Genomic DNA, 144179 nt, shown 5'->3' with positions numbered 1-144179 from the left:
TGGCTGGTTAGGTCTTGCTACGTCCACTCACCACACTTTGGTATATCCCCCACAAAAAAGAGGACTTCTTCTATAGTTTGCCTCCTCCTGCCCCCTAAACCTGCCATGCTGGATACTCATCTGCTTCCTTGGTGCTTAAAATGACTTTTCACTCTAGGTTCATACGAACAGAAATGTCAGGGAGGAGGGAACAGGGGCTGTCTTGTACCTTTTTATTTACTAGAAGGTGACCCAGGCAGCTGTCATGTTCCTTCCCGTGCCCTTGCTATACCAATGCATGTCAGAGATGCCATTCTTCTATGGCTGAATATCTGCACTTGCTATGCCCCTTTGTGCTAACATGAAGGCTCAGGGCCATCGCAGGAGGTAGCAGAGATAGGGACCAGGAGGTACTGTTGCCCTGAGGGTTTTGTAATGAAAGGGGTTTTCAGTGGGAAGTGAAGATGTAATGTTTTGTTTTGGTGGCAAGGGACCGAGTCTGACTGGGGGCCCGAGGCCGTTTGCACTTTGCCTTGCTCTCTCTCATTCATTTGTTGATGAATGTAAACATCTTCCATATGTCAGACCTTCCTGCAGAGACATTCTCACATTGTGAACATCTTGGGGGAAAAATTCAATGTCGAGAGCCAGCGAGTGTCAGCATCTGCATGTGGCCATGGCAACCCGAGAGCAGGTGTTTACTTGAGTGGCCTCTTTTTCTTTCAAAGTGTAGCAGTTCAAAATGTCTGTTGAAATATGGAAGTACTTACTGTTTCATTATCAACTTCTTAAATCTAAATTCACAGGAGTCTATCCTTGTTTTTGACATTCCACTTTATAGGACAAAACAGATGCTTATCTAATGTTTTAATCCACCTATTTTATTGCATTCAGTTTTGAAGATATGCATTGACAGTTGTGTTGTTTTATAATAAAGTCAAGCACATGATAGGCCACAATGCTTGGTCAATTCTCTGGGACAGGGGGTCCCCGGAAGACGACACAATCTATGAAAGATATATTACATCCTGTCTGCAGGATACACAATCAGCTATGCACATCATGACTGCCTGATGCACAATAAATATGTGGGTGGGAGGCGTGGTTCATATGACAATTCTTATTTGTAGTATGGGAAATGTGTGCTAAACTGTTGTAGGCGTAGGTCTATAATTCGGAAACAGGAACGTTGGATTCGCCACATTGCTAAAATGGTGTCATTCTAGGCAAATATCCTTCTCTCTCTGTGCCTCAGTACACTTAATTGTCAAAATTAGGAGTGCATAAAATAGTGACCAACTTAGGAATTGTTGCAACTAGGTTGGGTTTTGTTAGAGGCGTTGCAAAGGGGGCCTACAAGCAATGCGCAGAGGCATAGAGGTGGAGCAAAGGAAAGAAGGTGTAAGAGGAGTGAGGGCAAATGGTACATGATAAGTGAGGGTAAGATTCAATAGTACCATGATTTATGTGAACAGGTAGGTCTTTAATTGTTTTCTAAACAAGCTAAATGATTCAATTTGCCACAGACTTTGAGGAAGACAGCTCCAAGATCATGGTCCCGCAATAGCAAAACATCTGTCCTACCAGATTGAGGTTCTGGATGGAAGAACAAACAGAAGACCCTTTCCAGCAGATCGCAAGGTACGGTTAGGAAAGTACTCAACAATCTTAAATGATAAGTAAATCAGTGACAGACCGTGGATACACTTAAAAATCATACATATTATCTTAAACAGGACCCTTTCCCTTATTGGGAGCCACTGAAGGCTCCTTCTGAAGGGAGAAACAGTAATTATTTTTGTTAGATCAAAAATGAATCGCACTGCAGAGTTCCAAGCAACCTGTAGTCCTTGAAGTTGATACGTCGGAATACCAATCAAAAGAACATTGCAGTAGTCCAGTCAAGCATTGGTAAGTGTCCCCACTACAGTGGGTTAACAGTGGGTTGATCTTTTTTTTGCAACCAGAGGCAGCAATGCCTTCAAAAGTTCTAACTGATAATATACTGATTTAATAGTCTGATTTTCATGTGAGTTACAACCCAGGTCTGACTGCCATATACAGCCCAGGTTTTTTACTTTCTCAGTATATTTTGATGAATCCCCAAACAATGTGGGACAAGGAGTAAAATGTATGAGATTTGATGTGTTCTTGTGGCACCTCAAAACAATAATGTCTGTTCTTGTTGGGTTTACCTGAAGCTTGTTCTCCAGCATCCAACTTTGGATTTTACTAACATAAGCTACCACTCGTTCCATAGACTCCTGTGGTTGTTTTAACCGAACATAAATCTGTGTATCATCCATGTTAATGTGATAACACAGATGAACTGGGCAACAATGTCTAGCAGTGGTCGAATATAAATTTTGAATAACAGTGGTGACAGGGAGGAGCCGTGAGGGACTCCACATGTAACATAAAGAGTCAGACATGTATTGTCCTACTTTAACTTGCTTAGTAAGTTCGGTAAAAAAAGATATAAAACATTTAAATGCAGAATCAGATACCTGAGCAAATGACGCTAGTCTTTGGATAAGAATATCGAAGTCCACAGTATCAAATGCTGCAGACAGGTCTAGCATGACCAGAATGCTGATATCACCCTGATCTACGGTCAATGTGGATTCAGTGTCTGGATCTGTCCTAAAACCAGATTGATATATGTCCAGGATGTTGTTCTCCTCCACAAAGTTCTGAAATCTGAAATTCGTGTAGGGCCTCATTACAAGTCAGCCGGTACAGATTTAACGGTGCTGGTAAACCCATACCAGCACCGTTCACCAAACCGGCTCATTCTGTCCTGTAATGCCGGAAACACCATCACTGCAAAGTTGCCCCCGCGGTGTCAATGCACCCGGTAGCTCCGTGGACTGAAACAGCGGGACGCCTCGCTGATGCAGCCCCAATCACTGGCAATGTGCAACACCGGACACATTACGAGTAGCACGGACATGAAAACACTGCCATGACCATGGCATAAACACTGTGAACTCAGTGTCAGTAAAGCCGGCACAGCGGACATGGCGTTAAACAGTGGCAGGTGAGCTGAAACAGGCCCCAGGTGTGAACAATGAGTCCAGCTGCACATCATAGGCCCCTGAGAGCCTACAAAAGGGCCACACCCATACCCAAACTACCTTCCAACACAACCATGCTGTCAGCCGCCCTATCAGCGTTTGGGATAGGGAACCTGCAAGCAGCAGTGCAAATTGAGGCAGCACGGAGGCAGAGGAGAAGGAGGCGTAGGAGCAGGAGGTAAATCAGGAACCTGTGGCCATCCAAAACATCAATGTGCAGCAGGTAACACCCCGCAGGCAGCCAACAATACCCTGCATCAGGGCCTCACCCTGGAACCTGACCCCAGGACAAAATCACACATTATACCGGCTTGACAGGGCCTCAATCATATCTATCATCACTCTCATTGAAGAAGACATCAGCAGCCGCATCGGCATCGAGACTGCAATCCCCCACCTGCTGAAGGTAGTCTCCGTCATGCATTTCCTCACCACCGGAACCTATCAGCACACAGTTGGGGAGCTGCACGGGCTGTCACAACCTTGTTTTTCCAGGATCCAGGTACTGGATGCAATGCTGCGCCATGTGTCAGAGTACATTTCCGTACCCCGTACCCCTGCCCAGGTCATTGCCACCAAAGTGTAATTCCATGCTATCGCCAGCATGCCCAATTGCATAGGCGCAACCGATTGCATGCATGTGGAGTTGACTGTCAGACAAGCAATTGAGGCAATGTACCGCAATCGGAAGCAATTCCACTCACTGAATGTCCAGATGGTGTGCGATGCCAAACAAGTGATCAAGTATTGCTGTGCACGTTTCCCGGCATCCACACACGACTCAATGGGCTTGCAGAATTCAACATTACCACGCTTCATGGAACGTTATGCGGGACATAGCACATGGCTGTTGGGTGAGTACAACTGCCAATGTATGACCCCTGTGTATTGGGGGGAGGGGGATAGTCAAGGCCCACAATGTCCCAGGCAGTCGAACGAGCACAACTGTTTCCAATGCATGACCCCTGTGTATTGGTGGGGGGGGGGGGTAGTCAAGGCCCACAGTGTCCCAGGCAGTTAAGCAAGCACAACTGCCAATGCATGACCTATGTGTATTGGGGGGGAGGGGGTAGACAAGCACCAGAATCCACACAGCTCACTGCGACAACTTGAAAATCACCCCATGCTATGACACGCAAATAAATGCCCTGCCTGTCTCCATGTATGCCCTAGCCATGGGGTGGCACAATGTGCAATATCAACCTGAGGACGTGAGTCCCTCCCCTGCCCAATGTACATTTGCTGCTCCCATACATACGATGGACGCATCTCGTGTTGTGTGCAGTGGCCACATATTTGCAGCAATCTGTGTCTGCCTGATGCAGATCTGGTGATCACATTACGATGCTGCAGTCGCCCACCACATCTGAACACATGTACATTTGGAACATGTCCTTGCCTAACATCACTCCACAAAACTAAGCATCCCAGACCCCATAACATTACCAGAAGGTGCATCAGTGGACTGCATCTGATACAGAAAGTAATACCACAAACGGTAACATGTGCCCTTGCCTTCACTCCCATGCAGGTGATGCCGGATATGCACTCATGCCATGGCTGATGAAGCCCATACGACGGCCATGGAACAGGCATCAGGAGGCCTACAACCGGGCACACATACGCACACGTGGCATGATAGAGCAGACCTTTGGACTGCTGAAGTCCAGGTTCCGTTGCCTGAGCAGATCAGGTGGCGCACTGCAATACAGCCCGGTGAAGACAGGGAAAATAGTACTTGCATGTGCTATGCTGCACAATCTGTGCATACGCAGAAACATTCCACTCCCCCTGAAATCGAGGCAGCCGATGAGGATGATGATGATGATGATGATGATGGTGATGGGATGGGTGCACTACCAGGCCATTGATGGACAACATGCACTTGCTGCACTGATACTCAATTTCTACTGATACACTTCCTATGCACATTCTGTAGTTCATGTGGTACCACTACAGTAAATGGTTTGTATACACACAAAATGAGATTGTCCACTAGTGATGTGTATTTTCACACCAGTATATTTCAGAATTAACAGGGGAAACAGGTATTGTAATGCAATGAAGAACACACATGCCCCCCACCTCCCCAACGTACCCACCCACCAACCATGCCCAAACTGATTAACCCCACTAAGGACCACCCCACCTTGGCACCAGGCTCATTATCAGGAATAAAGCAATACCAGTTTTGGACCTTAATCCAACATGGAAGCGTATTACACAGCTCAGTTCTTTAGAACCAAGCCATGCCGTCTAGTGTTTTGGGTGTGGCTGGGCCTGGAACTACTTGGCCTGAAACTACTTTACCTGGGCTATTTACACCCCACCCAAACAGCAGAACATGCTTTGCGTTATTATGCTCACTGTGTCAAGCTCCTGCTCATCTGCTTCTCCAGCGGCCCGAACCTGAAGCCCTAGATCCGGATTCCATTAATAACCTGGAAGAACAAGAACAGCATTAGCGAGCAAGAACACTTACCTGTGAAGTAACCGGCCTTGAATCCATCCTGCGCTTTGCTTACCTCGCCCATCTCCGGAGTTCGCCGCAACCTGCAAAGATAAAGAACAAGGACAGCATTAATAGCAATTCTTACGTGGGCAAGCAGCGAGTCCTATCAGCACCCTGCGCTTCTCTTACCTCTCCCATCTCCGGGTTTCACTGCAACCTGCAAGGGAGAAGGAACAAGGTCAGCATTAACAAAGCACTTACCTGGGCAGGCAGCGCTTCGATCGCTCATCACTCTGGAACATCACCGCCACCTGTACAAAGAAGAGAAGAGAACACAGGTTAGCAATTAACACCAATAAACAGCGCAGCGCTCGGCGCATCAATAACTCACTGTGGTATTCACCATCGGCACTGCAATTCCGAGATCGCAACCATCCCTGTGAAAACAAAAATAGACATTGTTAGGGAACACTGTAGTGGAGCAAGCATCCGAGAAGACAGAGAAAATGGAGGTAAAGGCAGAGACAGAATAAAGACGGAAAGACATTATAACTCACCTAGAAGACAGCAAGCAGAGTCGGAGTCACAGCCGGTCTGGACCCGACATAAGGGCACACGCACCAGTGAACCAACTAGGTCCATGGAACGCCCGCACCAACCACGTGCCCCTGCACAGAGATGCAGGATGGAGAGTTCAACGCACAAAAACCTAAGGTGAGCACTAACCCCAAGAGAGGGGACTTGGACCAGACGGATGTAGGAGTCCACCCATCACAGAACCAGTATCTTAACCCTCCATACTCCTCTTATAGGTGGTACCCAATCTCTGGCACATAACCAAGCAGAGAGGGGTCTGGGATAGTGCTCAGACCTCTATCCAGTATCATGTGGTGACCCCGTGGATACCAGGTGAGCGTAACAGAACGCAAAGCCTCAATTAAAACATCCACCTGGGCGTCATAGAAACATTAGAGACTGACCAACTAGCCCAGTTACTAGGAGAATTACGGGCCGAGGTGCACTCTGGCCGGCAAGAAACCAATGTGCTTAGGAGGGAGTTCATTGTCACCAAGGACAACACTGATGAATTAGCCAGACAATTGCAAACACAGGCTGGGCAGGCTCCATTGCCAGGAAGTATGCCGTCGGTTCCACCCACATATGTCAATCCAGTGCAGGTGGTCCTCCCTGGAGCAATTCCTTTGGCCCCACCGGAACGTTTTACGGGGGACCCAAGAAAATATGCAGTATTCATGAACCAGTGCCGCTTCCATTTTCTTTGTAGACCCGGAGCCTGTCCTAATGATCAGTCGTGGGTTGCCTTCATTCTGTCATATCTGAGTGGCAATGCCGTGGATTGGTTCATACCATTAGTAAGCCAGGATGACCCACTCCTGTGGGATTTCAGGTGGTTTCAACAGGAGATGGAGATGCTGTTCACCCGACATACCCAGGGCCAAGCTCTGGATAACAAACTTCTGTCCCTCCGCCAAGGCAGCCAAGATTTGTTAACATATATCGCCACTTTTAACAGACTCATCGCTGAGACTGGGTGCCCTGAGGAGAAACAAACAACATTATTCAATCGAGGATTACGGGGGGAAATGAAAGACGTCCTAGCTCAGGTGGTAAACCCGCCAAAAGACGGTGCAGAGTTCATCAACCTAGTGGTGTCGCTAGACCACAGGCTGCAAGATCGAAGGACAGATCGAGCCAGAACGGAGAATCGGACTGTGTATGTACACTCAAAGCAGAACAGTCTGCTTTCATCAGAAAATACTTCGGAACCCATGCAAATTGGGAGAGTACGGAGCCCATTAACCAAAGCCGAAAGAGACAAAAGGAGACAACAGCAATTATGCCTGTAGTGCAGGAAATTAGGTCACTTCCTCGGAGAATGTCCCGTAAAACCCCCTAGGAGAACATTTGGAGCTACAGAGAAAGAAGAGGAGAACAAGAGTTGGAAAACTTCCAGGCCCGGCAAGCATAGAGGTCCGTTTGTCGAGCAAAGGAAAAGAGCCAGAGACCTCACACCTTGCCCTGCCTGTGATTTTGATCAGTCACCAACAACCATCTCGGATGCATGCTGTAGAGGCATACATAGACAGCGGAGCCGTTGGTAACTAAATAGACCAAGGCTTGGCAACAAGGATGGGGCTTCCCCTCTGTCAGAAAATGACAACTGAGAAGGTCACTCCTGTCAACAGCACAGAAATAGCTTCTGGTCCTGTAGCTCAACACACAGCAGAATTGACCCTTCTGTGCCAAGAAGGACATCGGCAAGCCATTGCCTTCGACCTTATCAAGGCCCCTCAGTTCCAGGTGATTCTAGGAATGCTGTGCGTCGACTGGCGAGCCAAGAAATTAGCCTTCTCCAATGAGCGTGCTCATGCGTGCTACCAAGTGGAAATGCCATGGTCTGACCCTGAGACACCTGTCCAAGATAAAGAGGCGTTGATACTAGGTGTAACAAGTACACTACCAAGCGAATACCATGATTTCCAAGACGTTTCCAAAAAGAACAGGCTAATACCTTACCCCCTCACATGCCATATGACTGTCAGATCGACCTTGTACCTGGTGCACAAATCATGTGTAGTCGAATTTATTCACACACCGAGCCTGAAAATCTCCACTTGAAATCATTTCTGGACCAATACCTTGCAAACAGTTTTATCCGCCCGTCCAAATTCCCGGCAGCCTTGCCCCTATTCTTTGTACCCAAGATGGAGGGGAACTTGAGAACGTGCATCGACTACTGCGCAGTATACCAGGTAACAGTTAAAAAAGGTTATCCTCTACCCCTTATCCCAGAACTGCTGGACCAAGTCAAGGATGCCCAAATTTACACCAAATTGGACCTCAGGGGGGCATACCATCTCATGCGTGAAAAGAAAGGAGACGAATGGAAGACCCCCTTTCGTACTAAGTATGGCATGTACGAATATCAGGTGATGCCCTTTGGGCTTTGCAACGTTCCCGCCGCATTCCAGTACTTCATGAATGATGTACTACAGGAATTGATCGATGTATGTGCCCTAGTTTACATCGACAACATCTTGGTGTACTCCTCTTCTAAAGAGGACCATGTCAGGCACGTTCGCTCCATCCATGCAAAACTCTGACAGCACCAGCTATATGCTAAACTTGAAAAATGCTCCTTCCATTTCACCAAAATCAAGTTCCTTGGTTTTGTCCTCACTCCCAGAGGCATCCGGATGAATATGCACAAAGTAGACGCCATCCTTATCTGGCCATCACTGTCTTCAGTCAAAGGTGTCCAAAGTATGCTCAGCTTTGTGAACTTTTATCGCTGATCCATCCCGGGCTTCTCCCAGATTGTGCACCCGATCACTTCTTTATTACGAAAAAACAACAACCTGTTCCAATGGACAGAAGAGGCGGAGAAGGCCTTCCAGTAACTCAAGAAAAGATTTACCTCAGTCCCGGTGCTACGACACCCCCGCCCAGATCTCCCATATGTATTGGAAACAGATGCCTCCAGCATGGCAATGGGGGCTTTTCTTTCCCAAATGGATCCTGAAACAGGCCAGTTACATCCCGTGGCCATTTGGTGGCAAACATTTACTACACCTGAACTTAACTATGCAGTTACACAAAAGGAACTCCTAACGATCAAGACTGCCTTTAAGGCTTAGTGGCATTACCTCCTTGGCGCCAAACCTACCATCACAATAATCACCGACCACCGCAACCTACAATACCTCAAGACGGCAAAGGCTCAATCATCCCGTCAACTCCGATGGGCTTTATTCTTCGCAGAATATGACTACATGCTCACGTACCTACCTGGAGTCCAGAACGGAAAAGCCAACGCCCTATCGATGGGAACGCATATTCAACCCCAAACCCGGTGCCCATTATTCCAGGTGACAATCTACTAGGACGTACAACAAAGTTATCACTGGACGAACTCCAAAAGGAAATTCGGCTCCTAATGAAAACTGAGGCTCTACAAGACTGGACCACTGAAGGTGAACATTACACAACAAAGAACCAACTCCCGTATTTCAGAGGGTGTTTATATCTACCAAATAAGGCACTACAACAACAAGTAATTTCTGGTTATCACGACCCTCTGATAGAAGGACATCCAGGAATTGCCAAGACCCTAGCCAAGGTGAAAAGAAATTATTGGTGGCTGACCTGGCGAAAGGATATTATGCAGTTTATTCTGTCTTGTGGCATTTGTGCACAGAATAAATCCCAGAAACAAAGACCTGCAGGCCTTCTTCAACCCATGGAATTTCCACCTGCACCTTGGCACACACTCTCCCTCGATTCCATCACAGATCTGCCTCCCTGTCAAGGGTTCAACACTATCCTAGTGGCTGTTGACCTATTCTCTAAAATGGACGATTTCATTCCGTTTAAGGGTGACCCAAATGCATCCAGTCTGGCAAAGGTATTTTTAGAGCAAATCATAAGATTACATGGTTTCCCCTCCGTCCCGATTTCTGACCGAGGGAGTCAGTTTGTGTCTAACTTCTGGAGGAAGAGTTGTGCAATTGCCCAAATCGATATTTGTCTGTCCACTAGTCACCATCCCAAACTGTTGGCCAAACGGAGCGGACAAATCAGACACTAGAGCAATAGCTATGTGCTTGTTACATCAAGTGGAAGAAAGCTGGAAGGATGAGCTGTGGATAGCCGAATATGCCTACAACAACTCGCTACACACCAGTACCGGTCAGAGTCCATTCTATACCGTATATGGAAGGCACCCATGTACTACCGAATTAGATACCCCCATGGCCTTGGAAATGCCTGTGGTGAACACTTTACATACGACAATCACTAAAGCCTTCAAAAAGGAATCAGAACACAGGATCCAAGCCAAAGAAAGACAGAAAAGATTCTCTGATCAACACCGAAGAAAAGCCCCAGACTACCAAGTTGGAGATGAAGTCTGGTTGGGGTCTCGGCACGTGCCCATAAGAGGAACTCAAACATTTCGTCCCAGATATCTATAGCTCTATACCCTCAAGGCTATTATAAATCCTGTGGCAGTAAAACTAGCTTTACCACCAAATATGCAGATCCATCCCGTATTCCACCTGTCACTCTTAAAACCTGTTCAGCCTGGAACTCGGGTCAAAACACCACCAAATCAAGTACTGGTTAACGGAGAACCCAAATTTGAAGTCAAGGACATCCTAGATTCTAATTCACCAGGTCCAAGTTATATTACTTTGTGGACTGGAAGGCATACGGCCCTCAGGTCAGGACATGGGACCCTAGCGAGCACGTCCATGTGCCACGCCTGGTAAGACAATTTCATCAGAACCATCCAACCAAACCAGGGCCAGACGGAAGAAAAACCTTGAAATACCTTGAGAGGGGCCTTAGAGGGGACTGCTGCCCCCGACCCCCTCAGGTATAACAGCCCCCTGGCAGAAGTGCAGCTAAAGCCCTTCTCACTGACACCAAGGGCCTTAAAACTCCATCAGAAACATACATGGAGTCAGTCCTGGCACCTTTGGCGCCAGGCTCATTATCAGGAATAAAGCAATACCAGTTTTGGACCTTAATCCAACATGGAGGCCTATTACACAGCTCAGTTCTTTAGAACCAAGCCATGCGGTCTAGTGTTTTGGGTTTGGCTGGGCCTGGAACTACTTGGCCTGAAACGACTTTACCTGGGCTATTTAAACCACACCCAAACAGCAGAACATGCTTTGCATTATTCTGCACTCCTGCAGTGTAACGCTCACTGTGTCCAGCTCATCTGCTTCTCCAGCGGCCTGATATTAAAGCCCTAGATCTGGATTTAATTAATAACCTGGAAGAACAAGAACAGCATTAGCGAGCAAGAACACTTACCTGTGAAGTAACCGGCCTTGAATCCATCCTGCGCTTCGCTTACCTCGCCCATCTTCGGAGTTCGCCGCAACCTGCAAAGGTAAAAAAACAGGGACAGCATTAATAATAATCTTACCTGGGCAAGCAGCGAGTCCTGGCAGCACCCTGCGCTTCTCTTACCTCGCCCATCTGTGGGTTTCACCACAACCTGCAAGGGAGAAGGAACAAGGTCAGCATTAACAAAGCACTTACCTGGGCAAGCAGCGCTTCAATTGCTCATCACTCCAGAACATCACTGCAACCTGTACAAAGAAGAGAAGAGAACACAGGTTAGCAATTAACACCAATAAACAGCGCAGCGCTCCGCACATCAATAACTCACCGTGGTCTTCGACATCAGTGCGGCAACTCTGAGATCACAAGCATCCCTGTGAAAACAAAAAGAGACATTGTTAGGGAACAGTGTAGTGGAGCAAGATGCCAAGAAGACAGAGAAAACGGGTTAAAGGCAGAGACAGAATAAATATGGAAAAAGACATTTTAACTCACCTGGAAGACAGCAAGCAGAGTCGGAGTCACAGCCGGTCTGGACTCGACATAAGGACACACGGACCAGTGAAGCAACTAGGTCCATGGAACACCCGCACCAACCATGCGCCCCTGCACAGAGACACTGAACGGAGAGTTCAACGCACAAAACTTTAATGTGAGCAATAACCCCAAGGGAGGGGATTTGGACCAGAGGGAGGTGGGAGTCCACCCACCACAGAACCAGTATCTTAACCCTCTATTCTCCCGTTATAGGCACTACCCAACGTCTGGCACATAACCAAGCAGAGAGGGGTCCGGGAAAGAGCTCAAACCTCCATCCAGTATCGTGTGGCACCTCCATGGATACCAGGTGAGCGTAACAGGTTCTCCTTTCCAGAGCCTCCTGCCAGCCATGATGACCCCCTACGAGGGCTGCTGGTCACTGAACTTGAGGTTGACCTGCTGGCGGGAAGGCACAACAGGGTTTGCTTGTGGCACACGGCCCAGGAAAGCCTGCTGGGCAACCAACATTGTGTCAGCGATGTTGGACATAATATTGTTCCGCTCCCTGACCCGCAGTGATTGCACCATGTTTGTCGTGGCACACCACCCATCGCAAGTGAGAGGCAGCGCACAGAGGTGGCAGTGCTCTCCCATTGTAGATGGGCCTCCTCCCGTTGCAGCCTTGACTCCTGGAGCTTTTGCTCGACAAGCTGTGTCAGACTTGCCTGGTGCTCCTAGATGAGCTATAGGAGTGCGCAGAGTTCCGGGATTGAAGGTGTGGGGAAGAGCAATGGACTGTGAAGTCTGATGAGGCTGGATGTGGCCACCTGTTCTGGTGTGGTGTTGCCCCCATCAACCGCATTCTCGGGTGCGTCAGCGTCCTGTTCTCCAGGTGCACTTTCGACGCTGGTTGCATCATTGTCACTGGTTAGTTGACTGCCGCTGGTGGGTGGATTGGAAGTGGCTGCAGGTGTGTCTTGTGTTGGCACAAGCTGGATTGCAGGCGCAGCGGGGATGGTGGTGTCTGTGTCGTCGGGCACTGTCACCGTGACGGATGCTTGTGTGCCTGAGGTGCTGGCAGTGGCGTCCTGGGAATGCCTTGTATGACGGCCTGCATTCCCCCTTGCCTTTGTCTATTGTGCCGAGTCACTGTCGGTTGATGTGCTCTGGGGAAATGTAGGTCATGCTGTTAGTCATGTAACAGGATGTGAATGTGGCAGTAACATGCAATGCACTCCTCATACTTGGTCCACTTGCATGTACACACATTTATGGGTGATGCATACAGGTGTGTAGATCACGTCTTGCACACAGTTGCACACCATCTGCCTGTCCTGGTGGTGTAGTCAAATGGGGGTGCTGTGTGTAGTGGGGTTGTGTGCCTCTAGGCCCTGGCTGGCTGGGGGGGCATTGGTGCATGTGTTGTGTGCCTCTAGCCCCTGGCTGGTGGGCAGGCGATTTTGGTGCATGTGTTGTGTGCCTCTAGGCCCTGGCTGAGGGGCGGGGTTCAATGGTGCATGCGTTGTGTGCCTCTAGACCCTGGCTGGTGGGGGGGGGAATTCCATCTTTCGCACTCATGGCTTTGCACTCTGTGTACTTACCAGCCTCGCCAGGTGTGCCAGCTCTGACCTCTGCTTGACCAACTCCCTCAATCCCGTCTAGGTGCATGATACTGCTGCACCTTTCCTCCCAGGTCTGGAGCGTCAGCAGGGAAGGTGGTCCCACTCCTGTGCCAGTGCTGTGCTGCTTGGGTGCTGCCATCAGGTTACGGACACGCAGCCGCAGATCGTCCCAGTGCTTGAGGCAGTCCTTCACAGTGCACACTGTGACTCCAACTGCTGTGCACTTCTGTGCAGCGGCTGCCAAGTTATCCTTGCATTTTTGCTGTGTGCTGCGCCTTTGATCTGCACTGAACAGCAGTGCTGCATTGTCCAATTATCCACAATGTGCTCAACGAGCACTGTCAGTTTCACCTCGCTGAAGCAGTGTTCGCGCTGGTGGGTGGCTGGAATCCTTGATGACATCTCAGTAGTTTGTCAGCAGTCACATGAGCTGCAGGCCTTGTGGTGACTGAGAATTGCAGTGGATTGAGGTTTAAGTAATGGCCGCCGCTCTCTTTCTGGTTTTCGCGATCACAGTGTTTCTGGTACCGGTATTTCCATTTCCGGTATGGACGTGGCCGAAACGGATGTACCGCTACCATTGTACCCGGTGCATCCGTCTCCGTGGGTCTTTGCGTTATGGCGGTGACACCGTTTCCGCAATGGTCTGGTGCGCGCAACCGATAAACAGTAATCACTCCATACTTCTGCATGCTTACGGTCGCAGAAACGGTGTCACCGCCTTCAGGGTAAAACCAGATTCTGGACGTCGAAATTGTAATGAGGGCCTCTGACTTCAAATAAGAAACCTGGGACCACTGAAGCAGGTTATAGCAGGGATGGAATGTCACAAGTGATTCCATGTCATCTGCGGTTAGCTCATGCGTGTAAACTTCCAGTATACATTTGAGAAATGGATTCTACTGTATTCAGTTTCAATAATGAATGTCAACAAATAAAATTAAATGACCCTTTCTTGATAGCAATTTGAGAGGTGCATAAACTCATCTGTGAGCAACTTGATTTATTGCACACCATGTGGAAATAGGGAACTTGAATGCACCATGATTTCAAGTGATGAATTGTAAACCGTATTCTGGTTCCTCCCTCCCCATGTAATTACCTCCAAAAACACAAGGGGGAGCTCTCTGGTCTCCTGTTGGGGTCGCAGCATCACCACTGCGCAAGTTACATAGGTAAGTTGTTTGGATAATACATGTTTTAACACAGAGAAAAATCCCAAAAGAAAGAAGAAAGAAGAAAGGAGAAAGGGAGCAAGTGAGAGAGAGAAGGTGACATGTGGAAACATATGGAAACATATGGAAAAGATTGAAACAAGCGCAGAGGTGAAGGCAAAAGACAGACACGTGCAAAAGAAATGAAAGAGATAGAAGAGACGAAGGGGAAAAATAAACTGTAAAAGCAAATGTGAATAAAATAGAATGAAAACATTGGCTAGAAAAAAAGAGAAGACTGCATATTTGAATTAGGGAACATAACAAAAAAGAGAGAGAATAGCAGAATGAAAACAGGAAAGAAAATGTGATAGTGAGAGACAGAGAGAATGTAGGCTATCTGATTTTCCGCGAGAAAGGCGTAGGGAGGAAAAACAAGAGAGGCAGGACTTGTGGGATCTCAGATAATCCCCCTCACTGCCCCTCAACCCCCCAACTACCACCCCCATGGTACTAGCTACTTTAAAAGACAGCTCTGCTATAAACATATGGCAAATTAGTTTAAATTAAATTGAAGCCCCCGACTAGAGGTGTCGCAGATCTTCCATGAGATGCAAAATACTTTCCATTAAATATTGACGGAAAAGAATTAATCTTTTCTTAATCCGACTCTTTCAAGCATCCAACTCGAGCAAGCAGACTGTCAGACACCAGCGTGCGTGATGAGGGAAGCGGCGCGCCGACATTTACTTCAGAGGAGGCTCTTAACTCTACAATAACTACAACAGGCTGCAATTACAGCTGACACACGGGAACTGAAACCCTGCAGCTTATGCTACAAGCATTGACAAAGGCAATAGGTCAGGTGAGTTTCATGTGACTGTGTCATATAATATATAGGGTGGCCTATCTAAAACTGTAGGCTCATTTAGAAAGCAACCATCTTCTTAATCCTATGCAATCAGGCTTTAGGGTCAAACATAGTACAGAAACAGTGCTCCAGGTAAAATATTGCCGGCATTGTGGATAAATGAAAACCAGCACTTCTTATGCTGCTCGACCACTCTGCAGCGTTTGACCTATCGATCACACTCAACTTATCAAATGATTGGTAGACCAGGCATAATGCTCTTCCTTGTCTGCCCAATGGATTGAAGCTTTCCATGGCCCCAGATATGCCCGTTTATCAGTAGATATCACCAGCTCCATCCCCACATTTGTCACCTGCGGAGTTACACAGGATACATGTATTGCCGCTACCCTGTTTATTGTATATGCTATGCCCCCTTTGACCATCCTCAAATACCTTGGTTTCCAATTTACGAATTATGCAGACAACACCCAGGTCATAATCGACCTTTCAGGATGTCACACAAGTGACACAAGTGACACCAATCTTATCAGTGCCATCTATCACGCCATTCAAGCTTGGATGGTGACCAATTCACTTGCTTTAAATGCAGAGAAAACTGAATTGCTTATCATCGCCACAAGGCACAAGATGAAGAAACTTGGCCTTGACTATGATAGCCAATAACAAGATCAAGGTGGAAAATCAGTAAAGACTTTGGGCATAACTCTTGATGCAGATTTATCCATGAAACCACATGTTTCACGGGCTAAAAACATAATGTAGCTATATCTCAAAACTACTCAAATTCGCCCCTACATTCCACTACAAAATAGGTCCCTTCTTTCAACTGCACTGGTACATTCATGCCTTGATTATGGCAACAGTCTCTTTGCGGGCACCACCAAGGCCAATCTTCACCCTTTACAGATTAGACAAAATAATGCTGTCAGAGCAGTTTTCGGACTTGCCCATGGAAACCATGTCTTAGAGGCTCGGCGGAAATGTCATTTGCTCACAATAAAACAGTATGTTACGTACAAGCTTCTTACCCTCATCTTTAGATGTTACAACTCCTATGCACCTCTCTATCTCACCAATTGATTGACCCTCCGTAGTGCAGATCACAAATTGCGTTCCTTTGATACCATCAAGCTTCTACAACGTAGATTTAAACTCTCTGGCATTGGAGGGACTATGGGCCTCATTACACGGTAGGCGGTAGGGATTTTACGTTACCAGTAATGGAATACCGTTAACGTTTAATCCCCATGCCAATTACGACCCGGATCACTGCTATTAGCGGCACCGCTAAGTACGGTGCCACTAATAGCAGCCAGTCTGCGTGTGCGTGACCCTCCATCCAGTATATAACGCCATGCCGCTAATAGCACACTATCACAAGCCAAGCGGACATGCCAATAGCGGCATGGTAAAGCCCCCAAAACCCCCTACCGCCATGGCGCTAATACCGGCATCGCAAACCACCCGTTAAGAGAACTGAGCAGTGTTCCCACCTGCCACAGGTGGACACAATCAGCACAGGTGGAGGCAATGGAGACTGTGGCAGCACAAAAGGAGCACACCACACCCCTTCCCACACCAAGATGGTCCCAATACTAGCAGCATTACATGGGCTGGAGGACATGATTGCAGTGCAGCAGCAACAACAACAGGCAGCACAGAGGAGACGCAGGAGGAGGAGGAGGAGGGCAAGACAGGCACAGCAAGCACCACCACGGCACCTAGTCAAACCACAGAGGCAGCCACCAATCCCCAGGATCAGAGCCAGTCCATTTAACCTAACCCCTGAGCAGATACACACCCTGTACCGTCTGGACCGGGATACAATCACCAGCATCGTGGACATGATACATGATGACATTGTGTGCTTCATAGACATCAGAACTGCCATCCCCCCTCTACTGAAGGTGGTGACCGTGCTCCACTTCCTGGCCACAGGCACCTACCAGCATACAGTGGGGCACATGCATGGCATCTCACAACCAGTATTCTCACGTATGCTGAACCAGGTTCTCGATGCCCTCCTGAGGCATGCACCTGAACACATATTCATGCCACAGACTGCCCAGGAGATTGCAAACACCAAAGTTGGCTTCTATTCACTGGCAGGCATCCCAAGTTGCAATGGGAATGGGGCATCGACTGTACCCATGTGGAATTGGTGGTCCCACATCACAATGAAGTAGTCTACCGAAACAGAAAGCAATCTCACTCCATCAATGTCCAAATGGTATGTGACGCCAACAAGATAATCACACATTGTTGTGCCCGATTTCCCGGATCAACCCATGATTCCATGGTCCTGCGGAACTCAACCATCCCACGCTACATGGAGCGACAAGCCGGACATCGTTCGTGGCTACTTGGTGAGTAGCAGGGCAAGCACATGGCAGTGTGATTGGGGGGAGGATACATGCTCCAACTGGGTGTGATTGGCGGGGGATACATACTCCAACTGGGTGTGATTGGGGGGGGGGTAGATGCATACTCAAAATGGGTGTAGCTTGTCGTCCGTAGGACAAATGCACATACAGATGTACGCCAATGTCCATCTGGGAAGGCTGCAACGTACTTGAGATGAACCGACATGCAAGTATAAGCTACACAACATAGAGAACAATCCTGGTCTAGAAACATAAAACATCCATCCACATCCACATTGCACAACATTCCACACCACAAAAACACAAATCTCCTACATGCCGTCAAGATAGTCATACAGAATTAGCGCAGCACAATAACAATAATACAATGTGCCCTTGAATGCATGCAAAGGGATCACCCCTAGCCATAGCATTGAACCACGCACCTATAGCACCACTGAAGTGATGCCTCTCCACATGGCAACATCAATGTTGGAATGGCAGTACACTAGCAGTGTGGTACCAATTCTGCCTGGGCCCAGGGACACCTAAGACCTGGCCTCACCCAAGACATGTCTTTTACTGTTGGAAGCATTAATGGGCATGTTTACTTGCAGGGTCGAGCTCACCTTTGCACATTGCAGTCACACAGATGGACTGCATGCATGCTGTTAATTGTGGACTTCAATCACAATGCAAAGTCAATTTGTGTGATATGAACAGGCCACTCTTGAGGTGAACAGTAACAGGACCCCATTTGTCCCCCCATACAGTTGATGCCGGCTATCCCCTGAAGAGGTGGCTCCTTACCCTTGTACGGAACCCACAGAACAGGCACGAAGAGGACTACAATCGTGCACATACCCGTACCCGCGTCATGATCGAGCACACTTTTGGCCTTTTGAAGACACGGTTTAGGTGCATTAGCTGGTCTGGTGGTGCTCTCCTGTATGGCCATGAGAAGGTGGCCAAGATCACCATGGCATGTGTCATGCTGCACAATATGTGTATCAGACGGAATGTGCCACTGCCCCCTGATGTTGAAATAGAAGCACCTGATGAGGATGATGATGGTGATGAGGACGGAGGTGACGGGGATGCAGGTCATGCTAGACGGGATGGCCAGGAGGGACGTGCTGTGAGACAGCATCTGATCAACCAAATATTCTGAGTAACATGGTTTCTTTCTGTAGGATGGATATGGGTAGTAATGCACTGGTGTCTGTTTTGAAGTGCACAATGGACCCTGTCGCCAATAAAGTACCCATACACAACGAAGAAGTCCGAGCCTGTGTATTGATCAAACACCAGTGTATTAAGGAATGTTAAGATGTATAAGTGCATGTCCCCAAACATCCCACCACCCTTCCCCCCTCCCCCGACAACAGTCCAAAAAACCCCTTCCCCCCTCCCCCACAACAGTCCAAAAACACCCTTCCCCCACAACAGTCCAAAACCCCCTTCCCCCCTCCCCCCACAACAGTCCCAAAACACGCTTCCCCCTCCCCCCACAACAGTCCCAAAACACCCTTACCCCCTACCCCCACAACAGTCCCTTATGTGTCTGGCACAATCTTGTTGTCCAGCTATACACGTGGAAGCTTGACCCTGCAGTCCCTATTCGCCATTGCCACCACCAGCATTAGGAGGCTGGCTAGACGTGCGCCTGGTGGCGCGTGTGGAGCGGTGGAGGGGGCTTGTCTGCCTCGAACTGGCGGATGAGGATGTGGCTATGTGTCCTGGTGGTGGTGGTGGGAACTGGCGGTCCATTGCGTCTGCTATCCGCGTGAGTACCTCCCTGAGTTGGACAATCTCCCCACACAGCCTGTTGGTACAGGCCTCCATTGCCTCCCTAGAGTGCCTGGCTGTCTCTGTAAACTCCCCCCTGAGACGGGCAGCCTCCTCCACATGCTGCCCAACCAGCACAGTTATGTCCTCTTGGCGCTGCCTGATGCTGGCCAGGTCAAGGGCACTGTGGCGTTCTGGTGGTGTGGCTGCTGCACCCTCCGATGCAACCAGGACAACTGGTGAAGCCACCAGTGGGCTACTGAACCTTCCCATGTTGTCTTCGCCAGAGACATTGGACCCAGGTGTCAGCTGTGGTGTTGCCTCGGGGATTCCAGGGGGGGTTGGGGTGTGCATTTCCATGTGGAAATCTGTCGGATCCTCCACATCTGAGAGTGGCGCTGTGGCTGCCGCCTCTCCTGTGGAACTTGTTGCAGCTGAGGGTGGGCCCTCTGTAGCTGGGATCTGTGGTGGGGGGTTCACTTCAGGAGGTGGTGCAGTTGTTGCTGGTGTGGACAGTTGCATCTTGCCAGTGGCGCTCCACCGATGTTTGCCACTCTGCATGGGGACTCTTCTCCCTTTGCCCCTTGATGACGTGGGGGTGTCCTCTGTGTCCTGTGGCCTTGATTTTTTTCTGGCAGGGGGTGCCTGAGTTGCAGTGCCAGTATCTTCACTGTCTGTATGTGAGCCTGTCGGGGACAAAGAGGGGGATGGCATTGGTTGCGGTTCTATGTACTTAATGCAGTATACGTCAATCATGCAGTTGTGGGCATTTGGACTTCATTGGTAGGGATGCAGGTGATGTGTCTGTTGAGTGGCTCATCCATGTATGGTTGTGTGTGGCACTTGTCTCTGGTGATGTGTGCATGTGTGTGCGTTTGGGTTTGACACTGACATGACCAGGGTTGTATTCATGTGTGGATGTTTGGGCATCCATGAGGTGATTCTGGGCTCACATTTGGGGGGACCTGAACATTCACAGTGCATACTTTCATGTGTACACTCACCTCCATCTGAAGTGGTTGCCACACCATGCTCCATTGTCCCGACTCCCTCTATTGATTCTACTCCAATCAGGTTGGCGCAGGTCTTTCCCCACTCCTTTAATTTTATCGGCGAATCAGATCCACCTGCTGTGGCTATGTTGTGGTTCGCAGACAGGATGCTTCTGACCCTTAGGCGGAGATCATCCCACCGCTTTCTGCATTCACGGACATTGCGGGTGGTGGTGCCCACTGCACTCACTTTCAAGGCAACCTCTGCCCAGATTGCCTTCTTGCGTATAAGGGTCTCCCGACGCATGTCGTTCGCAAATACCACGTCGGCATTAGCAGCAAGGGTCTGTGTGAGCATTATTAGTTCACACGTGGTGAACTTCTCCTTGCGCTGGCGGTTGGTGTTTTTTTTAACGGCCTTAGGCATGGCGAGGGTGTCCTTGTGGCTTTCCAATAGCAAACTACTCAAAATAGGTCCAGGGGGTCAGAGGATGGCAATGGATTGTGTTTTTAAAGATGGCCACCGTGCTCCTTCCCGTTCCTGTCCGATGACGCTATTTCCGGTTCTGCTTTTTAACGGTGACCGCTAATTGCGGTGACCGCAGTTTGCATGTTGCGGGAGGTCGGAAGTGCTATCTGCACTTTCATCGGTGACGGTAAGGTTCTTTTTGTGGTCTTTAGCGGCATGGCGGTAGGGTCATTACCGGCATGACGGTATCTTCGTGTCCGCTTACTCGTAATGGTACGCTATTAGCGGCCTCTTGCAAGGGCGGACACGTTAATAGCGCCATGCCGGTAATTTGCGATTTTTACCGCACAACGTGTAATGAGGCCCTATATCTCATGTACAAACTCCCTTGGCATGGAACAAAATTCCCAGCCAACTACGACAGGCCAAGTTCATCGTAGAGTTAAAAAAGTTAATCAAGACCCACCTCTTTAATCTGGATCCAGGCTAAATCGTTCCACTCCCAGCTATAACCTGATCACTCCTTTTTTTTTCCTTTTATGTTCTCTAATTGTTCTGTTACTTGTGCGCTTCAAATCCCATGGGCGATTTAGCACTATATAAAAATTAAAATCAAATCAAATCAAATAGATCTATGTCTTGCTGGACAGTAGATAGCTGAGTGGTTTGGGATTTGTTTTGTACCGTTGTATTTGTGTTTTGTTTGTGCATGAATAGCATCTGTATATATGGCTGGAGTGTTACATAAAGTGGTTTATCAGTGTGGTAATGAGCGAATTGCACTGTATGCCCATGGAGTCCCATCGTACAGTTACAAACACGTCCTCCAGGTATCACATTCAGATTCAAAAGATAAAGAAGGCATAGGCATTCCGCTTTGCAGCTTTTGGGTCTCCAGATGTTTTGGACTTCAGCTCCCATCTGCCCCAGCTACACTAGCCAATGGTAAGGAAGCCTTGAAGTTGTAGTGGAACATGGATGGTAAGCCACCTGTTGATTACCCTTATTTATCGGATGGAAAATCTATAAAACCATTGGAATATTTAATATCAGACTTATACATGCGGTAACAGACAGTTCTATGTCAGAACACCAATGAACTCTTTCTGATGAAAATGAGTAACATAAGAATGTTCATGTTTCGTTCATTTAAGGTATTTGCAGTTTTTTATTTCAATATTATTTTTATAATGGGGGAGCTCCAATCCCCAAAGCCATCACCCTTCGGCACCCTCTGCTGCTTTACTTTTTTCCTCTCTTTTATTATCATTCTTTGTTCCCTTTTTGTATGACCTTTTCATCAGGAAACCATCCTCAAGATGTCTTTTTCATTTATCATGTCTAAGCTGATATACCATGAAAACGTGCACCTGGCAGCGTATGCAACTTAAACTCTGCACACAGGACATCTACGAAATGTCTTTGAAATTTTTACCAGGCTGCCCTATATTCCTCAATTAGCACGATGGCATAGACATCTCCACAGCCTGCTTCGCTACTCGCAGCAGCAAGATGTATCGCACAACCCGATTTCCATAGGTCTTCAAACCAAATGAGAAGAAAAACTTCATTCTAGCTTTTTCACTGCCCAGTGGGAACATTACGGGGCTGGAATTGGTTCTGCAACGAGAGACACGTGGGCAGAGGTATTACTAGGGGGTGGCTGATAGGGCTATAGCCCCAGGTCTTTTGATTGTAGTCCCAGACAGAAGCTCGTGGTCTACAGCCAAAAGGATAGCTAGCCCGAGTCCTGACAGTCCTGACATTAGCATGGACACAGATCTTTTCCAGACCTAGCAACACCCCAGCATGTGGGGTAATCAATTCTCAATTGCCCAGAAAGACCAAGCAATCTTAGTACATATTATCCCTAACTCGAAATGTCTAGCAAAGCATTAGCATAGATAGCTTGCTACAGCATTTATGGTTGCAAAATGACGTAGACTTTTCGAGAAGAAAAAGAAAGAAAACACTCATGAACACTCATGTCAGAGCCTACGTTAAAAGAAATGTCTGAAAAGATGCTGCACTGCTTCCTTTAAATGACTCGTTTACAATCGTCACGATGCAATGCTCAAGGAAGGGTGCGGATTTCTCAATCACAGAAAATAAGGGTTCTGTCAAATTACTATAATTGTTCAACAATGCGCGTGACACAGATTTCTGCAGGCTTCGTCTGCCGCGTGCGCCTTGCATGAAGAGAATGATGCTAATACGAATACAACATTAATTAATTGGTTCCTATTTCAGACCTGAATCTTTTCTAACTGCTTGGTTTGGTTAATTGTTTCGCTGTTCTTTTTATTTCTTCCTTTATTACCGTGAAATACAGTCTGGCATAACCAAAGGCAACTTCCTCACGTCCTCCCCTGAAGTTTAATAGACACCCCTGAGCAATCAAAAGACGTGTAGTGTACATAGCCGTTAAGGTGGAATGGACTAATGATAACCCAATAGCACGACAAGAATATGGCATAGGTTATCATGCAAGAAATGATATGTGCACCCGGATTGTATTCATTAATATTCACTTGCTATATCTATCAGGATGTGCTATGGTTGTATCGTCTCAGACGATAGTGCCATACCTATGCATGCACTTCCATGTGTGCATGGCAAATAGTATCTGTTATTCCATACTTCTGCCTTAACTCACATATCGTTACAACTATGTCATTATCACAAGTACAACTTCCAACGTTTCCTGTTTTAAGTTTGAAGGACAGACAGATCACATCTCACCCATGTAAAGTAATGTGCCCGCAGTTCCCAACCAAAACTGTTCATTGTAATATTCGTGCAATCAGACATAATTCCTAGAATATAGACAGTGCTTGTAACCGTATGACAGGAAGGTCACTGCCCATCTTTTAATGTATAATATTGATAAAATAAAATAAAATCATGGCTCTTTAACAAGTTTTAGCCACCACCATCAACCTATACCTCTAGCTCTCTCTCATCAGGCTCCCACATATCAAACACCCCACATCATTGGGAGCTAGACCTGTCTCAATGTAAATACTCTGCGTTCTTTCTATCTCTCTTTTGTGTTCACTGTAATTCTACTATTTCTTTCCTCTTGTAACTATATCAAAAAAATCATTATGTAAAGATTGTGTGAATTGTGGGATGTTTTGACCCACTTTTGCACTGCTATGCTGCATCACTCTGTTATGATGGTGCCAGAAACAGCAAAATATCCGCAAAACCCTTGCGCGTGCCAAAACCCCTGAAAATCACGCTTTTCCACTCACAAAAATCAGTCGTGGAACAGAGCTCACTACTGAAAGGTGTCACTGGGCTCCACAACAATGGAAAGTGGAGTGCAGAAGGAAAAAGCAGTGCTTTGCTACATGAAACTCCAAATCTTGCTTTAAATCACCTTTTCTTTGTTGCTGAAAACTCCAGAATGCCGGTACAGAACACCTTTCAAATATTCAAAGCTTGGTGCTACAATTCACTTAGATTAAGAAACCATTGTGAATTTACATGGTCCTGAAAGACTGAAAGCATAGAGAGATTTTCACAGCAAAAGTGGCCTGCCTGTGGATCTGTGCAGCAGAGGGCTGCTGTTATGACAGCTGTCAGGGGCCTGCCTGATTAAACTTTAACATGTATAAATTGAAAATCAAATGTTTGCAATCTAAGAAGCCTGTTACTGATAGTAACTCATATTGTAATTGTTTTGATCCCATGGGTTTAAAATCGAGAATGGGAATTCTAGCTGTTATTTGAGACAACAAGTGTGTTTTGTGCTAAGAAAAAGGTAAACAGAGTTAACAATTAAATTAAACCTGGCTGAATTTGCCAAACTGGAATAGCAGGTTTTTCTCACAGAAGGAAGGTCTTTCCCCCCAGCAGGAAATCAAAGAGAAGTGTTAATTACAGGGTAGGAAAGAACCTGGTCTACAGAGGCACAAGGAACAATGACAAACTGTAGAGCAGTAAATTCAAAGTGTGAAGACAGTCGTAAATGGCCTCTGCAAGGAACCAACATGGGGGATGGCTCCTGGGCTTCCAGGGAGAGACCAAGGGGTGGAGCCAAAACAACAATTTGTTGCTTAACATGGACAAAGAACATATTTTAAAAGGACAAATAACTTGCTATTTAAAATTGGGAAAAATATAAAAATAACAGAGTTGTTAAGTTAAATTCCGGCTGCACAGGTGAAGAGGCACCTGAACTATGTGACATGTTCTGGACAGCAATGTCAAGAAATGTGATTTTTCGCAAAATGTATTTCAGCTAGAATTGTGGAACTTTATACACTTATTCCCATGTTAAACACGCACACTTGCAGCAATTCGCTTAAAAATTGGACATTATGTTCATAGTGAAAAGGGCAAAATTCTGTGAAAAGCGGAGACAAGATCCCACAGCTACAGGATTTTGAGGAATAGCTGCTATGTAAAAGATGTAATCTGTATATGTGATTCTTATAGAAGTTGCACATGTGGAAATATGTATTTTGCCAAAAGTAGATTTTGTGTTCCAGGGGCTAGGTGTGGATTCTCAGCCTCATAAAATTGCACCATAAAGATGACACTCCGTTGCTCTCCTCCTATGAAGGCAGAGAGTAGACTCTGACCCAATCACCTTTCAAAGGGCCAAGCTTAGGCTAAACCAGCCCACACACCCCCTTTTTGATGTCATTTCAGAGCATAAATAGAGACAGCTCACCACACATAAAGACAGACAGATTTACTCACTATCCTGATGCGGGCGGAGCACCCAGCTGCTGAACTCTACATTTTCCTTGCTCCAGACTCCAGGAACTTGGCAAAGAAAAAAGGCCTATTGCATAGCTGAACCATTCTCAGCTAGGCCTCAAATGCCAGACTAGAACACCACAAGCCTAAGGGGAAGCATCATAATACAGCCGGGCTGTGCTGTTACTGCTTGCCTACTGAAATAATATCCTCAGAACCAGGAAGGGCAGATCCGATCTAGTCTTGTGCCGTGCTGTGACCACAGTTCCTTGCAGATCCAGTCCAGTCCTGTGCCGTGCTGTGACCAGAGCGCCTTGCTGACACTGCCCAGTCCGATGTGCCAAGCTGTCTTTCCTAAACCAGATCCAATTCCCTTTTGCATTTCTTATACCTCTCTTCAAACCATCCTATTGTCCTCCATAACCAGTATTGTTAAAATTATCTTTGCGCTGATCGTTTTCTCATCTGAAGAAGGTGATTTCCTTAGCAGGCAGTCACCCTGATCAAGTTTCTGTGTTCCTGTGTGGTATTCGTTTTGTTCATAGAGTGTAAGAAACCCATTTGTCATTTTAAAAGTGCATTCCTGTTTTCCATTCTTGCGCCTATCTCGAAAGATTACCTCTTCTAAAACGTCTGTAACTCCCTCAGTTTTTGTGATAGAAACAAAATTTCAACTTTTGCTTGTAGCTAACATCCATATCTATCCATCACACCTCAATCCATAACGATTCTCCCGTTATCACAAAAACCGCGCAGTGAAAGGTTTGCCGCAAATTTTCATTTTGGGAAAATTGTTCACGTGTAAAACAGCTTTTAATTGCTTCTGACTTGAATTTTAGGATTTCAAATGTTTTCTTTGTTTTAAATCATTGCTGGTGTTTGTGTGCAACTATCCAAAGAGGCTCCCATAAGAATGTATAACAATTTCAGCAATTTTGACCTTATTTGGTGTTTTTGCCAAGTTCATTCTATGGATAACTTCAAAAGCCATTCTGAAAGCTTGACAGTCAATTCCGTTTTTCTCTTGTGTTTGCTTGGGAAAGTGGGATTGATATTCTGTTTGAATTCTGCTTTTCCTGAATACCGGCGCTCTCCTCGTATCTCTTTACATTACCTATTGAGGTTCAGGGGTGTGCAGGGGGATCCTCTAACCACGGTGCTATCTGATCTGAACCAACACAAAATGATTCTTTTCTGTGCTGATTTGTTTTGCTCACTACTTACTCCTCGTGTATTAAAGAGATTATTCAGTGTTACATCCCTCCATTGGTGATTGTTCTTTACCTATTAAAACTTATTGTGATTAAATTTTAAATACATAAATAAATATTTACCTTTGCAAACCAGCCTTATTCATGGTTCAGTGTGACCGTGGGTGTTCCAGGAAAAGGGCGTGATATGAGTGGTATATCGTTCAGAATAAAGAACTTTTAGACACAAATAAATAAAATGCCAGTTTTGCATTACATTGACTTGGGTGTGTGCCGGATTGAAATCTCTTACAGCTTCGGGTCTCATTGCGACATACCAGACATACCACTCGTGACAGTCTAACACAGCGTGCTAACTGACGGGGTACATACACCTTGTTGGGCTACCATACTGTGCTACACTGTAAAAACACCCTTCAATAGAAATACTCAAAGGAGTTAGGCCTGTTTTGCAAAAGTAAAGTAACCCTGAGATAAGTCAGAAGAAAATTATAATTTCTGGAATGGTGACCCTAGTGGAAATCAATATTGCAAGGGAACACCTACTACACACATTTTTTTTCAGGGGTGAATGGGTAGAGCAGGATGAGAAAGTCTGGCTGCAGGAAATCAAACAACAAGTCACTGCCACAGAATTAGATATATGTCAGGACCAGGGTGCATTACACCAGGCACTTAGTGAATTGTATATGGCCCCAAAAGTAAAAGAAGAGTAATGTAAAATTGCCAAAATAGCGGCTTACCTGTACCTCCACATTGGAGTAATACAGGAAAAATATGCCGAAAGCCTAGATCTGGCAAAGAGGCAAGTACAATCCCTAGAGAAAACCCAAACAGATCTGGGCGGTGCAGAGCAAAGGCTACAAAAGATCCAAGAATCAGAGAGAGAAACCAGACAGTACCGGACAAAATTGAAGGAAGATCTGGATGTCCTGCAGCAAGAGAAGGCAGAGCAAGATACCAAAATACTGACACTGCAAAAAGAGTGTCACGAAAGGTTGGGTTCTCTACAACAGAACCAACAAAAGCTTGAGCAGCAATTAAATTATAATAGAGCCTGTGCAGGGCTGTCATGATCCCTGCTTCCAAAAGATCAGGACTTGCCCGACTCCCTTGGAAGCAGAACCATAACCCCGGTTCCGAGTGCCAGCCAGTCCCAATTGGGACCTTTTGGACCATGTCCTGGTGCCAGTGGCACCAGGCTCATAAAGATACCCAGTCCCAGCGCTGGAAGCGCCGGGCTCATAATGCTTGGGTGGACTTACCTGCAGCAGACCATGCTGCTTACTTACCTGCCAGTTGAACCCCTGATCCTCTTCTGTTTGGGACTACTTTTCCTGTTGGGTGGGGCAGGAGCCACTCCCTAGGTTCAGAACACTGGAACTCTTCTGGAAAGCAGGAACTCTTTTCTTACCTAGGCGTGGCTGTGGAAGGAGACACCTAAGCACTACAGGAGGCTATTTAAACCACACCAGATGGATGAATCTTGCTTTGCGTTATTCTGCATTCTCTGCAGCAGAGCGCTCATTGTGTCTTCTGCTTCTGATCCTGGGCCTAAGGGAACAAATGCTTACCATCCTGGAATCCAGTCTTCAGCAGCACCTGTAAAGACAAAGAAAGAACAGGTTAGCACTACGGTCTTCAGTGGCAGCGCATCTCTTACCTGGTCCATCGGCTGTCACCAACGCCTCGCGCTGCATTCCGGCATCTGAAAGACAAAGGCTTACCTACTCTTCGCATGCTCCGGAGGTCTTCGCACTGCATTCCGGCATCTGAAAGACAAAAGCTTACCAGCTCTTCGCACGCTCCGGAGGCCTTCGGCGCTGCATCCCGCATCTGAAAGACAAAAGAAGGTGCGTTTAAAGACATTGGGCAACTTTATTACTCACGTGCCATTACTCCTTCCCACGCCGAATCCAGTGGGTATTCCAGCACCCTTCAGCTTCTCTAAAGCTCCGAACTTGTACCTGCAAGATAAAAGGGACAGTTAGTGCGCATCGTGAAGCAGGCTACAAGCGCTTACTTACGTGCTTCCAGGCGCTTCTATTCCTCACGCGGGTTCGATCCTCAACTCTCATCAGCCCGCCATCCGCCATCGCCGGAACCCTGCAAAACAAGAGATATCATTACAAAAGACTTTTAAGACATTTGAAGTGCCCAGAACTTACCGTTCGTGCAGTTAACGACGGACAGCAGTCCTCTGAGGTCAAGAGGCCTGCACCCTTATCCAGTGAAGAAACTGGTTACGGCACCCTGCCCCGAGGCAGATGGAGAGCTCGGCGTTCACTTACCTAAGGTGAGGGCGTTAACCTTTGGGGTTCTACAGGAGAAGAGAAAGGGAAGAGGAGAGAGGCACCCAATAACCCCAGTTCATTAATCCCATATTTTCTATCTGCAGACATCTTACTCTTCGAGTCAGACATACAGTGCACAGAGGTCCAGCCCAAAGAGCCAACCGTGTGTTACACATCACCTTTGAAGATACGGCATTCACCCAGTCAAGACCGGCGCCTCTGCGGGAATCAGGTGAGCGTTACAGAACGCAAAGCCTACCGCAAAACTCCCACCCAGGCGCTATGGAAACCTCGGATACCGACCAGCTAGCCCAGTTACTTGGGGAACTAAGAGCAGAAGTGCATGCAGCCCGTCAGGAAACGAATGCTCTAAGAAGGGAACTGATTATTTCCAAGGAGCGAACAGATGATCTCGCTAGACAATTGCTACAGTCACAAGCCGGACAAACTCCGTTACCCGCATCAGGGGCAAATCTTCCTTCAACATCCTCTACGAACCCAGTGCAGATCAACCTACCTGGGAATGTACCTCTGGCTCCGCCCGAACGATTTTCTGGTGACCCAAAGAGGTTTGCAGTATTTATTAACCAGTGCCGGTTGCACTTCTTATGCCGGCCAGCAGCCTTTCCAACTGATCAAGCTAAGGTAGCTTTCGTGCTTTCGTACCTTAGTGGCAATGCGGCAGACTGGTCGATCCCTCTAGTTAATCAAGATGATCCGGTTCTCCATGATTTTCAAGCTTTTCAGCTCAGTATGGAAAAACTGTTTGCAAGACATTCACAGGGGCAGGCCTTGGACAACGAGCTCCTTTCATTGCGACAGGGTAATCAAGACCTTTTGGCTTATATTGCGTCTTTCAACAGACTGATAGTGGAAACTCGATGGCCTGAGGACAAAAGGATTACGCTGTTTTATAGAGGTCTACGTGGAGAGCTCAAAGATGTGTTAGCCCAAGTAGTGAATCCCCCGCAAGACTGTTCGGACTATATTGACTTAGTCGTTCAAATTGACCACAGACTGCAGAACAGGAAGGCCGATCGTTCCAAGTTTGATGCTCGAGTATTTTCCAAACCACCAACTCTTACCAAAGGAGTAGACTCCGGGGAACCCATGCAAATAGGGGGCCTGAAAGGACCACTAACAGAAAAGGAGCGGGAAAGGAGAAAACAGCTGCAAATATGCCTCTATTGCGGAAACTCGGGGCACTTTCTTCGAGACTGTCCGGTGAAACCAGCCAAGAAGGCAGTAGGAGCTGCAGTTACCAGGGTCACAAACTCTGAGCAGGGAAACAACCTCGCCCGACAAGAATAGAGGTCCTCTTGCCGAGCGTTAAAACCAGTTCCGTGACCTCGCATTTCGTGATACCTATGGTCCTCATTAGCCCTGAACATCCGGATCGATTGCATGCGATTGAAGCTTACGTCGACAGCGGTGCCATCGGCAATTATGTGGATCATGAAATGGTTTTGAGGAGGAATCTGACTCTTTGTCCAAAGGCTGTAAAGGACGTCATTACTACGGTGGATGGTACGGAGATAGCCTCCGGACCAGTAACGCATACCACCCAAGAAGTGATGCTAGTAAGTCAAGATGGACACCATGAGAAGATCGTGTTCGATGTGATCAAGGCCCCTCAGTTCCAGATTATTCTAGGAATTCCTTGGTTAGAGAAGCACAATCCTCAGATCGATTGGCGAGCAAGAACGGTTCAGTTTCCAGAATGTGTCTCTACTTGTCACCCTCGACCTGGTGTTGCACTGGCAGCAATTTCCTCGGAGGCTCCCCAGTTACCTCCTGAATACCTAGAATTCCAAGATGTTTTCCGGAAGGATCAGGCTAACTCTCTACCTCCTCATAGGTCTTATGACTGCCAGATAGACCTGATACCTGGATCTACTCCTCCTTGTAGTAGAATTTATGCCCTCACCGAGCCTGAGAATCTTCACCTCCGACAATACCTGGATCAATACCTAGCGAATGGGTTTATTCGTCCTTCCAAGTCCCCTGCTTCCTCAGCTTTGTTCTTCGTTCCAAAAAAAGAAGGGGACCTTAGAACTTGTATAGATTATCGCGCCCTGAACCAGATCACCGTTAAGAATAGATATCCGTTACCTTTGATCCCTGAACTCCTGGACCAAGTCAGAAAAGCATGCATATATACAAAGCTGGATCTTAGAGGAGCCTACCACTTGGTACGAGTAAAAGAGGGCGATGAATGGAAGACGGCCTTCCGCACCAAGTATGGGCTATTTGAATATCAGGTCATGCCCTTCGGACTTTGCAATGCCCCGGCCGCCTTTCAATATTTTATGAACGATGTCCTCACAGAGCTCATAGATGTGTGTGTTGTTATTTACATTGACGACATCCTCGTTTATTCTTCATCGGAAACTGAACATCGGAAACACGTGAAAATGGTCCTCGAGAGATTGCGTCAACACAAACTTTTCGCTAAGTTGGAAAAATGTGTTTTCAACGTGACTGAAGTTGAATTCTTGGGATTCATATTATCACCTAGCGGAGTGCGTATGGATTCAAAGAAGGTCGATGCAATTCTCAAATGGCCATCGCCATCCTCCGTAAAAGGTGTTCAAAGCATGTTAGGCTTCGCTAACTTTTACCGCAAGTTTATCCCCGAATTCTCTCGAATAGTCCAGCCCATCACTGCCTTGTTAAAGAAAAACAAACGTTTTGAATGGTCTACCGAGGCGGAACAAGCTTTCCAGAATTTGAAGACTAGATTTATCTCTGCACCGATCTTAAAACATCCTCGCCCCGAACTCCCCTACATCATTGAAACTGATGCTTCGAGCCTTGCCATGGGGGCAGTTCTATCACAAAAGGACCCAGTAACCAATCAGTTGCATCCCGTGGCATTTTGGTCCCGCAAATTCTCGCCTCCTGAAATCAATTACACTATTACTGATAAGGAACTTCTAGCTATCAAGTCCGCCTTTGAGGCTTGGCGGCATTATCTTCTGGGGGCCCGACACACCGTTACTGTGATTACAGATCACCGAAACCTGCAATATTTGAAAACCGCAAAAGCTCAATCCTCTAGGCACCTCCGTTGGGCACTATTCTTTGCCGAGTTTGACTTCATAATTACCTATCGACCTGGTACAAAAAACGGTAAAGCTGATGCCCTTTCTCGGATGGGAGTGGAAGAACATTTGATCAATCCTAAACCTGTACCTATCATTCCCGAACAAAGAATTCTAGGTGTAATCGCCACACAATCCATAGAGGAAGTTAACGATAAAGCCAGGCTACTGGTAACTCCAGCAGACATACAGAATTGGCATCTGCAGGGAAAGGACTTTACGGTGAAGGACAACCAATTATATTTCCAAGAACGGTTATACCTGCCCAGCACAGATTTACAGAAAAAGGTAATCTCTTGTTATCACGATTCTTTAATGAAAGGACATCCCGGTATGACCAAGTCCTCGGAAAAGATCAAGCGCTACTTCTGGTGGCCGTCTTGGAAAAAAGATATCAGAGACTTTATAATGTCCTGTGGAGTATGCGCCCAAAACAAGAGTCAAAAGGAAAAACCAGCCGGCCTCTTACGCCCTATTGACATCCCGCCTCGCCCTTGGCATACGCTTTCTATGGACTTCATCACCGATCTACCTCCATGCTCCGGATACAATACGATCCTAGTAATCGTGGACCTATTCTCCAAGATGGCGCATTTCATTCAACTCAAAGGCTTACCAACAGCAGCAACTCTGGCCCGAGAATTTCTCGAAAACATCGTCCGACTGCACGGTTTTCCTTCAGTTCTAATTTCGGATCGAGGTAGTCAATTTATTTCTCATTTTTGGCGAAGTTGCTGTCGGTCGGCTCAAATTGATGTGAGACTTTCGACCAGCCACCACCCTCAAACCGACGGACAAACCGAGAGGACCAATCAAACTCTGGAACAGTATTTGCGCTGCATGCTACAACAAACTGAAAAAACTTGGAAAGATATCCTTTGGATAGCCGAATATGCCTACAATAACTCTGTCCACTCGGGAACTGGGAAGACCCCGTTTTTTCTTTTATACGGTAGTCACCCTCGAACCTCGGAGTTGGATCCACTCCAAGATCTTGGAACACCAGCAGTAGACCACCTGCATTCTACAATCACCCAAGCCTTTAAGGAAGCCGTTTCTCACCTTCAAAGGGCTAAAGAACAATACAAGAAAGAAGCAGACCAACATCGGAAGGAAGCCCCCCAATATCAAGTAGGAGATCAAGTCTGGTTATCCACCAAATATCTACCTCTAAAAGGACCACGCACATTCAACCCAAGATACCTTGGTCCCTATTCCATCACTACCATAGTAAATCCAGTAGCGGTCAAGTTGGACTTGCCCCCTCACATGAAGATACATCCGGTCTTCCACGTCTCTCTATTAAAACCCGTGCAACCTCAAACCCGACTAACTACATCTCCAAAACCTATTCTAGTTGATGGAGAACTCGAGTTTGAAGTCAAAAGCATCCTGGATTCCAAGATCTCCAAATCTAAACTATTTTACCTGATTGACTGGAAAGGCTACGGTCCCCAAGAAAGATCCTGGGAACCTGCAGAATATGTCCACGCGCCTCGTCTAATCAAAAGATTTCATCGAACATTTCCTAACAAGCCCAAACCCCCGGAGAAGCCCGGTTTTGGAGGGGCCTTGAGGGGGGGTGCTGTCATGATCTCTGCTTCCAAAAGATCAGGACTTGCCCGACTCCCTTGGAAGCAGACCCATAACCCCGGTTCCGAGTGCCAGCCAGTCCCAATTGGGACCTTTTGGACCATGTACTGGCGCCAGTGGCACCAGGCTCATAAAGATGCCCAGTCCCAGCGCTGGAAGCGCCGGGCTCATAATGCTTGGGTGGACTTACCTGCAGCAGACCATGCTGCTTACTTACCTGCCAGTTGAACCCCTGATCCTCTTCTGTTTGGGACTACTTTTCCTGTTGGGTGGGGCAGGAGCCACTCCCTAGGTTCAGAACACTGGAACTCTTCTGGAAAGCAGGAACTCTTTTCTTACCTAGGCGTGGCTGTGGAAGGAGACACCTAAGCACTACAGGAGGCTATTTAAACCACACCCGATGGATGAATTTTGCTTTGCGTTATTCTGCATTCTCTGCATCAGAACGCTCATCGTGTCTTCTGCTTCTGATCCTGGGCCTAAGGGAACAAAGGCTTACCATCCTGGAATGCAGTCTTCAGCAGCACCTGTAAAGACAAAGAAAGAACAGGTTAGCACTACGGTCTTCAGTGGCAGCGCATCTCTTACCTGGTCCATCGGCTGTCACCAACGCCTCGCGCTGCATTCCGGCATCTGAAAGACAAAGGCTTACCTACTCTTCGCATGCTCCGGAGGTCTTCGCACTGCATTCCGGCATCTGAAAGACAAAAGCTTACCAGCTCTTCGCACGCTCCGGAGGCCTTCTGAAAGACAAAAGAAGGTGCGTTTAAAGACATTGGGCAACTTTATTACTCATGTGCCATTACTCCTTCCCACGCCGAATCCAGTGGGTATTCCAGCACCCTTCAGCTTCTCTAAAGCTCCGAACTTGTACCTGCAAGATAAAAGGGACAGTTAGTGCGCATCGTGAAGCAGGCTACAAGCGCTTACTTACGTGCTTCCAGGCGCTTCTATTCCTCACGCGGGTTCGATCCTCAACTCTCATCAGCCCGCCATCCGCCATCGCCGGAACCCTGCAAAACAAGAGATATCATTACAAAAGACTTTTAAGACATTTGAAGTGCCCAGAACTTACCGTTCGTGCAGTTAACGACGGACAGCAGTCCTCTGAGGTCAAGAGGCCTGCACCCTTATCCAGTGAAGAAACTGGTTACGGCACCCTGCCCCGAGGCAGATGGAGAGCTCGGCGTTCACTTACCTAAGGTGAGGGCGTTAACCTTTGGGGTTCTACAGGAGAAGAGAAAGGGAAGAGGAGAGAGGCACCCAATAACCCGAGTTCATTAATCCCATATTTTCTATCTGCAGACATCTTTCTCTTCGAGTCAGACATACAGTACACAGAGGTCCAGCCCAAAGAGCCAACCGTGTGTTACACATCACCTTTGAAGATACGGCATTCACCCAGTCAAGACCGGCGCCTCTGCGGGAATCAGGTGAGCGTTACAAGGGCAGATGGTTGCCCTAGAAAATCAGATTGAAGAACTAAAGGAGGAAAATAATAAATTAATAGTGAAGGATCTCCACACTCAAACAGATTTTGATGAGGAGCACCAGAAATTATATGCCATTAGGAACCAAAGGGACGACTTGGCTGAGCATAGGGGAACTCAATGTCAAGAGAGGGACACCCTAGGCCAGGAAGTCAGCCATTTAAAAACCAAGCTAGAAGAAAATCACCTGGCCCTTCAGGGACTGGGTGAACTCAAAATGGACTATGAAAAGCTGTTATAGCATACCAGGAGGATGGAAGATGTTCTGGCAAAGAATAATCAGTCCAGTAAGTACCAAACTCAGGAGGTGAGTCTCCTGCAGCAAAAATTGGCCCAATACTCCCAATACAGACAGGAAGCACAGAGAGACAATGAGGCTCACTGTTAAAAGAATGACAGGCTCCATAGACAAATAGCCATGCAGGAACAACTCACAGAGACCAGTAAGGCCTTAATAGGGGAACAAAAGGGTCTGATTCTTGCAGGTTGTCAGGGAGTAGGGGCTGAAAGAGATGAGGTCAGATGGGAGGGGGAAACCCCTGAGCATAACCTCAGTAACCCTGGCATCAGGGACTTTAATCCCTTCAATTCCATGGACTCTGCCACCCCCATGTCGACTGGCTCATATGAACCAAGGGCCACAGGGATGGTAGACTTCAAAACAATGTGAAATATGGGGCTAATAGGTCAGCGCCTCCCAGAAATGGATGGGCGGGCATCTATGTAAGGTCCCCAAGTACTAGGGCCATCTCCCCTGATCATGGAGACTCCAGTGAGGGGAGAATCAGAGAACTGGATCCTCAGAGATATCACATACCTAGGGATCTGTCAGTCAAATTTGGTGGGGAATTCCATGAGACTAGGCCCCCTAAGAGTATACTAAAAACCTCTTCCCAGCTAGGACAGTGGAGGGGGGGGGGTACTCAACCAATCCTGGGAACAAGGACGAGTCAGAAGACTCTTCTGAGTGCCACAGGTCCCAAGAGACTAGGCCCCCACATTCTGCCAGCTATTCCCAAGCTCGCAGAATCCAGGAGAGTCTAGAAGATCAGACAGCCACCTCTGGCAGCAGTGCATCTGAGACATGAGTGGACCAGGATGACCAGGACTAAAAAGTCAAGAGAGCTTTACTCAAGGATCCCGTAAAGCAAATAAAAGCTATTAGGAGTGTCATCACGCCCTACCACAAACATGCCAAATATTCGGTTTGGGAGCACCTTGAATTATTTGAGCAGATGATTGAGACTTTCCACCTGACGCTGTATTCAGTATGTAAAGTGGACATTTTTACCTGAGTACTCCAGCTTCTTTGCGGGGTTGGAAGATCAGAACCACTCCAGATGGGCCACCTATAGGGCGGCCATCCTGAAAAATTTTTCCATTTATAAAAACCCTCAAGCAGCCTGCATGGCAGCCTACAACCTACAATGTGGGGAAGACCAGGCCCCACAAGGGTGCACACTGACAGTAAGGAATTTGTGAACACCTTCTTTCATGCTCTCCCTAAAGACATTATGACCCAGCTAGTGAGGGACCTTTATGAGAAAAGATCACTAGACTGGGTCATTGAACAAGCAACACGCATCTATGAGGTGCAGAAGCCACTAGAAAGTAAAAATATTAGCAAAAGTCCCAAAACAATCAACACCACCGTTGCTGCTAAGGTAGCGGAGGTGAAGGTTGCCCCCATTTTATATCTGGAGATGGGGGGCATAAAAACCTTCCCACGCAGAATCCGACCAACCCCAAACCCAGAAGGCCCTCGGCCAATTCCAAACAGGGAGTCAGGGAGATAACCCCACTAATGGGACCCCTAAATCTCTTGACTACATCAGCCCATACTACAAGGGCAACAGACCAATCCTGGGCTATGTGTGGACTCCCCCAGCCGAAGTGGGGGGGATCCAACCAGACAGCTGGAAACCCAGGAAACTTCCCTACTCACTTTCCCCGGAGGGCAGTAATCCCCCAAATGCCAGACCAAATTTCTTTCCCTAGTGCCCGCCAAACCTCAACACCCAAAACAACCCTTCTTTCATTCCCCACTTTCCTGAGCCCAGACAGCCCAATCCGGTAGAGTGGAGGCTGAGGGTGGAGGGGTACCCAAACTATCCTAACCAGGGGTATTATGAGAGAAGGGATAGTTACCCTTCCCGGGATCAACCCAAAGTAGACCAGAGGACCCCGTACCAGCTAGAGCGTGTGTCCCAACTGGAGCGCCAGGTCCAGAACATGGCACAGGATCTGGGTCGCATGATGAGAGCTCAACAGAATCCTCAGATGAGCATGGCGGCCCAGAACTCCTCAAATCCAGTGTCTGGTGCTCCAGGACAATGATGGGGGAAGAACCCTGACAACCTACCGGTTCCCAAGGAGGAGGCACAAGGGGAAGGGGGGCGTAAAGCCTTAGAGGAAGCTTCCTTCCTCACTTGTGAAAAGCCCATAGAAACACAGGAACCAGAACCAAAATCTCCTGCCCCCGAAAGTCTACAACCCAAGGAACAGAGGGTGGGTAGGAGAAATAAAGAGCCTAAAAAGGCCCATTTTGTGGAGGAGGTGCACATCTTCCAGTTTGAAGGAGAGGGGTCCTCAGAGTATCCTGGGAAAATGATCTTCTCCTTCAGGAATGGGGGAACTCCTCCCAAAGAAAAATGGGTCGCAAAGGATCCCAATCAAGACTGGGTAGATGTGGGGACCGAGTTAAAACTGCCCATCATCAAACCTCAGAATGACCAGCACGAAAATCCCCTTTTTCAAACCCATTCTGGTGACTGCCTCCAAAAAGGGGGGGGGGGGGGGGAGCCCAGAATCAGAATCTGGGGAGCCCAAAACTTCCCCATATCTAGCTGTCACCTTTGTCATACAGGTTCCCAAGATCCCGAACAGAATCCTGCCCAAATCACCTCTTTATCAGTATCCAAAGCAAAGAAATTAATCCACCAGTTGGCCAAAAATGTGCATTATCGTTGCCCCCTTGAGGAAAAGGAGGGAAGATGTTATGCCCCAGTCCAAATACAGGAGCAATGTACAATTTTGGCACTGGTGGATACTGGATCCCAAGCCTGTCTGTCAAAAAGGGCCTTTGATCAGCTGAATTCGGTAAGGGGAGAGAAATAACAAATTCCTCTCACCCCTCTTCCTGGACAACTTCAGAACTTCGATGGGAAGGAAATTCCTGTTGAGGGGACTGTGGATTTAGACATTAAAATTGGGTGACACAAGGTGAATCCCCCGGTCATAGTTGTGACTCCAGAGGGCACACCATGTTTACTAGGGAATGACATCCTGCGTAGATTGTCTCCCCTCATAGATTGTGTAAAGAAGGTCCTCTGGACCCAGACTAACCTACCAATAAAATTAAAACAGAGTGTCAACCATGTTAGTTTAAATGGCACATGCCACATGGTTGAACAAAAACCTCACCAAATTGCATTTCCTTTCCAGAATAACCAAATTGCAAACATGACAGTAATTGCAGTAGGACAACAGACTGGTGAGGGGGAGTCCTCTCTATTGCTGAAAATCAACCTTCCTTCCAGTCTAAGGTGGCATTCCACACTGGAAGGAAACACTCTGAAATTCTATACAAATTCACAATTAGAAAATCCCATTCCGATAGTCCAAAATGATGAGAAATCAGCTCAAAGCTTGGCTGATATTCAGAAAATTGGGGAGCAGATGTTCATCCCTATTCAGTTAAATGAAGGGAAGGACTCTGTTCTCGCCTGAGTTTGGGTGAACAATGGTAAGAGCTTCATCAGCGAGGCCATGTTCCGCAAACTCAAAAGAGATCCAGCCATTCCCACATTTAAACTGTTAGACAAATGGGAAATGGACCTGGAAACACCCAATTCCAAACATCTCCTGCCTAGCAGGTGTATGCTCAAAATTTCCATAGGCAACAAGAGCATAGTCCATAATTGTTGGGTTGTGCAAGATGTCCCTGCTGCATTTTACTTAGACAGGGACATTCTCCATCGCTTTGCCATTAGTTTGGACCTAATAAACTTCAAAGCTTGGTCCCGATTAGCGGGTAATCCCATGGACTTTGATGATCCAGAGAAAGCATTTCGGTCAGCTCAACTGATGCCATATTCAGTTGAAATTCAGATTGGAAAGGAAGTCACCCTCCCAGAATGGACCCGACAATTCTCACTGGAAGTAAAAATTAAGAAAGGGCAGAAACTGAAAAATCCTGACGCCTATGTCCATCTCAATGCTCATTTCCAACAGCAAGGGTTGGGGGTGAACCCAACACCACTAGTCAACATAGAACATGACACCATTCCAATAGAGGTGGATAACAGTGACCTAAAGATTATCACTCTGGGCGCAGGCACCATTATTGGAATGGTGGTTGATGACCGACATTTTCCATAGATTTAGGTAACAAACTGTTAGGACCAATCCCCAAGGACTGTTTTGACAGTGATAGCGAAAATGACACAACACCAGACAGGATCTTCACCCGGCATGGGGGGAATTTCCTTGTCTACTCTTCCTGCCCTTATGGTAAGGAAGATGTGACCTGTGACTTCAGAAGGGATGAGGTGATTGTTCAAGTCCACAAGGACATCCTTCCCCACCTGAAGCCATTTAATCCAAATCAGCATGGACTTCTCCAGTTGGTGGAGGCTGCTGAGATAGCCAAACTAGAAGTCTTTTCAGGCTTCAGGCAGATGGTTGAAGAGAGAGTCAACCTAGCTGATGCCTGTTAGACTCTGGAGCAAAAGCAAAAATTGAAACAGGTTTTCTTAGATTTTCAAGATCTCTTTGCAATGGACTCAAATGACTGTGGTTGCACCGACATCCAGACAACAACAATTCCCCCAGACTCTGGCATGACTCCAGTGTTTGTGAAGCAATATCACTTGCCTCTCGCATCATGTCTTGGGGCATGAGATAACTTCTGAAGGTCTCTGTCCACAGGAAAAGAAAGTAGAAGCCATCCAGAAAATAAAAGACCCCAGAACTCTGCGGGAACTAAGGAGTCTCCTTGCACTAACTAATTACAGCAGAAAGTTCATTGAGGACTAAGCTGAGATCACAAGACCCCTGATCCATCTTTTGAGGGGGGGTCAAGTGGGAGTGGGGTCCAGAACAAGCAGAGGCAGTAAGACAACTCAAAAGTAGCCTCTCACAAGCGACTTGCCTAGCTTATCCTGTCAAAAACAAAGAGTTCTTCTTGGAGACAGGGCTCTCAATTACATGCTTGACTGCAGTATTATATCAAAAGTATGACAAAGTCAATAAAGTAATCTCCTATGTGAGTAAGACTTTCTCCTCTGTGGAGGAAAAATTAAACGATTGTAAGAAGGCACTCCTGGCAATGGTGTGGGCATTGAATAACTACCTCCCGTTTATCCAGGGGGAACACATCATAGTGGAGACTCCACACCAACCTTTGCAATATCTTCAAAGTGACAGAATCCGGGCTGGAAATGTGAGCAATTCCCGAATTACTTCCTGGATTCTGTCAATGCAAGGCTTTCCTGTGGAGGTCAGATATGGCCAAAACAAGACGAGCCCCCTCGCGCAAGGTCTGGCTGACTTGCATGATTGTGCCAGAGTAAACTGTCTCGAGGACGAAAGTCTTAAAATCAAGGACAACATGGAGGCATACCTTAATTCCCCATAAAGTCTATGAAGAAGACACGTGTGAGGGAATGCCCACTGTCTATGTGATGGGTGCTCCTACCATGTTGACAACAACGGGGAAAAGAAACTTGTGGCTGGTGTAGAGAATGCATGGGTGAATGATGTCCCAGAACCCCCAGCTGGGTACAAAATAGGTCCCCGAAGTAGTCAAGTGGCAGAGCTGATGGCTGTGCATCAAGCCATCCTCACTGCTGTCCAACACCAACTCCACAAACTGGTCATAATCACAGACAGATTATGTAGGGAACGGGTTCGTGGAACACCTGGTTGACTGGAAAACCAGAGGCATGCTATGTGCTAATAATAAACCTTTGAAACATGGGAAATAAGTACAGAAAATTGATGATCTGGTCACCTCGAATGGGATGACCATCTACTGGAAAAAGATCAAGGGTCATTCTAAAGTAGAGGGACCAGACAAAACAGGAAATGACCTAGCTGATCAGTTGGCCAAAATAGGAGCCATCCAAGGAGATCGACTTGAGATTGAGTCCCTGTTGGGGGAAATCCAGGTCACTGCTATCACTACGTCCCAGACAAATGCTCACAATAAACTCTCAACTGCCCAATGGAGTAAGGAGACCCCAGATGCTGATATGATTATGGCTCAAAAGGGGGATCCAATAATTGGTAAGTTTTATCAACACATTGAGGACCCTGAGAACTTTCCCCTGACGGATACGGATTACATTGGGAAAGAGGACCTCAGAGTGTTGATGAAATGTGCAAAAATGTTCCGAATCCAAGACGGTTTGTTGGTGAGGAGATCCATAGCTGTGCATGACCAGTGGGTGGTCCCTACCTCATTCCGAAGCCTGATGCTAAGTCACGCCCATGATGCGGCCACAGACGGTCATCAGGGGTTTCATACGACATTAGAAATGTTGCGAGAGGTTGCATACTGGCCACACATCAGGCAGGACCTCAACCAATACTTGAAGGGGTATCTTGTGAGTGCACAATTTCAGCCAACATCACTCACACACTGTGCTCCCCTCCAAAAGAGGGGGATGACACTGCCTTGGTCAGATATACAAGTCGATTTTATCAGGCCCGTGATTTGCTCCTCTAGGGGGAAAAATTAAATGTTGACCGTAACATGCTTGTTCACTAAATGGATGGAATGTCTCCCGGCCCCAAATTGCAAGGCAGAAACAGCAGCTGCCCTGATGATCAACCACATCTTCTCACGCCTTGGACTATGCCAATGGATTGAGTCAGACCAAGGCAGTCACTTGACTAGCGAAGTGATGACAAAGATGTGGGAGATACTTGGGGTGAAAAGGAAACTGCACATTGCCTACTGGAAAGCCTCTAGTGGTGGAGTTGAGAGATACAACAAGACTATTGTGAGCATATTAAAAACGTTTGTGGCAGATTCTAGGCCAAGTTGGGACATTCAATTACCCCTTGTCCTGATGGCCATCAGATCTACCCCTTCTTCTGCAACAAAAATGTCTCCATTTGAGCTGATGACTGGCAAAGGATGGTGCTACCCCCAGCATCTGCTCTACAGAACCCAAGAGCAGACCTTGATAAATGCCTCCACAACTCATAAGTATCTTGAGAATCTGAGAAAACACCTTCAACATGCTTTTGCCTATGCTCAGCGGAATATAGAAAGATCCGCAGACAGTATGAAGACCCACTATGATCTTAAGACAACTAGAAAAGAATATCAAGTAGGAGACCGGGTCTACTTGTACAATTTCCAAAGGAACCAAGCCAAAGAGCGCAAATTCCTCCCAAGTTGGCGGGGTCCTTTTGAAATTGTAGACAGAACTTCACCAGTCTCCTACAGAATCCACATCCCCAAGGGCAGTTAGGCAGAAGGGGAAGACAAGTGGGTCCACATAAACCAGCGGAAGAGTTGCCATCAGAGGCATACTTTGTGGCAAATAGAGGAGCCAACTGGAAACCCAGAGGGAGAAATTCCAGATCCCTAGAAAAATCCACCTGTTAAAACCATTAGTAAATACATGCAGGGAATATTGTAAATTGTATTCAATGTATGCATCTGCCCCACTACACCCTTGGGGAGTAGTAGTGGGGAAATTTCCATAACATGCTCTGTTCTGTCTCCTACCATTGGAACTAAGAAATTCTAAGTACCCAGGAGGACCACTAAGGGACCGGGAGGAAAGATCCAAGGAACGTGCAGTGCCGTTCCACACTCCCAACCAGAACTGGCGAGGAGAGCGTGTCTGTCCAGCACTGACAGGAGAAGCAGATGACTTTCTCCACATGGACCAAAGAAAAAAGAACATCCCAATCTCCCGACTTCCCCTTGACGGGCAGTCAAACTCAAGTCAGGAGGGGGGCTCTGTGGGATATATTGACCAGCATTTGCACTGCTATGCTGCATCACTCTGTTATGATGGTGCGAGAAACAGCAAAATGGCTGAAAATCGCGCTTTTTCACGCACAAAAATCAGTGGTGGAACAGAGCTCACTAATGAAAGGTGTCACTGGGCTCCACAACAATTGAAAGTGGAGTGCAGAAGGAAAACACAGTACTTTGCTACATGAAACTCCAAATATTGCTTTAAATCACCTTTTCTTTATTGCTGAAACTCCAGAATGCCGGTACAGAACACCTTTCAAATATTCGAAATCCTAGCTGGGTGCTACAATTCACTTAGATTAAGAAACCATTGTGAACTTACAAGGTCCTGAAAGGCTGAAAGCATAGAGAGATTTTCACAGCAAAAGTGCCCCGCCTGTGGATCTGTCAAAAATCTCTGAGCAGTAGAGGGCTGCTGTGATGACAGCTGTTAGGGGCATGCCTGATTAAACTTTAACATGTATAAACTGAAAATCAAATGCTTGCAATCTAAGAGGCCTGTTACTGATAGTAACTCATATTGTAATTGTTTTGATCCCATGGGTTTAAAATCTTGAATGGTAATGCTAGCTGTTATTTGAGACAACAGGTTTTTTTAGTGCTAAGAAAAAGTCAACAGAGTTAACAATTAAATTAAACCTGGCTGAAGATGCCAAACTGGAATAGCAGGTTTTTCTCACAAAAGGAAGGTCTTTCACCTAGCAGGAAATCACACAGAAGTGTTAATTACAGGGTAGGAAAGAACCTGGTCTACAGAGGCAAAAGGAACAATGACAAACTGCAGAGCAGTACATTCGAAGTGTGAAGACAGTCGTAAACGGCCTCTGTAAGGAACTAAAATGGTGGATGGCTCCTGGGCGTCCAAGGAGATACCAAGGGGTGGAGCCAAAACAACCATCTGTTGCTTAACATGGGCAAAGAACATAGTTTAAAAAGACAGATAACTTACTATTTAAAATTGTGAAAAATTTGAGTTGTTAAGGTAAATTCCTGCTGCATGGGTGAAGAGGTGCCAGAACTATGTGACATGTTCTGGACAGCAATGGCAAGAAATGTGATTTTGCGTGAAATGTATTTCAGATAGAATTGTGAAACTGTATACACTTATTCCCATATTAAACATGCACACTTGAAGAAATTTGCTTAAATATTGGACATTGTGTTTGTAGTGAAAAGGGCAAAATTCTGTGGAAAGCAGAGACAAGATCCCCCAGCTACGGGGTGTTGAGGAATAGCTGTTATGTAAAAGATGTAATCTGTACATGTGATTCTTATCGAAGTTGCTCATGTGGAAATATGTATTTGCCAAAAGTAGATTTTGTGTTCCAGGGGCTAGGGGTGGATTCTCAGCCTCATAAAATTGTGCCATAAAGATGGCACTCCGTTTCTCTCTTCCTATCAAGGAAGAGAGTAGACTCTGGCCCAATCACCGCTCAAAGGGGCAAGCTTATGCTAAACAGGCCCACACCCCCCCTTTTTGATGTCATTTCAGAGCATAAATAGAGACAGCTCACCACACATAAAGACAGACAGATTCACTTACTATCCTGACTCGGGCGGAGCACCCTGCTGCTGAACTCTACATCTTCCTTGCTCCAGACTCCAGAAACTTGGCAACGAAAAAAGGCCTATTGCATAGCTGAACCCATCTCAGCTAGGCCTCAAATTCCAGAAAAGATCCCCACAAGCCCAAGGGGAAGCATCATCATACAGCCGGGCTGTGCTGTTCCTGCTTGCCTACTGAAATAAATATCCTCAGAACCAAGAAGGGCAAATCCGATCCAGTCTTGTGGCATGCTGTGACCAGAGTGCCTTGCAGATCCAGTCCAGTCCTGTGCTGTGCTGTGACCAGAGCTCCTTGCTGACACTGCCCTTTCTGATGTGCCAAGCTGTCTTTCCTAAACCAGATCCAATTCCCTGACCAGAACTGACAGTTCCCTTTAAAAAGGTATCCAGTGAGTATAAATAGGAAGAATTGTGTCAGTAGCATATGTTCTTTGCATAGTCATAGTCCTATCTTAGACCCATCCTAACTAGTATTCAGACTCTGTATTGTTAGGAGTACCTTTGCTTTGTCTGAAATCTCTCTCCAAATCATCCTATTTTCCTCCATAACTAGTATTGTTAAAACTACCTTTGGGCTGATCCTTTTCTCATCTGAAGAAGGTGATTTCCTTAGCAGGCAGTCACCCTGATCAAGTGACTATGTTCCTGTGTGGTATTTGTTTTGTTCATAGTCATCCTCTAGTGTAAGAAACCCATTTGTCATTTTAAAAGTGCATTCCTGTTTTCCATTCTTGTGAAAAACTACCTCTACTAAAACGTCTGTAACTCCCTCAGTTTTTGTGATAGAAACAAAATGTCGTCTTCCGCTTGTTGCTAGCATCCATATCTATACATCGCACTTAAAACCACCTTCAAATTCCGTGTGATTCTCCCGTTATCGCGAATATAGCCTAGTGAAAAGTTTGCCACAAATTTTCATTTTGGGAAATTTTTACACATGTAAAACAGCTTTTAATTGCTTCCAACTTGAATTTTAGGAATTAAAATGTTTTCTTTGCATGAAATCATTGCTTGTGTTTGTGTGCAACTATCCAAAGTGGCTGCCATAAGAATGTATAACAATTTCAGCAATGTTGACCTTATTTGGTGTTTTTGCCAGTTCATTCTAAGGATAACTTCAAAAGCCATTCTGACAGCTTGACAGTCAATTCTGTTTTTCTCTTGTGTTTGCTGGGGTAGTGGGATTGATATTCTGTTTGAATTCTGTCATTCCTGAATACCTGCGCTCTCCTCCTATCTCTTTACATTACCTATTGGGGGTTGAGAGGTGTGCAGGGGGAACCTCTAACCAAAGTGCTATCTGATCTGAACCAACACAAAAGTATTATTTTCTGTGCTGATTTGTTTTGCTCACTACTTACTCCTCGTGTATTAAAAAGATTATTCAGTGTTACATCCCCCTATTGGTGATTGCTCTGTACCTATTAAAACATATTGTGATTCAATTTTAAATACATAAATAAATATTTACCTTTGCAAACCAGCCTGATTCCTGGTTCAGTGTGTGACCGGGGGGGAGGGGTGTTCCAGGAGGAGGGCTTGATATGAATGGTATATTGTTCAGAATAAGGAACTTTTAGACAAAAATAAACAAGGATTGTAGATGTGCACTACATGATAGGCGTTGACTTGGGTCTGCCGGATTGAAATCACTTACAGTATGCTGTAACGTCCTATGCAAATGTACCTGTAACTACGCCGTTATATCCCAGGGTCTGGGCATGTAACAAATGTAATAAAATAAAATGAAATAAATTGTGTTGAACGTGTGGGCTGCGGAACGGAGACAAAGACAAAGGCATTGTCAGGATGTCTGCTTTATCGATCAGCTGACTGACACGGAAGTCCTCCAAAAATACCAAATAAATAAATCTGTGACCTAATTAAAGATCTAGAGCTAGACCATACAAACTGAGGACAGCAGCTCCGAAGATCTGAATTTGAAAAAAGCATGGGCCCATTTGAAGCCTGAAGTTCGGTCTGAGTTTTGGATATATTCTGTACTTGGACACAATTATCTCTCAAATACCTATGCTAGAAAAGGAACCACATATTATAGATTTCTTCTGTAGGTCTTACTTGTTTTTCCCAAGCATTACTTTCTATTTATGAATACTGTCATTTTTGATTTGTAAATGACGTTTTAATTAGTTTTAACAAAGCAGGAACCACAAGAAAAAGCATTTCCCGAACTCCAACAAACACGGTTACAATTGCATATATTTGAAACCACCCTTAGCTTGATCCCTCCCAACCTTCCTCTCCCCGCCGCCACCCACCTACCCACCCAACAAATCTTAGGATCCCCTAATGTCAACAGGTCATGCAACGTTAGGCAACTGCAGTGTGGTGCACAGTTAACACAGAACTTCTACACTCCCAGGAGCCAGGCACCATACTCAGGGCATCTCTTGTCCCACGCCTGGGCCTCCATAAGTATCGTGGAACTTCACCCATTCACATTCTATCGCCACTTCCCCCATGGATTGCATCCACACTCTTCTCCATGAGGTATATGTCCTTGGCTTCGCACCCCATTCATTCAACCCTGGGAGGTGTCCTTTCCAGTGTTTGGCCATGCAAGCCTTGGCCGCGAGTAGCAAAAAGTGCACCATATAGGGCAGGGTTCTCCAATGGTCGCACTCTCTCACCAGGCCAAATAGTATCAACATTGTGTCCAATCTCTGTGGCACTCCTTCCACTTCTTTAATTCAACCAGGATTTCCTCCTAAAAGACCTGGACCTCTCAACACCCTACCACATGTGCCAGAAGTTCACCCTTTCCCCATATCCATGCCAAAATTGCGGGCTCACATCCAGGAACATTTTAGACAGCCTTACTGCATCCTATTGCAATCTATGTAGTAGCTTAATGCCAGGAAGTTTAAATTGACAGGCCTCTGAGATCTTGAAGGCCCTCCTACAAATCAACTTCCATAGGTGATCATCCAGTTGCTGCCCTAGGTCACTCTCCCACTTCCCTCTGAGTCCCTCGACTACAATTATCCTCACCCCCACCAAAGCTCTGTATAGTAAAGAGATAAGTACCTTCATATCCGTGTGGGTGTCCATGATCTTCTCCATAGGGGTGAGATACCTCTGTAGCAAATCCCTCCACTTCTCCTACATGAGAACACCCTTCAATCTCAGCTAAAATAAAACCGGCACCTTACCCACATTCAATGCTGTCTCAAGATCCTGTATCCATATAAAGCGCACATTCAACCATAGCTGACCCACCCTGGCTACCCAGGTTCAGGAATATCGCCCCTTATCGGTGGGGCCCAGATGTGGCTGATTGGTGAGGGCCAGGATGTGACCCCTCTCATACCGGTATCCCTTCTCCACACTTCCCATTGTACCCCCAATATCGGGTGCTCCCTGATTCTCTTAGGGATCCTTTCCCATGGTACACACAACCACTCCCCACTGAGGCGGGGCACATGTGGTGGTTCTCCAAGAAGACCCACTGTTTGTCTTCATCTTCCCAGAGGTGCGGTACCATTGCCCTCAGTTGGGTGGCTTTATAGTAAAGGGTTAAATCTGGGAAGCTCACCCCTCCCTGTTCCTTTGGAAGCACCAATGTATCCTAGACACTCTAGGCTTTTGTCCATGCCAGATAAAACAAAGCAAATAGCCCTTAGCCACCCTCAAGAGCTCCTCTGGGGCCATCACAGGTATCATTTGAAGCAAGTATTATGTCCTTGGAAGGAAGTTCATTTTCAAAGCATGTAGCCACCCATCCATGAAATGTTGTGCTTTCCCCATTCGACCATTTTGCCATTCAGTTTGCTCAGTCCGAGGGGGAGTTAGCCCCACTAAGGTCCCCCAAAGCCCTTGTAATGTTGAAACCCAGATATTAAATACTCTCCAGCTGAATTTCCATCCACAAACCCCTGAGTGTCTCCACATCCCTCAATCCTTCTCTAGCAAATGGAAACAGGACAGACTTCTGGGGGTTCACTTTAAATCCTGAGAGAGACCCATATTCATCAATTAATGCAATAGCTGCAGGGACTGAGCTCAGCGGGTTCCTTAGATGTACGAGGACATTTTCCACGTAGAGCCCCAGCTTAAACTCCCTCCCCCCACCACAATGCCCTCCACTTGGGATGCCCCTCTCAACTTCTCTGCCTTGGGTTCCATGGAAAGGGTGAAAAATAGGGGGGGGCAGTGGGCACCCCTGTCTTGTCCCCTGTTTTAATTCCAGGGCCCTTAGCAGCCCACCGTTAACTACCACCCTTGCCGTGGGGGAAGAATATAGTGCCTGAATTCCCCTCATCATCCTGCCCCCAAACCTGTATTTACCTAGGACCCCATAGAGGAAATCCCGCCCCACCCTATCAAAAGTCTTCTCGGCATCCAGGGACAACAGCACAGGGTTCCCCTCCTTGGTTCCAGCCTGGTCGATCAGATGTAATGTCTTCCGCAGTGTATCTGCCCCCTGCCTTCCCCTAATGAATCCGTCCTGGCCAGAATTGATCAGCCGGGGCATGATGTGTTCCATTCCTGAGGCCAAGACTCTTGTAAACACCTTCGCATCTATGTTTATGAGCGATATGGGCCGATATGACTTACAGTTCTTACAATTCCACCATTTCCTGGAATAACCACAGATAAAACTGAAGAAATGTGTCCAATATGTGGTTGAGTGGACCCTCCCTGAGGCATCGTCAATCTCCTCCACCAACCGGTCAGCCGTTGGTCCCTTAGCCTGGATGCCAGTAAGTCATCCCCTTTGTCCCATTTTTCATAATAACCTTGCCAGAGGGACTGCAGCACTGACACCACCTTGCCCACCTCAAGTTACCTCAGCTTTTGTCTCCTCATGCTGTACTGTGCCAACCTGTCCTCGGCTGACCCTACTGCCCAGCTTTTCAGCCTCAAGGGCTCAGATCTCCCCCGTCAACCTCTCTGCTAGCAGCGCTCTGGCCCTATTCTTCCCTGCCCCTTCTCTAATCAGCAGGCCCCTCCATGTTGCCTTCGCTGCCTCCCAGACCTTGCAAGGGTCAACCTCCCCTGTATCATTGAAGCAGAAAAAACCCAACCACTTTACTCATCTCCTCCGTGAAAAAACCTCATCCTTCAGCAGCATGTCATTGCATTTCCATAGGGAGTCTCTAGTTTGTAGGTCCACCATGTAAATTCCCATTATGACCATGTCATGGTCCATCCAGCTAGTAGGGGTGAGGTCACAGATGAATAACCAATCAATGTGCGGTTTTTGAATACACCAATAGTTGATTCCCGTCCTCGCACCATGCACAGGGGAGAAAATTGTATAGCCCCAGGTCTCAGGGTGGAGCTCCCTCCAAACATCCAAAATACCTTCCCTTGACAAAAGGCTGTGGAAGCCACTCCCCACTTGCGGTCCCCCCAACCCCATCAGACTCTTGCCACCAATTCTATCCATTGCAGGATCCACCCACATATTGAAATCGTCCCCCAAGAGCAATTGTCTGCTAGCCTGACTCAGTATTTCCACCACTGTGTCCTGTAAGAATATGATCTGGCCCTGGTTCAGGCAGTAAATACTAGCCAATGCAATCTGCACCCCCTCCAGAGTGCCCGAGACAAGCACGGCACTTCCATCGAACTTCTGCCACATCTTCATATCTCCCAAGCGAACCCGTCCATGAAGCAAAATGCAAACACCACCCTTTTTGGTTTTTCCAGATATCCAGAGTGCCTGTCCTATCTGACCTTGCAGAACATGCCTCTCTTCCCCTGCCACTAACCTCATTTTCTGTGTGAACATGATTGCCAGCCCCTGGTTTTGGATTTCCCTTGCCATCAGTGAGCACTTTGTGGGCAAATTCAACCCCTTCACATTTAGCGTTGCCACCCTGAGCACGTTCACCCGCCTGTCCTCATCCCTGTGTACCATTGCTGCTTCCCACAACTAGCTCCTGGTCCTTTTCGTTGCAATGACATTTAACCAACCCAACTTCTGTCCAGTATTCCGTATCCCCTATCTCGAAACACAGAGCAAATGGGTATTACCAGTGGTATCAGAGGCCCTTTTCCGTAAGCCAGTGCGTGAGGGACTGATAGTCTCTTCTGTGTGACAAAGTAAGCCCTGAAAACCTTAATCAAGTCCCCCTATACTGCAGGCTTCCTACATGATTTGCCCTCTCCAGGACTTCCATTCTGTCCAGGTATCGAAGGAAGCGACAGACCATGCATCTTGGGCCTCCACCCCTTCCACTGCCACCTCTGGGGCCTTTTACAGCTGGAACGTCTTACCTCCCTCGGAGAGAAAAAGAGCATTTATCAGACCTTCCACCTTCCTTCCCACATCCACCGCTGTCTCGCCTTTCTGCTCACTCAGGCCCAGTATGTGCAGGTTATTCCAGCACTCTCTATTTTCGGGGTCATCGACCTTCAGAAGGATGTCCTCCTCCCGAGTCTCCAGGTCTGTCAGCCTAGCCTCATGTTTCATCTCCAAAAGGTCCACTAGAAGGTGGTTGTTCTCCATCCCTTCCATTTTGTCCTCAAACTTGTCCACACTCCCCTTGAGGTTCCAAACGGAGGCCTGGATGACGCTCCTGAAGGCTTTGATTTCTTGAAAGATGTCTTTCAGATACTCCCTTGTCAGACCTGATGGGCCTCCCTCCTCCACTGCATCTCTCCCTTTGCCTCCTGTCCCTTCCGTCTCCATCATAGATTCCCTTCTGAAGTGTTGCAGGGAACCTACACCCCAGGGGACGTCCTCCAGCTTCTCTGAGGACAACTCACGGGTGGGGTGTTAGAGCTCCAGCAGGGCTGTCAGCCCTCCTTTCCATTCATGCCACAGGGTATGCATGGCCCTCTACAATCCAAATTCGACAGCTGCACCACTTGTCTGCACCCTTTGCCGCCTCTGCACTGACTCCACTGCTCTCCACGTGGCACCCGGTGTGCTTGTCCTGGCCACCGCACCACCTCCTTGTCCCGCTTCAAGGCTGGGGGCTCTGGTATTTCATGGGCGCACTTGGTCTGCGTGCCACTCCTGAGGTGTCCACAGCCCCACTGTGCCCAGACAGTGGGAACCTGCATTTCAGTCGACCCCTGGTACACACATGTGGTCGCAGGGGTTTATAGTCCTCTGCAATCTGCACAACCACCTCTCTGTGCAAGGGTTGCCGCTCCATTGCCAGGGGGCAGACTTCCCCGCGACTGCTCCTCAATGCCAACACAGTGCTGGCCGACTTTGGAGCCTGCTGCTCTTCACACTGCGTTCCGGACACAGTGACAGTGATACAGTGATGTGCTATCCCACCGATGCGCGATGACTCCGAGGGCCTACAGCTCTTCTCGTTGCAGCGTCCCTGTGACAGGGGTTTGCCCGCCCTCTGCTGGTGGCTCATCTGGCTGTTACGAGGCCCGCAGGATGTGCTAGCCTGCCCTGGCCGTCTTTGCCGCTTCCACCTCACACACAGGGACCCCCTGCTCCCTGGCTGGGCTGTGCGATCCCACCTCTGGGTCCCATGGGTGCCGCACGCCGCACACGGGGTGCTTGGTTATGGGGGAAGGAGGCTCAAATGTCCACCACTTGACGGTTGTCGGCAGAGCAGTGCTTCATGAGGCCATCACTGTCCACGTCCCCTGGTGGTCTCTCATGGATACTGTCATTTGGCTTTTTATTGTGGTCTGTTGTTATTGGAATCAATTTCTTATTTGTGTCCAGTGACAATGGTCTTTCTCCTGTTTCTTTAGTGTCACACGTTTACCAAACACCAGCAATATCCTGAAGTGCCCCAGTCCTCTCTAAGAGGGTAATTCATAGAATTTCGCAGAAAAGTGTCGCAAGCGGCTGGCGCAGAGTGTCCGCGTGCGATTGTGTGCGCCAGGAACGTGCGCTAAAACCGATTTCCGCGCACAGCGTATTCATGGATTTTAGGCTCCCAAACCAGCCGTGGCGCAGAGAATCGCAGCGACCCTGCAGCAGCGCCAGTAACGCCCCCAAGAACGCCCTCGCGCAAGGAAAAGCCATCAAAATCGCTAAATCATCGCAAAGGGCTGCGCTAACCCTGGACCAGTTCACCGGGCTGGCAAACAGCAAACGCCAAGCGGGGAACGTGTATTTCAGGGGTGCGCGGGAAGTTCCACACGCGATTGGCCCAGTGCGAGCAGGGTACGTGTATTTCAGGGGTGCGCGGGAAGTTCCACACGCGATTTCAGCAGGGTACGTGTATTCCAGGGGTGCGCGGGAAGTTCCACACGCGATTGGCCCAGTGCGAGCAGGGTACGTGTATTTCAGGGGTGCGCGGGAAGTTCCACACGCGATTTCAGCAGGGTACGTGTATTTCAGGGGTGCGCGGGAAGTTCCACACGCGATTGGCCCAGTGCGAGCAGGGTACGTGTATTTCAGGGGTGCGCGGGAAGTTCCACACGCGATTTCAGCAGGGTACGTGTATTTCAGGGGTGCGCGGGAAGTTCCACACGCGATTGGCCCAGTGCGAGCAGGGTACGTGTATTCCATGGGTGCGCGGGAAGTTCCACACGCGATATCAGCAGGGTACGTGTATTTCAGGGGTGCACGGGAAGTTCCACACGCGATTGGCCCAGTGCGAGCAGGGTACGTGTATTCCATGGGTGCGCGGGAAGTTCCACATGCGATTCCAGCAGGGTATGTGAATTCCAGGGGTTCTGGCGAGTACTACACGTGAATTGGCCGTGTGGGTCCTCCCAGGTGTACGCTCGACAACCTCCACGGCCCCTGCAGGCAGCCCACACCACGGGGGACTACCCTGCACCCCTGCTCATGTCCCGCAGGCAGCCCATCCACCATGGGCATGCCCCGCAGCCAACCCACATGTCACCTTGCACTACTGATCAACAATGCATGTCTCACACCACCCCCACCCCCCAGCAGTGCAGGGGCAGCCTCCACCAGGCCCCCACTCATTTCTCCCACCACCCCCACCCCCCAGCCACCAGGGGCACCCTCCACCAGGCCCTCTCTCATGTCTCCCACCACCCCCACCACCCAGCCACCAGGAGCACCCTCCACCAGGCCCCCACTCATGTCTCCCACCACCCCCACCCCCCAGCAGTGCAGGGGCAGCACCACCAGGCCCCCTGCTCATGTCCCCCTGCACCCCCACCCCCCAGCATCCAGGGGCACCCTCCACCAGGCCCCCACTCATGTCTCCCACCACCCCCACCCCCCAGCAGTGCAGGGGCAGCCTCCACCAGGCCCCCACTCATGTCTCCCACCACCCCCACCCCCCAGCCACCAGGGGCACCCTCCACCAGGCCCTCACTCATGTCTCCCACCACCCCCACCACCCAGCCACCAGGAGCACCCTCCACCAGGCCCCCACTCATGTCTCCCACCACCCCCACCCCCCAGCCACCAGGGGCACCCTCCACCAGGCCCCCACTCATGTCTCCCACCACCCCCCACCCCCCAGCAGTGCAGGGGCACCCTCCACCAGGCCCCCACTCATGTCTCCCACCACCCCTCCCCCCAAGAGTGCAGGGGCACCCTCCACCAGGCCCCCACTCATGTCTCCCACCACCCCCACCCCCCAGCAGTGCAGGGGCAGCCTCCTCTAGGCCCCCACTCATGTCTCCCACCACCCCCACCCACCAGCAGTGCAGGGGCAGCCCCCACCAGGCCCCCACTCATGTCTCCCACCACCCCCACCAGCCAGCAGTGCAGGGGCACCCTCCACCAGGCCCCCACTCATGTCTCCCACCACCCCCACCCCCCAGCCACCAGGGGCAGCCTCCACCAGGCCCCCACTCATGTCTCCCACCACCCCCACCCTCAGCAGTGCAGGGGCAGCCTCCACCAGGCCCCCACTCATGTCTCCCACCACCCCCACCCCCCAGCCACCAGGGGCAGCCTCCACCAGGCCCCCACTCATGTCTCCCACCACCCCCACCACCCAGCCACCAGGGGCACCCTCCACCAGGCCCCCACTCATGTCTCCCACCACCCCCACCCCCCAGCAGTGCAGGGGCAGCCTCCACCAGGCCCCCACTCATGTCTCCCACCACCCCCACCCCCCAGCAGTGCAGGGGCAGCCTCCACCAGGCCCCCACTCATGTCTCCCACCACCCCCACCCCCCAGCAGTGCAGGGGCACCCTCCACCAGGCCCCCACTCATGTCTACCACCACCCCCAACCCCCAGCCACCAGGGGCACCCTCCACCAGGCCCCCACTCATGTCTCCCACCACCCCGACCCCCCAGCAGTGCAGGGGCAGCCTCCACCAGGCCCCCACTCATGTCTCCCACCACCCCCACCACCCAGCCACCAGGGGCACCCTCCACCAGGCCCCCACTCATGTCTCCCACCACCCCCACCCCCCAGCAGTGCAGGGGCAGCCTCCACCAGGCCCCCACTCATGTCTCCCACCACCCCCACCCCCAAGCAGTGCAGGGGCAGCCTCCACCAGGCCCCCACTCATGTCTCCCACCACCCCCACCCCCCAGCAGTGCAGGGGCAGCCTCCACCAGGCCCCCACTCATGTCTCCCACCACCCCCACCCACCAGCAGTGCAGGGGCAGCCCCCACCAGGCCCCCACTCATGTCTCCCACCACCCCCACCACCCAGCAGTGCAGGGGCACCCTCCACCAGGCCCCCACTCATGTCTCCCACCACCCCCACCCCCCAGCATCCAGGGGCACCCTCCACCAGGCCCCCACTCATGTCTCCCACCACCCCCACCCCCCAGCAGTGCAGGGGCAGCACCACCAGGCCCCCACTCATGTCCCCCTGCACCCCCACCCCCCAGCATCCAGAGGCACCCTCCACCAGGCCCCCGCTCATGTCTCCCACCACCCCCCAGCCACCAGGGGCACCCTCGACCAGGTCCTCACAATCCCCAATCATGTGCGTTATGGTCAGCCTCCACAGCCAAAAAGCCCTACCAAGTAACCCATTCACCCACATGGAAATGGAAATTACATGTCAAACCCCCAATGTTCATGAAGCAAATGAACCCATGTCCGTCACACACAATGTTTGCAATTGAATGGGAAAACACCCAAAATGACATGCATGAAACCAATGAGATGATACCACACAGTGAAGTATGAAAACAAAATTGTATTGAAAAAAAGAAAGAATGCTAAAGAAATGAAACAAACTACAATGGGAAGTAAAAAAAATCAAGCTGCATGTCCGCATAAAAATAAAGAACTGCAAATCATAATCCAAAAAAATGTCGTCCAAAGTCAAATGTAAAAAAACTATCTATCAAATCAAGAACTATGTAAAAAACTCAAAAGGGTCAATGAGCCCAACTGTACAAAGGAAACCTAAAAAAAATCCTAACTAAAAAGCAACTATATACAAAAAGTGGAGCAGTGTCCGTCAACTCCAAATCATAAGAAAAAACAAAGGAAACCTAAAACTAAAGAACTATATACAAAGGCGGCGGGCAAGTCCAGCGGCTCACTCCGTGGTGTCCCGGGCCAGGGCATCATCGAACTCCTGTTCGATGTCCAGGAGGCGGTCCAGTTCCATGGCCCTGAGGGTCCGCAGGGACGACGCCGTGTCCTCCTCCAACCCCCTGCGGATTGCCTCGAGGCACTCGGCCCGCCTCAGGGCCCTCCGCATGGAGTTCTCCGCCCTGACCATTGTGAGCCGCGCCTCTTCCGCCCGCCGCCGCTCCGCACCTATGGCGTGGCCCAACCGCTGCCACACGGAAGACACTCTCTGTCCTGGGTCCTCCTGCCCTCCGGCCGATGCCTGCCCCTCCGATGTCGAAGGCCCCGAGCCTTCATGGCTCCCACCATGTTGCTGCTGCCTGCACATCCTCCGCCGGCTGGGGTGCAGTTGTTGATGTGGCCACCCCTGCTGGACGTCCGACTCCCGACTGTGGCAGGGATGCCTCCTCCACCAGCCTGGCCGCACTGTCAGAGGCAGCTCCACAGGGCACCCAGGTGACTGATGGGTGGGAAGATGGCACAGAGGACGACTGGCGCGTAGGGGGTCCAGTTGAGGAGGGGGTCGGAGCAAGCCCCATCAGACGGAGGAATCCGGCCTGGGTGACCTGTCCCAGCAGGCTGACGTGGTCAACGAGCAATTCGAGATGACGTGCAGTCTCTCCATGAAAAGACTGCAGGTCACCTCGAATGGCCCGTTGACGCCCGTTGACGCAACGCCACACCAGCCAGGACAGGCTCAACCCGGACCTGGATAGCCACGTCCGCAGGCAGAGGAAGGCCAGTTGAAGTCAGCTCATCCCCTGCCTGAAAACGGGTCTGGACGTAGGCATCCCTGCTGGTGCAAGATGATGCAGGGACAGGATCGGGGACAGGATTGCACACAGGCACCTCCGCGGCGGCCTGTGCTGCCTCCTGTCCCTGGTCCTGGACTGCACCACTAGCACCAGTGGGATCCCCACCTCCAGACCCCGTCTCTGGTGCTTGCACGGCCTCCTCCTCCACCAAACACCCCACCAACCTGGATGACTCCGTGCCATCTTCCCCTGTTGGGCCCTGTGGGGTCCCAGCTGCCCCTTCTGCTGCCGAGGAGTCCAACTCCAACCTCCGCCTCTTGGACCTCCCCCCGGCAGCTGCGGCCTGGGACGCGGCACCGGACTCCTCACTCCCCAACACGGGAGGGGAGCCGGGCCTTGCGTCTCCGGCTGGCGGTGGGATCCCCGCCGCTGTGCTCCACAGCACCTTCTCCGCCCTCTTCATCAGTTGACGCTGCAGACAGGGAGAAACAAAACACAGGCATCAGGGCACTGTACAATGGACACATACACACATGACAGTTGCACATGAGTGGCATTGGCAAACCTCAGACATGTCATCACAATCCCCAACACACATGTCATTGCAACTCGCACACATGAGCCATACCACAGCCATATCGCAACTGCCACCACCATCCATACACATACAACAGCATGAGCAGCCAAAGGTGACCCAGACATCACATGCAACACAGGAAGTGCACCACACATGTACACACACCACCACACTTGCATGCTTGTGTACACCTCTGCCAAGTGTCGCACTGTTCAGACGGGCATCCATGTCACATCTGCCAATCAGTCTTCCACATACCGCAGTCACATGCATCCATGTTGCATCACTGTTGCACCCTTGTCAAATACACACACATGCACATGTACACAGTGCTCATACATGCAGCCGAAAACAACATACATGCTTGACATCACGGACATGTCTACTTAAATACACATTCATCCAAACATGTGTGCACACACAACTGCATTTGGCATGCAAGCCTACACACACAAGCACCATCCATGTCTCACACATTACAGCCCTCGCATGTGTCAGCCCCACGGCCCTGGACACCCCCACCCATACTCGACCCCATACAAACAGATGTGCAACCTGTACACTACCGAATAATCACCACACGCACTGCTCACAATCAGGATGCATGTGCACTCACCGCTCGACTCCAGACGGGTCTGCTTCTCCAGAACCTGGACGTGGAGCGCTGGGGATATGCGTTCCAGGACCCTCATCTGTTCTTCCGACAAGTGGCCCCGGCGCCCCTTGGCATCCGCTGCCTTCAAGAGGCGCCGGGCCTTGTTCAGGGTCCTGGACCTGAAGTCCTCCCAGCGCTTCCTGACATGTTGGAAGTCGCGGACTGCCACCCCCTCCGCGTTGATGGCAGTCACGATGTCAGTCCAGATCCGAGTCCGTCCTTCCTTGTCGGCGCGGGAACTTCCGAAGAGGGCATCATACTGCCCCAGGACTTGCTCCACCAGGATACCAACTTCGGTGGCACTGAAGCTGGTGCCCCTCTGCCTCTCTGGCCGCGGGTTGTCAGTGGTCACAGATGGTGTTTGCCCACATGACAACCCCAGAGGCAGGAGTGCGTGGGCAACTGGGTCCTGGGGCTGGGCTGTGGAGCGATGGAATACCAGTCGGGAGTCTTCGGTTCTAGCAGGGGTGGTCACAGCAACAGCACCCCTGGCTGATGTGCAGGCAGCAAATGGCAGTGCACGTGGGCAGCAGGCAGTCAGGCAGCAGCAGATGGCAGGTGGGAGCGTGCTCAGGGCTCTGGGGGGCAGTAGTTCGGCCTTCTGGGCAGGAGCGTGGTCTTCCGTGTGCATACGCGTGGCCAGCTTGATACGGAGTGATTTGGCACGTGAAAAGTCTGCACGTCAGCGTGAAATTCGAGGAAAGGCCCTTAGCGCGTAAGCGCGTCAGCACGCATACGCAATTCTATTGGACCAAAGGCCCTCAGCGCGTAAGCGCGTCTGTGACGTGACCCGCACAGGTGTTTCCCACACAGCACGTGATGACAGAGCACACGTGGAAAGACTGCACGTCAGAGTGTCATCGCATGTCATTAGACAGCACTTCAGAGTGTCATCGCGTGTAATTGGTGGGAATGGGCCTAGCGCGTACACGCGGCAGTGACAAAGCGTGTAATTGGTGGAAATGGCCCTACACGCAGAAGTAACAAAGCGTGTAATTGGTGGAAATGGCCCTAGCGCGTACACGCCGCCTAAGTGACGCTGGACGTGTGGGCCTGTATAAAAGGTACGTGTAGAACACCATTTCCTTGTACGTGCTTTTTGTGGAGAGCGAGTGGGTGAATTCTGTACTTCTTGTCGTTTCACACGCGATTTACTTCACGGCGTTTCAAGTTCGTATTCCCTGTTACCTCTGACAGCTTTTTCTCTTTTTTCTCTCTGGTTTACCTGGGCCTGTTCCCTCAAACAGTGTTCCCTTCTACTGTTGTCCTGTCTCCTCAGACAGCGTACAAATCTTCTTTTGGCAGGGGTGTTGCCACCCAAACGCGCTCCTTTTTCACGCTCTTTTACCTGGCAGACGGTGAGTCACGCACGTATCTAACATCTGTGCTTGCCCCGTGTGTAGCCTACTCCTTCAGAGGTCATTCTAGGCTGCGTGTGACACGCATACGTTCATTCTTGTGTTACTGGGTGCCACAGCGTAGTGCAGGTTTTTCTTTCTGCACACGTGGTCTAGGAGGGGTTGCGTGCACCTCATCTCCCTTTTTTGGGGCTCCTGTGCGTAGCGTGACCCGTCATCTTTCCCCAGGGGTTACATTCAGCCTTGCAAGAGCACTAGGGTACAATTACCATCTGGTACCCAACCCCTTTGACCCCCAATTGCCCAGGACAATAGTTTACAGCCACTCCCATACGCACATTTACATCAGTGCCATGGCTGGGAGGCGAGGATTCCGTAAGGGTGGCAAAGGTGGAAGAGCCACAAGTGGTGGCCGTGGTGGATCCGGTAGGGGACGTGGTCGTTACTTGCAGGGTGAGCCTGTCCCCCCATGTGTGGAGGACCAGTCAAGGGCACCCATAGTCCCCCCCCTCCCGTTGAGGCTGATGTGGCTGACACCATCCATGCTCAGCCCTTGTTGGACCAGCCCATTGTGGCACCAGACCTGGCTGACTCCATGGCTGACTTCCAGGTCAGCAGGCCTATGACACGTGCGCTGGTGCACGTTGATGTCACCATGCCATGTGCATCTGGGGCAGCAAGGTCATCTGCTGCCCCAAGTAGGCAGGGCGGAGAGGCTGCAGGGGCAGCTGCGGCTCCATCCACCCAGCCCTCACACACCCAGCCAGGACAGTGTCGATCCTAGTCCATCCTGCTGACATTCCCCCTGACACCATCACACTTGAGCCAATGCCTGCACCAACTCCCATGCTGAGTGTGCAATCCCACACTCCTGATACAGAGTCCACCAGGGCTCCTGCCCCTAGTGTCCAGAGTGGCGCAATACACTCAGGATCACCACCACCTTCCAAGCGGAAGAGGAAGAGTGCTCGTCCGGCACAGGCTGATGCCCCAGACACGGCTACACAGTCCGGCCCGTCGAGGAAGCCCAGCTTCACGGATGACAAACTGAATGCACTTGTCGAGTATATGTCCGCACATGACAACGAGATGGTCATTGTTGCAGGATCCAAGACCACACCTGCACAACGCCAGGCACACTGGCAGACCGTTGCGGACATCGTAAGTGCCCTTGGAATCGTGAGGCGCACAGCCAATGATTGCTATAAGCGCTGGAATGACCTAAAGCGCAGGCCAAAGAGTAAGCTGGCCTCAAGTCATGCCGCAACTCTAGTGACTGGAGGTGGGTCTCCAGTAGTAGACATGGAACTCACTCCACATGAGTCAGTCGCTGGGACCTACGTCACGGAGGAACAGATCCAAGGCGTGGGAGATCTGCCTGATTACGAGGCATTGTCCGGTGAGTGCACATGCGTGTGTGTGTCATCCATGTGCATGGTGTGTGTGAAGGCTTCTGTTTGTGTGCCAGGTGAGAGTCGTATGGGTCAGCCATGTGCTTCATGCAATACATCCTGCGCAGCTGCATTTGGCCATAGCAGTATCCCTTCTGCCAACAGTAGACATCTAGCCCAACTGCACGCCAGTTGCCCTTGAAGTGTCACCTTGCCACAACATTGTTGCTTATTTTTCACAGTTCATTCAGTCAGATTGTTTGCATTCCAACACTTTTACTAGGCATTTCGCAGTCCTCTAGTCACATGTCTGACATGGCTATGGTAAAGTGGAGTGACTTTGTTACCTGGATATCATTTGTTCACACATGTCCCTGTGCAATTGGACCATTTCGGACTGGCAGCTCCAGGTGAAAAATCTGACCTGTTTGAATTAGAAAAGCTATTACATGCGGGAACTGGACTGAATGAATAGGTGCTGCCCTCCTCTCCATCTTCACTCAATAGCAATGGTACATGCCATCTGTGTGCTGGCATGTGTGTTTCACCTGGCAATCACAGGCCAATGTGTGATGCCACTGCCAGGCAGCATGCAGAAAATGTGTTCATCTTCCATCTTGGTGTCATCAGTGTGTGCCATTTGCCTGCCCTTCATATGCAGTGAGGGTGCATGCATGGGAGGGTTTTAGTCATGTGGGACATGTGTCAATCAAGTACTGGTTCTCTTGCTTCTCAGCCCTCATTGTGTGCCATGGTGCTAATGCCTGTTTCCATTTCTTTGTTTTTATGTCTTTGCAGGGGAAGACGCACCTGATACTGCTGGGGTTGTGGAGATGGTGCAGACCCAGGAGGGGTCCGAGGGCCGACCAACCACCAGTGAGGGACGTGGTGTGGTGGTGGGTGAGAACCCACAAGTGCTGCAGGTCGTGCTCTCAAGGGGTGCCTCTGGCTGCACCTCCCCCGAGCTGTACTCAGCTGTTGATTCAGATGAGACCTACGTGCCGTCGCAGGTGAGTGTTCCAGGGAGGGATTCTGTTCTGTCCCACCCACCTGCACCAGGGTCAGAACCCTCAATGGGGATGTCAGTGTTGGCAGCTACGCCTTTGGTGGTTACGGATGCAGGGTCACACTCCGCGACATCTGATCCTGTTCCTGGGCCAGCAGATCAGAGGGGGAATGCACTCCTGCAGCCTCAGGCAGTGCCGGCACAGCAAGGCGCAGTTCGCCTTGCCCCAGACAGGTGTGGTGCCCGCCGACGTGGTGGCCGTACGCCACCTGGCAATACCGCATGGGAGCAATCCATTTACGGTATGGCAACCCAACAGGCAGCATCATCCGAGATGATGGCTCAGGCCATGGATAGGGTGGCCACTTCCATTGTCCCCCCTGAAAGGCTGATGGAGCGACTACAGCAGGTAACCGACTCCATCTGCCAGTCACACAGGGAGGACATGTTGGCGTCCAACAGGGACAGGCGGGCGGCACTGGCGACTCTGCAGGAGGCCATCTCCATAGAGTCCCAGGGCCACAGGGAAGCCCTGAGGCAGGAGCTCCTTCACCTCAGGACAACTCTTGTTGAGCTTGAGGCTTCAACACACCAAAGGACAGAACAGCAGCTGGAGCGTCTCACCCGTACGCTCTCAGCTGAGATGCAGGCAACGAGGGCGGAGGTCCGGACATCCCGTGAGTTGTTGCATGGGGACCTCCGCACACTCATCCTCCAGAACCAGACCTACCACACCCGCATGCTTGCAGCCATGGAGGAGCAGACTAGGGCCTTGCGTGGGCTGCCTCCCATAGTGCAACCACCTCCGGATGCAGCTGCACAGGGTGATAATAGCGACAGCAGTGATACTCCCACAATAGGGTAGCCGTGTGGCCCATGAGCCCATGGAGGTGTTTTTTTTTCCCAGGATCCATGCAGGTGGTTTCTGGTGTGCATCCTGTCCTCGGACCTCCTGGGTGGCCTCCCCAACCCCCCCGGGCCCATCAATGGCCATTTTTTATTTTTTTTTATTTTTATTTTTATTTTTATTTTTATTTTTATTTTTATTTTTAATTATATTTTCGCAATTTTTTTGGGACAATGTGTTGGCTTCCGTGGTTCCTGTGGGCATACGCTGCATTGTGGCTGGGCACATGCAGGCTTGTCATGTATTTGGTTCAGATGCTTGGGTTAGAGTCACACACACCCCTCCTGCTTCCCGTTTCCATGGGCTTGCAAAGGGTGTGCCCAAGTGACATTGACGTACATGGTGACATTGGACTCCCACTACATGTGTGGGTAGTCTAGTCAATACTGTGTATACATTCCTAGTGCATATTGCTGTTGTGTTGTACACTGCATGTTGCATTGATGTGTAACTCATCATCTGTGTCTACCTCCCAATTTGCAGGTCCCTTCCTCATGTCTACACAAGGCCCTCTAGTTTGGAGATGGGGTCCATGTTGGCAGCAGTGCACCTACAACTCTACATGGTGCCAACACTGCACAGTTGGTAGTGTTGGGAGTGCAGGCATTTCCAGGTGGTGAGACTACTAATATATAACATTTGTGATGTCATGTTGATGGTAGTACCTGCTCAAGTTTGTTGTTGGTCCTGCATTACTGTGAGCATTTCAGGTGTTGCAAGTTTCAATTAGGGACACTCTACATTGTGACACTAGTGTCATGTTGTGGGGATTAGTTTGTTTACTTGCAAATAGCATGACATGGCACGGTGTGTCGTGTGGCGGTGCTGGGGATGGGTTGGCTGACATGGCACTGTCCTCTTGTTGCATTTTGCAAGTGGGTATTCATTTTAGCTGCTTGAATGTTTTACTTCACAAAACTGCATTGGTGGTGTCTGTGTGGGTAGGGATGCACACATTGTGACACTTCCAGGTGAACAATCTCAGGCTGATATGGTGTTGACGGTTCATTCTCCAGACATTCAGGATCAGTGTCAGGTTGAGTCATCATTGATTGTCAGATGGAATGTGCCAGGGCAGTGTGCACTCCACAGGGGTGTGATTTCTATGTGAAGTAATTAGCCACTAGCTGTGTACAGGCTGCCTCCCCCCGTGCCCTTTCCTTTCCCATGCGCACCGGCTGTGCATGTGGTTGGGGATGTGGGGCCACCACCATGTCCACGGCCAGGCCCCGGCGTGTTGCAACGTTGTGCAGGACACATGCTGCCACTATGATCCTGCACACTACTGGGGGAGCGTACAACAGCTGCCCGCCAGAACGGTCAAGGGAGCGAAAGCGTGACTTTAACACTCCGAATGTGCGCTCCACTATGCCCCGGGTTGTAATGTGGGCTGTGTTATATCTTACCTGGGGTGGCGTGGTGGGGTTCCGAATTGGCGTCATCATGTGGGGGCTGAGAGGGTAGGCACTGTCCCCTGTGGAGGTGGTGATTGGTATCATTGGTGGGGTTGTGACCTTGCTCAGTATCTGACATGCATGCATGTGCAGTGGCATTCATACTCACCAAGCAGCCATGTATCGCCATGCCGCCCAGCTTCTAGGTCCCGGCTTAGGGTGGACATTCGGTAAATGAAGCTGTCGTGGGTTGACCCGGGATGGTTGGCAAATACTGAGGTGATGATTCCCTTGGCATTACATACTACCTGCACGTTGATGGAATGCCAGTGCTTGCGGTTCCTATAGATGTGCTCTGATGCCCTGGGGGGACGTAGAGTCACATGGGTGCAGTCAATGGCACCTAGCACTTTGGGGAATCGTGCCACACCGTAAAAATCCAGGGTGGCAGCATGCCTTTCTGCAGGTGTTCTGGGCAGGTATATGTGCCTGCGGACTGATGGGCGTGCAGTGATGATGTTCAAGACCTGGTGTAGGCAGCGTGACTGGGTGGCCTGTGATACCCCACCCACAATGGCACTTGTCCGCTGAAATGATCCTGTGGCCAAGAAGTGCAGTACATTGAGAACCTTCTCCAGGGGGCTGAGTGCTTGGGAGCACAGGGTGGGTGATGTGAGGTCATCCTCCCACTCACTCACCAGGTCCAGTATAATGTGTGGTGGAAACCTGTAACTCCCATGCACCTGGTCATCAGGCATCCCGAAAAGGCTGGTTCTGGGTGTGAATATTCTGGCCCTGACTATCCTCCTCCTCCTCCTTTGGTAGCCCACGCCCACTGCTGCTAGGAACGGTATGTTCATCCTGGGTCTGAGCTTGTTATTTTGTTAGCGCGCAAATTAATGCGTTGCGCGTGTTGTAGGCGAGCGTGTGACCCGCGCACCCCTGAAATCCAGTACCCAGTCCAATAGCGTGTGGAAATTCCCGCGCACCCCGGGATACAGGTGCGCTGACGTACTTGCATGTGTAAGTGCCCACGCACCCCTGATATACACGTACATAGGCCAATCGTGTGTACGCGCACTTTTGTCCAATTACACGCGATGACACTCTGACGTGCTGTCCAATGACACGCGATGACACTCTGACGTGCAGTCTTTCCACGTGTGCTCTGTCATCACGTGCTGTGTGGGAAACACCCGTGCGGGTCACGTCACAGACGCGCTTACGCGCTGAGGGCCTTTAGTCCAATAGAATCGCGTATGCGTGCTGACGCGCTTACGCGCTAAGGGCCTTTCCTCGAATTTCACGCTGACGTGCAGACTTTTCATGTGCCAAATCACTCCGTATCAAGCTGGCCACGCGTATGCACACGGAAGACCACGCTCCTGCCCAGAAGGCCGAATTACTGCCCCCCAGAACCCCGAGCACGCTCCCACCTGCCATCTGCTGCTGCCTGACTGCCTGCTGCCCACGTGCACTGCCATTTGCTGCCTGCACATCAGCCAGGGGTGCTGTTGCTGTGACCACCCCTGCTGGAACCGAAGACTCCCGACTGGTATTCCATCGCTCCACAGCCCAGCCCCAGGACCCAGTTGCCCACCCACTCCTGCCTCTGGGGATGTCATGTCGGGGCAAACACCATCTGTGACCACTGACAACCCCCGGCCAGAGAGGCAGAGGGGCACCAGCTTCAGTGCCACCGAAGTTGGTGTCCTGGTGGAGCAAGTCCTGGGGCAGTATGATGCCCTCTTCGGAAGTTCCCACGCCGACAAGGAAGGACGGACTCGGATCTGGACTGACATCGTGACTGCCATCAATGAGGAGGGGGTGGCAGTCCGCGACTTCCAACATGTCAGGAAGCGCTGGGAGGACTTCAGGTCCAGGACCCTGAACAAGGCCCGGCGCCTCTTGAAGGCAGCGGATGCCAAGGGGCGCCGGGGCCACTTGTCGGAAGAACAGATGAGGGTCCAAGAACGCATATCCCCAGCGCTCCACGTCCAGGTCCTGGAGAAGCAGACCCGTCTGGAGTCGAGCGGTGAGTGTACATGCATCCTGATTGTGAGCAGTGCGTGTGGTGATTATTCGGTAGTGTGCAGGTTGCACATCTGTTTGTATGGGGTCGAGTATGGGTGGGGGTGTCCAGGGCCGTGGGGCTGACACATGCGAGGGCTGTAATGTGTGAGACATGGATGGTGCTTGTGTGTGTAGGCTTGCATGCCAAATGCAGTTGTGTGTGCACACATGTTTGGATGAATGTGTATTTAAGTAGACATGTCCGTGATGTCACGCATGTATGTTGTTTTCGGCTGCATGTATGAGCACTGTGTACATGTGCATGTGTGTGTATTTGACAAGGGTGCAACAGTGATGCAACATGGATGCATGTGACTGCGGTATGTGGAAGCCTGATTGGCAGATGTGACATGGATGCCCGTCTGAACAGTGCGACACTTGGCAGAGGTGTACACATGCAAGCAAGTGTGGTGGTGTGTGTACATGTGTGGTGCACTTCCTGTGTTGCATGTGATGTCTGGGTCACCTTTGGCTGCTCATGCTGTTGTATGTGTATGGATGGTGGTGGCAGTTGCGATATGGCTGTGGTATGGCTCATGTGTGCGAGTTGCAATGACATGTGTGTTGGGGATTGTGATGACATGTCTGAGGTTTGCCAATGCCACTCATGTGCAACTGTCATGTGTGTATGTGTCCATTGTACAGTGCCCTGATGCCTGTGTTTTGTTTCTCCCTGTCTGCAGCGTCAACTGATGAAGAGGGAGGAGAAGGTGCTGTGGAGCACAGCGGCGGGGATCCCACCGCCAGCCGGAGACGCAAGGCCCGGCTCCCCTCCCGTGTTGTCATCTCGTCGGGGAGTGAGGAGTCCGGTGCCGCGTCCCAGGCCGCAGCTGCCGGGGGGAGGTCCAAGAGGCGGAGGTTGGAGTTGGACTCCTCGGCAGCAGAAGGGGCAGCTGGGACCCCACAGGGCCCAACAGGGGAAGATGGCACGGAGTCATTCAGGTTGGTGGGGGGTTTGGTGGAGGAGGAGGCCGTGCAAGCACCAGAGACGGGGTCTGGATGTGGGGATCCCACTGGTGCTAGTGGTGCAGTCCAGGACCAGGGACAGGAGGCAGCACAGGCCGCCGCGGAGGTGCCTGTGTGCAATCCTGTCCCCGATCCTGTCCCTGCATCATCTTGCACCAGCAGGGATGCCTACGTCCAGACCCGTTTTCAGGCAGGGGATGAGCTGACGTCAACTGGCCTTCCTCTGCCTGTGGACGTGGCTATCCAGGTCCGGGTTGAGCCTGTCCTGGCTGGTGTGGCGTTGCGTCAACGGGCCATGCGAGGTGACCTGCAGTCTTTTCATGGAGAGACTGCATGTCATCTCGAATGGCTCGTTGACCACGTCAGCCTGCTGGGACAGGTCACCCAGGCCGGATTCCTCCGTCTGATGGGGCTTGCTCCGACCCCCTCCTCAACTGGACCCCCTACGTGCCAGTCGTCCTCTGTGCCATCTTCCCACCCATCAGTCACCTGGGTGCCCTGTGGAGCTGCCTCTGACAGTGCGGCCTGGCTGGTGGAGGAGGCATCCCTGCCACAGTCAGGAGTCGGACGTCCAGCAGGGGTGGCCACATCAACAACTGCACCCCAGCCGGCAGAGGATGTGCAGGCAGCAGGAGGCAGTGCACGGGCAGAGGCAGAGCAGCAGCAGCAACATGGTGGGAGCCATGAAGGCTCGGGGCCTTCGACATCGGAGGGGCAGGCATCGGCCGGAGGGCAGGAGGACCCAGGACAGAGAGTGTCTTCCGTGTGGCAGCGGTTGGGCCACGCCATAGGTGCGGAGCGGCGGCGGGCGGAAGAGGCGCGGCTCACAATGGTCAGGGCGGAGAACTCCATGCGAAGGGCCCTGAGGCGGGCCGAGTGCCTCGAGGCAATCCGCAGGGGGTTGGAGGAGGACACGGCGTCGTCCCTGCGGACCCTCGGGGCCATGGAACTGGACCGCTTCTGGGACATCGAACAGGAGTTCGATGATGCCCTGGCCCGGGACACCACCGAGTGAGCCGCTGGACTTGCCCGCCGCCTTTGTATATAGTTCTTTAGTTTTAGGTTTCCTTTGCTTTTTCTTATGATTTGGAGTCGACGGACACTGCTCCACTTTTTGTATATAGTTGCTTTTTAGTTAGGTTTTTTTTTAGGTTTCCTTTGTACAGTTGGGCTCATTGACCCTTTTGAGTTTTTTACATAGTTCTTGATTTGATAGATAGTTTTTTTACATTTGACTTTGGACGACATTTTTTTGGATTATGATTTGCAGTTCTTTATTTTTATGCGGACATGCAGCTTGATTTTTTTTACTTCCCATTGTAGTTTGTTTCATTTCTTTAGCATTCTTTCTTTTTTTCAATACAATTTTGTTTTCATACTTCACTGTGTGGTATCATCTCATTGGTTTCATGCATGTCATGTTGGGTGTTTTCCCATTCAATTGCAAACATTGTGTGTGACGGACATGGGTTCATTTGCTTCATGAACATTGAGGGTGTGACATGTAATTTCCATTTCCATGTGGGTGAATGGGTTACTTGGTAGGGCTTTTTGGCTGTGGAGGCTGACCATAACGCACATGATTGGGGATTGTGAGGACCTGGTCGAGGGTGCCCCTGGTGGCTGGGGGGTGGTGGGAGACATGAGTGGGGGCCTGGTGGAGGGTGCCCTTGGATGCTGGGGGGTGGGGGTGCAGGGGGACATGAGTGGGGGCCTGGTGGTGCTGCCCCTGCACTGCTGGGGGGTGGGGGTGGTGGGAGACATGAGTGGGGGCCTGGTGGAGGGTACCCCTGGTGGCTGGGGGGTGGGGGTGGTGGGAGACATGAGTGGGGGCATGGTGGAGGCTGCCCCTGCACTGCTGGGGGGTGGGGTGGTGTAAGACATGAGTGGGGGCCTGGTGGAGGGTGCCCCTGGATGCTGGGGGGTGGGGGTGGTGGGAGACATGAGTGGGGGCCTGGTGGAGGCTGACCCTGCACTGCTGGGGGGTGGGGGTGGTGGGAGACATGAGTGGGGGCCTGGTGGAGGGTGCCCCTGGTGGCTGGGGGGTGGGGGTGCAGGGGGACATGAGTGGGGGCCTGGTGGTGCTGCCCCTGCACTGCTGGGGGGTGGTGGGAGACATGAGTGGGGGCCTGGTGGAGGGTGCCCCTGGTGGCTGGGTGGTGGGGGTGGTGGGAGACATGAGTGGGGGCCTGGTGGAGGCTGCCCCTGCACTGCTGGGGGGTGGGGGTGGTGGGAGACATGAGTAGGGGCCTGGTGGTGGCTGCCCCTGGTGGCTGGGGGGTGGGGTGGTGGGAGACATGAGTGGGGGCCTGGTGGAGGCTGCCCCTGGTGGCTGGGGGGTGGGGGTGGTGGGAGACATGAGTGGGGGCCTGGTGGAGGGTGCCCCTGGATGCTGGGGGGTGGGGGTGCAGGGGGACATGAGTGGGGGCCTGGTGGTGCTGCCCCTGCACTGCTGGGGGGTGGGGGTGGTGGGAGACATGAGTGGGGGCCTGGTGGAGGGTGCCCCTGCACGGCTGGGGGGTGGGGGTGGTGGGAGACATGAGTGGGGGCCTGGTGGTGGCTGCCCATGGTGGCTGGGGGGTGGGGTGGTGGGAGACATGAGTGGGGGCCTGGTGGAGGCTGCCCCTGCACTGCTGGGGGGTGGGGGTGGTGGGAGACATGAGTGGGGGCCTGGTGAAGGCTGCCCCTGGATGGTGTGGGGTGGGTGGGGGGAGACATGAGTGGGGGCCTGGTGGAGGCTGCCCCTGGTGGCTGGGGGGTGGGGGTGGTGGGAGACATGAGTGGGGGCCTGGTGGTGGCTGCCCATGGTGGCTGGGGGGTGGGGTGGTGGGAGACATGAGTGGGGGCCTGTTGGAGGCTGCCCCTGCACTGCTGGGGGGTGGGGGTGGTGGGAGACATGAGTGGGGGCCTGGTGGTGCTGCCCCTGCACTGCTGGGGGGTGGGGGTGGTGGGAGACATGAGTGGGGGCCTGGTGGAGGGTGCCCCTGCACGGCTGGGGGGTGGGGGTGGTGGGAGACATGAGTGGGGGCCTGGTGGTGGCTGCCCATGGTGGCTGGGGGGTGGGGTGGTGGGAGACATGAGTGGGGGCCTGGTGGAGGCTGCCCCTGCACTGCTGGGGGGTGGGGGTGGTGGGAGACATGAGTGGGGGCCTGGTGGAGGGTGCCCCTGGTGGCTGGGGGGTGGGGGTGGTGGGAGACATGAGTGGGGGCCTGGTGGAGGGTGCCACTGCACTGCTGGGGGGTGGGGGTGGTGGGAGACATGAGTGGGGGCCTGGTGGAGGCTGCCCCTGCACTGCTGGGGGTGGGGGTGGTGGGAGACATGAGTGGGGGCCTGGTGGAGGCTGCCCCTGCACTGCTGGGGGGTGGGGGTCGTGGGAGACATGAGTGGGGGCCTGGTGGAGGGTGCCCCTGGATGCTGGGGGGTGGGGGTTCAGGGGGACATGAGTGGGGGCCTGGTGGAGGCTGCCCCCGGATGGTGGGGGGTGGGTGGGGTGGGAGACATGAGTGGGGGCCTGGTGGAGGGTGCCCCTGGATGCTGGGGGGTGGGGGTGCAGGGGGACATGAGTGGGGGCCTGGTGGAGGCTGCCCCTGCACTGCTGGGGGGTGGGGGGGGTGGGAGACATGAGTGGGGGCCTGGTGGTGGCTGCCCCTGGTGGCTGGGGGGTGGGGGTGGTGGGAGACATGAGTGGGGGCCTGGTGGAGGGTGCCCCTGGATGGTGGGGGGTGGGTGTGGTGGGAGACATGAGTGGGGGCCTGGTGGGGGCTGCCCCTGCACTGCTGGGGGGTGGGGGTGGTGGGAGACATGCATTGTTGATCAGTAGAGAAAGGTGACATGTGGGTTGGCTGGGGGGCATGCCCACGGTGGATGGGCTGCCTGCGGGACATGAGCAGGGGTGCAGGGTAGTCCCCCGTGGTGTGGGCTGCCTGCAGGGGCCGTGGAGGTTGTGGAGCGTACACCTTGGAGGACCCACACGGCCAATTCACGTGTAGTACTCCCCAGAACCCCTGAAATACACATACCCTGCTGAAATCGCGTGTGGAACTTCCCGCGCACCCCTGAAATACACATACCCTGCTGAAATCGCGTGTGGTACTTCCCGCGCACCCCTGAAATACACGTACCCTGCTGAAATCGCGTGTGGAACTTCCCGCGCACCTTTGAAATGCACGTACCCTGCTCAAATCGCGTGTGGTACTTCCCGCGCACCCCTGAAATACACGTACCCTGCTGAAATCGCATGTGGAACTTCCCGCGCACCCCTGAAATACACGTACCCTGCTCGCACTGGGCCAATCGCGTGTGGAACTTCCCGCGCACCCCTGAAATCCACGTACCCTGCTGAAATCGCGTGTGGAACTTCCCGCGCACCCCTGGAATTCACATACCCTGCTGAAATCGCGTGTGGTACTTCCCGCGCACCCCTGAAATACACGTACCCTGCTGAAATCGCGTGTGGAACTTCCCGCGCACCCATGGAATACATGTACCCTGCTCGGACTGGGCCAATCGCGTGTGGAACTTCCCACGCACCCATGTAATACACGTACCCTGCCGAAATCGCGTGTGAGACTTCCCGCGCACCCCGGTATACACGCACACGTAATTTTTTGTCAGCGGGTGTCCGTGTTTGTGGGTACCCCTTTGCACGTCATTTGTCCTGGAGGGCCACAGTATAGGACATTCTTCATGGCTGTATATAGGTTCTATTTGTTGGCGCACCTTTTGGCGCACATTTCTTCCAGGCGCAGAGACGCTACCGCCTGCTTTCTTGTGGCGGTCGTGTTTGTGCCTGTGCGCTGCTTTGAGCGTGCGCTTTTTTGCCCTATTCTATTCCATGAATACGTGTTGTAGGCGAGCGTGTGGGCGTTCCGCGCACTTGTACCCTGTACTTCCCCCGTGACGCCCACGTTTTGGCAAGTTGTTCCCCATTCCGAGTGTTACGCCCCGTGTTCCGCCTACTTTTGTTGCAAGCGCCGCGCTATGTGCGATTTTCGCTGTGGCCTGTGCGATTTTCACTGTGACCTGGCGCACGCTGTTAGATGGCCTGTGCGCCAACGTGCGCCGCGCACTTTTTTTCGCACATCCGATGGTTTTCTCGCGCACGGCCTTCCATGAATCGATGTGCGCTGCTTTTCGTGCGATTTTCGCACTTGTACTGCGATTTTCGCTATTCCACTGCGAATCGCACGTTTTTGCCCACTTGCGCCGCGCTAATTATTCCATGAATCGGCCTCTAAATCTGTGCCCCTCACACACTGACAATGTTAGAACCTTTTTCATTCACCATACGGTTGTTCAACATGCACTCCATTTTCCAAATCTCTCATTTATTTCAGGTTCTGATTCTGCTAGAATAGATCCCTGGTTAAACGATTCATAAATCCGAACCAGAATAGATTCCACAAATCTTGGCCCTAAATATCCTTCTCCAACCTACCAGATACTCAAAGGTGTTCAGGTTTTAGACCCGTCAAAAGCACAATAATTTGGCTCTTCATAAAATGATGATCTGAGGTCGGAAATTGAATCAGAACCAGTAGGAGTGCTGATCCTATGCGCCCTCTTGGCAGACTTCCATACATATGATAATTTAATAATTACAGAACATTTATACCAACCTGTGATGGAAAGACTTCCAAGCTGAACCTCAATGAGTTGCAGACACCACTTAGTGCACTGCTGTCTGCAGAAATGTGACATTAGTTAAGTAGTTAATTCGAGTTAAAGGAACTAATCCATACTGAAATCAAATGAATGGCCCGATTGTTGACCTGTATTATGGTGATTTGTGAACTTGAAGCATTGTCATAAAACCCTATATTGCCAGAATGCCAATTAATTATATTACATCTGCTGCTACTCAACATAATTTCATGTTTCACCCGCAACATGCAGGAATCTGCTATCTAGGAAGAGGACCCTTTAATTATTCAATCTTCGGCCATGGAATGAAAAAAGAACAATATGCATTTAACAAAGGTGGATATATAATAATAATGTGTTAAGCTGCCACTAATTCAATGTCAATATTAGCTGGGCTGAATAAAGTAGCGGAAAAAGTAGCAGAAAAAAAGTAGCAGCAAAAGTAGCAGCAGGAAATATGACTTTGACTAAGATGTGAGATCATGTGCATATAAAACTGCTTAAGTATCAGACTTGGTTCTTTCTGCAAGTTTGCCACCCTGTTGCCACTGATGACTTGGGGCTGATAGTGTGTGTTCTAAAGCAACTGCTCAGATGTTGGGGTTGTCATTTTCAAGAGAGAACAAGTACACTGTTACTGATGTAGAATATGAAAAGAGAGCACAGAAAGTTACTGAAGTTGAAACTCTTGTATTCTGGCTGTCATGTTCTCATGTAGCAGGGATTAAAGTATCCAAAACATGCACATTTTGAAGTTCTCTTTTCGCAGGAACAATGTAAAAAATCCCTGGAACTACTGTATGCCACGTTAGAAGGTCAATCTCTGTTCATTATACGTAGGGGAATTAAGAACAGAAAAGTAGTATCACAAATGTTCTTGCCATCTCTACTATTCAGTCACTTTCACTACATACAGTCACCAAAGCTATCAAAGCTATGACATAACAGCAGCAACATTATTTGGGGGACTGTATGGACTTGGGGATGGTTTGTTGACTGGCTGCTGGAAAGGGATATGCAGGCAAAGTGTCATCCAAGTCCCGTGCATGCTCTTGCCTCACATTGCACAGAATAGATAGGCTACCGGCTGGCTTCCAGACTTTCCCCAGCACACAGTTTTATTGCAGAGTGTTTAAGCACATGTAGTGTTGCTGTTATTCTTTGTCCTGTAGCATTATGAGCCTATACACTTTAAACATTTGGGGGAGCAAGACAATGTGCCCTCCCACCATCTTCTAGCCACAAAGGTGCTAGTGGAAGTGGACGTGGCAGAGTTGAGTTGATGTGGTTTTCACATGCTGGTATTTTGCATTTTCTGATCTTTCATGTTGTCTTTGAAAGGTCTTCGAAAAAAAGTGAAAAGTTAACGTTGTCACACTCTATCTCTGTAACAGTGTCATTATCCTCTTCCTTCTTCTGTGCTGTTTGCAAAATAATGTGTTGTGACCTGGATTATGATGAGTACGTACTTTTACCTTGGTCATCTTCAACCTCATACTCATCATTATCATTGTCATCATTGTCCTCAAGCTCACCATCAATGGGTGAAGTATACCGGGAATAGTCCACATCCTTCATGTTTGCACTTTATTCTCCTGTATCATCAGTAGACACAATGGTCCTCATTACAACTTTGCCGGTCTGGAAACAACGGACCGGCAAAGCACAAGTCTGGTGGGCGTGTGCCATCCCGCTCAGCAGGTCTGACTTGCTGAGCAGACCGGCAACCCCCCACAGATGTTAACGGAAGCACCACCACCGTTATTAACGGTGCCAATGCTTCAGTGTTCCCCATTCCGATTAAGTCCTAAGGGACTCAAATGGGAATGGGGAACAACATGTTACTGGTGCCTGACTTACCAGCCGCCAGGGTAGTAATATCCCGGTGTTACCAGCAAGTCAGGCACCGATAACTGTTTACGGGTCTTGCGGCTACCTGCCGGTTTTACCAGCACGGTTGCCGCCGGACAAGTAATGCGGGCCAGTGTTTAACTTCTTTATGTCTTTTGCTCAAAAGATATTGTGCAGAAACTCGTCCACAAGCCTCTCCTTCACTCTGGAACCTTTAAGTCCTCCTTACATGTTGCCACTCCAAAAAATCACTTCATAGCCATAGGAAGAATGAACATTTCATAACCACTAATGCATTCTCTCACCTAGAAGAATTTCTAAGATTTGTGATTTTCGGCTTCCGAAGCAACACGTGTTACACTGAGTTACAGCCGATTTATGTTATTAAATATCCTGCCTGCATCCGAACAATTCTGTGATATTCGTCTGCTCACACTGACAAGACATGTTACATGCATGTTATGCATGGTGGTCAGATGCTGAAATTCTCCCCATCCTAGTACTGAAATGGCACTGTGACTTAGAGCCAAAGATTACAATCGTCTTCTGCCTATTGAACCCTTCTACGGATGGGTACCTCCCTAATTGGTCAGGCTGGACAAGACATAAGGAATCATGGTTACTGTTGAATTCATGACCCAGTCCCCTTACAAGAGGGCAAACGTTCATATATGGTGCCCTACACCATAGTGTCATTTTTTGAAAGTGCCTCTACCTATGGAATGAAGTGTAGTAAGAACTTCAACATTTTACACAATTTAACAAGACCACATGAATCTATTATTTTTCTCATACATTCTCCACAGATGATCAGTTTTAGAATAATGCTGGCAACTTCTATACACATGAAGTATGCATCCAAAACATCGAAGTGATAGATTATTGGGAAGATTAACTAGTATGTGAATACTTTACCCTGATGATCACATTCTTAGTGCAAGGATTAAGCAGACATGTCACACTTTGGATTTATATTCTTTAGAATGTCTTCCACCCCTACATTACCACTGCCACTTACAAAGGCAGGAGCCACTTAGAGTGACACATCTCCCCACAAACTCCTCTTCTTATCACTCATCGGTCAACACTTAAGAAATCCAAGACTTCTCTTCCAGAAATAGTGCTGACAAGGGGGCTACTTGTGGGCTGACCCTGACCTGTGACCTCCTGCGATCACAGGAATACATTCTGACTTCAAAAGTTAGTATGTGGGGCTAATTGTAGACCTCAAATATTTTCCACATTTGCTGCCTGTGGAGCAACCCTGATTTTCTCCACTGTGGTCAGTGGCATCTAGTGATTTTCTTTTTTCGAATTGGAGGGGTGTAAATAGTGCCGGTGAATATGTTGCAGCAACTTAGCATAGCAGAGGTTCAGGGGGTTCTTCTCACAGACACTTATTTTAAATAATGTTTACAATTGGCTCATTTTATAGCACACTATGTGGGGAAAATGGGCATGAGTCAGACCTTTGACAATCAGTTTTGAAGGAAAACATATGGACAAATGTAAAAGATTGCAAGTCACCAACAGTCTCATGCTGCCCTTTCCCACTACGTGCCATTATTCTGCCAGTATAAAACAGCATTTATATTTTGCCTGTTCCCATACATGGCCATGCTGGCTGCTGCAGTATATGCCAGTATTCCCACATAAGAACATACTATTTTTGCTTTGCCCATAATGCCAGCAATGAAACTATAAGAAAATATATCCATGATGGCTATGCCAATATAGGCCTGTATCCTAATGTAAGAACATACTCCTGTTAACTTTGGCCATAGTGCCAGTAGAACATGCCATGTTACTGTAATAAAACAAGCCTATAATGGCTGCACCAATGTAGGCTTGTAGACCCATATATGAATATGTATCATGTTGGATTTACAGATAATGCCATTCATAAATGCCACCCCACTGCATGAAATTTACCAATATAGCATGTAGGAACAGTATAATGTTGGTGGTTTCTACCATAATACCAGATGAAAAGGCTATGCCACAGTAAAAACATATGTCCACACTGGCTGCAACACCTCAGCCCTGTGTGGCAAAGTTAAAACACACACCATTTTGCCTTTGCCGACAATGCCAGTAAAATGTCTTTACACTGCAAGTAAAAGTGTCCATACAGGCTTCACCAATGTAGGCCAGTGCTCCCATGTAAAAATGTAATGTTTCCCTGACCATAATGATAAAGAATGACTGGGTTGATTCTCCCAGTCGACTGGAAGGGCCTACGTGGAAATCCACTCTACTTATTTCTTTGATTTATCATATTATGTATTCATTATATATTCATGTTCATTGAAAACTCTTCAACAACTTTGTTAGTTCAGATATAGTTGTCTTTATTATTCAAAACCACTTTACGGTAGGCCTATTGCAATAATTATTTCATCCAGTGCATTTCGGTCTTTATATGACCTTCTTCGGGGACTGTATTTCCAATTTCCTTGTATCCTTGGCTTTGTTCTTATATTCTCTGTTTTGGAAAATATTGCCAAACTTTTTATCCACTCTGACTTAATCATCTTTAAATTATTTTCTATAATCTTGGGTATGCTCCTCTTGTGATAGTTTGTTCTGGGTGATCTATTTCTGATCGGTCGTATATGTCAGTAATATGCTATTGTAGGAAAACATGTCTTTGCTGGCTGCACAAATGTAGCCATGGTCATGTAAGAACATTTGGCATGTTGGATTACCCATAGAGTCTGTTAATAAATGTCATTCCACTGTAAGAGAGCATCCCAGTGCTGGTTGCACAAACGTATCCATCCACTCATCATGTTGTCTTTGCCCATAATGCCAGTAAAAATGTCATGCACTGTAGGAAAATATGTCCTTGCTGCCTACAACAATGCATGTTAGGACATGTATTATGTTGGCTTTGCCTAAAATGGCAAAAAAAAAAAAAAACAATGCCACTTTAAGAAAACGTCAGTGCTGGTGGCCACTGAACATGCACACACGTAATATAAATACTACCTGGCACCTCCCTCTGCAACAGCTTCCCTGCCTCTCTCAGACTTGAGCAGGACCACCTAAGATTCCGGAAGCAACTCAAGGCCTTCCTTATCGCTTCAGCTTTTTCTCCCTCTCTGTCTCTCCTGCTGATGACCCGTCTGCTTCGGTAACTGGTTACCTGGCCACCCTCTGAACCTTAATGAGCACTAGGCCCATACACTACCAGTAGCCTCTTGCACTGCTGTGGTCTAGCGCACAATTACGGACTGTACCTGCAACCTTACAACCCCCTGCCTCCTAGCACTTACTCAGAGCCGGCCAACTCGGTGGCACTAACCGGAGCTTTGCCTATTATACTCTCCCCCCTCGCTTCACGTTGCACGTCTCCTCTCCCCTCTCCCTTGCATGATCTGAATGACACAAGGCCTAGTTAGATTATTTGTTCTGTCCTCCCTTTCTCTCCCCTTCCTTGTCGTGTCACGCCTAGAAACACTTTTGTGCAGGCACATTATAAATGACTCATCATATAATATCATTCAAATGCACACCCAATAATATACACTCTTTCATTTATGTGTGCAGTGATGTCATTCACATGCACACCAAAACAAAATACACACTTTTACCTAATTCACATGCTCACCCATACACTACAAAACTCTGACTGTACTTTCACATGTCACACACATTTGCATGTAGACTTAGACAGACACAATCCTTTGCATGTAGGCATACATATATACATCAAGTCGTGCATCATACAGAAATGTATTTCTTACCTGCAGATTTGGACTTCAGATGTCATCTCGTGTCCTGCCATCATCGACCACCAGTTCCTACAAACCACACCAACAGGAACTATGAAGCTTGCATAGCTTCCTGGTTACTGGCATGCACTGAGGAGCTGGAACACCACCATCCTGCCTCCCCAACCTCTCTGAATGTTCAGGGAGACTCATAAACACCCCCTACACACACATGCAGCCCTAGAGTTCAACTTGTATCCTCAATAGGCATTGCAAGGTTGGGGAAGCAAAAGGCCCTGGACCTGGCATGGTCATTTGGACGTGGGCATACAGACTAAGGTACTAAGTATTCAAGGAAAACTAACTATGTTTCCCTGCATGCGGTCAACATTCAGCCAAGTATCGTGTCCTCACCTTCAGCAAGCAGCTAATGACCCACCCAGTGTTTTCACTGGGATGGCTTGGGTTCTCCATAAAATGGGCAGGTCCCCAAGTAGTCCCCAGATGTTCATCCATTAGCAATCTGCAACCAAGTAAATTAAGCAAATGCATAATATTGTTTCAAATAACATTCACATTATTAAATCTTCTGTACATCATTTGCAATCATAAGTAACAGATTTGAAACCGATGTACCCCAGCAATAAGAAACATCGCATTTCAATGAAAAGATTGGGCCATTTCATTAAGGGAAAGAAACAGGGAGTGAGAAAGAAGAGAAAAAAGAGCAACTGGAAGTTTGTGCCAAATAATCCTTCAGTCCCAAACAATTATTTTCAATGAATGTGTTCACTCAAAAACACCAGGGTCAAGTGGTGCTGTTGCGCAGCAACATGAGATCATCACATTCTGAGCTCGCTCCACTCGGCGGATGTGACAAAGCCTCAAAACATCCAGAATAGCAATTGAAATACCTCTGGGTCTATGTGAAGGGACCGGGAATGCCTAAGGCTAATGAGCAGAGGGCTGAATAGCGGCATCGAGAGTGTGCAGGAGGATTTTGGAAGATTGCAGACCTTGATAACTCCCATCCAAGATGGTGACCGTGGATGACTCCAGTGCTGCAAGGGCCGTGGAGGACTGAGTACCCCCGGCAATGGGTTAGGGATCACTGCCGACCAAATGAGGCAGCTGTGTGTGAAGGCCAGTAACAGCTGGAGCTGGGCCGGAACTGCAGCCAGGCAGATGAATGATGCACAAAGATTCCAAGGAAGAGTAGGCCACCCTTGCAGTGCCCATGACAGCAGTACGGCAGTCCTTAGCAGTGAGTGAGAGCCGGAAGATATAATAGGGACGCAAAGGTGGACTGAGGGGCCTGTTGGGCCGACGGTGGAACACCCATCCATCCTCCCTTGCCTGTTGGTTAGAAGGAGGTCTGCACTGAGGGATCTTCCACCAGGCTCCCAGCAATGGGGGTGAAGCCCTGTGCACAGGGGAGATCCGGCAGGCGGGATTCCTGTGGTGAGATCCTACAGGGGACATCACTGGACATAGAGGTGCAAGCTAATACTGGCAATCCACATCTGTGAGTTGCATAGCATATTGATGCAAATAGCAAAGTGGGCAGACTGGGAGCTTTCACACAGCCAGACATGGGCAGGGACGTGGCCAAGGAATAGAATAATAAGGCAAGCATGCAGGCCAAGATTGGTTCTTATACCACTCCCACGCCTGGGGCATGAGATTCATTGTTGCACAGTGGATTGAAACAACTGGAAGAGTGCCTGCTGAGGTAATCCATGAAGGAGATCAAGAAAGTGATCCAAGAGGCCAAAATTATGCTAGAACAGAAGATTGGAACAGAAGTGGGATTCTTGAGATATGATCTTCAGAACTTCTCGACAAGAGTACGAGAGGAAGAGACAAGAACCTCAGAGGTGGAGGACTCAGTGAGCCCCATGGTGAAGGATATTCAGGATCTACTGAACAGAACAAGGACCCTGGAAGAAAGGGCCGAGGATGTGGAAGCCATGGCCCAACACAGCAATATTACAATATTGGGACTACCCAAAAAGATGGAGGGGCCGTCTGTGGAGTTGTACCTCAAAGAATGTCTAGTTTCTTCTTGTGGAAAGGGCCTGCAGGGTTCCAAGCAGGGGGTGTGCCATGAGGATGCTCACTGTGGCCTTTTATCGCCAAGGTGTTAAATTCCAGAGACTGAGATGGGATCATGTAGGCTGCCAGTAAAAAAAGGCTAATTGCAAGTGGATTGAGCAAAAGTGGTGCTCTACCCCGACTTCACAAGGTCAGTGCAGAAGGCAAGGCAATCGTTTGAGGCAGTGAAAAGTAGATTTAGAGACTAGGAACATAAATATACCATGCTTTTCCCAGGCTCCCTTTCTGTCCCTACCCCCCCAGGGCATATGATTGTTCAACGACCCCACAGAAGCATGGGGCGGGATTGATGGAAAATAACACAAAGAGACGGATAAGACCCAGGAATCCAACATGGGCCTGGTGAACAAGGAAAGGAATAATCAGTGAACTGAGTAACCAACAGGAAAATGAACACTTGTGGCCCGGAGCGCTTGATGGCGAGGCATGAGTAACCCAGGAGAATAATTCTATGGTGGACCAGGTCAGAGTGGAGCCAGCGACTATGGACAATTGCACCCCCTGAAACTCTCACCCAAGGGTGACACCGAAGGTTTTCTAGAATTTAAGGATGAACAATGCTTCTAGTTGAGGGAAATATGGGGAGAGGGGTAAATGAAAGGGGATGTTTAAGGTTAAGTTTTGTTTCCAAGTTGTGCATAAGCCTGCTCGCAAACCTGCAGCTGCCTACGTGGGTCCCCAGCTGCCACCCAGATTAACCGGCAGAGGGTTCAGAAAGGGTGATCAGGATCTCCCTGAAGTGCCTGACATGGAATGTCAATGGAATCCTTGACACAATCAAAAGGGGTCTACCTTCCTAAACAAACAAAAGGGGGACATAGTACTTCAACAAAAGACGTGTATTATAGGACCGGCACGTGCCTTCCTAGGAAGGGCCCAATATAATGTGGTGGAAATGCAGGATACATTTGGGGATCTAGAAATGTTGCCATTCTGATTAAGAAATCACTCACTGTTATTGTTTGGAAAATAGAAAGCGACTGCGGTAGGAGATATGTCCTGATAAATTGGAACCTGAAGTTGGAATCCATGACAGTAATAAGTATATACAAACCACCAACCCTTCAGGCGCACATGCTGAACACTTTCAAACACATCTGACAAAATTTGGGTCAGACATGACAGTGGTGGGGGGTGATTTCAATGAAACAGTACAACCAGAGAGGGACAGGTCATCACACACAGGAAGCCAAGGCTTGCTCGGGATGGGATCCCACATGTTCGTAGAGGCAGCGGGACTGTGGGGCGTGTTGAGGGGCTTGCATTCACAGAAACAAGGTTTCTCCTTTTATTCCAATGCACAGGAATCATTCTGACGACTGGATAACTTTTTTTCCTCGCAAGGGTGTTCATGGGAAGGGCTGAATAGTTGGCAAGAGTCATCTCAAATCTTGCCCCCTTATACATGAAGATCACAGTCAGGGAAGCAAGAATAGGAGGAGGATGGGGGCTGAATGCCAACTATCTAAAGAACCCCACGATCCTGGAATCACTAAAAGATGGCATGGAAGAAAATGTCTGCATGCATGTGGGATCGGTCAAAAGTCATACCACGGTGTGGGAGGCCTACAAACCACGTCTTAGGGGGCTACACAGAGAGGAAAGACAACTAGAACTTGGCCAGCAGGAGGCTCAAGTCAAAGAGGGGGAGAAAACATATGTAGAACATAACACTGAGGACGGTAGAAGAGACGTCATGAAGTCAGTAGATCACTACAGAACGCTAGCCCAGGATAACACAAACAAGGCGAAAAAAAAGTGAGACAATATGAATTAGGGGATACCTCTGGAAAACTGCTTGCCGGGATGGAAAAAAGGGCTGAGGCATCCAGGTGGGTGCCTGAAAAAATCGAACAATGTGGGAGAAATCTCTGAGACAGACAAGCAAATTGCTCAGGCCTATGCACAGTACTGTCAGGAACTGTACCAAGACAGAAGAGGACCCCGGGTAGGTGGCAGCAAAGGATACTTGGATGGGATCAGACTACCAACTATACCAGGGGATATGTAGCAAGTAATGGAGCATGACCACTCAGTGTAGCAATTGAAATTGGAAATCGGCCAATTGCAGCCAGAGAATAACTGGCACCTAGCAGGGTCTCAATGAAGTTCTGGATGAAACCTAAAGAACCAGTGACAGAAGCAGTGGTGGCAATATTCCTAGAAAATTATCAAAAGGGGGAGCTCTCTGAAGACCTGAGTACAGCAAGGATAGTGATCATACATAAAACAAAGAAAGCAATGTCCGAGCAGTGTGCAGCGTATCAACCAATCTCTATACTGAACAGGGAAACCAAAACAAGCGAAGGCCCTAGCAAACAGGCTGTTAGCTGTGATAAACTGAATGATTGACTCAGAATAATGTATCTTCGTACTGATGAGAACCACAAGAATGAACCTCAGGAGGGTGCAGAACACATTTGGACTGGCCTCACAACTGCAGGGGCTGCATGCATTTTTAGCCCTCGACTCGGAGAAGGCCTTTGACTCCGTCAGATGGGAATTTCGATGGGAGGTCATGGGGAAACTGTGGTTCGGCCCACGATACATGGCTTACGTGAAGGTACTTTACAGGAACCTACTGGCTAGCATGAGGGTTAACAGCAGAAGTCCAGGAATGAGACAGGGCTGCCCCCTCTTGCCTCTCCTGTTCCTAATGGCAGGAGAACTCCTAGCAGAGATGGGGAGGAAAGGACACAATACTGAATGATTTTCAAAGTCCAAGAGAAGAGAACTGTTGCATATCACTGTATGCTGATGCTGTCCTGATCTACCTGGGGGACATGAGAAATTCGGGAATGAGTGCGATGGAGTTGGTCAGTGTCTTTGGGGAAGACAGTGAGCTGAAGGTTAACTGGGAAAAGTCAGTGCTGCACCTGGTGAAAGGGGAAGCAGGGGTGATTCTGTCGATCACGAGGGATACCATCAAATGCCTTGGCATTAAAGTGGAAACAGAGAGCACAGATATTTTGCGTACCAATCTTGAACCATTGCTCGCACAACTTCAAGAAGGTGTGAGCACAGGGCGAACTTGACAATATCCATACTAGGGAATGCCAATCTATTTAAAATTATAGCCCTACCAAAACCTTCAGAATTCCCTGATAAAAATCCCCTAGTGCGTCTTCCAGAAAATCCAAAGCATACAAAAAGAAGTCATATGGGGGCAGCGTCCCCGAAAATAGCCCTTAAAATCCTAAGAGGCGGGTCTGGGAAAGGAGACTGGGACTTCCAGACAAACAGAAGTGCTAGGGGCTTGACATATATTTGACTAGAACGGGAATTGATGGATGGCCACCCCCCTTACAATGATTCACTGGAGTCACCAGGGCAAGAAGTTACCACAGGAAGGGCAGCGACTAATAATAATATGTAGAGAGGTAACAAAGAAAATGGGATGGGGAGGTAGAAGAACATTGAAGTGGCCCCTATGGGAGAACCCACACCTGCCCGAAATCATGAAACTAGGCCAAAAAAAAACACAGTGCTACACTAGAGGGTTCTTTGCCAGAAGGAATTATGCTCCTTTCGACACCTGATAGAAACAGTTAAGCTGACAGAAAGGGATCAATACACATATATGCTGCTGAAATATGTGATGAGTTCCGAAGGCAAAGACAATTGGGATATTCCAGAATAATCTCTGCTGGAGTTCACCATAATAGAAGGGGAATTTACGGGCGAAGCCATGATGATCCTATAATAGGCAATTTATAATTTCACCTCCCTGCCGTTAGTGATGCTGAAAACAGAATGCAAGAGCTACCTGGGGGTGCTGGCGGAGAAAGAGTGACTGGAAGCCGAGTGGAAACCAAGGGAAACCAACATCTCTAGCAGACTGTGCCTTTTCTAATACAATATTCTACATAGGATCTACTGCACCAGGGAGGGTTTACACCGTATGGGTAGGGCAGCAGACCCATCCTGTCTGAGATGCAAAACTGAGGTGGGTACGTTCCTACAAACTATCTGGCACTGTCTGTCTATAAATTCCTACTGGATGACAATTTTAGCTACAATGTCCAAGGCAATAGGTACTCTGATACGGAGATAACGAAAATAGGACTCATACCCATTTGGAATGCCATGGAGATTACATCACATGACACGAAATTGCCAGCAAAAGCCCTGATGGAGGGGAAAAGGGAATTGCCAGCCAAGTGAGGTAGGACGGATCACATGAGCACAGCACAGTGAAGGGAGGGAATGGAACACTGTCGCGTACAGGAAGAGAGTGGGCCTCATTCCGAGTACGGCGCTAACCAATGGCGCTATTAACGCCTTGGTTGATGCCGTACCCGGACCGGCAGCGCCTTGGTGGATGGTGGAATCACCGCCCCATTCCAAGGTTGGCGGGGCGGTAATTCCCCATTCACCAAGACTCTTCCCCATTCCCGAATGAGCCCCCATAGGGCTCAATGGGAATGGGGAAGATGCAAATAACGGTGACCGTTCATTACGGTCACCGTTATTGGCTTGGAGGCCCCTTTGCGCCCTCAACTTTAACACCTGCTCAAAGCAGGCGTTAAGGGCGAGGGCGCAGAGGGAACTCGGAGTATGGCGGTAAGGGATTACCGCCACCGGTCTCGTTACCGGTGGCCGATATCCCTTACCGCCATACTCGGAATGAGGCCCAGTGTGTATAGGTCTAGAGGTTACACTATGAAACATCTCAAGATTTGGGGAACGTGGCAGAATGTGGGTTAAATAAGGTAGCAGGGTCTGACGCACATGATGGAACACAAAGAATCAGGAAGCAAGGTATTGATGGACGGGATCACGGGGGTAGTGAGGCAGGGAGCCGGTGGATGTTGGGGAGGCGAGAGGGTGGGTGGAAGGTCACACGTTTGTTAGTATCCACTGGTGGACATGTTTTGTATGGTTTTGTACACGAAATTCCAAACCGAATACAAATGTCCACAACAAAAAGAAAAACATCAGTGCACCCAGATACTTGTCGATGGCTTCTTCACCTCATGCCAGTCTAACAGAGTAGTTAGGAACCTCTCATCTCTGGACTTACTCTTCGGATTTATATTTTTCAGAATTCAGCCTATCCCTGCATTACCACTATCTCTGACAAAGGCAGTGGCCACTAGGGGTGACACAGCACCAAATAAATACCTCTTCCTTATCTCTCACTTGCAACCTTCTTCCAGTTCGATTCCTGACATGTGGGATACCTGTGGGGCTCCCCTGCTCTGTGAGCTTGTATGGACCTATCTTACACCTACAAAAAGTTATACAACGTTTCCTCTTCAACCAGTAGTTTCTCTGCCCACAATAAGAGGTTGCACTGACATGCAACCATTGACTAAAATCCCTTCCTGCCTTCAAAGAAATATAACACTTCTTTGCGACTAGCATTTGGTCAGGTCATGAAAAATAAACGCTCATAGTTAGGGGTGCGTGAAATATGAATTGCGGTGGCAGAATTCTTGCAAAATGTGAGTATTTTTGCCCACTCCCTTCATTTAGCACATGAAACATCTTGACATTTCCCATTGTGCCTAATAATAATTGCTCACGTGCAGTTGCATCAAGCAGAAATCAACAATACAGTCCTGCTAAAAAACCATGATCCCGATTTCAAAATTATTTACGTGCTAAAGTACATTCAGCCGAACATGAAAAACATGCATAACCACATTTGCAAACATTATTAATGGCAATATACATTTAGCGGAAAACAAAAGACAAATGGCTAATTGTGTAAATGTTTATTCACGCAGAGAACGGATGACAGGCAGAAATGGAAAACCCACGTTTGGATAAAACACACACGAGTTTTGTCTCAACCTGGTATCTGCTTTCTCTTGGTGACTGTGACTGTCACTGGGAGATTGTGGTTTCTGAAAACACACAATTCAGGGTGTCTGTCTAATATGCTACTTGGCACATTACACGCCAAGCATGCTGCTAATGGGAAGATGTTGCTAGAGAAGGTAGTCTCCAAGTCACAGTTGAGAACTGTACAAATGCACCAGCTAAGTTTGTAATTGGTGGGACAATCATTGCCACATTATGAGTTGGGTGTTGCGGTCAAAATTGGCAGTAATGCCGCAGTAATATTGTTAACGCTGCAATACCGCACTGCCCAATTATGAGTTAGGTGGAAAGGAGAAGGAAAAACCTCAAGTCAGAAGCTGGTCCCGCTGCATGCTCTCCTGCTCTCGTGAAGTAGATTTCTACTTGCGGGCACGTGAACTGCACCCGCAACAAGGGAGTGCCCAGTGGGTGCTGTTTGCTGAGGCTGAGGGTAAACGCTGGGGAAGACGCTGTGGACATGGTGATCACCGCTCAAAGTCTCTTTTGGACTCTGTTGTTGGAGTATAGTTGCATTATTATATACAGAGACTGAAAAACTACTTTGGAACATCTACTTACTACTGTATTAACGTACCTTCCTTTTACTTTTTCTTGTTTACTTTAGCCCCGCCCCTGCTCTCCTGAATTAAATTTAAATTTAGTCACATCAAGGGAGTGTCCAGTGAATGTTGTTCACTGTTAGCGGGTAGAGGGGGTGCAGGGTGAACTTCTTCTATATTTTTTTCTTTTCATGTAACTGCTGTACTCCGCTGGTCATTTTCGATTGCCACCCTCATCTAAAGAATATCAATGGAGACCGTGGGTACTGATTCTCCTGGAGTTTTGTGTTTACACTCATGAAAATAAAGATTTTAGGTGGGCTGTGTAACCCTCGCTGATATAATTAAGGGGCTCGGGTGGGTCATGGTGGGGTCAGCCGCCAAACGTTTTATTTGTTTATATGGTGACCAAAAGGATGATCTTGTCTCAAAACGTCTGGGGTAGCAACGTAGGATTTCTCGGACCATACGTACTGTGTAATCTGGCGGATTTGTTAGCAGGGTGTGGATTACTACTTTCGGGGATTTCAAGTATGTTGTTTTGTGAATAGCTAGTTTGCTGGCAGTGGCTGGTGGTGCTTGAGGAATCATTGGGTTTAGTTTGCAATGAGTAAGAAAAAGAAAGCGACCCGGAGTCGCATAGATATACTATCTGCCCCTTTGGTGTTCAGCACTAGACGGGAGTCTATCCCGAGCGATAGCTTTGCCGTTACCTATCTCTCCTCAAAAAGAGCGTGAGGAGAGGGGTAGCGGCGGAGGGATTGGGCCTATTGACGCAAAAGCAAATGCCTCTCTCCAGGATGCCCAAAAACCAATACAAAGGGTAAATGGTGGGAGGATTAGAAATGGATCCAACCGGTGGGGCGGTGAACATGCCTATGTATACTCCAGATCATTTACAACCTCTCTACGTGGAAGACATGGAGGTGGATGTTGTGGGGGACGAGCTGACTGGTCCATTTACGTCTGTGTTGACTAAAAAAAGCGATCCACACTACTCCTTTTCGGATACACCCCCGTCTTTTTGAGTGGGGAAATTACTTTGCAATGTCTCAGCACCTGAATGAGGTGGGCTTAGTGGAAGAGGAAGGAGAGTCAACAACGGGCCCCTTTATCCCTCCACAAGACCCCAAGATGATCGAAAATCTGATAGTGTGTGCTCTGTACAACATGAAAAATTGTTTAATACATGAAATGAGTCTGCAAGCAATCTATTTAAAAGAGCAACCCGATATACTTAAGGTAAATTCTGGAAACATTGGTTAAGGCTTTTCATGAGTCTGCTGGTATGGATACAGAAGGGACGCGTGTAACTGGAGTTAAAGGTGTATTGGTGGACACAGAGAAGGTCTGTGTGGTGTCCTCGGATGATTCACAGGTGGTTCAGAAAGAGGATGACAGTCATGTACCTTTTGTAACCGTTGCCTCTAAAAATTAAAAACAAAGATAAAAGAGGAAACTGCAGAGTGACCTTGTTTCGGAATTAAGAGCCTCTAAAGCCACATCATGTTTGAGCAATTTAGAATTACAAGACCTCCAGGAGCAGATTTTCCTTGGGGGAGTCCCAAATTGAGAATGAAGGAAATAGGAAAAAGAGTAAGGTAGCTGGACAGCAGGAACACAATGGGATTGTGGATGAATGTGGTGTGTTGGGGGGGGGCTAGAAGCCCAAACAGCTCCTGGTCACTTCATTGATCTGACGACGGTTCAAGTCGAGTATGAATTAGCAGACTCTAGATTGGTGGATGAATTGAAACAAAAACAGGGTGAGTGTAATGATATTATGAACAAAAGGAAAATTAACAAAAACCTACAGTATTTTTAAGCGAGCCCCATCCCCTCAGATCAAGTCTAGCAGGGCACACAATTTTAGGCAACAACTAAGTAACGAGGGTATTTGGAATCGGGGCAGTATAGACCGCGTAACTGGTCCTGTATCTGCAAAGGATTTAGAGACTTTTCCCAGTTCCCAGAAGAGAAAGGACTTTAGATCGGGAGACTCAGAAGGGGAAAGTATTGATACAAATTTGAAAAGGGTGAATGCTGTGCAGGAAGAAGGGGAGTGGGACCCCTAATGTGAGGAGGTGGAGGTAAGATCAACAGCCCTGGTATTTTCCGAATTGAAAGTGAGAACTACAGTGAGGAAAATACTGCCTGAGAATAATGAAAAGGAACCCAAGAAAAAAAGAAGAGGTTTTTAGAGTGGAATCTGCTTGTGAAATCTCATAGAGGAATTTGGAAACTCATGCAAATGTATCAGGGGCTCCTGTGAGGGAGAACCTGGTTCATATGTCGCAAAGTTATTTAGCAAAAGGGATGTTAATAGAAGTGGGAGGGGTAATGGTATGGTGAGGGATCAGTCAATTAGGTTGCGTGATCCAATATACCCTGAAGTGCCAAGTCTCACTCTGAACTATCTATTTGATGAAGTTGGACCGGATTCTCTCCACAGAATAGGCATAGTTGCCCTTTTTGATGAGATACCCACACTTCGTCTCATGTCATCTGCTGATATCCAACTTGTTGATTTCAGATATCCCTCTCGCTATGATTATGTGAGATTGGTAATCCCTTCCCTGTTAGTACGGGACATTTTATTAAAGGAGTCTCCCGACCTACAGAAATATGGTTACGATATTTCGATTTCTAAGAGTGAGACAAATGCTCATTTGGAGGCAACGATGAGGGCTAACTTTGAAGTAGGGGAAGAAGCTGAAAGTCAGGAGCTAGGAGTCTTATCAAATGATACTCCAAATTGGAGATGGTTGGAATTGTCGTTAAGAGACTCTATTGCCCAACTAATAATCTTGAGTCACCCACTTTAGTGAGCGCTCGCTCCTCAGTTTCCAGCCATGGAATACTAGAGGTTCATTTAATTTGTTGTCTAATGGAAATGTATGTAATGATTTGTAACCATATGATGTAATTTTTTTCCAAGAGACATGGGCTAAAGGTAATTTGGTATTTGATGGGTACAAAGTAATTAACATCTATGTACATCAAGGGCCCAAGAGAAGGCGGAAGGGCGACGTGGCAGTAGCCATGAAACAAGGGTGAAACATCTTCAAACGAGGTGAATGGTGGATCCTGGATATTATTTTAGTAATTTCATTGGAAGATGTGAATGAGAGTGATATAGTTTATATACTTTTAATAAATGTGTGCTGGACCTCTGAGAATAGTTTGGCCTCAGCCTTGGAAAGTTTAAGCACTAGAATTGAAGAGTGGCTCTCTAATTACCCCGGTGGAGAAATATTGCTGGCAGGGGATTTGAATGTGCAGTGCAAAATAGCAAAGAAGGATGTTCAAGACTACCTGATGCTGGACCCTGTTAAGTTGTCTATGAAAAAATAATTTAGTCCATTGTTCCCAGTGGCTGAATTTTGCAGACAGTTGGGGTTTGACACTCACGTATGTGGTCGGCTAGGGGTCTTAACTCTGTAATTGATTATGTTTTTCTTACATACAAATTGTTCTCCCGGATAATCCGTTACGAAATTAGACCAATGAGATATAGTGACCATGCTCAGCTTTGTTTACAGTTGTGGTGGGAGGTTGAAAGGGGAGTATGTGCTGTGTTTTTAAGTGATGTGATTGTAAACGTAAGGGGCAATAGTGTAGAAATGGAAATGCAACTATGCTGTCTGATTATAGATTGGCTTAAGCCACTCAAATCACTTTCGCATCATGAAACAATGTCACAACATGTGAACCTGACATCATTGCTTGAGAAGCCATTTTGTGTAAGAAGGCCAATTTGAGTTTTTGTTCTGCTCGAGCTTGAGCACAGTAACCGACCGCTGCTTGAACCTTGAGTTCCTTACATAGTTAGGAATGCCAGGCTGCCACATGATTTCTTTTGTCTTATAATGAGAGAACTGTGAAGCTGAACATAAGCATGAGTAATCTGCAAACCCAGGTGCTTTTCTGTCTAGTTAGGCCATTATAGCAGGCAGCTAGAAAGAATTATACATGGCTGTATGTGCTCCCCCTCGGGAGTTCTTATTCATTTCTGATTCAGAACTGTCTGACCTTAGCACAGAGAGATAACATTGGCTGTCATGACAAGGAATGTCACCTCATTATAGGGAAAATAATATGTTTTCCTCCATCCAGATGCACCCGTTTCTCAGATAGTAAATTGTCTTGGCACTGGCAACCAGAGTGTTGAATGTTTTATTACAATGACTTATGCAGTAACCCCTTGAACGCTAGCCTGATGCTGTCTGGACAAAGGGGGCCGGGCAATGCCTTCTAATGCTGTGAAGTTTGCTATATATGTGCCTGTTATACTTGTGCTCACTCTCACTACTCACGGTGTCCTTCTTACACATCGTGGGGCGCTGAGATCCATTTGATCAAATGCTAATATTGTATAAATATATTTGACTTTGGATCCTCATGACTGGCTTGTCATTAGTATATGGTTGGATGCCTTAATTGTGGTCTTTGATCCATCAATAGATTGAGGAGGACATCCCAGAATATGGAAAACATTTAATAACACAATGATGTTGGACTTTGTATCAATCCTTATGGAAGGAACATTGGCTAAGTATTCACTTCAAAATGTCCTACCTACTTGGAAAAACAAACAGCAAAGCAATTGTCTTTGGGGAATAGGAATGTTGGTAGGATTCCTAACAGATTTCATGTGTTTAAATAAGAGATTCCTAACGGATTTCATGTGTTTAAATAAGAGATGAAAGATAGAAAAAACACCCTACAGAGACATATAAGAAAGGCTCAAAGGGAACTTGGTACTGGTGAGTCCTATACAGAACAGGTTTGTAAACTGAAACAAGCATATCAGAACTGGCAAATGTTCCATAATGTGAAATTATATCAAATGGACGGTAAAAGAATGTTAGCTTCCTTAAAGGGGAACAATTCTAGTTGGTTTTGGGAATTGATCAATCAGACGGAGGCAAAGCAACAACGATTGGTTACCAACCGATTTTGGAGAAGGAATGGTTGCTGCATTTTAAAAACATCTATAAAAGTCCAAAATCTGAAGGGGCAATGAGGGTCACATATATACGCAATCCACATTTACGAATGAGTGGAAGATTGAGACCTCAGTCAGCACTATTGCCACAACAATAATGAAGTCCAATTCATCCAGAGCAGGAGGTCTGAATAAAATAAAACAAATATTCTGCTGAAGCAAAATATGGAACTGTGGTCAGAAATCTTACATATCCAATTTAATAATATTGTTCAAATGCAAAAGATTGCAGATTTTCGGAGGATATTGCACATGATACCCATATTTAAGAAGGGTCTGAGATTGTTTCCTATGAATTATAGATCTTTATATATTATGGATGTGGACTCTAATATTTTTGCTGCAATCATGCTTGACCACATAGAGACATGGTGTCTAGATATTCAGATTTTGGACTATCGTCAAATGGGTTTCCGTAGAAACATGGGTATGGATTGCGGGGGCCTATTGTTTAGCTGTCTACAAGGTCTTGCATGGCACTCGTCCACCACTACGGTGTTAATTGTGTCAATGGATATTTCCATGGCATTTGACACTGTAAATAGGCATATTTTGTGGAGGAAGCTCGAGTGTTATGGCATTCTGAAGGGCCTATTGAACATTTTGATTCAACTGCACAGGGATTCCCAAATGAAAATAAGATTGAATTTGGAAGGCCTGTTGTCTAAGGCCTTTCCCACATATTATGTAATACACAAAGGTTGCATCAAAGGCCCAACATTATATAATATTTATGTAGGTGATACAGGAAAGGCGCTGGATCATTGGTCTCTAATCTCGCCTAAAATTGGGTCTTTGAAAATCACTTGGGCAGCGTATGCAGATAATTTTATTCTAGTTGATTCCACACCCAGAGGTTTGCAGAGGCTAATTAACACTTTTGTGGAGTATATGCACTCTCTTGATCTTAAAATTAATCCTGCTAAAACTGTTATATTGAAGAGCTCCAAAGGGCGGAACCTAAAATCTCAGAAATTCCGCTGGCACAGGGATAATAATGAGCTTGCAATCAAAGATAACATCTAGCATTTGGGAGACAGAAAATGGGCAGTGTTTGGTCCGAAACTGTGGAACTCGATTCCTAAAGAAATCAGGACCCTCAAATTACTGTATCAGTTTCGTAATGCCTTGAAAACATTTCTGTTCAGATAAGGGTCTTGATGGTTATTGCTTTTTTTGTGCCTCTTTCTCGGCTCAGTACCGTCTCACATGAATTTATTGTTTCAGCTGCGCCGCTATACGGTTTGGTCCATCATGTACACCATATAAATACAAAATACAAATATCTGATTATACAAACACTTTTCTTTCGCAATGATCTAAAAGCGAAAACAGTGGCTTTGTCTAAACAAATGCGACAAATTGATAGAAAATATGATACATTTTACATTATTATCTTGTGAATATTATAAAATGAACTGTGTTATGGTCTAGAGTTTTTTCCTGGGTGTTTTTTGCCAGAGTTTAAGTTAGCTGAGAGTGCGATTTGGAGATTGGTTTTATTTCATCTGCCTAAATGTGTTCCTTTGCCGATTATCAGATATGAGCTAGGACTTCAGTCAATCTTGAGTGCGGTATTATGAATAAAAACTGTCTTTGCTAAGGAAATGTGATATGACCCCAAAGGACAATCTTTATAAGCTGCTTGGGGTTAATGATACGATAGGATTTATGAAAGAACTCTGTATAGACTGTGAGCAGGTTTTCTGAAACTGGGAGTTTCTTTAAATACTCTTATGACAAATCCTTTAAAGGTGAAGAGAATTATTATCAGCATGGATTGAGATGACAATAGGCAAGAAGCTCTGGGCTTTCACCTCTATATCCAAGTGGTTTTGTCACAAAAAGTACTTGGCTCAATGGAGAGCTACCTGACAAAGTATCCAAGCAAATGTGTAAGGAATAATATTATGAGATTTCGATTTAACGTAATGAAAACCAACCGAATAATGTTGATTCACAATCCACTTGATGTAACAAAGATCTGTTGTAGGCATTGTAACATGGTCTCAGAGGTAGAATCCTTATTACATTAGTGCAATTGTGCCCTGCTTTGCATCCGATGCATGTTCAATATTTTAGAGGTTTTGTTAACAAAGAATGGATCCCTCGACATCTGTTTTGGTTAACTATTCTGCTTGGGGACTCTATGGGGGTCATTACAAGTTTGCTGGTCCGGAAACTATGGTACCGGTAAGCTTGCCGGTACCGTAGTTCCCGGACTGGCAAACTACGAGTTCTGCTCGCGGGTGCCATTACGGGCACCAGGTCTGTCCTGGCGGGCATACCGGCACCCACGAGCAGAGCATGTAGAATGCACCGGCACCATTCTGAATGGTGCCGGTGTATCCGACCTCCCGATTCCCATTGAGACCTATGGGGCTCAATGGGAATGGGCAGCATTTCATTCCGGCACCTGCGAATGACAATTACCAGGTCCGGCAGGGCCACAATGACCCGGTAATTGTACATTTGCAGGTGCCGGAATAATTTACAAGTTTGGCGGCAGCCTGCTGGTTTTACCGGCAAGGCTACTTCGAAACTTATAATGAGGCCCAAAGTCTCTAAAATTAAGAGTGCTATCCTTTTTAAGTGGATCATTGCCTGTTAGCCCATGTATTTCTTTTCTATGTCATGTTTTTCTTTTTTTCAAATTGTTATTTCATGATATGTTTAAAATCTTTTAAAGAAAGATTTGTATTTTTGTAAGGGTTCATATATACCATAAAAAATAAAAAAATAAAAAAAATTCCTCTGCCTTACCAGCCAAAACACCCGCCATAGAGTCCTATGGACTCCAATTAACGTGGACTAACACCTCCCACTGATACTTGGAACCTGATGATAATTCCACCGGACCAAGTGGTTCTGATGGTAATACGATGTGGTGGTATCTTAATGGATTTACAGCCGAGATACCACCAAACTTGTAATGCAGCTAATGTGTTGTGATAGGTGCCAGACCCGCCTATGAGCTTGGTCATGCAGGTATGGGAGGCTGGCAACAGGATCAGAAGTTTGTGGGAAATGAGAGCATCTTAATTGCAAAATATGTTTCCCAATCTAATTCTAAAAGCTAAACTCTAATTATATAAACTAACTGTAAACTCTGCACTGTGACTGCTATACTGTACTGCATACTAAACTATAATGACATGGCCTGCTGTTAAGTTGTTCAACTCATAGAAAAAGCACGTTTGGGGGGTACCTATAACTTTGCCACCCTCCACCCCCTGGAAAACGGTATATGACCCCCCCTCAGAAGCCAGGAGATACCTGTTGGCGTATTCTAACTATATTAGACTTTACAAGAACTGTGATGGATTATTTGAAGTGTAATGCAATGAAGGGTATTTTGGAAGTAGTTAGATGCCTGTCTGTGTATTGTAACTATCTTAGCTTTTAAAAGTATTATTGCAGTATTATAGATGTGGTTATATTCCCATATGCGTATTCTGACTGTGTATTTTGCTACAGTTTAGTGAGTACATTTGGGATGAAGGAATATTAAGTAGGCATTTGTTAGATTTGCTGGTAACATATCTTTTGGAGTAATGGAGGTGTTGTTACATTAGAACAAACCACTTCGTTTTTTGACATGTGCAGAATATGGCCTGAAGTGGTTACAGCACCGGTGTTGTAGAATATGCGCACTGTTGTGAATGTTTTGTTGACAAGAATTACTTGGCCGTGTACGAAGCATGTAAGCTTGCAGTTGTTTTTGCTACCATCTCCATTGTACCTTAGAATCATTAGTATCACATTTTGGCTAAGTGAGTTTATTTGTATGTTGTAACGATTGTCTGAATTGCAAAAAGGGCATAATATGCTATGATTTGCATTCTGCAGAAGCTAGTGAAATGGAATGGATTCAGAATTTCATATGGATACATGAACACATCGTTCATTAGGGATGTGCTCTTGTGAAACATGGTTGCAGATGGTGCATGCATGTTTCCACATGTATGAAATCTATAAGATTTCATTTACAGGGATATTTTTGATTCCCATTACTTATAGTACATACATTAGAAACTCTTGTGGATCTTCATGTGTATTTATGATAAATGTTACCATTGTTGTACAGTAGTCTAATGCTTGCCTTATACCCGATACACTGTAAGTGCTGTCAAGATTATTTGTGGCATTTCTATGAAGGACGAGCATTTGCAAACAAAACTGGTCTGTGCCATTTAAGTAAACGTTGTGAACTATTGGGGGCAATCGGAAGAGACAATTGATTGCTACATTTGCATAACAATTTACTCCAGTTGTATTGCTGAATTTCAATGGACCAGTGAGTTGTGCCTCTGTATCCTTTGATGGGCCTGCAGTTGTTTTTTGAGAAGATACATTTGTCTGTCTTTTTTTCCACTCTGTTTTAATTAAGCATTTTGACATAAGAAACCAACAGAAAAAACATAGTACAAACCGTTTGAAGCACAAATAAGATGCTGTACATTGTCTCCCCACCCCCTACCCCACGCCATCCCTCCCCTCCTCTTTAACACAACCAAACCCAACCGATTGTTGGGGACAAGTAACATCAAAGTAATGAGACCAATTAATCAATCCTGACTGACATGATGAGTTTGACATATAGTGCCCAGCTATTTACAGGTTTTCAAGTCTCAGAAAAACCAACTGGATCTTACAGGAGCAGATCATTAAAGTATCAAGGCACTGCATTCCTCGCTCAAGTGGACCAGGTTCCAATTCAACAAAAAGGAGTCCATATTGTTGTGGGTGATAGCTGACAGCTTCTCGTATGTAAAGATAGCCCATAACATGGTGAGCCACTCTGTTCTGGACGGGGTAGAGGAGTGTTTACACTTCTGGGCAAGGGCCAATCTCCCTGCTCTCAGCATTGTCCCAATCACCCTAGGGAAGGTGCTCCAGTCTGAAGCTTTAGGGGATGCAGGGAGGGTGAGACGCTCACAATATCTTTGATCCAACTCAAAAGCTCAGACCAATAAATCTGGACAGACGGACACTCCCACCACATGTGATACCAAATTCCACATTGGGCACATTCCCTAGGGCAGAGAGGAGATGTCCCCGCAAAAATCTTCAAGAGCCTAGCAGGGGGGGAGGTGTGAAAGATCTTAAAATTATGCTCCATAGCCGAGGTATAAAGGGTCCCCGGGAAGAAGAACTCTATAGACTGCCCCCCACGTCTCCTCCGCCAGTACCATACCCAACTTTTCCTCCCAAAAGAGTCTGAAATTCTGCCTGCCTTCTAGATTCGCTGTGATGAGGAATCTGTAGATCTTAGATAGTGATCCCTTCCCCGTAGTGGATTCTAAAATTATTTTTCAAAGGGTTTGAGGGGGCGAGTAAGCTCAGCACACCATTTGGGGTTGGTGAAGATCCCTTTGAGGCAGAGATATTCTAAGATTGTGAGTGCTTTCTCCCCATGGCTTCAGCTAATTGGTCATATTCAATGAAGGTGTTATAGCGAAACAATTAGGCGGCATTCTCCAAGCCCATATACGACCATGACTGAGTGTCACTTAGGCCCTTATTACACAGGTTGAAGGGGCGACCCCATGAGGAGGTCAATGGGGATGGCCAGGAGGACAGAATCTTGTTTCCCTTGTCACTCTTCCAGGAGGCCCAAGCACAGCCAGGGTTGGATGTGTGTTGAGGTGACCAAGGAGGTCTTTAATCAGGGTCAACAGGAGGTCTTGTACTTTCCTAGGATGGGTGTGGATGTCCTCGATATATGACCAATAAGTGCCCATCTCGTCCCTCACGTGTTCCAAAATTACCCTAAACTGGTCTGCCTTGTGGTATTGCCTAAAGTCCGGGAGCCCAAAGCCTCCAAAAGATTTCGGGAGAGTTAAGGTTGAATGTTTAACCCTTGCCCTTTTCCCATATCAAATAAATTGTTGGACCAGACCGTGCAGGGTCAAAAGGAAAGCCTCTGGGATGATGATGGGGAGGTCTGTGAACAAATAGAGGAGGCAGGGGAGAGTTTTCATTTTGATCTAGACCATGCGGCCAAACCACAGGAGAGATAGTGTCATGACCACTGTGAGGGGGCACAAGTTGTGCCACAAGCAGGCTCCTACCAGAACCCTGAGGGCCTTAAAACCACAGCAAAAGGGCTCCTGGAGCCAGTCCTGGTGTCTTTGGCACCAGGCTCATATGTAGGAAGGAAGGGCTGTTCAAACTAGGTCCCATTTATGTACATGGGCCTTTAAATCCAACATGGAAGCACCCACACAGTCTAGTTCTAAGAACAAAGCCATGCAGTACAGTGTTTTGGGTGTGGCAGGCCTGGAACTACTTTCCGTGGTACTACTTTACCTGGGCTATATAAACCACACCCTGACTGCAGAACACGCTTCGTGTTATTCTGCAACCAGCAGCGTGACGCTCACCGTGTCCAGCTCCTGGTCTTCAGCATCTTCCTGTAATCCTGCAAGAACAAGAACAAGATTATTCTGTTTTACCTGAGAAAACACCATCCAGCACTTAGCATCTCAACTGGGCTGCAATCTGTGGAAACCGAGAGAAGAAACATCACTCACCTGTGAGTACTAGCTTAAGGACTTCCGGCGAACCGCTACCACAGCTGCTGTTCGAACATTGCGACCTGCAATAACGAGAAAGGGAAAAACAATATTAGAATGTGTGCTTCCAAAACATCGAATTCCATCAGTCTTACCTGAATTCCATCGCGCTATGCCACTCTTCCATCGGGAGCACCACAGCAACATCTGCAAAGGAAAAGAGACATATTCAGGTTCACTTTCAATATTAAACAACCACACAGCGCTGTACTGTACTTACCTTAACAGATTCCGGGGGCTTGTTTTTCATCGCACTCTCATCCACTCGCAGCACCACAGCGGCCTGTGAGGACAAGAAGGAGAAAACACAAGTTAGCTTTAAAAGACAATAAAGGCGCTGTGCTTTGCGCTTTCTCTTACCAAGAAACGTGCATCTCCATCCGGCACGCCAGCATCAAGACCTTCGCACCTGAAAAGAAGGAGACATTAATTAATTCCCACCAGAAACAGAACAAAGACTTAAAATTAAGAAACCTACCTGCCTACCTACCAGCAGATTCGGGGTCACAGCAGGCCTAGGCCCAAGAAAGGCGTACTGCACCAATGAAGCAACTCGGGCAGCTCGCCAACAAACGTCAAGTGCACAAGAAACGCAGGACGGATAGCTCACGCTACAAATAACTAAGATTCATTATTCAGCACTGGGCAACTACGCTTCCAGGGTTTCAGATCTCAGAGCCTTCCAGGCACCCATGGGGATATCAGGTGAGCATAACAGAACATGAAGCCTTTAAACCTTTTCCACCTGGGCGTCATGGAGACATCTGAAACTGATCAGTTAGCCCAGCTTTTGGGACAATTACGCGCCAAGGTACACGCAGCCCAGCAGGAAACCAATGGTCTAAAACGAGAGTTAATAGTCACAAAAGACTGTACTGATGAACTAAGCAAACAGCTAGTACAAACACAGGCGGGGCAGGCTCCATTGCCCGGATTCACCCCATTCGTTGCTACACCATCAGTCAATCCAGTGCAGATAACGTTGCTGGGAGCAGTACCCCTGGCACCACAAGAACGGTTTAATGGAGACCCCAGAAGGTATGCAAAATTCATGAACCAGTGCCGCCTCCATTTTCTTTGTAGGCCTGGGGCTTTCCCAAACGACCTAGGGTGGCCTTTGTGTTATCTGGAAATAACATTTCTAATCCAAAACAACATAATGCCACCTCTGAGCAGTATTCTGGATTCTGTGATAACCTTGCTGCTTATCAGTCAGTATATTCAAACTCTCTTCAGTTCGCATTTACATAACATGAGTTTCTCTATAAGCAATTAGAAGGTTTAAAAAGGTGTATGCTCTCCAGGAACAAAAACGAATATTGGAATCAGAGAAAGGTTGCATAGAAAAATTACATTTATGTACAGATAATTACATCAGTCAACCCCTCTCCCGCCGTGTGAACATTGGGTTGTGGGTTTCTAGCATGTGCATGCAATAGGAATGCAAGCTATATTGAGTTTCGCCTATTTTCACGTTGATGTGCTTTTTCCCACTCTGAAAATTCCCAGGTAAGACCAAATATCATGAAGAGCAACTTCCACTAGAGAATCATATGCCACTGAATCTGATGATACAGTATATATCTCAAAGCACAAAATAAGTCTTGGGAGTCTTGTGACCTATCACACTAGGTACTAACCGAACAAGAGGGAAGAGAAAAAAGGACGAGTCATAATATAACAAAATGTGTAGCTCTTATTAGTGAAGGCAACTTCAGTTCCACTGTCGGCACCTAAAAATATGGCCCCGCCCTGAAATAATGTAAGGTCTCTGGTTGGCAACCTAAACAGCCATCTAACATTCATGCAAAGATGCATGGTAAATATTCCAAATCACTTTGCTTTAATCTTGCAAAACCTCACCCCTAATCGGAGAAAGGCGAAACACATTTAGACAACATCGACATACTAAATCTAGAAGCACATTTTGGAAAGGAAAAGTGGACAGTCAGAAACTAGAAACAAGAAATCAAAACTGCCTGTTCCTTATTTTATTTAAAAATACACATCCGGCATCTCCTGGACATGCATGCGGGACGCCCTGGGTGTCCAGTATACAAACTATCCCGATGATACCCAGATGATACCCAGATTGTCATCTTGCTAAGTGGGAGGTATGAGCTGGATCTGACTGCCATAAACACAATATGCAACACCATCTAGGCTTGGTTGGCAGGCAAATTGCTTGCATTGAATTGTAAACAAATGGAGCTTCTGATCGTGGCATCCAGAGCTCGCCTTGGCAAATTAGACCTGGCATACGCCAATTTCCGCATTGCAGGCAATATCATTAGGGTGTCAAAAAAAGTCAAGACCCTGGGGGTTGCCCTAGATGAGAAATTATCTATGAGACCACATGTGTCTTACATTCGATCATCCTGCGGCCTTATTACCAATCGAATAAATTACATTCACCCTTTTCTCTCTGCCAATAACTGTGTGTTACTTGCCACTGTGCTAGTTAATTCCAGACTTGACTACAGCAATAGTGTCCCAGCGGCTACCACGTACCTTAACATACAAGCCCTGCAAGTTGGACAGAATAATGTAGTTTGGGCCATTCAGGGCCTGCCCAAATGTGCTGCTAGGAGGGCACTTCATTGGTTGCCTATACAAAACAGGATCACCCACAAGATCCTGACACTGGGCCTCATTCCGATTTTGGAGGTTGCCATGGCGCTATTTGCGCCATGGCTGCCTCCAAACTCGGGTCCGTGTCTGGTCCAGGTGAATTGGGACTTACCGGGACATTCCGACCTGTGCGGACCCGGTAAGTCCCCATTCAACCAACCATTCCCCATTCCCATTTGAGCCCCCATAGGGCTCAATGGAAATGAGGAAGGCGCTAATTATGGGCCTGTTATTAGCACCATGGTCCCTTAGCGAGACCTGCAAAGGACGTGTGGTCTTACCGGTGACCGTTAACCCTTACCGCCCAACTCGGAATGAGGCCCTCTGTCTTTCAAATGTCAATCAAATACATGTCCTACATATCTTATCAATCGGGTAAAGACAAACGTAGGCGGAAGGAAGCTTTGCTCCTCCGACTATCCCACATTCGTCCAGCCCAGATATCAGCTGGTGTGTTTCAGAGGTACCTCCTTCGATACTCAGCAGTGGAGCCTACTTTCCAGACATATATGCCTTGCTGAAAATCTGGTACTTTTTAAGAAGTAAATGAAAACCTACCTGTCCAACCTTAACCCAGGGTGAACTTAGTCTGTTCTCTTGTCCGCCACTGCCTGTTCTCTGACTCTTTTCCCTGTTTTGTTTTTTGTGAACCATGAGGCCCAGGGTGTGTGGTGCGTTATAAAAATACAAATATATAAATAAAAGCAATAACCAGCTCTACCACCAAATAATGTGGTTTTCTGGGAAGCATTTAAGTCAGTGGTTGGATCAGAAATGTTCAAGATAGCTTTCAATCCCACATCTCTGCCTTTCTCCGGTAGGGGCTTACTAATTCATCTGATTTCATAAAAACCTTGTGTTATCAAGCAAACAAATGGTAAAAGGAAGGCAGCAAGTTTGTGCTTTTCATAAGGAGCAAAGGTTCTTCGAAATTCCTATGTTGTCACTTTTTTCCCATTTGGTAAACATTGGTCTCACCAAATCATAAAATACACAGTAACCATTTGGTGCATCCTAACTCTTCCCTCCACCAACAAAAAAACCCCAAAAGATAATCATGAGAATGTAAAGCCCTTTTCTAAAAGTCAAAACTAGATGCTATAATATTGGTGATTTATCGTCCCGTTGTAAAGCGTGCATTAATATCCAGAACATTTGAAGATGTTTAGTGGTCTGCAAAACAACACGTTTTGGACTATGAGCATTCCTAGGCTTTTAAATTTAGAAGAACTATTGTCTATTTGATCAGGCCTTGTCTCGACTGGCAAAGGTCAGAGGCAGTAACCTGAGATGTTGCTCCTGCATTATTTGGCAGACTCTGATACCATGATTGTCTCTGCTTATCCAGACCAATTTCTGGCCTTCAATCAGGTATGTTGGAGTCCTTTAAGACAGAGGGCCTCATTACAAGCTTGCTGGTCTGGTAACAACGCTGCCGGTAGGCTTACCGGTACTGTTGTTACCGGACCCGCAGAGTACAAGTTTGTGGGCCGGATGCCCTCCCACCTGCAAGGTCTGACCTGGCGGGCGGAAAGGCACCCGCTCGCAAACTTTAACAGTAGCACTGGCACCCAATCAGAATGGTGCTGGTGCTACCGTCCTCCCCATTCCCATTGAGTCCTATCAGACTCAATGGGAATGGGGAGTATCTTTTTCCAACTTCCGGCTTCAGGGACTGCGGGGCTTTAATGCCCCAGTGATTCCCCATTACCAGGCACTGGAAAAAATACACCGCCGGAGTTGTAATGAGGCCCATACACTGTAGTTTTGGCTCCTACTTTGCACTTGTTACCACACTGAGTGAGCAAAGGATACACATTAATGGGAAATAGCATGCAGAAGCCCTTACACTGGTAGATCGATAAACTGAGGAGTTGGTTGGAGGGTAGAATGGAATAGATAAAGGAGGATATGTTTTTAAAGGCTCCTCACCTAAGATATTGGAACTGTGAAAGGCAAAGAACCATGGAATCAAGATGAAATCTCAGCAGGAAAGAAGAATGGGAAAGAAGAAGAAACATTGCACGAAAATGAATGAGCACAGACGTTTTTTTTATGGTGGACGTTATGAAAGGAGACCAGAAGCCTCGGGTAAAAAAGGAGCTTCTTCATTTTATTAATTGCAAGCAAATGATAGAACAGACCACAGAAGTAGCATAAGACCCACACCAGGATGTAGAATCCACTGGCACTCCCTACCCCACACACTCTCCACCAGCCTCTCTCCAACTGTCAGACCTAGAACACTCACAAGGTCCCAAGCACATTGCATTCCATACTCAAAACACTCATTAGATTAAAGCATGCCACCATGGAAGGTGTGTCAATAGACATCACACCACAGAAAGGTTGTATTCAAAAGGAAAGATTAAACTTCAGAAAAAGTTGCACAAACCTCTACTAAAAATGGCTACCAGCAACAGCTAAAGACATCCTTCAGTCATTCCACAGGCAGACTGCACTGGAATTTGAAAGCAAAACAGAAAAGAGTCAGACATCTAGGAAACCAAATGCAAAGGAGATAAGTGTGTTTACATCTACAATGAAGAACTTTCAAAACCTGCAAACAAAACCTCTTGAAACTGTCAAAACAGAATCCCGGTGATCAAAAAAAGCAAACAATGCCTGCTTAAACCATAGAGGATGCTTCACTGCCCAGCCAAAGTTATGGAACCTCAAGCTTTGAGATAGTGCACACTGCAGATACAAAAATCATCACAAGAAAACCTCTCAAACAAAACCCATCAAAAATAATCCAGAAACACTATTCGCTGACTTTGCATCTCTCAAATACAAATGCAAAATCAGCTTCACTCTATACTAGGCATTTCAAGGCCTGGATGAAAGCATGCTGTGTTATGCTCAATACTTGCAGAAAAGATGGACATGGGAATTTATCATGGCTGATGAGGATGGAGAGACACAACATACCATGTACACCATAAATGCATTTGGCGCCTAGAAACACTTCTCTAGAGGCGCGATACAAATACCAAATCATATCACATTCAACACATGATTCATGGAGGTCAAGAATACGTTGACTCCTTTGAAGACAGCTTTACAACATTACAATTCAAAGCAGGAGCTAAAAAGGCACAAGTAACAAAGATGCAGCTACAAACACAAGAGTAGCATTGGTAAAAATCGAGTATTCTGGTATTCCATATAAAGTGATATTGGATACAATGGGAAAATACTAGAATTGTGTAATTTCGAACATACTTGCACAGACAAATTAAAGTCTTCACTAGTATTATCAAACTTTTGCAAGCTATCCATAGGTTGGGATAGTCTGACAGTTTTTTTTTTGTTATTTTTTTTTTACTCGGATTGTGACGTCTGGATATATACTGGGATGTTGCAATCCAGGAGTATACTGGATTGTGAAACAGATAATTGGGGGCCAACTGGGAGCCTGCAATCTGGTTTGTAAAACATACAATATAACGGAATTGTGCAAACTGGAAACATACTGTACAGGAGTTGGCAATTAGCGAGTAAAACATTGTTTCCAAAGAGATTTTCTCTGTCAGAATTGTACAAAATGCACGTATGCTAGATTGCCCAGACTAGAGCAAACTGGGATTCTGAAATCTTGACTGTAAAACTTGGAATATCCTGGAATTTTGCAAACTGAAAATATACAGCAAATTGCTAGTCTTGGCGCATAATTGTTTTTTTATCAGACAGCACATCTATTGGGATTGGTCAAAGTTAGCCAATGCTGGACTGTACCAAAGAATTTATTTGGATTGTGGAGACTACCAATATACTGTATTTGTGGAAACAAGACACACAGTCAGGTTGTTAAACCAGTATTTTACTGGGATTCTCAAATTGGGAATCTATGGGGATTATATTAGGGTTGTGTAACCGGAAGTAAACTGAGAGTAACTCGGGATGGCCAAACTGTAATGTATTCCAAAAATCCAGATGGTTACAATTCTGGGAATATAATGGGATTGCGAAAACTGGTAAAATACTGGGTTTGTCAAACTGGGACTATGCCAGGACAGTGCAAACTGGTAATTTACTGGACTACCAGAAGTTTGCTTCTGGGATTACTTTTATGACTTGCATGTATTGGTGTTTGTCAAGCAAGCACAATTGCCACATATCTACTCTGGTTTCCTTGTAAATAAAGTTGCAATGACAGCTCGTGTGCAGATATTAGTTCTAGTGATAGTAGTGTTGCACATTTTTGACATTGGCTGATACCAATGGCTAATACCAGCCATTTTTGGTCTTTGTGCTGGGGCTACAGTTAACAGTGTCGTTGCAATGACTTTCCAAGACTCAACTTGTCCTTCCTATTTTCTGGCCTGAAGCCAGGAACTGTATGGGTGTTAAGGACAGCTGCTGTTGTTCCCGTCAGTGGTGAAGAGCTGCACATATATGGTGGTTGTGCTTGTGCTTCAACCTGTTCAAACCCAGACACTGCCTCAGTGTGAAACCCACTGACATTTAGTAATGTTACTGTCACTACTGACATACATCTGGCCACAGCTCAAACATTAAGACAAGCGCAAAACTGGTCATTTCCCTGTTGATACAATTAATGTTGAGCTATCAGAAAATGACCAGAGTGAACACCTTTCAGAGGTCAAACAAAAGACCCTGACAGTTCAGCCCACACTAACCTGCATTCATACCAATAACAGACACTTCATTGGGTGGCACTCTTTACTGAAGGAACATGTGACAAATCAATTTCTGGGGCACCATTGTTTCAGGGAAAATATTGGTTTCTAAACCATCATTCAACCCCCCAAAGCTAGTGCACCAGAAGGGATCTGAACAGATTGGAAACACATGCAAATTATAAAACTGCTTGTCCAATTTTGATAACATGGACGGAACGATAGGCTTATCTCCGCAAGGCTATGGATCGTTGGTTAGTAGCAACACATCGAAAATACTATTATTACCCAATGATAAAAGGGACTGTCCAGTCAAGGTGTATAAACACATCCACATTATTATCACGACAGACAGTTCTAGCACACTACAGAATACAAACCACCCTGTAAGGGAATGCAGCAGACAGGCAGTTTAAGAAAAGCAAAAGGGATGCACTCTGGATACTGATAGGAGGGTAGTCGGCATAGTTATTAATAACAATAGTTCAGGGATACTTGGTTTCAACACAAAGGGAGTAATGGGTCGTAAAATGTCACTAGGGGCCTTCGGAGAAGACCAGGGAGACAGAACTAGAATGTATCTTGTGCTGTAGGAGTTTTTGGTGCTTCACAGGTTTGGGTCAGTTTCAGGGTTCTTTGCAGTTTCTGCAACAAAGTTCAAGACAGGCACAGCTTCTGGTATCAGGTGGCAGGAAGTTCAGTGAGTGAAGCTGGTCAGACAGCTGTAGGCTGGCCAACACAGTGGCTCAAGGTCAGGAATTGTTGGCTCAGTGCTGGTCGGCAGTTCTGAAGCACTGTTCGAAGTGTCCCAGATGGCTTTAGCAAATATGATGTAACAACAGTCAGCGTGCAATAGGTTACAGATCGAGGGGCTCGACTGGCTCGATAATGTATTGTAAGGCAGACGACGGCAGATGCTTGTCGATGCACTTCTCCTAGCTTCTTCAATGGGCTCACATTGTCATTTAAGGTGAATGGCCCACAGTTGAGGAGAATGCTGCAGGCAGATGCCTTGTCCTTGGTTTGGTAAGAGACTCTCTGGCACTTCCCTCCTGCGAGGCTTGCTGCAGAGCTTAGCACGGCATGGTGTGTGCGAGCTGGGTACTGTTCTGGAGCTGTTGGAGGGTCTTCTGGATTCAGTTTCTCCTTCCGTACACTGGGAGATGTTTAGCGGCGGGATCCTGCTTCCCTCTTGGAGATCCTAGCCTTCCTTCACTGGCAGAAGATGTGTAGCAGACTGCACTTTCTGCCAAGGTCCATTGATGAGATCTTCTTGTCACTCCTTGAGAAGTCTTCAGATAATCTCCAAAAAGTGGGGCTCAGCCCTCTTTTAAAACCAAATGGACCATTGGGATTGGTGTAGGTGAAGCCTACCTTAATGATCCAATCCTGGGTCCCCACCATAATCTCCTCTATGTGTCAGGTCATAACCAGAGAGCTTTGCAACAGAAAAGGTAAAGGCGTGAAAATATGTAATACTAAGTCCCACTCATCTTCCTGTCTATTGTGTATCAAAGGGACCCTCCAGTTAGTGGAGCTCTCTGTGGTTCCTGATTAAAGCTGCAGGTCTTCCTTGAAGCTGCGGCGAGACCAGACTTTCTGGCTCTGTCAATCCACATACTCATACCCCCTGAATGGGGTCTCCCTGTGGGGGTGACTATTGTAAACGAGCAGTTACAGACATGACAAGTGTCTAACAAGTGAAAAATAAATGAATAAATGTCACTGTCAATCGATACTGAGGGCAGGAGCTGGCATCAGGTTGACACAGTGCATATGGAAGGGTGTTGGGGTTTCCTGTCTCCTTTGTTAGCCTCTGCAGCCAGGCCACATGTGGACTTGGTTGAATTAAACTTGGACTAGTATGTGGATGCTTCCACACTAGCTACAGGGCTCAACTGAAGGACAGGGTGGATCAATGGAGCCTTTGTTAGGTGATAAGGCTGGCCATGGCAAGGGGAAGATTCGGGCCTCCCCCTTCTGAGTTGACATGGTGTACTCCTGACTGTCATATTCCAACTAAATATGACAGGGGGACTGTGCATGTAGGCTATGTTCATCTAGGCCATACGGGTCTATGTGTATGTCCTGCTTTGAGCATAAGGAAAATGTGCGGATTAGCCACACACATTTTCCGGATGTTGAACTACCATCATTCAATTTCATTTAAAATTTCAAAATAGCAGAGGCATCAGCACACCCACTGTGCAGATGGTCCAATTCCTCACAAAACCACTGATGGCTTTTTCATAGCTTGCCTTTAAGACCTTAGACAACACATAGGTTTCCACTTTTCTGGCACCCGCAACAGAAGATAATTGAAGAGAGCAGTGATGGCTGGATAATGATATGACAAGGGAGCGTATTGGAGACCAGCCATGATTTGGATGAGTAGTAAACTGCAAGCAATCGGACCGAGCATTGATTACTAAGTCAGGATACTGAAAACTGGCCATAGCGTGCCTTTTGATATAGTGCAAACTGTCAATGATCTGCTAGGTCAGCATTTAATAATTTAAAAACATTCCATAATGGAAACTGCTTATAATATGATTAGTGGATTTGCTGCAAACTGGCAATGTTGTCTAAAATAGAAATAAAGTAAACTGGGATGGCAAGGTCGCTAGGTTGAAAAATACTTCCATACAACACTGAACAAATACAAATGTTTATATTTGTGAGGCTCCTCGTGGTGGCTCCACATGAGGCCACTTTGATGCTGAGAGGAAATGATTGCAGATTAGGACATTACATGGCCCTGGACTATGTAAAAGGATCTGCGCGGACTTTCTTCATAGCTTTTGCTCACAGAAGTGGCACTAGACACCTCTTTGATAACAAAATACAGCTATTAGTAGATAAAGCTTGCGTGGGCTTGGTTCTTTTAATGTAGGTATATTATTTATGTTATCCAAACCCTTGTAACGTTCAGGTATTTTAGAAATTACCATTACATCCTGCAAACAACACCAGTCTGAATGGTAATGGATTCAGCGCAGCTATCACACATCTCCTGGTGTAGTAAAAGCTGCCTAAGTGTGCTTTTAGGGGATTTATGTCTGAGCAGTACAGCATCCCAACACACAGCCCTGAATTAAAATGATTATCTTGTCTCTTAAAGACAAGTAATCATATTTTTTGTGTAATAATTGTAAATCATTTTAATAACTAAACATTGCTATGCCAGTCTTGTGCAACCAGCCATTGGGCCTGCCCCTAGGACTGAGTTGGAAAGCCTAAGATATGCAATGACAGCTGGCCCATTTTTGCTGGATTGCTGCGTGGTCCTTATAGGTGATCAGTGGGTGCTAAAGGTGGGGAATATCTGGGAGGTTTCAAATATACTGTGAAATCCATCCCTTTTTGAATGTCACATTCTAGAAGGGCAGGTTTCCATTCAGACTATCCGTTGTGGGGTATCTAGCAGTTAAACTCCCAAGAAAATTCATCACAGGGTCTCAATCGACTGCCTTCGGATACAAAACATGCATTGTCAAAGCTTAACGTTTTAGCTTTGCTAAGGGAACCTGTTTCAGTTGCACTGGCATCTTCCCAGGTCCCCTGAAGAGAGTGACTTGGGAGGCGGCCTAACTTTCCCGGCTTAGACATGCTTGGTGTTGCTGGCTGATTAATAACCATGTTAGACTATGGTCAGGGATGGTGGATATTGGCTGCTGATGTGGTTGGCGATGGTCGACCACAGGTCTTACTGGTTGCCAATGTGATGATATGGTGTTGATGGTCAGTATGATGATTCCAGGATAACCAATACTAAATGTGCATTCCGAGACAAACCTCAGTGCAGCCACAAAACACCTAGGATCTATGCTTGCCTCAAATCCCCTGAGTCCCATGTCTACACAATCATGTCATTCATCTTGCGTCACATGTAGGTAGCACTAAGCACAAAACTGTTTTACAAAATCATCTTGTCATAGTAATGATTCTTTTGTAAAGAAAAACAGATCTGAAGAGATTGACAGTTCAAAAATGTGAATTGGCAAAACATGTACCCAAATACTGTGTAGGTGTTTGGGGAAATTGCAAATTATTAAGTTGTTCCATGTCAGTTGTAAGTAGATCCTGTAGGACGTTTTTATGTTTTTTGTCTTCTGGGACCCGTGGGGTTGCATTTGCCATAACAAAACAATACTAACATTATGATAATGCTAGGAAACCAACAGGGTCAAGTATCTGCTCAGTCTTAATATGAGGCACAGGGAGCGCTCTGCTGTTTAGCCCTATGTGCAGCAATCTTTTGCGGGGAACTGCTTAGATTCCTTCATTGTTTCTGTTTTCATTCATCCTCTCGCCTCTCTTGCTTCCTCTCTCTCCTTCCCACCTCCTTCCTCTCGTGCTGTCAGATCTCGCTGGATTCGCTCACTCTCCATCACACTCATATATGTGCAGACTTGGTGACCTCTTAGTTTCTGCACGCCATTCCCATTCTTGTTCCTCTCATCCTTCCTCTCCACTCTCTCCCTGCTGTCCGAGCTTTCTCTTTCCACATTCTTCATTAATCCCTTGGTCTACAATCACTTGTTACTCTTCTTATCATTCGCCTTTTTTCTCCCTATCCCACGCTCCATCCTCTCTCTCGCATTCTTCTGAAACCCTCATTGCGCAACCCATACCATCGTCTGCCGCTTTTCTGTACCGTTGCCTTCCTCGTTTTCTCTTATTTTCTATCTCCTTTTCCGCTCTCTCTCAACCATATCAGCACTTTCTCCCCACCCTACATTTCTTCACATTGTTTAGATTTTCGGTCCACCCCTTTCTCTCTTTTTCATTTATGTATCACCCCTATTTTCTCTCTTTTTCATGCCATATTTATTGTCCTTTATTCTTGTGCACCGCTCCTGTCCTCCAGTCTGCCCAGTCCATCTGTAGATCTCTCCCGAAGGACTTGTGGTTTCCTGCTGTGTGCCCTGCAATCCTGCACTCGTCGGAGATCTTTCTGAAACAGTGACCCGAACTGCTCTCAATTACCTTGCTAAAGGTTACAAATGGAAAGAACACTGCGAGAAAGAACAGCTTACTCTGTTTACCCAAGAGATTTAGCCGGTAAATATATCAGCGCACAGATTACAATCTAGACAGAGGTGAATCAAATGCTGAGTGCCCTCCTCTCCTACACAGAAGGACATTCTGATCTGCAATCAGAGGTTCTCAAGGCACAAACAGGTGGCGCTATTGCAGAAAATCACAGCGACTTAGGGGCGTGTTCTACGGCGAGACTTGCCAAGTGCGCAATCCAGTGGCTGTGGTGCAGGTCTTCAGCCACGCTCCACAAGAAGTGTCTTGCTCAGTGGCTGACCTGCAGGATACCATTAGCATTCGTGACACACGCGCTGCGTTATGTAGGACTGAAGCATGTCTTTCCATATGTGGAAAGTGGAAATCTGCATATATGAATCCCCATGATGAATTAATGAAAAGGTAAGTTAGAAAGGAAACCATGAACTGCGCCCAGATGCCTCAGGGTTAGGTGCGGTATATACATCCAAAAATAAATAAATACATGAATTGTATAAGGCGTGCATCATGAAGCATTGGGTCTCAGGCGACAAATTCTCCACACTTCTATGGCAGGCGCCATCAGACTCTGCTCGAATGAGAGACGTGCGAGCAAGTCACATGATCAATGAGAGAGGGATGTAGACAAGAGAGGACCACTTGTTCTTGTTGAAAGTGGAGATGTGCAGGCTGGAGACTGACCATTGTTTACAGGTTACTCCTAATAGAAAGTCATGAGAACCACTATCTTAGTGAGATAATAGGGAACCAATTGTTAATAGTCTAGAAGAGAAACTATAAAACGGATCTGTCTTACTCACATTCTGTGGAGCCAGTACTTGTTGCAAGCTGAGATTGTAGTGTGAAATGTTTCTGCTTCCAAACATGCATGCTCTATGCAGGACTGCAACATGACTGTGTGAGAGGTCCCTCGGTGGCCAGATGAATGGACTGCTCTAAGGGCTGCTCTAAGAAATGTGAAGAGCTGCCTTGAAATTCCCAGGAGCCCCCACTATAGACACCCCGGGTCTGCACAATCTGGAGTGGGGTTTAAGAAAGCTCTTCACCTGCCAACCAACATTCTAAGAATGGTGCACTCGGACCCTGAGTGTTCATGGCTTGGGGATTCATTCTCTAATGCAAACAATGTCATGCCTCCCAGGAACCTTAGTTCTCTGCATAGGGCAATGGGGAGAGTTGCCAGGAAGCCCCAGCCTCTCAAATGACATGCCTTCACCCTTCACCCTTCCCCCTTCCTTCACACTGGTTACAGAGAGAGAGAGAAAGAGAAAGAGAGAGAGAGAGAGAGAGAGAGAGAAAGAAAGAGAGAGAATGAGAAAGAGAGAGAGAGAGAGAAAGAGAGAGAAAAAGAAAGAGAGAGAAAGAGAGAGAGAGAGAGAGAGAGAGGGAGCGAGAGAGCGAGAGAGAGACAGGAGAGAGAGAGAGAACGAGAGAGTGTGAGAGAGAGACAGGAGAGAGAGAAAGAGAGCGAGAGAGAGAGAGAGAGAGAGAGAGAGAGAGTTTGACAATGCCAAAGTGAAAAAAAAGGAAATGTTAACTGTCTGCGGTAGTATCAGATTTGGACCAGTGCTTTGTTATGTGTTACCATGTCCCGTTTTGACTTGAATTGTTTGTATAATTTGTCATGTCTTTCATGCTTTCTTATGCTTTGTTAGGCTGTATTATTCAGTACCATACTATGTCAAGTCATGCTTTACCAATGCCCACACATTGTAGTTAATTGTCTAAAACCACCAACCCCTGGGGCGCAACGCCTTTGGAATAATTGGACTACAGCACCCCTCCTAATATTCTAGGTCAGTGTTCGCGAGACCTCACTCACTCACTCACTCACTCACTCACTCACTCACTCACTCAGCTCTTATGAAAAATACTAGAATGTGGAATGTGAGCAGCGTCCATTACACTGCTCTCCTATCGCCCAAAGAAGGAACTGGCAAATAATGTATTTAACAGATCCTATCGTTATTTGCAGGCCATTTTGCTACTTGTGAATGTTGAGGTATTTTGAACTGTGAGGGTACATTTCTATAGGAAGGTCCATGCAGAGCTATAGCTATGCAACAAATCTGTACCTTCTTCCAAAACAATTCAACCCAGTCACAAAACAACACTCTGTTTTGAAAACTGCCCAGTTTATACTGATGTTGTCCATTAGTTTGACAAGCGAAAAAGGGTTTTCTCTTTTGTAAATAAAAATAATGAATTATCTTGAAATCATGCATATAGACAAGCTGCATCTCAAGTGCAAACCAATGACAATATGACAATACACAGGTAACCTCATCACACAAATTGTTTCTTATTGTACAGCCCTTTACATATTGTGGTGAAGAACAAGGGATTTTCCAGGCTCAATTTACTTTTCATATTAGCATTTGTAATCTTCCAGTCAGGATGTGGAAACCTAAGGTGTAATCATACTCTTGTTGTTAAATAAGGATGTATATATTGTCCAATTACGTTACTATGCGATGTGTGTACACTGCAAGTACAAATTATTATTGCTACTATTGATTCCTAAACATTAAAAAAAATATTCTTACTAACTAGACCTCAAAAGCTATGTGGTCATTGCCTAAATTGCAGAGTCAGTTGAAATCATTCCATCGTTACTACCTCGCAGATTTTTGTGATCTTGGACAAAATATTTAATCTCAGTGTGTGTTATTTGCTAAAACTGTGAGTCCCTAGAAGTGATTCACTTTGCATAGTGTATGCTATTAAAAATAAAAATATAAACAACCCCTGCACTCATGGTTGGATATACTGTGTGTTGATTCAGATAGAATAATAATTGTATTACAGTACTGATATGATATGAAATTTATAACACGCCTCTACACAAGTGTTTCAAGGCACAATGCGGCATGGGAGGGGGAACAGAGGGAGCACAGAGACAACAATCTTACTAAGCAAGGTGACATTGAGATTGCACAAGTGCAGAGGAAAGGCTAGGGGAAAGGTGCCAGGGGGAGTGGTGCAACGATGTACATGGGATCTAAACAATAACAAGAAGTGCGGTGGCAGGTGCAAGGGTAAGCGCAGACAGCAGGTGTCCAAAGGTGCAGGTTGGGGGATTGTATGGTTACCGATACAGACCCAAAGTGCACGGGTTACCTGGAGGCAGTGCAGGTGTGCAACTCGGTGGGCGGGGACCTGAGCCCGAAATCAGAGCATAGTCAAGTGACCAGTGCAGTATCAGACAGGAAATCAGCAGGGGAGAAAAAGAGAGAAGGCAGAAGCAAAGAGGAAGGTCTTGAGGTGCTTCCAGAACCGGAGATGGTTCTCCTCAAGTTTCAGAGAGTTGGAGGCCCCAGAGGGAGTCCCCAGCCAAAGAAAGAAATCTACCACCAACTCATTGCTCAGAGAAGTGACTGAGCCTGAGGGAGTTGGAGGTGGAGTAGGAACGTATTTATGAAGAGAGAGTTGGAGGTATTGAGACCCCAGGATCCAGAAGGCCTTGTGGATACTGCAGAGGGTCTTGAACTTAATTCTCGCAGCCACTGGGAGCCAATGCAGGGATTTCAGTGCTTGAGAGATACAATCCCTGGGCTTGAAGAAATGGCCACGTCTTGAGGTCCTGTTCTGTATGAGTTACAGAGGATGGAGAGTAGAAGCAGGCAGATTAAGAAAGAGGCTGTTGTAGTAGTCCAGCCTAGAGAGAACCAGAGCTCCAGAGACAGTGAGCTTCTGGGGGAAGGAGAGGAAATGAAGAATACCTCTGAGGAGGTGCAGTTGGTAGTTTGACTTCTTGGAGATGTCAGAGATGTGAGGAGAAAAGGGGAGCGTGTAGTCAAAGATGGCCCTGAGGTTCTTAGCCTAACAGGTGGGAGCAGGTAGAGGGTCAAGGGAGGCCAGCCAGAGAGTGACAGGAAAGACGGGTGCAGTTGTGCTGATGAGGAGAAATTCCATCTAACTGGCCTAAAGGCAGAGATCAATGGCAGCACACCACTCCTGGATAGCAGTCAGACCGTCAGAGATGAGAGAAGGAGAAGAGGTGGCAGAGGGGAGCCTGAAAACAAGCTGAGGGTCATCCGCATAGGACTGAAAGTTGGAGCAGAGAGTGGCAATGTGGTGGGCGAGAGGTACCAGGTACTGGTTGAACAGTCAGGGTGAGAGGTTAGACCCCTGGTGAACACCACAGGTAGAGAGTGAGATGGAAGAAAGGAAGGACCCAAGTTGGACCTGAGAGGGTCAATCAGAGAGGAAAGAGGTCAGCCAGGCCAGGGCCTAATCGGTAATACCCAGGTTGTCACAGAGACAATTGAGCAGGATAGCGTGGTTGACTGTGTCAAAGGAAGAAGAGAGATCAAATAAGATTGGGACACGGGTGATTAGAATCAAGGTTAGAGAGCAGGCCTCAGATGTTCAGGAGAGCAATGTCATGCTTCCGGCTGCTCTGAAGCCAGAATGATGGTCATGGAGACAACTAACATATTCAGTGTGACTATTAAGCTGGGCGATGGGTAGCTTTTCCAGGGATTTGGCCAGGAAGGGAGTGATGGAGATCGGGCGATAGTTAACCAGGCCGGAGGGGTCAGCTGAGGGATTCTTGAGAAGAGGGTGCACAGGAGCGTGCCTCAGGGGGAAGGAAAAGCTCCAGCGGCGAAGGAGTGGTTGCAGAAGTCAGCCAGGGCAGGAGAGAGGGTGTCAATGTGGCCCTGGATGGTTTTGGAACAAAAGGGTAGAACCTGTTAACCTGTTTTGATAAGACTAGTCTAGAAACCTCATCAGGGGAGAACAGAGGAATGGCAGAGAAAGAGAGAGGAGATGTGGCTGCAGAGGGGGGCATAGGTAGAGGAGAGAGTAGAGGGAAGAGGAGCATAGGAAGAGAGGGCGCACAGGATTTCCTGGATTTTAGAGTTGAAATAAGAAGCCAGGGCTGCGCAGAGGACCTGCGAGGGGACAGGAGAGGTAGAGACAAAGCAAGGTTGGCCAGCTCCTTGCAGATTTGAAAGAGTTTGGGCGAGTTGTTAAATGCTGCAGAGACGCAGGCTTGGATGAGGGCTCTCTTATTAGTGAATACAGAGAGCCGGTACAGCCTTTAAAGCAGGCGACAGAACAGTTTGTCAGGGGATGCACAAGAAGCTAGCCATTTCCTCTCAGCCACCGTGCACTTGTGTTTAAGAGTGACGAAGTCAGAGTTGTACCATGATCTGCACTTGGCATTGGGCCACAAGCGAATCCTCATGGCAGGAGAAAGAGCATCAAAGGTAACAGAGATAGAAGAGTGAATCCAGAGGAGGAGGAGGGGGATAGAAAGCTGCGGCGAAAGCCTCACATGACACACGCTTCACGGGTCTGAGTGGCAGTGCTAGAGTTGGCTTGACCTGCAGGGTAGAGAGGGAGAGATGGGAGGAAATGAGCAAGTGATCACTCCAAGGGAGAGGAGTGCTCAGAGGGATAGAGAGGGGGAGGTCTGAGGAGATCAGAATGTACAGAGTGTGCCCTGCAGAGTGAGTTGGGCCAACAGGGAGATTAGAAAGAGAGAGCGAGAGGTGCAGAGGCCGTGAAAGAGTCCTGAGGAGGGACAGGAAGCATCCAGGTGGATGTTGAAGTCTCCAAGAAGGAGGAGCTTTGTGGTTGAGGCCAGGAGGGAGGAGGAGAGGACTGCCCTCTCACCTGGGGATTTGAACAGGTGGCCAATAGATAGTAGCCACAGTAAGAGAGTGGCCAGGAAAGAGAGAAAGCCTGCAGACCAGGCATTCGAAAGAGGAGTAGGCCTGCATAAGAATGACAGATGCAGGAATCCACTCTGGGAAGATCAAGGCTACACTCCCTCCGTAACGGTTGGATCCGGGCTCAGAGAGGATCTTGTAGCCATCAGGGAGGATATTGTCAAGGATTGTGACAGTGCTGGCAATGAAACATGTCTCGGTGAGACCAAGTACATCAAGGTCAAGTTCTTCCAGGTGACGGTAGATGTCAGAGGAGTGTTTGACAGCTGAGCAAGAGTTGAGAGTGGCAATATGGAGAAGATTTCCAACCTTGAAAGACTTCTGGGGAGGGGTTCAAATCTGAGGTACTCCCTGCACAGATGTAGAAGGAGCACTGGGGGGCAGAAGAGGAAGGAGGAGAGAGCAAGGTAGCCAAGGAGGAGGCAGAGGGGGGAGGCAAGGAACCTGAGGAAGTGAGAGAAGTGACAGCAGGAGAAGAAAGGAAATTGGTGAGGCGATGGAAGTGTCTATCAAAGAGGGGAAGGTTGGCCTGAGGCCCTTGGACCAAGATGGTGCCATTCAGGTAAACATTAATGATGACCTTAGAGGAGTGGAAGGGGGCCAGGAGCGCCTCCCACCAGGTGCCACCATTAATGGGAGAAGAAGAGAAAGGAGAGGTCAATTGGCAAATGGAATCCTTTATATTCACACTGTTGGTCAACCTGTGATAACAATGAGTCTCCACAAATTATAAGATGAGTGAAGCTGTGCCTTTCATGGGAATGCTGCAAAACACATGTTAACTGAGTTTTCAATTAGATTAAGGGCCTGATTCACAGAGCATGTTCCTATGCGATTGCACCATTATAACATGCTTCTATGAATCAAGCCCTAAATGTATTAAACCACTCCTCCCAAGCCATGGATGGAACTCTGAGTTGCATTTGTTCATTTGTCTCATCCTGAGTATCTGACAGCTAGGTGGGTTAACCATGTCATCCATGTGACACGCCTGGTCAGCATTCTAAAATATGAACATCAATGTTTATAATGTTGCCTCAAATAACATATTAACAACGAGGTTTCCTTTTCTCTTCCACTCTAAAATATTTAATTTAACTTTTACATGCCCTTAATGTTTTTGTAATTAGTATCTATTGCAGCAGATAGTGTGTTTTTCTTCTCCTTTGTGTCATAACATAACATAACATAACATCAATGCAGGATAGCTCAGTGGCAACGTGATTGCCTTTGAAGCACGACGACAAGAAGCAACACAGGATTGATCCCCGGGTCTGCGCTAAGGAATCGCTGGATTTTTAAGTGCGTTATAAATACACAACTAAGAAAAAAAAATCAATTATGCAGCTAATAAAAAACAATTCTTGTAAAAGCGCCTCGATGCCTGCGGGCTGTGTGAGCGCTTTAAAAATGCAAAATAAAATAAATAACAAACAAACTGACATACCCGTGCGTTATTTGCAGCCAGTCTTAACCATATTTGCTTAATCATTTTTCCTCAAAAGTGGCGTTACCCTAAGCAGCCGTAGATCATGTAAACAAATATGCTTTGGTTCTTCCATAAACTCGAGTCCGTGAGCGTGAGTTGGTCCCTCCTCATTACATACACTGAAGCTACTGGTAGCGTAGCTTTGTTTTCAGCCATCCTACAATATGATTACTAAACTTGCATCCTACTTCAAGTAACACGTGCATTCTATCTTAAGGCGTGCTTTGTTTTCTTATTGGTTACAGATTGTCTTGCATTCAGTGCTCAAACAAATGGCTTACCATTTCCACTGAGATAATCTCCCTCATGGCAGCGTTTCTGCACCCTAAGAGCGTCCGCCTTTATTGTCACCTTTTGTAAGTGCATGTGCCCCAATCTCTGCCCATTGTCATAGATACTTCTGGTTACCCGGTAACACAGAGTACCTTTTTAGTAGTGGGCTAATCTAGTGATCAAGTTGCCCAATAGAAATCTAACTATAGAAGAACTAAATGTTTTGAACAGAGAACTTTCATTTGCACCATCTACGATTTCTGATCCAATTAATCTTCAAATAGACTTGTTCAAATTCACCTGCAAATTAAAGCTGAACAAATTCTTTGCTGCTCAAGTAGAGAAATTCAAAGCGAAATCACTGATACCAGAAAAAGTAAACTTACAATAACTGATATTGAGGATACATTTCTATTAAGATCATTAAATGAAGTGCATGAATTTGAAATGAGGAACCTTAAGCAAGAGCTCCACATCCTACCAGTGAACTATCACTCACATGAATTCAAACCACACTCAAGATTTACACCACAGATGCCACAAGGTAATGTTATTGATACATTTCAAAGTTTCTAATGATATTAATGAAGGCCAATACACTTCAAGAGTGCAACACTTGAAATAAAATAGCAGGGCAAACCAAACGCAACCAGAAAGAACTGCACTAGAGAACCTAAGAAAACTAAAACAAAGATGATTCAATAGTCATCAAGGAAGCAGATAAATGGGCACACATTGTTATAATTGGGAGAAGAGACTACATAGCCATGCCTATGCATCATCTGAATACCCCTGGATGCTATGCCATCTTGAAAGATGATCCTACCAAGAAGGCTGTAGAACAACTTAATGAACTGATTGAAAAATGGCATAGAAAAGAACTGTTTACTTATGAAGAGCAAACATGTCTAAAGATTAAGGAAATAAGACTTCCGACAATGTATTTCTTCCGAATATAAATAAGGAATTTGAAAGGATATCTGAAGCAAAACCCATCCTTAGAGGAATAGGGTGGACGATGGAACATCTATCTGAATACATTGATGTCATGATAAGACCCTATGTTGATCAATTAGCATTGTACCTCAAGGATTCAACGAGTGTACGCAACATTCTGAAAACAATAAGTTGGGAACATGATTGCTATTGCTCACCCTAGAAGTTTGGGCCCTTTATACATCCATCAGACACGAACTAGCACTCAAGACCATGGAATATGCATTCAGAGATACTGCTGCATCTCACTTCCAACAACATAACATACTCATGGAAATGCTGTAGGCGACACTACAACATAACAACTTCATTTTCAATGATACATACAATGGACAAGTACAAGGAGTGACAATAGGCACCAAATACATGCCAGCACTGGCAAATTTATTTATGGGCCTCTTTGACGGCACTGCCATCTATACAAATGAACATTATCAAAAAGGAGTTCTTCTGTGGTCTAGATACATAGACAAAATACTACTCATTTGGAAAGGAACCACGGCACTACTGCAGGCATTCATGAATGACCTCAATACTAACAACTTTGGAATCTCATCTGTGGAAGCACATGATGATAAAGAGATCAATTTTCTAGATTTAAAAATATACGTATCAGGCGGTATACTGCTCACGCAAACTTTCAGAAATCCCACAAAGTAAATTCAACTCTGTACGCCACCAGCTTTCACCAGAAATCAGTCATACGTATTATACCAGTGGGAGAATTCATCAGAGCTAAGAGGAACTGTGAGGACCAGAGGGTCTTTGATAATGAGTCTGATTTACTAACAACTATATTTCAGGAGAGAGGTTACCAACATCACAATATAAGGAAGCATTAACAAAGGTGTGATCCATAGATAGGCAAGACACACTGGTACAAAAGAAGAAGAATAAAGATGCACTCGCCAACAAAGTCAAATGTATTACTAAGTATTGTCAGAATCACCATGAAATTTGCAAGATCTTGAAAAGACATTGGCACTTACTACTTCTAGATAAGGACTTAGAGGGATTTTTGTATGGTGAACCGGTGGTGATCTTCAAAAGAGCAGACACATTGAAAAACAAACTCAGTCCATCCTTTTTACAAAGTAAGATTAATGAAAAAACAATGACTTGGTTAAATCCAATAAGACAAGGTTTCCATAGGTGTTGTTCATCTGAATACAGACCAATTCTGTGACTCAAGTTGGACAAAACTACAGATTAAGGAATGTATTAACTACAAAATGTTGTATGTTGTGTATGCACTGATTTGTATCTGCGACAAAATATATATAGCTAGTACCATAAGGCCATTGAGGGTAAGAATAAGAGAACACATTGCTTCCATTAATAGCCAGGACCCACGCTTGCCGTTAGCCGTACATTGACAGAAGGAACACCAAATGCAGAACAAATTAGAGATCAGACGTATAGGTCTCAAAAAGGTTACACTAAATAAGAGAGGGGCAAATAGGGAACGCCAGTCTAGGCAAACAGAAGCAAGAATTATTTGTCAATTTCGCAGTACTGACATTGGTCTCATTGTAGACAATGAAATGTGCTCATTTTTATGAAAGGCAGATGTGGAGTAACCACAGAGACATAATGTGATTGATGCGAGCGAGGCATCTCTCTCCATATCCAATCTGAGTACTATTTAATGTCACGTTGGCGAAATGAAAGCAATAGCAATGAATACTAAAACTATTTTCATAAAAAATAAAAGATAGGCATTCATCCTTCGAAATTAAATTCTGTTATACATAATTTCACTGTAACATAACAGCAAATGTTCTGTATAGTGTTAATGTGTGCCGAAAATAGAACTTCAGATGCAATAGATCTCTAATGTCCTAGTAAGGTTGCTTTGTTTAATATGGCTGAACAAAAACTCCCTTGATATTAGACATAAGGATATGCGTCAGAACAAATTGTTTGCAAGCGTAAATGGGAAACAAAGGTACAAACTGTAGTATCCTGTGTTCCCAGATTTAATTATGATAATGTAGGTGCAATATGAACGTTGGCAGCAGAACGAAACAACAAGGCAACTTAGCCCACTACTGAAAAGGAACTCTGGGTTACATTCGGTAACCAGAAGTAACTATGACAATGGGCGGGGCTTGGCGCACATACACTTACAAAAGGTGACAATAATGGCGGAAGCGCTTAGGACGCAGAAACACTGCAGTGAGGGAGATTATCGCGGTGGAAATGGTAAGCCATTGGTTTGAGCACTGAACGCGAGGCACCCTGTAACCGATAGGAAATCGGAGCATGCTTTAAGGTAGAACGCACGTGTTACTTGAAGTGGGATGTACGTTTAGTAATCATGTTTTAGAATGTCTGAAAACAAAGTTACGTTACCAGTATCTTCAGTGTATGTAATGAGGAGGGAACAACTCACGGACTCGAGTTTATGGAAGAACCAAAATACATGTGTTTACATGATCTACGGCTGCTTATGACAACGCCATTTTTGAGGCAGAATGATTAAGCAAATATGGTTAAGAGTGGCTGCAAATACCGCGCGGTTATTTGTGTGTGTTTGTTATGACACCATGGAGAAGAAAAATAGCAACACAGTATCTATCTGCTGCAATAGATATTAATTACAAGGGCGTTAAGGGCATGTAAAATTGAGATTAAACATTTTAGAGTGGAAGATAAAGGGAAACCTCATTGTTAAACATTGTTGTTCATATTTTAGAACAACCAGGTATTACCCCATGACTGAAAGCTTTACAGAAGAGTTTCTTGAGCTGAAGAAATACGTGAACAAACCATTGGGTGAGTTACAAACCACATAAGGGTCTACGATTTGCGACTCTAAAGTGACATGGCACTAATGTAGAACTGTATACCTGACTGATCTACGAATTATCTTTTCCAACCCTTGAACCCTACCCATCACCAATCCCATTTTTGTCTATGAACACCACTCACACACACATTGTTCTTTTAAGAATGAGATCATTGATGTCCGGTTTTGACAAAGGCCAGTGGCCGAAACATTTGTTAACCCAAGGACACGTGTGAATTATTTTTGGATTAGAGTGATTATTATATGTCTTGACTAAAGTAAGTACCATCAATAATCAATTATGTATACTGCTCAGCACATTTCTTGAAGCATTTCCCATATTTGAAAGGCTTTGTGTAAATATTCTCTTGTGATGTCAAACGTCCACGTCCCAACCATGTGGCCATAATTTTCATTACGTTCAATTATACACACTTTTAGATCTTTTAATGTATAATTATAGCCAATCATGGAATAAACATTGTTCCCCTTAATGCATCCGCTCATGCAGCCAATCCATTCTGCATCTAGTTCGAGACCTGGATCCAGTGAACCTCTCTTTTGAGTAGCATGCTCTCTATGTTGAATCGTCTTCGTGAGCACGTTATTTTTTTCTATAACTGACCATTAATCTCATTAACTTTGTGTCTTTCTCAAAACAGGGCACAGTGGGCCAGGCAGTCTCCCAGCCAATCAGAAAGCTTAGAATGAAGATCCTACCTGACGGCTAAGGCTGCATTGCAAGCCTCTTCAGAAGTGGGAGGTTGTCATCTTCCCTGCTGGGCAGCAAGTAAGTGTTCTCCCAACCCCCAAAACACTTGATGTTCCCTGTGCTTGTCGCTGCGGCCGTTTACTGCTACTATCTGTAGTTTCTTTCTCACCTTGTGCATGGGGGGCATCTAATTTTGTATTGTTTTAAGGTGAGAAACAGCAACTTTACAATTACTATTAGCATTCTGAAAAAGCATTCTGGGATTGTAATAGGAATACCCCCCTCTGGATGGGAGTATTAAGGGACTGGTAATGCCCCCGGGCTTCGCTCAGCGCTTTAACATGGTCCGAGGTGTTTCCTTACCCAGTAATGCCTCTGCCCGTTGATGTTTATTGCTTAAATAATGTGTGATGTGCTGAACTCCTTTACTTATCTATGTATGTATGAATGTAAGTGCAACCCTAAAGCACTGCACAAAGGGGACACACCCAATGGGTTGCAGGCACGATGTGGAACTATCAGAGGAGTTAGGAAGGGGAAGATGGGGAGAGGAAGTGGTTGGAGAGGCAGAGGTTGTTGAGTAGACAATCAGCGATTGAAGAGATGTTGTTTGAAAGGTAGAACCTTCAGATCCTTCCTGAAGTGTGCAAAGGAGGAGGCCATTTGAATCTTTATGGGTTACTTGTTCAAGAGAACAGGGTGCATAGATTTAGTATATAAGTCATAAGTCAATTCTTTATTTCAGCTCAAAGTCATGCACATGATGTACAAATACAGTACTACAAAAAGGAAGAAAATACAGTACAACATTGATTATATAAAAAGAACATCACAAATACATAAAATCTCGATGCCAATTATAATATGCTGGGCCACAAATTCATTTATAAAAACATGATGAATAACAATATAACCTTCTATAATAAGAGGAAAGGCTGCTTGCAGCCTCTATTAGGATCTATATGTTTACTTCTTCCTTAGTTTAAAGCCACCTTACTAAGAAAAGACAATTCTAGCAGCAATTCTATCATTTCTCTCTAGTAATTTAGTTCCAAGACGTCAAGCCATTAGTATGTAGTCTCACACCACTGATGCACGATTTATGATTACCTGTATACATTGTTGTCAGGAGACAGATGAATATGCCATCTATAGTGTTCTCTTCTCCCCCGCCGTCATATGGAAGGAACCATGGTAGAGCACCATTCATGGTGCCTGTCCCCTCTCCACCACCGTATCGTGAAAGGAAAATACAGTATTTACTAAGACAACTGGGCCAGCCTTATCCTGATGTAATCGAAGAGGAGGTGAGCATGAAGGATCAGGAAGAACCTAACCTGCTGTGATCAAGGTGCAAAAGCAGATGACACCACTGCTGGAACTGAGGCATGTGGACGCATTGGACATGAAACAGATACGCATCCACCATGAATCTCCACAACCAATAGGTCAAACTTCACTTAGACATGAAGAATATGCTTGCACACAATAGGTTAGAGAAACATATCCCATATAGGCTGTAACGCAAGACGCATACAAATACACACAAAGCCTGCTTAATGCAAAAGAGCAACAAGAATGAGTGGCCATGTGAAACAAGATGGACAGCGCAGACACAGTTGAGTGAAGGGAAGGCATCAGAGAAGACGCAGAGCCTGCAAGCCGAAAAAAAACGACTGAATAAGCTAAATCCACTGTGCAGAGCAACACAGAAGATAACTGCCCAACCCCTGCCAAGGTTACAATAAGGGGAGGCTCGGACCGGCACTGGGGAGGACAGGAGAAGATAATATCCAGGGGCGAAACACATTTCTCTTAGATTATGCCAAGGAACAAAACAACTCATTGACAACCAGGTGCTCATTAGATAACGCACATCATTGAAGAAAAGTAGCTCGACAAAGACCCTAAAGGACAGAAAGGGTAAAGACACCCATATCCAAATAGACTAAAACCCAAATAAAAGATGAGTAGAGTAATTCAAAACGTGGTCCCGTCACACGTGACCTAGTGTGCAAAACAGTGCCTATAAATTAATGATAGATACAGAGATCCACCTGCCAAAAACACCCTTAACGTTTCTCTGAACTACGACGTGGGACAAGGTTGAGTTCAAAGCTAAAAGTTGTGGCTCACTGCCCAGAGAATTAGAGACATTTTAATTGGGAAAACGGCCACTCAAAGTCTCTCCTCATACCAATGTCGTTACTCATGTGTTGATGACCTGCCAAATAATCGAGGTTGGCAAAGTTCACACTAACCAATCCTTAGCCTCAATTAACACTGTCATAGGTTACAATAAGTGGAGGCTCAGACTAGCACCCTGGGGGATGGGAGAAGATAATACCCAGGGGCGAAACACATTTCTCTTAGATTAATCCAGGGAACAAAGCAACTCATTGAAAACCAGGTGCTCATTAGATAAGGCACATCATTGAAGAAAAGTAGCTCGACAAAGTCTCTAGAGGGTAGAAAAGGTAAAGACACCCATTTGCAAATAGACTAAAACCGCAATAAAAGATGAGCAGAGTAATTCAAAATGTGGTCCCATCACACGTGACCTAGTTTTCAAAACAGTGCCTATTAATTAATGGTAGATACAGAGATCCACCTGCCAGCAACTCCCTTAACGTTTCTCTGAACTATGACGTGGGACAAGGTTGAGTTCAAACCTAAAAGGTGTGGTTCACTGGCGAGAGAATTAGAGACATTTTACTTGGGAAAACGGCCGCTCAAAGGTTCTCCTCCTGCCAATGTCGTTACTCATGTGTTGATGACCTGCCAAGTAATTGAGGTTGGCAAAGTTCACACTAACCAATCCTTAGCCTCAATTAACACTGTGATAGGTTACAATAAGTGGAGGCTCAGACTGGAACCCTGAAGGACGGGAGAAGATAATAACCAGGGGCGAAACACATTTCTCTTAGATTAAGCCAGGGAACAAAGCAACTCATTGAAACCAAGTGCTCATTAGATAAGATACAACGTATTCCCGGTCACAACGTCTTCTAAGGGATTGAACACCAGTATCTACAGACCCGTACAAACTCGGAATTTTCACAGCATTTGCTCCTAGTCATTGAACCTGGGATAGACCAACTGTGTTCTTTTGCACGACTGATGCTTAAGAATATGTTCTGATTCAGTACCACCCTAATATGGAGCATTTAATTGCTATATTACTACACAATAGACAATCAATGAATTTGGCTTGCACCTGCACCTTTAAGAAGGGCATTTTATCCCATGCTTCTTAACATTTTGCCTTGAAAAGGACCCATTGTTTTAGGGTTGAAACACGTGTCGGCAGTTCTGTTTTATACTGAATCATAAATCTTTTTTCAACAAGCCCTTTGGCCAATGTTTTTCTTGCATTACAGAAATTGTTACACTGCTTGATAAGACATTGATCGGGTACACACAAGTTCTAATGTACCTACGATTGGGCTGTGTATTGATACGGAGGTGACAATCTTGGTTCACATTTGTATTCATTTAGCAGTTTTGAGGTAACTGCTAGTCCCTCTCACATGCAGCAACCCTAGTTTCTCCTATCCTTTAGGCATCGCCTGTTACATATTATTTTCTCCTTTAATTAACCATCAATCCCAGCGCCTCATACTTGCGGCATAACTCAATCCAGTCTTCAACTTCTCTTAGATAAGGCACATCATTGAAGAAAAGTAGCTCGACAAAGTCTCTAGAGGATAGAAAGGGTAAAGACACCCATATCTAAATAGACTAAAACCGCAATAAAAGATGAGCAGAGTAATTCAAAACGTGGTCCCGTCACACGTGACCTAGTGTTGAAAACAGTGCCTATTTATTAATGGTAAATACAGAGATCCACCTGGCAGCAACTCCCTTAAAGTTTCTCTGAACTATGACATGGGACAAGGTTGAGTTCAAATTTAAAAGTTGTTTCTCACTGCCCAGAGAATTAGAGACAAAGAGGGTCATTACGAGTTAGGCATTAAGGGGTTAACAGCACTGGTAAAATTTCTGGCGTTGTCAACCCCTTAAATCCTCATTACGAGACTGCTTGCAGGAACCAGCTAAGGGTTTTACCAGGCGCCCTTAGCAGGTCCTGCAAGCAGACCAGGGTGCTAACAACGGGCCCGTTATTAACAAGCCCGTTGTTAGCACCCTCCCCATTCCCATTGAGCCCTATGGGGGCTCGAATGGGAATGGAGATGTACCGGGTCCGGGTTCCTTGAATGAGGAATTACCAGGTCCTCCAAGGTTGGAATGGCCCGGTAATTCCTCATTCAAGGAACCCAGACCCGGTAGCCGATAAGGGGGTAGCAATACCGCTAATAGCAGCATGGCTACCTCCAAACTTGTAATGACTCCCAGAGTCTCTCCTCCTACCAATATCATTACTCATGTGTTGATGCCCTGCCAAATAATCGAGGTTGGCAAAGTTCACGCCAACTAATCCTTAGCCTCAATGAACACTGTCTTATAATGAATGCACCGGACAATCCCGTGGTAGAGAAATGGCATGTAGTCGCTGTTATCAATTTGAAGGTAGATCCAGGAGGAGCCATCAGATAAGTCATAGTAGATGAGGGGTACTAACCCCTACACAGTCTGTACATAGTTGATTCCCCTAACCAGTCACCTACCCTTGTAGGATTTTGTAACTAAGTTTCTCATACCATGTTAATGATGAAGCATTTGGTGTTTTTAATCCATTAATTTCATAGAACAAACTGAGAGCTCTAAGAATCTGTTGCTTATTGCTATACCTGGTTTATATGATTGATAATATAACAGACCTTTGTAATTTACTCTGACTCTTTCGTTTATAGATTTCCCCGCCTATCTGGTCTGCTTAAGGTCTTGGACTTTCCACCCTCCGATTACATATGGTAGCAGAGATGGATAGTTGTGCAGGACCCCCGGAATTGTGGTATCTTCCCGTCACAATCCTTAAGACTGCAGAGGTGGCCTGTGGAGACCGTAAAATCACACGTGAGAAAATTCAGCCCGATCCCCCCTGGGTCACACCACATGGCAGAAGGTGAGTGCCCGATTTGGAGAAGAACAATACTGAGGACATCGGCCGATCCACGAAATGTAAGCATAGAACATCGAACTGACAAATGAAGGGGGGAGGGAGTTGGTGAATAGATTAGGAAATTGTATTATTTATGAGAAGATTACCTGTGACAAGGTTGTGGAAGGGGGCGTATTAAACATATTAACGAGGTATTGAAGTAGTGATATAAAGAGATATCCTGAGACAAGACGATAGGAAGAGTATGTGCCAAACGTCCTTTTGGGTTGTAAGTAAGAGAATGAATCCTTGCATTGAGACAACAAGATGGCTGTGGGGATTTGGAGTTTTTGGTGTATTATTTTGGAGGTGTATTTATCTATGTTGGAGGCGTATTTATCTGTGTAAGTGATTACTGTGTACTAGAGGGCGGAGCGCCCTCTGACGGACCCATAGGTCAGAACTCACCCTCGGGTACCTTTAAGACAAGATAGCTGCACCTTGAGGAGGATGGGGTGCAGGATTCTCTTACTCTGACACCAATCAATAAAGGCAACTGAATGGTTTGGCAAATGGAAGTCCGTTTAATGACAAGTACAAAAAACAGGGAAACAAATGGAAATCAGCAGTGTTGCGATCGCCTGTCTCGCTTCAACTTCCAAATTCTTCATTCAGACAGCAATAGTTATACCCAAAAATAGTCATCATTGACGTGCAACACTCATAAGTTTATCATGCAATTCTATTGGTTGGAAAAGGTAACTTAAGTATAGGTGCTATATCTGTATATGGTAACAAAGTGTAGGGATTAGATAACTCTTATTGGGTGGGTGTCTACGCCCATCCTTCTACATCACTCGTGATCAACGTCACTTCAAGCACATCTAATTGGTTCAACAGCTATAGGACCCTAAATTATTTGGGTCATTGTGATTGGGTGGGTTACACCGCTAGGCTTAAATCTCTACTTTAATTAGCAGCATGCAGAATAGACACCCAGGTGCCTTGTGCCCCATGATTCACCCTGCCTCCCTTCCATCAATCAGCACGTTAAGGCTATGTGTCAATTAGTTGGCCTCAAAACTGTAGCTTCTTATCTGGGAAAGTTATGGCATCCTCTGGTTCTGGGTGACATCAGATGTTGGTACCTCTTCGCCCTTGGCTGGTCACGTGTCTGTTCACCGTGAATCTTCTTCATTTTCCTTGTATTCATGTATTTGATTCTCCCGTAGCCTCACCACCTGCCTGGGGCCTCTTTATCTCGACCTTCACTGGCTGGCTGCTATGCTCTGAAGTCTCTTCTCCCTTTCTTAGGTTGACCTCGAATTCCCAAGCATGAGCTACTGCTCACTAAGATTCGATTCTACTCTTCCCTTTGGCTTTGGCTGGAATATGAATCTTGGCCTTGCTAGCCCTTTGCAGCATGGGCTTAATTCTGCTTTCAAAAAATGGAGTCACACTTGTATAGTGTGCTTTATTGAGGTAGATATATAGTTGGCGCATGCTGCTCTATTCTTCTACTAAGCATTGCAAGCAGTACTGTTCTCTTAGCTTCTTGTGTTCCAAGCCTATTTAGAGGCATTTTAGTCAGTTACGTGTGTTCATCTCACTTGTTGGTTATGTTTCTTTATAGTAACATCTTTTCTCTTACACTTCCGTTAAAACATTATTCCTAGCATTTCGCCCTTGTATGTCAACTTTCGTTCGTCGTTTATGTTCATCTGTACGACTGTTCAGGTTCTAATGTCGTCACCATCTACCCTCCATTAAGACTCTTTGGCTCTCTTCGGGGACAGTTTGTAAGTAGTCTTCATTTCATGTCAGCGGCTGGTACGGTTGTCTCAGTGGGTTCCAAGATACCCATGGCTGTCTGATTATAGGCACTTCGACGGCAATTGCATTTCTGATGGGCACTGAGCAGAGGCCTAGAATTGCTCTCTGTTGGTTCATTTGTTCCTCATATGTCACATATCTCGGCGAGTATGTCCCTGGTATCTTGAAATGGGGGCTGGGATGCAGGCCATGTCTGGGACCTCCTCTACACTCCCCCCTCTGGTCGGTTCATCGACCAATTCTGCATCCTCCTTTGTGTTTGTCTTATTTGGCTCTTCTGCTTCTCGTTCATCATCTTCTGGGGTTGCACACGATGGTGTGAACATATGTATCTTTGGTGTCCATATTTTTATCACTCCTTTCAGACTTCCTACTGTATTTACATGTTCGTCTTTGTTCCAGGTCATGAGCTGACATTGTCCATTTGGGCTGTAATAGATCCACTTTCCTTCGTACCTGCATCGTTTTCTGGGATAAACAAACTTTGTTCCTTCTGGTGCAAATTCGCTAGCCCTCACACAGGCTCTTATTTCTTCATCAGTCTGGTCTCTGGGCTTTCATCCTGGTTTGACATCGACCATGATCTTCATCCCAATGGCTTTCTTTGCAGTTTTCTGGCATTGTGTGATGATTAACTTGATAACACAAAATCCTAGTAGTATCATTACTAGCAGGGCTCCCAGAATTTTGACTATGTCTGCCATCCATTGTGGGACCCATAAAAATAGTGTTCTAAACCAGCTGTCGTCATCAACCTCGTCGGTTTCATTGATCATCTGGTTCTGCAGGTTTGTCAGCATACTTATGGCTTCTGTTAAGGTTCCATTTTCAAACACCTCCATCCATCGCAGTGATCATGTTGAGTTCATATCTGTTCTGGAGAGTCATCAATCAGATTGCTCTCAATTCTTCTTTGATTGAGTTAAATCATTTTCTGGTGGTGTTGATGGTCTGCAATAACTCCCATCTGGTTATCTGCAACCATTTCATATTTACTCCAACTTGGATGTGTGGCAAGAGCATTGTTGTGAATACTGATGAGGTGAGGCTGAACAGCCTGTGTTCATAAGGTATTGCATAAAATGCTTCTTCTGATTTTGCAGAAAAGTAGTTCTCTCTCTTCATTCGGGATACCAGTTCCACTCTTCCTCATGTGAGCATCTGCCTTTGGGAAGTTGTCAATACTCAGGTCACCTTTTGGGATCACTAGTGCAGGAACGTGGATGTTCACTATCATGCATATGCCTCCCCAGTTTTTCGGCAGACTTATGTAAGCTTTGGATTCACACGCCCAGTAATGGTCCATAATGACTGTGGTTACCTGAGTCATTCCTGGAGCTTCAAAGATTTGTCTGCAGTTTTGATTCTCTCCCATCTTCCTCGTGCAAATGTTCCTGAAGCACAATTTTGGGCTTTCCAGTGGCACTATCTGCAGGGGTCCTCCTTGGTCTTCGACCCACGTTAGCAACTTCACCAACTTTGGACATTGCGGTTTGCACAGTTTTTGTGAGGGCTCTATTGCTTCCTTGCAAGCTCCAAGGACCACCCGCGCTCGGCATATCACTACTCCTTCTTCCCATCCATTTGGTGAAAGCACTGTACCCCAAATCTGCACCTGGCCTCTAGTCTTCCAAATTTGGGCTTCTTCTGGAGTTTTACCTTGGACGTTCAGTCTCGGGTTAATTTCCCATCTTGTGCCTGCTCCTTTCGCTTCTGGCTTTGCATACCTGATCACGTGATTCCTGGTATGAGCTGTGTTTCTTGTCTTAATGTCCTGGATATAGTCATCTTCATCGGGATATGCTGTTTCTGTTGCCCATATCTGTGAGGCATCTCTTACCATGAACTGTCCTCTGGTGTTGCACATTGATATTTGTGAAAAACAGTGTGCTGTCAGGACATCAATTTCTACGGCTATGAAGATCTTGGATTTTCCCATGCTGTACGGTAGGAGTGCACAGAGGTAGCATTCTCCTTCAGCTTTTTACTTCTTCCGATCTCTTTCATGTGTTGGTACCAAATGTTATTTCCAAGAAGTGCTGTGCTGTCCAGGTAATCGTTCAGTTCATTGTTGTCTTCATGTTGGCTTCTCTTTATTCTTAGTGTCCTTTTGTAGTTAGCTATAACTACATCTGTAAATTCCTTGGTGTGACTTTACCTTGCTAGAGGACCCTCAGGCATGCTTGTCAGTGAATCAGGTTTCATTGTCTGTATCGCTGTGAAAGGAGGTGTTTTTGCAATTCTCTTCCTCTCCTCTTGTATTCTTTCGTGGAGTGCCTTTATCCACCATCGGCTTGGTATCTGCCCAACGTAAGGTTGTATTGTGGGCCTGGTGTTTGCCATTTTTGTTGGAACTGGTATGCTTATCACTCTAATCTCTGTAGTTGTATTTTTTAATTCCTCGTGTAGTTTCTTTAGCTATAAGCGGGAATAAATGATCTATCAGCATTTGTGTCTTTGCAGCAAATTCTCTCGTAGCCATTTCTGTCTTCTCTAGGGCTTTTGCTATATCTTCTTTAGTTGGTCTTTCATTTGCTTCTTCTTGGTCACTTCCACTAATTTCTGGGACTGATTGTTTGGTAGGCAGTCTGGTACTTTCTACTGCCATCATTTGGGGTTCTGGAGCCATTGACACTTGTCCTTGTTTGTGTGCATTCAGCGTGTGTGGGTGTGTAGTGGTCAGTGCTACATTTTCATTCATTTTGCGCTGACCCCGTCTCCAGCTTTTCTCTTCATTCATTACCTCGAGTGTGTATGAATCACTACAAATTACATTCAATTTTAGGTTGTTTAATTTACCATCAGATTTTCTTGGGACTGGAATTACTATATAGGGTCTAGGTGCTTTCGTGGGACTCATGCGTACCTTATCCCGTGGGTGCACTGAAATTGGGACGTTTCGTGCACCAATGAAAAATGCAGTTCTGATTGTTAATGACAGAAAAACAATTATAATTACTATGCATATGCACATGATTGATCGGTACGACAGCTTGCAGCATTTACTTCCAGGAAAGTGGGAGCACCTCTGTGTATGTGGGAGGACCAAGTTACTGTTCTGGGCCCCCATTTCAATCATGAGTCAATTGTCAGTGTTTATTTTTTTTTCACTTACTCCGTTCTTGTTTCTCAAGAGATTCGTATCATAAAGTGTCAAGTGCTTCTCGAGTGTCCCCCTCTTGTGGTGGTCGATTGTCTCTGGTTATGTGGAATAGTTCTCATACTGAATTATGGAAAAAGATTAGACTAACACCTTTGGTAAGTCACATTCATTATGCATATTCAAAATAGGTAAGTTCCCAATGCACTCCCCGAATCTGCTTCAGTCCTGAGGACATGCTGGTACCTGTACAAATGCGGAAAAATTGAAAAAAGTGATATCACTCAAAATTAAACAAAAATAAAAATAAAACAAAATAGTGAAGTGCTCTTCTCTGCTCTTCTCGATCTGTCCCACGGCGGAAAGATGAAGAACAGTGTCTCTGTCTCTTGGATCTGTCCCTTGGCAGAAGGTTTCACTGGAATCTCCATAGATATTCTTGTTGAAAGCTGGACAGCTACACCTGTAGCATGATCCCATGTAGGAGTGTTCCCATGTGTGCAACATTAGCTGGATCTCTGATGAAGGTGATGATGTCAACGGCGGCAGGTCTCCCCACCATTTCTGGATAGTCAGTGACTAGACGGAATAGGACATTGTGAGCCAGCTGGCTGTCCTCGGGTGACAGGGACATTGTCCTGCTTTGCTGGTTTCGAAATCATACGCCTTTCTTTTGACGTGAACAGTCTTTACCGTTTCCTGCTGTGTGGATTGCCACTATGTAGTTGAGCTTGATCCACAGTTGGTTCAAATGTTCAGTGTTTTTTGGGTCTCGAATGTAGGTTAGTGTGTCCGTGATTCTCCCGACTAGTCCTGGGCACTCCTCTATTTTACGAAAGAAAAGCATATAAGTGAGTTCATCAATGATCACCTGTGGTGGAAGCATTTGGTCCTTATCGCTGTATTCTGGTAACACAACAAAGGCTTCCACGATGACAGTCAGTAGTTGCCAGATTACTTTCTTGTTAGCAGGATCTTGAATAAAGTCTGTGACACTGGTGGCTCGTGCTACAAGTGACGGGTATGATATTAGCAATAACTGGAAGTAGGTGAGTACATCCCATGTGAGATTTCTGCTGGGAGATACCATGAGATCTGCAAAACAACGTCTTGGTGCTGGTTGCTAAGTTCTTAACAAAAAGTCCTTGTGTACAGTCTATCAGAGTCTTGTTTCTTCAACAATGCCTGAGTGTGGTTTGGTTCAAAAGTTTGTATTGGCAATGCGTTGTGGCTTAGATGCGTAATTATTTTCTTCACCCTGCAACTCAGATGCACAGAGTGTCTATTATGTCCTTATCCCCTTTTTTGCTTAGAGGAAATGTCCAGTTTAAAGCCACAATTTTCAAACTGAGTTCTTTGTCTTGGCTTTTCTGCTCATGCGTCCTTCTTCCTCGTCATGGATCTCATCTGTACGTGCTGAGGTTCGTCCCCGTTGTCGCAGTTTCTTTGCGGTGGGGTGCAGCTAGAGGTATCTCACTGATGAAGGGTTTAATGTCATTAAGGAAGATCCATGCTCGCCTGCCTTGCAATTTGACTGCTGACGGAGTGCAATCCTCGACAATAAAAGGGCCTTTGAATCTTGGCTCGTCCAACCTTTTCCTCGTGTGGTTGTTTACCAGCACTGCATCACCATTGAAGATGATTGGTGCATATAGACCTTGAACTGTGTCTGTTTCAGAAACACTTGTGTATAGGCGCGTTACAAATGCCATATCGTATCATATCATACCTCCTGCTGTGTCTCGTGTTGTGCTGCAGCCTTTTCGTTGTCGCTGTACTTGGTATGAAACAATAAGAAGGCTTGATGTCATGCAGTTCAGGTATTCCTACAATTCGACTCCCAGGACCTCTCGGGTTGACTGGGCATCACATCTAGCTCTATTTCGTGGGGTAAGAGGGGTGTTCATTCTTCTTCCTGTGACTATCTCCTGCGGCGTCAGATGATGGTCGGAGCCTGGTTGGTCCTGAAGAGCATACAATGCCAATGGAAGGCAGTGCAATCATCCCCTCTTTAGAGTAAGCTTCAATTTGGCTATCCTTTCCTTTAGCAAACCGTTGAGCCTCTCACAAAACCATTACCTTCCGGATGATACACCGACGAGAACTTGTGATTTATACCAAGCAGCAAGCTAATCTGCTCAAAGACAGAGTTTACAAAATGAGCCCCATTGTCTGATCTCATCACCTCACCCCCCCCCACCCATCTAGGGAACATTTCCCTCACCAGGAATTTGGCAGCACAGGTTGAGTCGGATTTTGTGTACAGGGACCTGCTTCTAGCCATCTAGAGAATGGCCACACCATTACACACTTGAATCATGTCGACATAATCGATATGTAAGTGCTGAAAAGTCCATTTGCCAGGGAATGACTCCTTTCACTACTTTTAATGTGTGCCCAGCTGTGAATTGCTGGCAGACTATGCAGTTCACCATGAAGAATGCAACATGCTCCGCTAAATTTGGTATTTGGTATAAGCCAGTCTTCTGCGAGCGTTGCAGCAAGATTTTCTTTTGAAATATGAAATAGGTAGTGCAGTTGTTCCAGTGCTATTTTCAATAGGGCTACCGGCATAACTGGTTTACCAGTGCTGACTTGCCGCCACAATCCGTCAGAGGGGTTTAAGGAACACCCTCAATGCTTCCACAGTTTCTTTTCATCCTGTGGTGCCTCCCCTTGAATCTCCATCAGTTGAGTCTGCCCCATATTACTATAGGCTTCTGGTGTGGCTCGAGCTAACATCATTTGTTCATGGGTGCGTGCCTCTTCTACTTCCATGATCGTTTCATTCTTGGATGCCACACGCTTGGCTTCTGTGTCTGCTGCGTGATTTCCGCGTGACACAAAATCTGTCCCATGAGTATGGCCGGCACATTCACGACTGCTATGCCCACTGGGAGCTGCAGTGCTTTTAACAGCATGTCCAATAAGGCTGCATGCTGCACTGGCGTGCCGTCCGCTCGGAAGTAACCCCTCCTTTTCCAACGCGCAAAACCTGCGTGCACTGTTGACGTGACATAGGCGGAGTCGCTGGACAACGTTACTTCCTGATCTGCGTGATTCTCAATGGCGAGTATCAACGCCAATAGTTCTGCCGCCTGTGCTGAATAATGAGATGGTATTTGTGCACTGAAAAGTATTGGAAATTCTCAGTTTGCTATGTGTTTCATTATGGCAACGCCTGTGTATCTTTGCCCATCTTCTTGGTCGATTCTCGAAGAACTGTCAATGAAAACGATCTCACCACCCGCCAGGGCATTTTCCGTCACCCTGGGGATTTCATCATAGAACTCTTCATTGTTTGCGCAATCATGTATCGGCTCTCCTTCAGTGTCTGGCTCAGCTATGAACATAGCTGGGTTTACAGTTTTACATCAAACTATTTTGATCAATGGATTAGATATAATCACTTCATAGGCAGAAGCCCTCTGTGATGTCAATGTGCCCTTTTGAAGTGGGAGAATGGAAGAACAGGCTCCCGCCCTTCCCCTCTCGCGCTTGGCCTAGAGGATCACGGCCCAGACACCCACCACGAGAGGAGTTTGCCTATCTACCGGACGACCAAATACCCTGGTACAGGAACATACGGATGTGCCCATCTACCTGCCCAGCAGCCCGCCCTGTCCATGCCGACACCTGCGGCACGGACCAACTCGACTAAACCTACACGTCGTTAGAGATGCCATGACGACCTAGCCAACGGTCAGCACACCTGTGCAAATATACACACCGGACACTCCCGCACCAATCTACACGAAGAATATACTCAGTGCTATGACGTAGGCGACAGACATACTCACGGACGTACATCTTTATTATTTTCCACATAGGCTCTCAAAATGCAGAAACGCAAGACGCATCATGAACTTATATAAAAAAGGCTTGCTCACGCTTCTTCTAAGAGCCATGTACCATAATGAAGAATATAACGGGGACACGATACTGAGGATAAAGCAATATGATACCGTAACCTAAAGCGCCCTGCATCAAACGGTTCCACCTATGCACCAGGCCCAAGTAGGCCGCAAACAAAAGCTTCCATGAACATTGAGTGAGCAAGAACTGGGTTGCTGACCCTGCAAAAAGAGCCCGGCGAAAGCACACCGCCAAGGGCACGATGTTGCAATCTCGCACGCCGCAAGCCAACGCCAAGGTCACACCTGCAAGATAAACCAGGCACACAGTAGGAAAAACAATATTAATTGTGTTGAATTTTGCCTCAAACACGGTCCCACCTCACGTGACAAAGTCAAACCTGACAAGATGCCAAGCCCAGGAGGAAGGAGACGCCTGAATCCCACGTTCCGAGACACAGGCAGATACAATTAAAAGTATCATTTGGACATCTGCAGCAGTGGGAGTATTCGACCTCCCAACATATGAATAAATCCTCACATTGTTTACACCTACCCATATTAAAACATTGTTGCAAATGACAGGTGCACCGCGAGCTGGGAACAGCGATAGTCCCAGACTGCGAGGCTCGCGAGCGGACCAATTAGAACATGGGGTTCTTATCACTGACGCCATTCACATTGACCAATCCTCAGAGGTCTTCATGTAACAATTTTCATGTATCAAATTGAAGGGACAGCCCAGGTATACCACCTGACTAACTCTCAGCCACTAACACTGTTCTCTATATGTGCGCTATACTAACCCTACCACTCGAGTAACCAATCCAGAGTGGAGATAGGTTTTTGCTAAAACTTTCCAAGTGACGCAAGTAGCGCGTCATACTGAGGTAAAAAGGGCCTGCGAGCCCCACGATTGTGTGTGTGTCAGGACGGACGCGTACGCTCCTTGACCCATCCCTGCCGTTTTGTCTAATAAACAGCAGAGTCACCTTGCTTCTTGCGTGTGTCTCATACTCTATCTCTTTTTGGGATATACGGGAGGAGTTGGGGCCTCCCTGCCAGGAGGTCTGCGGACGGTCCGGCCGACCCCGGCAGAATTTCCCCCCGACACTTTGGTTTCTCCAAGATGGCGAATAATGAGTGCTCGACGTATAACGTCACGGAGAATCCCATTACAATGGTTGTCGCCTTCTCTATGGCGAACACTGCAGCCGCTAAGATTTGTTTGCCTGGGAACTAACCTCTCATTACTGGGTCCAGATTTCCACTATAATATGCCAGGGGCTTGTACCCCAACAAGGTTTTCTGAGTGAGCACTGCCGTCATACCGCTGCCGTTCGTGTGTGAGAACAGGTAGAATTCCTCTGCAAAATTTGAAATCCTGGAACTGGCGCCGAACAAATCGCCCTCTGGATTTCTATGAACCCCTTCTCCATTGCCTCAGTCCATTCAATCTTTTCCTTTGTCGCCTGGGCCTTCTTTAGGGCCTGGAGCAAGGGCTTGGTATATGAGCTGTAATCGAAGACCCATGCTCTAACATAATTGCACAGGCCTAGGAAGCTCTGCATTTGCTTTATCGTGAGCGTCTTAGCCGTGTTCATGATAGCTTCAGCCCTATCTGGGGTAACCTTTTTCCCCTCGTGTGAGATTAACTGGCCTATGCATAGCACCTCCTGTTGACAATATTGTAACTTTTCCTTGTCAACCTTACATCCTTTCTCTGCCAGTATAGTTAATAGCTGGATTGAATCGTACCTGCATTGCTCTTCAGTGGTGCTGCAGATCAGCTGCAAAACAACACTGTCTACTGTAATATTGCTTAGGTCCATTTGCAGGACTCTGTTGAAAATGGACGGGGACTCACAATACCCCTGGTCCATCGTGGCGGCAATTGTCTTCACGATCCCTTTATTCGCTTCTCTGGACATGGGATATTGTCGCGCTCTTGGTAAAATTGCTCCTGGTTTTAGTTTAATTTTCACTTCTCCTACCCCCTTCAGGAGGCATACGTCATAAGGTCCTGTGGTCCATACTGAGACAGGCACCTCAGCGATGTCGTCATCAAAGTATGCCGGATGGATCAGCGCCAACAACATTCTCTGTGGCACTTCTCGTTTTATCATTTTGACCCAGAATATGAGACTTACTTCCACCCTCTTCTCTTCTAAGTCAGGGTGTTCTTCGAAAGGATCGTCATCGGTGACATCAGTCACTCGATACCCTTCTTCAATGGTGATAATTGTGCACCATTGTCTGCCTTCATCATCGTATCCTTCGACCAATGCTACTTTCCCTTGCACTGCTGCACGATGTATCGTTAAGGGAAATACTTGTCCCTCTTCTTCATACACAGGTATTCTTGGCCTAAATGGGAACTCATCAGGGGTTCTCATAGTTCTATCTGCAAGGCCTGGCAATCCCGTGATAAGCACACCCATGCCATATGCAAAAACGTCTGGTTCTAACGGAATATGTGTCCGGAGTATGCTCTAATCATTTCACACATGTTTGAATAATGCATTCCTGGAGTGGAGCATACTATGCCCTTCTCTGTGAACCATATTGTCATATTGAACTTTGTCATTAAGTCTCGACATAAAATGTTTACTGGGGTCTGACGTGAATATAGTAAAGGTACATTCATCTCACAATCTCCTACAGAGACTGAGAGATTGTCCATAAAGGGAACTCTGCTGTGAGCTCCTGTAAAACTCAGACTATCTATGGCCTGGACGGACAAGGAAAACTTGCCTTCTCGTATGCACGAGCGTTTTTCACCCGTGTCAACTAAGAAGGAATATTCTTCCCCCCATGATGACATTTACCCTTGGTTCCCTCTTAGGGTCTTGGGGTCTGGTGTCACTGATAGGATAGAACACATCAGGGTTCCCAGCGAGCTGTCCTAGTTCATCTATAAGTCCGGTTCACTGTATGCTTGTGTACTTTCTCCATTCCCAGGGTTGCCTCCCCTTCAAGAGTTTGTGCCCTGAGACATTTCCGGTAGTCCCTGTTGCGATTGCCCTTGTGGCGGGTTCCCCATGTTCGATGGTTGGATCCCTTGTTGTGCACCTTTATGCAAGCCTGGTGCTTGGTGCAGTACTGTGTGATTCGGGGCATCACCTTGTTGTGGGATAGCAGGCGGATTCACCTTGCCTGCTTCCATTCCTTGTCCATTTTGCCACATGCCTTGGCTTCTGCATGTGCATGCCACATGCCCTGTCATACCACACAGCCAACAAACTGGCGGTGGTCGGGCTATTTGTCCATATGACATATCTGGATTTGCCATCTGCATGTTTTGAAAGCCTCCTTGATTATTATTGAAACCTCCTTGATTACTCTGCCATCCTCTTCCTCTGAATCCCCTTCCCCTCGGGTAAAATCCTGCGTTACCCTGGTTATTCTGCAACGGGTTAGTCGCCTGTTGTACATTCGATTCAGCTGGGCTGGTCAGAATAGCTCCTTCGAGAGCATACTTTGAGAGTTTCAGTTGCACCAGCTTTGCTTCCTCACCCTTACGAGCCTCCTTTTTTTGATTCTTTTCTTGCAACAATCTACAGTAATGTGCAATAGTCAACTGTATTTCGGCCCATGGTTTAGCCTCAACTCCAACCAATGTCTTGAGCTGTTTCTGCACCGGTTCTGGTAACCCTTGGCACAATATATGGTAGAATACTGGGATAGATTTCGTCCATGATTCATGCGTTTCGAGCACCCACGCATCTTGAAAATTCTGGATATAAATCAACGGATCCTCTGACTCTTTCATTTTTTGAGTCATTATAGCTCCCATATCAGAAGTGTCTGGGACAATACTCGTAGCGCTTTCCAGACCACTGCTCTACAGTTATTAAATGGTGCTCCGTCATGGGTAGTGTTAATTATGGTTACCCCAGGGTACCCAGCTCTTTTCCACACATCATTTGCTCTCTCACCAAGTATAGCGATTAGCAGGCCCTTAACGTCCCCTATAGCTTACGTGACACCCCCTGTCATTTTCACTAACTCTTGTATCCACTTCCCGGCTCCCGATGTCAGCATTGGGAGCTTGTTTTTCAGGTTCTCTCGATCCATGCGTGGCCATGAAATATATTGTGGTCTTATTCCCCCTTTCTCTAGCAGTGGGAATTGGAATGCGCAGTCTTCCTTCTCCTTCCCCATGGCTCTCCTGTCTATTGCTGGAGTAGCATTTCCGCATCGCCATCTACCTGGCAATGTCCTCAATCTGTCTGCATAGGTAGGTGCTGACACCCCCCTCTAATGTAGGGTGTTCCTTCATGTTGGCAAGGCTGCGCAGCAGACTCTGATGCCCGAGATGCAGACTCACTGGCGTCTGACCATCGTACCCCTTTGTCCTTTGAGAGCCGCTTCTCGCGCATTCTCCCTTCTTCATTTATCTCATCCTCCATTTCCCCTCCGGAGTCAGACATTAATTGTTCTGAATTCACACAACTGCTTGCATCATCATTGTTCTTACTAATTTCTAGCCTGTCCAGGGACATTCTCACGCTCCCACTACTACGGGTGACCTCCTCTGTACAACTGAGTGGTCTCCAAGCGCTTGTCTTCCCTTTCCCCGTAGGAAGTTGGCTCCAACCCCATTTCATCATATATTTTATCGATCGTTTCCCTGATGCTTCTCGTGTCAAAGTCATCTTCAATATTTGCACAACTCGTGCCCGGTACTGAGTCATACGCAGGATAGAATTCTTCGATATCTTCCCATTCTACAACAGGATTGGGTTTTTTAACTTCCCGCTCCAAATATTCAAGATCGCGTGCCCTTTGTCTACACTTATGTTCTATATCATCGTCAACGTCCTTGCGTCTCCTCGCATCTTCCTTAGTCCTTCCTTCTTCCCTTTTTCTTTCATTCCTACGTTCATTTACCCTTCTAACTTCCTCATTCTTTCGCCTCTTTACCCTTTTTTCACGTACTCTTTGCTCTTCTTCCAAACTTTGCTGATTCTGTCTGTACTGGTCATAGGCTGCCTTATGTTTGTGAACAAGCTGTTTTACTTGCTCTTCATGATATAGCTGTTCTCGCCTCAGCCTATCTTTCCTTTTTATTCTTTCATCACTTATTTCCTTCTCATTTTCTTTCTCCCTTCTTTGCGTCTCATCAGACCTCTCTCTCGGTCTTACATCATCACCTCCTTTCCCATCGAGTTTCAATAATATCTGTCCTCCCATCCATTAGTCTTTTGTGAGTGCTATCTCAACAGTTGTGTCTTCACTTCCTTTCCACTTCTTTCTATCTCTCTCCTTATTGAGAGGTGCACTAATCTGTGCCTGGGCTTTCCTTTCATCATCGTGTCTCTCCTTGTCCCTCGGGACTACAGAGGTAAGATCAATTTCCTGATCCTTCCCCTTGATTTCGTCACTACCATACGTAGGTGACTCATATGCGGGGTTGCTATACCCCGTGGCTGCCTTAAGCTCTCTTAACAAGCGGAGTCCCTCTGACTTACTTCCCACGATCTCTGGCTCAGGCAGGGCTGGTGGCACAGTAGGCGTTTCACCCCCCTCTGTACATATGTTTAATATCCAGTCTGCGGGAGGCACTTCCTCCTTTCGCTGTTCGAACATTTTCCAAAGTTCTAGAACAGCAAGGTGTTTTTCTAGTTTCTTGCCGGTATACGTGGCATGCAAATAAGTCGTCATATGTTGTAAGACGGCTTTCGATAAGGACCCATTCTGTGGCCACGGCATAAACATCTTCTGGGCGGTACCCTTCACCCACTCAGCACTATATTTCTTATGTTTGGGTGCATGTTTAGGCAATTGCTTACATAAGTGGGCGAGTGGTGTAATATCCTCCATGCTTGAATCCTGTTTTCAATTATATTTTCATGTACTTTCAATACTCCCAACCATATGAGCGAGCACCAAATACTGCACACTCCAATCCAATCGTTTCCCTCCAAAATTTAATATCATCAATTTATTCAAGAACATCAATTCATGTGCGATTCCCTCTCAGTTACAGAATCGCGTAAAACCCAACTTTGTATCAACCAATCAAAGATACACAATTCTTTGCATGTGACATATAACAGAACACGTCCAATAGACACTTGACAGACCAGACAGACATAAGCTGAACACATATATCCTGTCTTCTAATCAATACCCCGACATGGGGTTTAAACAAACCCCTTTTGTGACGTCTTTAATCGTCACAGTAGCCTAATCATCCCCAATTTTATGGGCTCTGAGTTCACGTTTCTTCGGAATGCTATATTAAAGCGCAGGAACAAGGCGAATCCTCTTACTTTTTTATCTCAGGTGTCCTCCCGGTAACCTCTGTTTTCTCTCAGGTGCCCTCCCGGTAACTACTGTTTTTTTCTCTGGTATCTATCCCGGTTACCACTGTTTTTCTCTATTATACTCAAGGCATTATCCCCTTACATATATACACAGTCTTCTCTACTTCTGATTATTTTATTTTCCTCCACCCTCTATTTCCTTTTCCCTTACTTGTTCTAATGCCTACAAAACCTTTGCCAATATATTGAATCTTTTTTGTTCACTCACTGCTCGCATGGTTCCTCTCTGGATCTTCGGGATCACTGCCCCTCCTTTACCGCCTCTTTCGGTTGTTTCGTCCGATCAGCTGCCCGTAGGAATGAGAAGGGTTATGCTTTGAAAGGCAGGTTCCTTCAGACCTACTGCAGTTTTTCTTTTATGTACTTATACTATCATTGTCAATGGGAAGCTTCTCAGTCTACTCAGCCGAATAGTGAAGGACTTGTGATATTGTTTAAGGCCTAGAGTTACTTTGTGTCGAAGGTCAATAGGTGTTTTAGTATTAATTAATCAATAGTTGATGGTCAAAACCATCCTCTATTACCAACTGTACTAGAGGGTGGAGCGTCCTCTGACGGGCCCATAGGTCAGAGCTCACCCTTGGGTACCTTTAAGACAAGATAGCTGCACCTTGAGGAGGATGGGGTGCAGGGTTCTCTTACTCCGACACCAATCAATAAAGGCAGCTGAATGGTTTGGCAAAGGGAAGCCGTTTAATGACAAGAACAAAAAACGGGGAAACAAATGGAAATCAGCAGTGTTGCGATCGCCTGTCTCGCTTCAACTTCCAAATTCTTCATTCAGACAGCAATAGTTATACACAAAAATCGTCATCATTGACGTGCAACACTCATAAGTTTACCATGCAATTCTATTATTTGGAAAAGGTAACTTAAGTATAGGTGCTATATCTGTATATGGTAACAAAGGTAGGGA

Source organism: Ambystoma mexicanum, chromosome 3q, assembly GCF_040938575.1.
Source record: "Ambystoma mexicanum isolate Mex_15411 chromosome 3q, UKY_AmexF1_1, whole genome shotgun sequence".
In the NCBI taxonomy this organism is placed as follows: Eukaryota; Metazoa; Chordata; class Amphibia; order Caudata; family Ambystomatidae; genus Ambystoma; species Ambystoma mexicanum.
This window is presented reverse-complemented; position numbering follows the sequence as displayed.